Here is a 102,994-nt window from a genome sequence, read left to right as displayed (position 1 = left end):
TTTATTTCTGAAAAATAGTTTTATGTATATATTTTTTGAATTTTACTTCACCAACTTAGACTATTGTGTTCTGATCCATCACATATAATTCATATTAAAAAAACATTGAACTAAAGGCTGTAATTTAACAAAATAGGTAAAAAGCCAAGGGGGGGGGAATACTTTTGCCCTTTCTCAAGATGGCCACGGCCAGAAATCTTAGTGGGGTGTTTTTCAAAGTGACTTCTCAACAAAGTAAAGCATGGAGACATGGATGGATGGGGGAGTTTGCTTTGAATATTAAGAATGAATTAAATAGCATTTTGCTTTGTGATGCTCAGATATGGAAAGGTGGTGTGTGTCCACTAAAAGTGTCTGGCTGCCATATGACTTTATCTACACACGCGACACATTTCCTAAAAACGCAAATAAGCAGAGTAAACACATTTGGTGTTGGGGTGAAAAAAGCCCCTGTAAAGAATTTTAATGAGAATCTTTATACATGTTTATATATATTTTTATTTTTCTAATGGCAGATTGTGGGGGGATCGTGCAGGGCAGGGGGGGGGGAGCTGTTGGGGTTGGTCCTTGCCCCCCAATAGCAGGATCACAATATATTTTACACAGGGGTGGCCTGAGTTGGGAACTGGCAGCAATAAGGCACTAATATGCCCAAAAGTTGACACATTAGTCACTGCACATGGCAGGTAAGTGAACTCCACAGGACCCTTTATATGTGGCAGTGACAGTATGACATGGTGTCACACAAAGGCAGTACTAGGAGTGAAAGTCCCACAAACAAAGCAAGTACATTCTACAGGGTCAGAACTTCAGGAGTGCCTTGTTGCTGCAATTTCCTGGGTGGATAGAAGCAAACTTTAGTGTTTGTTCTGAGTTTGTAAACCTCAGCACAGGCTCCATCAGAGCAGGTAACACGTGTTAATAAAAAGACATGAATGGGGATGGGAGGAAGGGAATAGAAGATGTGCAATTATTTACACAATGTAGAAAGCACATTCTTTAGTACACAGAGTAGATCCGAATTCCACAGCAAAGAACCATACTGAAGATCATCTCAATAATCTAAAGAGAATGGAAATAAGACAATTAATTAGAGAAAAACAAAAAGGAAATAAAAATTCAGCATAAACACTAGAAATACACTATATTACCAAAAGTATTGGGACGCCTGCCTTTATGCACATGAACTTTAATGGCACCCCAGTCTTAGTCCGTAGGGTTCAATATTGAGTTGGCCCACCCTTTGCAGCTATAACAGCTTCAACTCTTCTGGGAAGGCCATCCACAAGGTTTAGGAGTGTGTCTATGGGAATGTTTGACCATTCTTCCAGAAGCGCATTTGTGAGGTCAGGCACTGATGTTGGAGATGAGGCCTGGCTCACAGTCTCCGCTCTAATTCATCCCAAGGCTATTCTATCAGGTTGAGGTGCAGGCCAGTCAAGTTCCTCCACCCCAAACTCGCTCATCCATGTCTTTATGGAGCTTGCTTTGTGCACTGGTCCAAATTACTTCGTGGAGGGGGGATTATGGTGTGGGGTTGATTTTCAGGGGTTGGGCTTGGCCCCTTAGTTCCAGTGAAGGAAACTCTTAAGGTGTCAGCATACCAAGACATTTTGGACAATTTCATGCTCTCAACTTTGTGGAAACCGTTTGGGGATGGCCCCTTCCTGTTCCAACATTAATTGGCACCAGTGCACAAAGCAAGGTCCAATAGACATGGATGAGTGAGTTTGGGGTGGAGGAACTTGACTGGCCTGCACAGAGTCCTGACCTCAACCCAAAAGAACACCTTTGGGATGCATTAGAGCGGAGACTGAGAACCAGGTCTTCTTGTCCAACATCAGTGCCTGACCTCACAAATCCGCTTCTGGAAGAATGATCAAACATTCCCATAGACACACTCCTAAACCTTGTGGACAGCGTTCCCAAAAAAGTTGAAGCAGTTATAGCTGCAAAGGGTGGGCCAACTCAATATTGAACCCTACAGAATAAGACTGGGATGCTATTAAAGTTCATGTGCGTGTAAAGGCAGGTGTCCCAATACTTTTGGTAATATAGTGTATATCATGTAGTAGAACAGCAGGGAACTCTTGTTGGAAGGTTCCCTTTATTAAAATGAACCTCTAATTTGCCCACAGATTCAATGTTTACCCCAACTTAGCTGCTTACATCTGGGTGCTAAGGAGGTACCTTTGTGGGTGTGTTCCCATGGCTGGCTGTGTGCATCCATAGACACACATAGCACTGGTAAGCCACACCCCCGCTCACTCCCCACAGGACTGTGACAGCAGACAGGAGCCTATGGCTCTGCTGCCTTCAGTTTCTCCTATGAAAGCAGAAAGGGGAGCGGTGCTGGAGTCGGAGATGGTGCTGGAACAGTGACATACAGCTAGGTCATTTTAGGGCTGGTCTATGTTTTTAGGGATGGGGGAAAAGTAGGGGTGTTCTTTATTACCACCCACCTTCACCATATGACAGCACCTGGTAAATTACTGTTCAGGAACCCAGAACTCCATTGTGGGAGACAGTCACATGGTACCCCATTGTCGGAAGTACTGCAATTCATCCGATAAATGGGACAGCAAACGGAAGGCAGTTATAAAAAAAGTATATTAAGAGAATCTGTTAGCTTGTCCTCAATGTACAAAGTAAAGCTGTATTTTAAAAACGTCCAATATCTATAATCCAATAATTATCGGGGCCTCAGCCTTTTTATTTATTAAATGAATTGCCTCCTCATTGTTGTTCCCCACTGCTGCCTATGGATGACTACTTATTTCCCAGTGTCACCTATGGTTATTACTCCACAGGTATTCCATGTTGGAATGTAAAGCCCCATATACGGGCCGAAATCAGCTCTTACAGTAGAAACCTGACAACTTTGGGCCCATGTGTACAGCTGCTTGTCTGACAGAAACCGATCTCACAACTGGCTTCTGCTGAACGAGCATGCTGTTAAACCAGCAACCGATCAGCATCGTTCAAACTTACCGATGTGTTCTGGCAGAACACAGTAACACAGCGGAGAGATCGCTGTACTAACATTGCATAGTTAGTACAGCGACCTCATTTTTTCCCCCGTTCAGGCTTGGCATTGGCAATTAGTGGATTGGCATTAGTGTAGTGCATGGCGGCTGTGACCTCCTAATTTGGTCACTAGGTGGCTCCCCTATTCTTATTGAACTTGTTCTCATTTTTTCCCACTTTTAATAAAACATGTATCTGCAAATTGCAATGCTCTGTTATGTTTTCTGAATTTAACAGACTGGGAAAAAAAAACCATGAAATGTTGGATGTGTAAAACCCTGAACACCCTCTGCCAGTTAATCCACTAGTGTCATTCTGGCTCTGGATCATAGAACCTAACTGACTCCTTAAGCTTTGGTTCAAGTCAGGTGAAGATGGAGATTAACACATTGTTGGGCCATTGAAACCTCTCAGTGTGTTTTGTTTACAGTCAACAACCTTGGACTTCTCAACAGCACTTCATTATGTCAAAATAACAATATTTTTTTCTTACAAAGCATGGGACGCTGTAAAAAATATTTACAGGCTTGCAATTAATATATATATATATATATATATTGAGAAATACCATAGAAAGTGGTAATAAAGAAAAGTAGGTGCACCAATGACAAGTCTGCTTAAAGGTGTTGTAACCCTTGAGATTTTTCACCCTGATGCATTCTATGCATTAAGGTGGAAAACCTTCTGTGCTGCAGCTCCCCCCTTTATCTTACCTGAACCTGATTGTTCCAGCGACAAGCCCAGCAGCTCCAGCCGCTGTCTCGGGTCCTCATTGGATAGTCTGATAGCAGCAGGATCCATTGGCTCCCGCTGCTGCCAATCAAATCCAGTGACATGGGGGGCAGGGCCAAGTCCTGCTGTCTCTGTGAATGGGCGCAGCAGCAGGACTTGGGAGCGTGCCCGCACAAGTGCCCCCATGGAAAGCGGCTCTCCGTGGGGGCACTCGATGAAGAGAAGGAGCCAGGAATGCAGCTGGGGGACCCCAGAAAAGGAGGATTGGGGCCGCTCTGTGAAAAACCCTTGCACAGAGGAGAAAAGTATGACATGTTGGTTATTTTGAAAAAAATAGTCTAGGTATGATTTTTATTGCATACTTACATTGGTCCTGCTTGGAATAATGTAAGTATGAGCATTCCATACCTCTGGGACCACTGTGTAAGCAGGAAATCACTGTAGTAGTTGGCACTACTACAGTGATCGCCACGTTCTTCCGTGATCTGTGCCGAGCAGCTTCCTTTCTGCATGGCAAGCGTAGAAGTTCGCTCCTGCCATTTACAGAACGCCTTGTATTTTTTTAAAGAATGCGAGACATTTGCTGATTGGATGAGGTGCAATGGACATCACAATCTCCATCTCATCCAATCAGAGAACGCCTTGGGTTCACTGAAAACATAGCAGGCATTCTGTTAATGGCAGCAGTGCGGATTCTGCAAAGACAATGTAGAAAGGAGGCTACTTGGCACAGGACCCAGAAGATTGTGGTGATCACTGTAGTAGAGTCAACTACAGTAATGTCCACTTCCACGGGTATGGAATATGTAAACTTGCTTTAGTCCAAGCTGGACCAATGCAACTGTACAAAAAATCATGCCTAGACTTCAGCTTTAAAGAGCAAGTCCAGCCTGCAAAAAAATAAAAATCTAAGTCAGCAGGTACAAATACTGTAGCTGCTGACTTTTAATATAAGGACACTTACCTGTCCAGGTATCCCGCAATGTCAGCACCCCTAGCTGATTCGTCAATTGGCTTTGGCTGCAGACGCCGGCATCTTCACTAAGGGAAACAGAAAGTGAGTCCTTGTGGCTACACAGCCTGTTTCCTACTGCGCATGCGCGAGTTGCTCTGCGCTTTCTGAATGGTCCTGCTGTCTTCTGGGACCCGTGTGTCTCCCAGAAAGCAGTGGGGGGGCTGGAAATTTTGAAGATCGCCGCGATCACCGTGCGACGATCCTACCCGGAAGTAGGAGCGGGTACCTGGTTTTGGGGAGGGTGCGAACAAGCCGAGCTTCCCCTTTTGGGGAAGGATGGGGGTAATGTCCAAGAAAGCTTTAGCTCAAGTTATTCCTTGCCATATATGCCAGTTTGGGTTCTCCCTTATATTACAGTAGTAAGTGCCTTGATGAAATGTGTGGTTTTCTTGTATATTTGTAATGAATGCAAATTGAAACTTTTTTTATTGAAATATTAGACACGGGTTTTATTAGGATGCTTTCAATGCTGAGTAGATTCTAATGTAGACAACAAAATCTGTAATCTTACCATGATGACAGCCACCACTGCAGCTGCAATCCCAACCACGTGCAGCTTAGACTTAAACAGTTCATCGATTTTCTCGTGGCAATTCTAAAACAAAGAAAAAAGATTGAGAAAATGTAAAGCAACTTGTTCTGCATCAGGTTCTATGTATTACAAGACAGATCAACAAACCAATTCCTTCAAAGAAGTGTTTACTCTGATATAAAATCAGTATATATTAAGGATTGCCCATAATGGATGTGCTGTTACTGCACTTGATACGTTTTGTATGTTCCTGTGTTCCCCCTCCTGTTTTGGTGCTAGTTGGTACAGTATTTACCTAGATACTTCCTACCTTTCTCTGATGCTCAGTTAGTTTCAGTTTCCAAGCAGAGCTAGACTTAGGAAATACATTCTCTTCTTACACTTCAAAAGGCTGAAAAAATACCCTCTGTTCTCTAAAATTCTGCTGTTACAAACAAGCAGGCAGGCTCTTTATTGCAGAAGAGACATGCAATATTGATTCTGCTATAAAATACAACTACTGGTCATCTCGCTGTCTTCTCCAGCATGTACACTGAGCTGCACATGTGCAACTCAGCTTACATCACCAGCACGGTCCCTGTGTCAGGATGACTGACTCCTGTGCATGCGCAGGTGTGACGTCATTCCATGCCAGCCAATGGTGATGGCTGAAAACTGGCACCCAGGAGAATAGGCTGGCACTAACAAGAGACAGGGGCAGCTGGAGAAAAGGTAAGTGTAGCTCCACTTTAAGTAAACCTGTTAAGTCCAATGTTTGTGTCTTACTGTGGAGTTAAAGCATTTGTTACCTCAACATTTAATATTCCTGATATGTGCCTGTTGTTCCATGTGCTCGAATGACAAAGTCTCCTGTTCTCTTTGTATTGCTTCCTTTATGTGAAGTCATTGGTGTTCTTGCCAGTCCCTCTGCTTTCCTAATAAAAACTGACCACACTAAGCAGGAGAACATAGCGTGGTCAGTTCTCTAGCTATGCTGGGAACTCAGCCTGCTCTCCTGCAATGATCAGACACTCCCCCCGCCGCACAGCCATTCACTGGGAAGCTCAGTGTGCTGCTGCTTCTCCTCCCCCAGCTCTTATGCAGCTGAGAACAGAGGGAATGTGATCACTTATAAAAAAGGGAAAAAAGGTATTTATAATGTTTTTTTATATCTATACATAAAATGTTTTGCCTTTCATTTCTATTTTAAACTGAATGGGTTGTTTTACAAGGTGATCATTTACAATCACTTTAAAGTAGATGTAAACCCTCACATATACCCAGCAAAGTGAACAGCCTCAGATGATACACAGAGATGAAACAAATCTCCCTACATAAGTTTTGCAAGTATATCTGTTGTCTTCAGCTTTATATACTGTTTAGAAAGTGCACGTCTTGTTAGAATTTTCTCTTCCTGATTCACCTGTGGGTGTGGATTCATGCCATACACTGTGAGATGGCTGATTGGAAGAAAGACACACACCCCCCTCCACATAGGCAGAGACTTGCAGAGCTGTGCTGTGAATAGACCAGATCTCTGCTAATCTATTTATAGCACCCACCCTGACACAAAATTCAGCCTGGTTTTATCACAGTTGACAGAGAACTTGTCAGAAGTTATCATGCTGATAACAGGAGAACGCAATGCATAGGGTGCATTAATGTGAAAAAACACGTAGGTTTACAACCCCTTTAAGAATCCTAGAGAGTGCCTTTTTGGCTTCCTGAAGGCTATAGGAACTAAATAAACCACTCTGGCTGAAAGGACACCTGTCAAATATAAGTGAAATAAGAAAGGCTGCTATTGCTAATCCTAAAAATGTTAGTTGTCTGGATGTCATGTCCCTTGCTTTATCCTCACTACTTTTCTCTGACTTCATTTGCTTTGTCCCATATTCTGCGCCTCCGTCCTAGAAGTACTAAAGACTACTCAGCCAACATTTTAGGATACAGAGTGAAAAATGTCAGTCTCTGTATTTATCTTAGGACAGGTGTACTTTTAGGCCGGGTTCACACTTATGTGAAGAATTGGATGCGGGTTTCCCAGAACAGGAGACTGTGAGCGGCTCACAATGGAGTCTGTTAACACACCTCTGAGGCAGCCGCGCTCCGCATTTGGAAAGGGTCCTGTGCGTCTTTGGTTTAGATTTAGGTGCGAATTCAGGCAAAAATTCGGACCTGACTCACACCTGAATCAGTGAACAGGGATGTACCGGTCCCCCTGCTGTGAGCCACGGCTGCAGCATGTGTGAACCCAGCCTAAGGGCTCATTCACACGAGTGGTGTGTTCTAAAGAGCAATCCGCCATTGATCACTTTTTAAATGGCATTTGACAGGCGGTCAGGAGGTGATATGTTGCTGCAATTTATATGCATTGCACACAGTTGCAGCTTAGCCCTATAAAAGTGCATCAGTTGCATTTGGAAACAGTACCACCCACTTTATGTTTTGCCACAGTTACAAAGCACAGCATTGCAGCTGCAGCGTGTGTACAGCCATGAGTGGCTGCATGTTAATGTAAACAGCATGGATGGACAAATCTCTCCTGCTGGCAATTGCTCTAGATGCAGCTGTTGTTCAGCCAACAATTTTCCACCAGGTTCCTTTTCGATTTCAGACTGAAGACTGTCGGGTGGAAGGATGCTGACAGGGCCACCCACTGTTTGAATGTTGGCTGGTTTATCAGGAGCTGGTTGAAATTGGTTCAGTGTATGGCTGTCTTATGTCCCCTTTCACATGAAGTCAGTTTTTCAGGCAGACCCGACTGGAGCCTCCAATCACCCCTATGGATTGGTGGGTGTGGACCTCTGTCTGTTTACACCCGCCTACCTCCTATCCGATCTGGTCCGCTAAAGAAAAACAAAAGGGGATCTGTCCCCCACTGTCTAGGTGGATCGGATTGGAGGGCAATCCGTTTACACCCAGCCAACCATAGAGCAGAGCGGCCTGTGTCTGCTCTAATCAGCATGGGATCAGCAGACAGATCCCCTGCTGATCCAAACGGAGTCCACTGCATGTGCCTAATGCCCCTTTTACACAGGGTGGACTCCGTCAAGCAGATCAGCCCGCTCAGTGGGAGATCTGTCCGCTGAGCAGGCGGATGACAGGTCAGTGTCCGCTCTGACACGTACACAGCCCACTGTTCTCTATAGGGGGGGCAGATGGAGCCGGACTGTCTATCTATTTCCATCCAACTATCATCCAACCTGATCCACTAGACGGATGTCATTCCCATCCTTCTGTTTTTGGTGGACCGGATTGGACGCAGACGGGCCTCCCCATAGAGAACATTGGGTGGTCCAATCGGGTCTGCCTGAAAAACAGACAGTCCAATCAGTCCCCTCGTGTGAAAGAGGACTAAAGGTGTGTGAACTTCGAGGACAACATATGACCCAAGTGTTCTATTCCAAATTCGATGACAACTCTGCAACGACTCAAACATTCTGTGATAAATACATTTCCAAAAGAGACAAGTAAACAAACCACTTAAAATCAGACCTGTGTATAAACTACTGTAAAGGAAACTTGCAATTTAGCTGTTGACCATAGCAACCAATACGATTCAAGCTGTCATTGTATTAGTGCAGGAAAAAAATGAAGGTAAACATCATACTCAGTACTATGTGATCAGTTTTATTGATAAAACACACTGTGGTCAAACAGACGTTCATTAATTACATACACTTTCCATCACAAATACCAAGTACTGTCACAACACTGTTCTGTATACTCACCACGTTTTTTACTCCCTCCGGACACAGACTGTCACCCCCAATTATTAGTAGATTCAGCTCATCTGAACAGCACTGCAGCTAAAAGATGAAAAATAACAGAAAGATTGACAGTTAGTTAAAATTTACCCCAAAATAACAAGATAAAATGATGATATCGACAAACATTAGCATAGAACACACACAAGACTCTGAATATTAATGCAAACACTTACTGGGACACCCATTGTTAGTCTGCAGTTGTTCTTAGATTCCAAAATCAAAAGGTAATAACACCAAGACAATTTATTCTTAATAAACTCCAATAAAAAAAATCTGATCACTGCAAGTCATTGTTTCATTGTGGTTCTCTGTATAAAGCCCCAGCCTTTAGACTGAACATCCCTAACACGGAGTACTGTGTTTAAATGTTTGCTTTTTGAGTATTTGTTCAAAACAAATAAGGAAAACAGAATGTAGAAAGGGGGAAGGGAATATGCATATCAGGGGTTTTAAACAAAAAATGATACATGTTGCCACTAGAAGGAGCTAAGTATTATAGGAAATTCCTATGATACTTTGCTCCATCTAGTGGACAAATGCGATAAAGTGCTATGACTTTTAACATATAGTTACCAAATATGGTATTTTCCATTAAAGTGGTTGTAAACCCTTTACAACCACTTTTTACTACAGATAAGTCTATAATAAGGCTTACCTGTAGCTACCCAGGATATCTCCTAAATCTGCACAGCTTAGGAGATATCCCCTGTATCAGCATGTGCCGACGTCATCGGCACATGCGCACCGAAGCAACGGCACGTTCGTGCCGTTGCTTCAGCCAGTATGCCGTTACTGGCGGCATGACGTCATGTGGAGTGACGTCATCGCGGCTCGGGCCAATCACAGCTCCGGAGCCTGCAATACCCGGAAGTAACTCCGGGAGCGATGTCACCGGCCAGAGCGGTGTACGAGGACCGCTGTGGGGGCTTCGATCTAAGGTAGGTAATTCATAGTGCGGTAGTATGCATAGCACTTGAACCTGAAGTGATGGCTTTTTTTCCTGCCTCCAAACACTCCTGCTTATTAATGCCTGTAAATGCCTATGTATGCATGGACACACGGGCTAACATAGAGGGGAGTTTAGACGCAGAAAAAAAAAAAACGCCCTTATGCCGCGTACACACGACCGGACTTTTCAGCATCAAAGGTCCGATGGAACGAATCCGTCAGACAATTCGATCGTGTGTGGGCTTCATCGGACCTTTTCTGTCTAAAAATCTGACAGACTTTAGAAATAGAACATGTTTCAAATCTTTCCGACGGACTCGACGCCTATCGAAAAATCCGTTCATCTGTATGCTAGTCCGACGGACCGAAAACGACACAAGGGCAGCTACTGGCTACTGGCTATGAACTTCCTTATTCTAGTCCGGTCGTATGTCATTGCGTTCGAATCAGTCGGACTTTGGTGTAATCGTGTGTAGGCAAGTCTGTTTCGTTGGAACTCCATCAAAAAGTCCCTCGTAGTTCAGTCCATCGAAAAGTCCGGTCGTGTGTACACGGCATTAAAAGCAGTTTTTGATGCACAGGGTGAATGAGGCCTTAAAATAAATGACTTACAAAAGAACACAGGATATAACTTAATATTTCTTTTTCTTGCCCCAGAACGAATGTACATGCACTTTAATCAACCCCCAAGTGTAAGTTTATATATTTCTAACAGAACTAACAGCACAAAACATTATACACTCAATGGGGGTTATTTACTAAAGGAAAATCCACTTTGCACTGCAAGTGCACTTGAAAGTGCACTGAAAAAGCACTTGGAAGTAAAGTCACTGTAGATCCAAGGGGGACATGCAAGGAAAATAAAAAACAGCATTTTAGCTTGCACATGATTGGATGATAAATATCAGCAGAGCTTCCACTCATTTCAGATCTACCCTTTAGATTTAGAGCAACTGCACTTCCAAGTGCACTTGCAGTGCAAAGTGGATTTGCCTTTTGTAAATAACCCCCAATGATTCTAAAGCAAAAAGACTTGTGAATTACAACACATTGTGGTTTAATTACAAAAGGCAAATACACTTTGCACTACAAGCGCACTGCAAGTACACTTGAAAGTGCACTTGGAAGTGCAGTCGCTGTAGATCTGAGGGGGACATGCAAGGAAAATAAAAAACAGAATTGTTGCTTGTACATGATTGGATGTTAAAATCAGCAGAGCTTCCACTCATTTCAGATCTTCCCCTCAGATCTAAAGCGACTGCACTTCTAAGTGCCCTTGTAGTGCAAAGTGGATTTGCCTTTAGTAAATAAACCCCCCTGTCTGTCTCAGTGTGGATAGGCTGGGAGCAGAAGATTTGGCTGACAGTTAGTGAGGAGACATCCTCTGTATTAATTAAGGGATGTGGGAATTTCAGACTGTTGGGCTATACTGCCGACAGTCCATGAATTTCTGTGTACTCTTAACTCTTTGTGGGCTCTAGACTGTGGCCATATCTCTCAGTACAATAAACCCATTACTGTAGCACATGTTCCATCAAGTATGCCTTACCGTCTCATGAAAGGCTTTGACCACAGGTCTAGCCTTTTCTTTCTCTTCTTTCTTGCCATTCTTCGCTTGCTCGTAAGCTTCATCATAGAACTGTTTTATCTCCTTCGACACCTGAAGAGGAGAAAATTCTGAATTTATATCTGCAACACCACATAACTTAATTATAGAAAAGTGTTTTCTACTGTTTCTGCAAGTCTGCATTGCCCAAAACCAACCAGATTCTCCCTCTCCATCCCCCAGTGCAGTACGGCAGAGTGAAAAGAAAAATCGAAGTTAACTAGGGGCAACTGGACTATCACTAGACAGTCACTCTTGAGTACCTGACATGGTGACCCACCCAGCGCCTGATTACAGCTTAACATTGAAAATCTCCCCAATATGAACAGAGCAGGAATAAACTATCACAGAGAGACTGCTTCTCTTCCTGGTTATTTGTTGCTTAAACTACTACTTTATTATTATATTATTATTATACAGGATTTATATAGTACCAACAGTTTAAGCAGAGCTTTAGGCTGGGTTCACACTAGTGCGAATTGGATGAGGGTTTCCCCGTATCCAATTCGCATGTCAGGAGATTGTGACTGGTTCTCAATGGAGCCGGTTCACACATTTCCGGAGCGGCTGCGGAGCGGATTGCACAGGAGTCCTGTGCGTCTTCTGGTCCGTTTCAGGCACAAATTCGGGCCTGATTCGTCCCTAAAACTGAACAGGGATACACCGGACTCCTGCTGTCAGCCGCATCCATCTGCAGTGTGAGCCTAGCCTTACAATATAAGGGGAGACTATACAGCAACAATACAATTCAATACAAGAGGGTAAGGAGGGCCCTGCTCCTGTGAGCTTACAATCTAATAGGGAGGGGCTGGTGGAACAAAGGCCCCTTTCACACGAGCTGTCACACGGCCTGTCTGTCAGTTTTTTGGGCGGACCTGATCGGACCCTTGGACACATGTCTGCTGACACCCGCTGCCATCCGATCCTGTCTGCCAATAACAGATGGGTGGTGGTCCTATTCACCATCGGTCTGGTGGATCGGATGGAAACGGACAGGCAGTCTGATTGTCCCATAGAGGAGAGCAGGACTGTGTCCGTGTCTGCTCTGCATAGTGGAGCAGACACAGACTTGCCATCCACCTGCTCAGCGGAGATCCATGGAGAGATCCCCCGCTGAGTAAGCGGATTCTGCTTAGCGGAGGCGCCAGTGTGAAGGGGGCCAAAAGGTAATAACTGTGAGGGATGAACTGATGGAAGAAATAGAAGATTCGGTTATTAGCTGAAGTGCAACTATACAGTACAAACGTGATAGATTGTGTTATATATAACACAATATTTAATTATGTCATATTTGACTAAACGATCGTCGGAACACTACACACACACGTTCTGCACATTATATATTTGCCTTGGAGTTTTTGTACTGCAAGTCCTGTCTTTTAATAAAACGTCTTGAGAAGACCTTCTATACTATTGGAGCCTTTTTATCTTTTTTATATTATCCTGCTGTTCACATCATTGGGATTCGAGTGGATGTCCATGGATCCTTCTGGAGAGGAATGCTGAGGTCTTCCATCGGCGAATCTTGGATTTCACTAAAAGCGCTGTTTGACCCCCCCTGAATAAGGGAGGTCGCAGGCTTTCTGGTAAGCCTTTTATCTTAATGAGGTAACGGGAAACACGGTGATGAGCACTCAATCTACGTTATATGCTGCACTGTGAAGTCACATATTGGATTTCAGCAATTTATGAACAATTTCTTTCATCTATATCGTTTTGCACTTTCATGTGTTTTTTATACGACTTTGGTTTCCTTCTGCATTGTCGCGTGGGACTGCGCTAAATTAAATATTTTTGTTGTATATAACACAATCTATCACATTTGCACTGTCTACTCTATTGCAAATTACAGCATACACAAGGCAGATAAATACACAGTGGGGGAGAGAGAGAATTTGATGCGTTTTGCACGCTCAGCACTTAAATAAGCATAAATATAATTAAACGCATGAAACGCGTCAACCTCTCCCTTACTATGTAGTTTTCTACCTTGTACAACCCCTGGCAAAAATTATGGAATCACCAGTCCCTGAGGATGTTCCTTCAGTTGTTTATTGTTGTAGAAAAAAAAGCAGATCACAGACATGGCCAAAAACTAAAGGCATTTCAAATGGCAACTTTCTGGCTTTAAGAAACACTAAAAGAAATAAAGAAAAATAATTGTGGTGGCCAGTAACAGTTAGATTTATAGAACAAGCACAGGGAATAAATTATGGAATCACTCAACTCTGAGGAAAAAATTATGGAATCATGAAAAACAAACAAACAAAATAACACTCCAACACGTCACTAGTACTTTGTTGCACCACCTCTGGCTTTTATAACTGCTTGCAGTCTCTGAGGCATTGACTTAATGAGTGATAAACAGTACTCTTCATCAATCTGGCTCCAGCCTTCTCTGATTGCTGTTGCCAAATCATCTTTGCAGGTTGGAGCCTTGTCATGGACCATTTTCTTTAACTTCCACCACAGATTTTCAATTGGATTGAGATCCGGACTGTTTGCAGGCCATGACATTGACCTTATGTGTCTTTCTTCAAGAAATGTTTTCACAGTTTTTGCTCTATGACAAGATGCATTATCATCTTGATAAATGATTTCATCATCCCCAAACATCCTTTCAATAGATGAGATAAGAAAAGTGTCCAAAATTTCAATGTAAACCTGTGCATTTATTGAAGATTTAACGACAGCCATCTCCTCAGTGCCTTTACCTGACATGCAGCCCCATATCATAATTGACTGTGGAAATTTGCATGTTTTCTTCAGACAGCCGTCTGCATAAATCTCATTGGAACGGCTCCAAACAAAAGTTCCAGCATCATCACCTTGCCCAATGCAGATTCGAGATTCATCACTGAATATGACTTTCATCCAATCATCCACAGTCCACGACTGCCTTTCCTTAGCCCATTGTAACCTTGTTTTTTTGTGTTTAGGTGTTAGAGATGGCTTTCTTTTAGCTTTTCTGTATGTAAATCCCATTTCCTTTAGGCGGTTTCTTACAGTTCGGTCACAGATGTTGACTCCAGTTTCCTCCCATTTGTTCCTCATTTGTTTTGTTGTACATTTTCTGTTTTCAAGGCATATTGCTTTAAGTTTTCTGTCTTGACGCTTTGATGTCTTTCTTGGTCTACCAGTATGCTTGCCTTTAACCACCTTCCCATGTTGTTTGTATTTGGTCCATGTTTTAGACACAGCCGACTGTGAACAACCAACATCTTGTGCAACACTGCGTGATGATTTACCCTCTTTACCTACATACTAACAAGCAGATTTAATCTGATCAGGTGTTAGTGTTTGTAATGAAAATTTACAGGGTGATTCCATAATTTTTTCCTCAGAATTGAGTGATTCCATAATTTATTCCCTGTGCTTGTTCTATAAATCTAACTGTTACTGGCCACCACAATTATTTTTCTTGATTTCTTTTAGTGTTTCTTAAAGCCAGAAAGTTGCCATTTGAAATGCCTTTAGTTTTTGGCCATGTCTGTGATCTGCTTTTTTTCTACAACAATAAACAACTGAAGGAACATCCTCAGGGACTGGTGATTCCATAATTTTTGCCAGGGGTTGTATATGGCGTAGTTTGCAATAAGGTGGATAATTGCGGCTGTCCGGATGTCTTTCCTATTTTAAAAGCATCCTATGAGCTGGGTAGGATGGTGGAAGGTGTGTGCAGAGGGGACCAACCTGGATTAGCGTTCCTTTGTTTAAAAATTGACTCAGCTAAGGGCCACCGCAAAATGACTTCTGACTGGTTGCAATGGATTACTGTGCTTATGGTATGACTTTTTATTGAATAATACCTTATGGTACAAGAACAGATTGACACTAAACAGGGAACGTTTATTTTCAGTATAGCATTGCTCTTACCTGATCACGGTTTACGAAACCCCAGATTCCAGCAGCTACTTCACATGCAAATAGGATTACTAAGCAAGCGAAAAACTGTGGAAATACAATATGTAGGTTAGAAGAATAATATTAGATTATGTAGAATTACTAACAATGTCCCATGATTCTCATGAATTACAAAGCTTGAATTATAATTTGGCCTGAACCTTCCTCTGGCTCTATGCTGAATCCCCATAGAAATGTATGAAGAATCTTCCACTCCACAGACCGACAGGTCCCAGAAGTGGTTCAGACTGATTTAAAAGCACATTATGCTCACATTGCACTTACTCAGGGATACTCTTTAAACGAATATGATGGCTGTGTTTAAATGACAGGTACACTTTAAAAAGGCACACAGATCTATTAAGTGGATTAATAACTAAGAAGAGAGGAGAGAAGCTGACATCAGAGATACAAATCATCCTCTCAGTCTCCAGTGAGCTGCCCTGGATTTATACACAGTGTATGTACATGTCTGAGACCTCTGAGGATTTATCACCTTTCTGGCTGGAGCACTCTCCGTCCGGCTGGTAATAAGTGGATGGCCGTGTCTGGAATATGCCGAACCTATTAAACAAATTAATGCAGACGCTGCAGTGCCAGAGCAATCTCAGAGAGAGTCTGTTCTCCCCGGCAACACCTTCACTTAATATGGGGCACATTGTTTCTTTGCCTATTGTTGAAGCATTCTGCTTTGTTTTATGTCCACCTGCATACTGTTACTACCCTGTATGATACCAATAAAGCACCTTTGATTGTTAATATGGGGCAAATTTGACATTGACTTACTGTTCCCAGCAGACACTGCGATTCCTGAATGGCGCCATAACATCCTAGGAAACCTACAAACATCATGACGGCACCGACTGCGATGATTATATAGATACCTAGAAAAAAAAATAATAATGAATAGATGTTAGTGATGTAACGGAATTTGCGGCATGCTATACTGTTTGCTGTTATGCCAATAGCTGCACAAATAGTGGACCAATGACACAGACGTTTGGAGGAGTAGGCAGGGTCTGGTGTAAAAATCCGGGCGGTTTGATGCATATAGCAGCCCGTAGATTTGAATGGCTCTATGATCTTGTACTCGTGTAAACACTTATGCTTTTTTGCTTTGGCATTTACCCGTGCCCCGTGCGTGTGTGTAGGATGCATTCCGCCAAAGCGTTGCTTTCAGGAAATGCGTCATACCCAGGTAAACACAGATGTAAAAACGCATCAATCTCTACATGAGTGCAAGCGCATACAGCCATTCACCTCTATGGGCGGCTGTACACGCCACCTGTAGCTCCCCGTTCCTGGGAAAATGCTTGGATCTTCATGCAAGACCACGCCCGTACTGCAAAATGTGATTGAGGCCTAAGTCACATAGCCTTCAGGATGTTTATATGAGAAGCTACACTGCAGCACAGCTAAGCACACTCCAAGAGTTCCATTATAATGTATGGAAACCCCAACAATGAACCCCCCCTTTTTTTTCCTCTCCTTTGGTTCAAAGTGTTTTATTTTTATAAAAATACCTGAACCCAGCCTTCCCCCATATTTACATCACCAGTGTGTAGGATGGATCCGAAAAGCCCGGAAACAGCTGCCCACACATTAACTCCTTCCCCCCAGCCTGGGCCAGCCACTAACTAAAAACCATACTTCTGCAGGCAACCTGCCTACATGCTAAAAAAGTATAGTAGCAGGCAAAGAAATTGGGACTTTTTAGGTGCAAATCAATTGGAGAATATCAAATATAATATATAAAAAATTATTTTATTTTGAGGAGCAAAATAAGAATTTACACATTAAAAAATCAGGAAAGGGGGTAGATACAAAATGGCAAGTACAATTAATTACAGTCACAGTAACACAGCAATAAAATATAGACTTCCCAACATGTTACGCTCATTTGTCGGGCTTCCTCAGGGGACGCTGGTCACATACAGAGTACAGTGCCTTCTATCAAGAAACACATGCTAAAAAAGTAGTTGTCAACTTGTGAGGTACAGGGGGCCTCTGCTGTGATCCCCAACATTGCCAAGAGCTAAACATAATATTCCACATACAGTATGTAATGCTAGAGATGACTGTCAGAGACTGCAGACATACTAGAGAAAATGCTAGAGACCAGAACGGGGTGCAGCGGCACCGCCCCCCAATACATGCACCCCCACCCCTATCTACATGCAGGGCGCCGGACGCATGGATTTCAACTGGGGTTTTTTTTTTTTTTTAAGTACGTGCTTTGAGCCTGAGGCTCCAATTGGCTTAAAAAAAGGGTGGGCTCGTGGCGCAAAGCACTGCACCCTGAGCCCACCCAGTTGTGTGACAATAGCGAATTAATATTCACTATTGTCTTCCTGATTCTCTTCCTGGCCAATCAGGAATCGGGTCCTGAGACCAATCAGGTCCCAGGACCCACTTGCTGTTCGGCCGAGAGGAGAAGAAATGGCCCTGGAGTGAGGAGCGAGATCCCTGTCATCTGCCTCCTAAGGTAAGGAGGCCTCTGACCATCCATCTCCTGAAGGAGGGGCAGTTGATTGCCATCTTCCTGTCCATCTCCCGTTGGGGAGGTTCGGTGAAAAGCCGCCTTTCCGTCTGTCTCCTGTGACGGGGTGGGGTGGTGTTGTTAGTTTGCCCCCCCCTCCCAAAATATTGAGCACCACTGGGGATTTTTTATACAAAGCTAATAGAGGTTATTGCTATTATCCTTTTAGAAATAAATGATCCAACTACAGACTCTTGGGCCCGAGGGCCACACAAACAAGTATCTAAGGGCCACATATGGCCCTTGGGTCACAAGTTGGTCACCAGGGTGCTGAAGGATTTGTGTATCTGTCATTTCCATGATTCCTACACCTGAGCCATACAGTACTGCCAGGAGCTGTCTGGCTCTCCACCCCCCTTTTTTTCTGACAGCTCAGACAAGCTTTTTAAATTCTGGACTTTGAATGGACCTAGAGAAGAGAAACTGCAGATAAACAGGTACAACTTATGGTGGAGGATTTGTTTAATCTCTGTGTATCGCCTGAGCCCAGTCACTTCACTGGGTATATGTAAGGCCCCTTTCACACGGGCTTTCCAATCAGGTCCTTCTGTCAGTTTTTCAGACGAACCGGATCTCCATTCACTCCTATGGGGCGGCAGATGTCAGCGGTGACATGTCTGCTGACACCCACTGCTATCCGATCCTGTCTATGAAAGACAGACGGATGGTGACCCTATTTTCCATCCGTCTGGAAGATCGGATGAAAATGGACAGGCGGCCTGTTTTCATCCGATCTCTGCACAGTGAGCGGAGACGGACCTGTCATCTTCCTGCTCAGTGGGGATCAGCGGAACGATCCCCCCGCTGAGCAAAGCAGAATCCGCCGGGTGGACCGCTTGTGTGAATGATCTACTTGCAATTTGATAGTTTCAAATTGCATGACAAGTCCCATCCTATTGCCCACAATGGAAACAGTCAAATATGTGCGACTGCAACTCCATCAGAGTCGCACCGATTTTTAAAATAGTTCCTGCACTACTTTTTGCAAGTTCAGGTGCGACTTGCATAGACATCTATACATGAAGTTGTACAGATGTCTTCCAAGTCGCACCTGAAGTCGCACTGACATGCGACTTTGAAATTGTGCAAATTCAAGTGGAGTCGCACGATTTTGAAGTCGGATTCAGTGTGACCAAAAACGAAATCAGTTGTGGGGAACTGCGGCTCTGCAGCTGCTGTAGAACTACATTTCCCATGAGGCATTGCAAGGCTGGCAGTTACAAGCACAACTCCCAGAGGCAGATGCATGATGGGACTAGTAGTTCCTTAACATCTGGAGAGCCGCAGTTGCCCACTCATGCTTTAAATGAATAAACAACGGCATCAAATGGTGCTTTTACACTTGTCTGAAGTTCCAAAAGTGAGAAATTTGACAGCCACCCAATGGAAAGATGGAAAAAAAAATCACTCACCAATGTAAAAGGTCGCTGGAACCTGCTTGTCCCCAATTTGCTGGATCAGGATGTTAGAAGTCTTGGGCTCATGTCGAAGCCACAGCGCTACGCCAAGGATCACCCCGCCTGCCAACTAAAGAAGAATTTGTAAATGATTAAAAAAGGAAAGAAGTGAACATAAAGTAGTATGACATTAATCAGAAGTTAGAAATGCCTTTATAAAGCACGGCATACACAATGGAGTTGTTAAAAACATTTATCTATCTGACAGCAGCACTAATGTCGTCCTGAATACAACGCCATCACAACACATCAAAACTGCGTTCAGTGACACCATCCAATGAGGCCAATAAATACACATGCCAAATATGCACTTACTTCACCCATTGTATATACTTCACACTGACACTGATACAAATAGTGTTTGGGTGAGGCAGATGACTCTTAAGGGGCCATGGCAGTTACACAATCTGACCTGTAAAATCTTCCACCAAAAACATAAGACAACGTTTAAAGGCGTGAGGACAAATAATTCAATTTTAGTCTCATCTGACCACCCTAAATGCACCTTAAAGGTTCTGAGGCCACATGGAAAAAGGTGTTATGGTCAAATGAGACTAACATTGAATTATTTGGCCTCAACACCAAATATGTCTGGTGGAAATCCAATACAGCTCACCATCTAAATAACATCATTGCTACAGTAAAGCATGGAGGTTGTAATATCATGTAATGGGGGTGTTGCTGTGCAGCAACGACTGGAGCACTTGTCAGGATAGAAGGAAAAATGGGTGGGGCAAAATACCATCAAATTCTTGAGGAATATCTGCTGCCCTCTGACAGAAAGATATCAATGGGAAGAAGGTTTACCTTTCAACATGACAATGACCCAAAGCACAAACCAAAAATGACCACACAGTGGTAGAAGGAGAAAAAGGTGAATGTCCTTGCATGGCTTAGTCAGAGCCCAGACTTAAATCCCATTAAAAATCTGTGGAATGACTTGAAGACTGCAGTTCACAAACGGTCACCAACAAATTTAAAGGAGTTGTAAAGTCAGAAGGTTTTTTTATCTTAATGCATTCTATGTATTGTACCTATACAGTATGTACCTGTATGTAAAGTGGTTGTAAACTCTGTTATACCACTTGTACCTACAGGTAAGCCTATAATAAGGCTTACGTTAAGTAAGTACTGTAAATGTATCTTAAACTTGCACAGTTCAGGAGATATTTACTATATACGCTGCTGCCGACGTCATCGGTGCATTCTAGAGTTGCCACCTTTTCGTCAAGTCAAACCCGAACACTTTAGCGGCGCACAGCAATTTTTTTTAATAGTATAAACTATACATATATTTCGATAATAAATAACATTTCTAATCATATGAAGTTAATAACAAGAGTCCCCCTTTACATCTGAATCCACAGAGTCCCCCTTTATAGTTAAATCTGCAGAATTCTCCTTTTACATCTGAACTCGCAGAGTTCCCTTACACTGTAAGTAGGGACTCTGCAGACTCTGATGTAAGGGAGAACTCTGGGGACTCTAACCTAAGGGATGCTCTGGGAACCCTGATTTAGGGGGGAACACTGACAACTTTGATGTACGGAAAGGACTCTGATGTAAGGGGGAACACTGTGGCCTCTGGTGTAAAGGGGAACTGTGATATAAGGGGTGCTCTGAGAACCCTGATTTATCTTAGTGTCTCACTCAGAGGCAGGAGAGAGAAGGGGGAGACTTCAGTCACAGACAGGGATGGATGGTGAGCTCACTCACCCCTTGGCAGTCGGCACCTCTCATCCAGATGTATCTGAGTGCTGCTGGAATTTTAATTTCTGGCCTCTTCTTTCCTTTTCTGAGGAAAAGCGCCAGAGGTTGAAGTGTGGGCAGACACAGAGGGGTGGGGCGGGAGGAAGAGGAGCAGATCGAGCCCTCTCTCCTCTCCTGTGTGTGTGTGTGTAGGGGGGGGGGTAAATGTTAGGTTAGTGCCAACTTTGGGCAGTGTGAAAGAGAGTATAACAGACACTCTCAGCTGAGACAACTGCAGCCAGAAACCCTGCTGGGAAGTCATAGTCCGGTCTGAATAATGTGTCCGGGTTTGAGGCAGTCTGGAACCCGGACACATGATTCCAAACGAGAACTGTCCGGGTAAATCCCGGACAGGTGGTAACCCTAGCGCATGCGCACTGCAGAAACGGTCCGCTGGTGCCATTTTTCTCAGGGCCTGTGCCATGACCGGCGGCTCCCGCACGCATGCGCTGGAGTAACAACATTGCGGCTGCAGCCAATCACAGCGCCGGAGCCCACGAACCCAGGAGTAACTCGGATGAAAGACGTCGGCCGTGGGAGCGGAGTGCAGATGGCACTGCAAGGCATCATTCTAAGGTAAGTATTTCATAATGAGCAATGCCTTTGTCTTGCAGGGTTCTTTTTTTTTTTTTTTTTTTTTCGGAGGTTTACAACCTCTTTGAAATAAAAAGCCTTCTGAGTGCAGAAGCCCCCCTAACACTTACCTGAGCCCCATCTAGATCCAGCGATGTGTGCCTCGGCCGTCCAAGATTGGCTGAGACACAACAGTGGCGCCATTGGCTCCCGCTGCTGTCAATCAACATCAGTTAGCCAATGAGGAGATAGGGGGTGGGGCCAAATCACACCTCCATGTCTAAATGGAGCTGCTTGCCGTGGGGGCACTGGGCAGGAGGCCGAGAAGTGGAGGATCGGAGCTGCTCTGTGCAAAACCACTGCACAGAGCAGGTAAGTATAACGCGTTTGTTATTTCAAAGAAAGAAAAAAAAAAAAAAAAAACAAGACTTTAGCATCACTTTAAAGCGGGATTCCGTCATTAAAAAAAAAAATGTAAAAGTCAGCAGATACAAACACTGTAGCTGCTGACTTTAAATAAGTACTTACCTGTCCCAGGTGCCCGCGATGTTGGCCGCCCGAGGCCGACCCGTTCCTCGGCTCTCGGGTCCCGGCACCGCCATCCTAAGTAAGGGAAACAGGCAGTGGAGCCTTGCGGCTTCACTGCCAGTTTCCTACTGCGCGAGTGGCGCGGCGTTTTGTGAATGGGACGCGATGTGTTGTGGGACACACACAGTTCCCATAACACACCGCGCCCCATTCCCCAGAAGACAACGTGGGGAGCAGAAGACTGAAGATCACCGTGGTGTAGGAAGAGGCAGATTAGGAAGACTGCCTAGCAACAGCCATTTCACGTAAGTAAAAAAAATTTTTTTTTTCTTTTCCTCCATTTTTTAAGGTATTTTTTGGTGCATTTTTTTTTCAGGGTGGACTTCCACTTTAACTAAATTGGAGCAGTTCTGCAAAGAAGAGTGGGCAAATATTGCAAAGTCTAGATGTGCAAAGTTAGTAGAGACATATCCCAACAGACTAAAGGCTGTAATTAACCACTTCAGGAGAATTTACCCCCTTAATGACCAGGCCAATTTTTGCAAATACGGCACTGCGTTGCTTCAACTGACAATTGCACGGTCGTGTGACGTTGTACCCAAACTAAACTGATGTCCTTTTTTCCCCACATATAGAGATTTCTTTTGGTTGTATTTCATCACCTCTGAGGTTTTTATTTTTTGCGCTATAAACAACTGACACTTAAAGGTTGCAGAAAAAGTATTTTACTGATCTGACTGCAATAAACTGAAATCTGATTGGTTAATACTGCACTTTGCACATTATTTTTTTTTTTTTTTATATATGTATACTTTACTGGAAAAATGTCACTATTGAGTAGTGTGGTGGGCTGTAGGGTGACAGAGGGAGCTGTAACCTCTCTGTTTAGGGTCAGGAGGGGCAGCCTTCTGTTTTACTGACTCAGATCCTTTTTCCGAAGGAAGGAAGCTCCATGTGAATGTGTTTTAAAGAAGTTAAGAAATGCAGGGTCATACTTAGCAGAAGCAGGAAGATAAGGGCATGGGGTCAGACAGAAGGAGCCTTTTCTATAGAGGACTAAAAAGAAGGAAGCAACAGATCACAGCGCTATAACCCCGGGAACAGGCTTCATCTTAATTTAGAACATAACTCTATTTTCTGCTATAATATCCAGCATCCAGTTTGCTGCCAGAAACCAAAATGACAACTGATAACACAATATGTGTTATCAACAAGGGACTATTTTTAAAGAACTCCGGCTAAGCATTATGTGAATGTAAACAAGCTTCATGAAGTCACAAATAACAAAAAATAAAATAAAAAATGGAGTCCAATTTCTTAAAAAATAAAAGGAAAAAACTAATTTTTTTTTAATTAAAAAAAAAAAATGAAGCCCAAATTCTTGCAAAAAAAAAAAAAAAAAGGAAGAGAAAAAAAAACAAAAAACAAGATTACACACCAATGTGCTGCTGTAATGCGCAAAGCATTTACTTTATTTTTGTAACACAGGGCACCACAATGCATGGTAGGTAGAACTGCAGGATTCTGGATAAAATGAGAATTGCAATTTTTTTGCTTAGAATAAAGATCATGATTCTCGGTGTAAAATCATCTTTCACATTATATAAAAAAATTGGGCTAACTTCACTGTTTCGTTTTTTTTTTTTAATTCATTGAAGTGTACAGTATTTTTTCTCAAAAAATTGCGCTTGAAAGACCGCTGCGCAAATACAGAGTGACATAATATATTGCAAGGACCGCCATTTTATTCTCTAGGGTCTCTGCTAAATATATATATATATATATATATATATATATATATATATAATGTTTGGGGGTCCTAAGTCATTTTCTAGGAGAAAATACTGATTTTAACTTGTAGGCAACAAATGTCAGAAAAAGGTTTAGTCTTTAAGTGGTTAAACTGATCTAAAAGAACTAAATGTTACAATGTTTCGTGAGCAGAGAACGGCTCTGCACTTGTTACATGAATGAATCGTGGAAATGTCAGATTAAGATCATGACGGGGGTTGAATGGAGATCGTGATTTTTGAACGATTAATTGTGCAGTTCTAATGGTAGGGTAGTGCATTACAATGTGTTGCGGTGTGCTGCAATGCACAATCATTGGCAAATTGCAGGGATGAATGGCACCACAGCACAACGCACAACTTGCATGTTTTTTGACTATTGCGAACACGCTTGTTCCCAAAGCGCAAAGATGTGAACAGAGTCTTAGGTCCTGATTAACTGGCATGTCCAAAGTCCGGCCCACGGGCCAATTGCAGCCCGCATTCCGGTTTAATGTGGCCCCCCTGGTAATTTGGCCACAAAAGATATATACTGTATTTATTGGAGCTGCCTCAGAGGGGACAGGGAGGGGGAGGGACGAGCGCCGTCAGATTACATACAGGAGTATCTCCTGTTTACTCAGCGGTGTCTGTAATAGGAAGTCCCGTCTCCCAGGCTGCCATTGGATGACTGTTCTGTCTATCATAGGAGGTGGGACTTTGTATTAAAGAGGTCGTTGTGTAAACAGGAGATTCTCCTGTATGTAATCTGTTGGCACTCGCCCCACCCCCCTCCCTGTCACCTCTGAGGCTGCAGATGGGCATCAATCAGGCTGCACTTATGGCAATGGTAAGACTGCATTCATGGCATATGTGAGGCTGCATTCATGGCAATGGTAAGGCTGCATTCATGGCAATGGTAAGGCTGCATTCATGGCATATGTGAGGCTGCATTCATGGCAATGGTGAAGCTGCAGGTGGGCACTGATTAGGCTGCATTGATGGGCACTGGTCCTTATTTTGCTTCACAGTTCTTTATATAAAATGTAAGTTTTTTCCTGAAACTTCCCTCTTAAAGTGAAGGTGCGTGTTATATGCCGATAAATATGGTATATCCAAATAACACGCCCGAGCTCAGTCCTGAGCGGCGCTCAGGGATTCGTTGGGGCGACAAAATATATATATATATATCTCCAAATAACACGCCCAAGTTCATCTCTTCACCACACACAGCCACGAAGGCAAGAGAATTCTTGCTGGGCCGTGTATTAGTGCTCAGACTAACACACTTAGACCGAATTCAAAGAATGTCAGGTGAAATGGTCGGCCCTCATGCGTGTTCACTTCATCAAATCTGGCCCTCTTTGAAAAAAGTTTGGACACCCTTGGTACAGAATAGGAATAATGGCCATTACTCTTGGACCATTCCGCTGCCTTTGATACAGTTGATCACCCCCTGCTCCTCAAAAAAGTCAATTTGCTTGGTCTCCATGGCTGTGCTCTCCGTTGGTTCTGCACTTTCAGTGTCACTTACAAATCTATTTCCTCCTCTCCAACACCTCTTACCATTGGGGTCCCCCAAGGTTCTGTCCTTGGACCTCTACTACACCTCTTCCCTGGGTCAGCCTCCCATGGCTTCCACTACCATTTATATGCCGATGACACCCAAATCTATCTCTCTACCCCTCAGCTCACCCCATCAATCTCCTCACACATCACTGATTTACTAACAGACATACCAGCCTGGATGTCAATCCACTTCCTCAAACTGAATCTATCTAAAACCGAGTTCTTAATATTTCCTCCCCCACGTGCCTCTTCACCTGACTTCTCTGTCAAGATCAATGGCACATCTATCAGTCCGTCCCCACATGCCAGGGTGCTAGGGGTAACCCTAAACTCTGAACTGTCCTTTCAGGCCCACATTCAATCCCTGTCCAAATCATGCCGCCTTAGCCTCTGCAACATCTCTAGAATACGCCCCTTTTTAACCAATGACACCACCGAGCTTCTAATTCACTCCCTGGTTATCTCTCGCCTTGACTACTGCAACTCCCTCCTCATTGGATTACCTTTACATACACTATCCCCCCTTCAGTCCATCATGAATGCAAGACTCATCCACCTTACCAACCGCTCAGTGTCCTCCACCCCTCTCTGCCAATCCCTGCACTGACTTCCACCCACTCAACGAATAAAATTCAAAGTACTAACAATAATTTACAAAGCCGTCCACAACTCTGCCCCCAGCTACATCACTAACCTAGTCTAAAAACATAAACTAAGCCGCTCTCTTCGGTCCTTCCAAGACCTCCCGCTCTATAGTTCCCTTGTCACCTCCTCCCATGCTAGCCTCCAGGATTTCTCCAGAGCTTCTCCCATTGAACTCCCTACCCCAATCTGTCCGACTGTCCCCTAATCTATCCATTTTTAGACGATCCCTGAAAACCCTTCACTTTAAAGAAGCTTATCTTGCTTCTAACTAATACACTGTTTTACTTTCTCCATCAGATCATCCCCCACAGCTATTACCTTTTGTATCAATTGATCCTCTCTCCTAGATTGTAAGCTCTAGCGACCAGGGCCCTCTGATTCCTCTTGTAGCAAATTGTAATGTCTGCCTTTATTTTGTTAAACGCTGCGCAAACTGTTGGCGCTATATAAATCCTGTATAATAATAATAATAATAATGATTGACTAGGTTTGGCTTGGTCATAGGGCTTTTGATCTTTGCATAAATGTCTAATGCTGTCAATAGACGAAGCGATTTGGTTTCCTGCAACCACAGGTTGCAGGAAAGAAAATCACTCAATTCTCCCATCAACACAGTCAGTGTCGATGCGGGAATCCCTCCCAGGGAGATATTGTGTTCTCCCAGCGGGGGAAGCTGTCCAAGCCAGGAGAACAAAGTGATTACTGCTAGCAGCCATAATAGCTGCTGACAATAATCGCATGTAAAATCCGACCATTGATCGATCAATCAACTTGGGTACAATAAGGCCGCGTAGCGACGATCGGACATTCCGACAACAAAATCCTGGATTTTTTTCCGACGGATGTTGGCTCAAACTTGTCTTGCATACACGCGGTCGAACAAATGATGTCAGAAATTCCGATCGCCAAGAACGCGGTGATGTACAACACGTACAACGAGCCGAGAAAAATTAGGTTCAATAGCCAGTGCGGCTCTTCTGCTTGATTCCGAGCACGCGTGGAATTTTGTGCGTCGGAATTGTGTACACGCGATCGGAATTTAAGACAACGGATTTTGTTGTCGGAAAATTTTAGGTCCAGCTTTCAAATTTTTGTTTTTGGAAATTCCGACAACAAATGTCCGATGGAGCCTACACACGGTCGGAATTTCCGACAACAAGCTCCCATCGAACATTTGTTGTCGGAAATTCCGGCCATGTGAACGCGGCATAAGCCTGTCCATACATGATTAAAATCTTGGCCGGTCTATGCTGAACTGGATGAGATTCAAACAGTCTATGGCCGGATTAACTTTCATTCACTAAACGCGTGTTTCAGAGTATGTGTTCCCAGGATTCTAAGTAGCACATATGCAATGATTTTACGAGTCGGGTTAGGAAGGGGATCACTCCAATGCAGAAACAAACCTAAAAATCCTATTTAGCCGTTTGGGGAAGTTTTTGTATCTCTGTGGAGTTCATAGTGCTGTCCGTATCCTTAGATTCTTGCTCACTTCCTGTCCCAGTGACCCTGTGGTTGTGGTGTCTCCAGGACAGGAAGTGAACAGAAATCTGGGAACAGGTAATATTAAAACCCTAACAGACATTCTAAACCTCTTCCCCTTTGTTCAAGACTAAAAACAGGCACCCATCTGAATGCTAACATTACAGCTGTTTGGTCTACACTGATGTTCAGCATTTGTTACCATATGACTGCACATGAGTTGGAAACACCTGAGTGAAATGTTATTGTTTTTTTCTTGTTTTGTTTTAATCTTGTTACCACTCTAGGTTGCACTTCCCTTTCTGTTTCTTTTTTTACATAGAATGGGTTTAAGTCCTTGATCAGACAATTTAAAGGGGCAGCTGCACAGATCCTGGCTGGAGGTTTTTCTTTATACTGGCATTGAGAATCCCTTATAAATTAGTGTGGGTGAGTCGCCATATAGCACCGCATTACATCTTACAAAACAAAATAGAAAAATAAATATCTGGACTTTTCAGGTGCTGTATACCAGATAATAGAACTTACATTAAAAGTTCATTAGTAGAAAATTGTGTTTAAAATACTGTATCCATATAAAATCATATACAGTCATGACACATTTCTTGTAGCCCTTGACTCCATAGCGGTATTGAGATGATAATTCCCAACATGTTTCGTCCACTGGGGGACTGGACTAATGGTTATGACACCTTATCAAAAAAAAACAAATGATAAATATTTATAGCCAATGTAGCATTACAAATGATTTTTACATATATTTTCAATGATGTTGATCCATCAAGCTGACCCCGTGATAAGTCATATATAGCTTGGGTATTTGTAAACTATTCAATAGACATTCCCAATGGTGTCAATCAAAAGGAACTATCTGTGACCACAGGCGGCATATAGAAAGAAAAAAATGATTTCTAATTTCAAATAATAGCAAAGATTGAGAATCCCTTGCTGACTGGATACAGAGGGGGGAAATTTAGTTTGTTCTTCTTAACATTACAACTTGGCAGGGCTGTGCACGTACTGCGACTGCAGTGTTTTGCTTTGCGGCTTTTTTAACTCAGGCTGCACCTGTCAAACTCACCCATTGAGTTCCACAGGAGCACCCCACAACTATGACCAAACAGCGGGAGGAAGCGGGATCGCCTCCTAATCACCTGTCAACCGCTGCTTTACCACCCTCTCATAAGTGATCCACTGCACGTCGCTTTTATGGGGGGGCGGTAAGCACTGCTGCCAACTTTTTTTTTTTTTAAAAGTGTTGTTATACTTGATATTTTAGAAGGACTGATCTCAAAAAATGTTAGTTAAGCATCACTTTAACAAAAGAGAACTCCCAGCTCAACTCACCAGCCAATCTGCAACCAACCGAATTGTCTTGTCTAACAGTTTGCTTTAAAATTAGGGGTTTAGTGTGCACAAATTTTCAAATACATGCGTAAGCTACAGAGCCGCTCCAAGGCACTACGATATTTCTGTAATCTTAAGACCCCTTCCACACTGGGGCGTTTTTTTAGGCATTTTTGGGCTAAAAATAGCGCTTTTAAAACACCTCCCATGCAGTCCCAGTGTAAAAGCCCGAGTGCCTTCACACTAGGGTTGCTGCGTTGGCAGGACGTTAAAAAAAGTCCTGCAAGCAGCATCTTTGGAGCAATGAAATGAATGGGCACCGCTGATGAAGCACCTGCAAAGCGCTTCAGCAGCAGCGCTACACGGGCGCATTTAACCCTTTATTCAGGGATAAAAGCACCTCGCTAGAGGCCGAATAGCGCTGCTAAAATGGCGGTAAAGTGCTGCTAAAACTAGCGGTGTTTTATTGTCAACGCCCGCCTGCACCAGTGTGAAAGTAGCCTTATGCCGCGTACACATGAGCGGAATGTCCGACAGAAAAAGTCAGACAGAAGCTTTTCATCGTATATTCTGATCGTGTGTGTGTGCCTCATCGGACTTTTTTTTTAGAAAATTCTGATGGACCTAGAAATGGAACATGTTCTAAATATTTTTGACGGAACCAATTCCTATCGGGAAACCGATCGTCTGTATGCTGTTCCGACGGACCAAAAACGACGCATGCTCTGAAGCAAGTACGAGATGGAAGCTATTCGCTACTGGCTATTGAACGTCCTTTTTCTAGTCCCGTCGTACGTGTTGTACGTCACCGCGTTCTGGACGGTCGGACTTTGGTATGACCGTGTGTAGGCAAGACCGCTTGAATGGAATTCCGTCGGAGAAACCTTCGGAGTTTATTCCGACGCCAAAACCGGTCGTGTGTACAGGGCATAACTCTTTTAAATTTATGAGAGCCTCCATAGTAGAAATACATGCATTATAATGGATAGATAGAGGGCAGGTGAGCCTGGAAGAAGCCCAACCCTCCTTGACCACTTCAGCCCCGGAAGGTTTTACCCCCTTAATAACCACACCATTTTTTGCAATATGGCACTGCTTTATTTTAACTGATAATTGCGCGATCCTGCGACGTTGTACCCAAACAAAATTTCCTTTTTTCCCCACAAATAGAGCTTTCTTTTGGTAGTATTTGATCACCTCTGCGGTTTTTATTTTTTGAACTATAAACAAAAAAAGAGCGACAATTTTGAAAAAAAAAAAAAAAACAACCAATATTTTTTACTTTGTGCTATCATAAATATCCAATAAAAAAAAATATTCATCAGTTTAGGCCAATATATAAACTTCTATATATTTTAGGTAAAAAAAAAAAATATTCATCAGTTTAGGCCAATATATAAACTTCTATATATTTTTGGTAAAACAAAAAAAAAAAAATTGCAATAAGCGTATATTGATTGGTTTTCGCAAAAGTTATAGCGTCTACAAAATAGGGGATAGATTTATGGCACTTTTATTATTCTTCTTTTTTCTTTACTAGTAATGGAATCAGCAATTTTTAGTGTGACTGCGACATTGCGGCGGACAGATTAGATACTATTGACACTTTTTTAGGAAAAGTGACATTATCACAGTGATCAGAGCTAAAAATATGCACTGAACACTGTATAAATGACACTGGCAGGGAAGGGGTTAACACTAGGGGGTGATCAAGGGGTTAAGTGTGTCCTAGGGAGGTGCTTTCCAACTGTGGGGGAGAGTGGACTGACTGGGAGTACAGAGAGATCGCTGTTCCTGATCACCAGGAATAGACGATCTCTCTGTACACCCCTGTCAGAAAGGGGATCTGCTTTGTTTACATAGGCAGATTCTTGTTCTGCCTCTCTGAGGAGCGATCGCCGGTGGTTGGCGGACATCATGGCCGGCGGACCTGCGCATTGGCCCCCCCGCCGTGCAGTGCCCTCAGTGTCTCGTGCACGAAGCAACATACGGGTACATCATTTTGCGCAATAGGGCTGCCCTGCTGCAGTTTATATGTGGTAGGCAGTCCTTAAAGAGGAGGTCCACTTAAACAAAAAATATTAAAAGCCAGCAGCTACAAATACTGCAGCTGCTGACTTTTAATAAATGGACACTTACCTGTCAAGGGTGCCCGCGATGTCGGCAGCCCAAGCTGATCGATCGCTCGTCTCTCGGCTGCCCCCACCGCCATCCTCAGTCAGGAAATCAGGAAGTGAATCGTTGCGGCTTCACTGCCCGGTTCCCTACTGCGCATGCGCGAGTCGCTCTGCGCGTGTACACTAGTCCCCGTTGTGTTGTGGGAACTGTGTAATTCCCAGAACACAACAGGGGTGGGCGGGTATTTGCGGCTAGCTATTCCCGGAAGTGGGTGCAGATACCTGTATTATACAGGTATCTGCACCCCCCTCCCCCCTGAAAGGTGCCAATTGAGGCACCGGAGGGGGGGAGGAATCCGATGAGCAGGAGTTCCACTTTAGGGTGGAACTCCGCTTTAAGTGGTAAAAAACAAAACCAAACAAAATTCCCAGCTCAAATTACCAGCCAATCTACAACCAACCGAATTGTCCTGTCAACCAGTTTGCGTTAAAAACAGGGGTTTAGTTTGCACAAATTTGCAACTACATGCATAAGCTACAGAGCCGCTCCAAGGCACCCCAATATTTCTGCGCTCCTAACACTTGTAAATGTATGAGAGCCTCCATAGTAGAAGTACATGTATTCTAATGGATAGATAGAGGGCAGGTGGGCCTGGAGGTAGCCCAGTCCTCCTTAAAGGCACAGGGGCACACCAGACACCCAGCATATAGCATCACTTTAAGGCTCCATCTTTCTAAAGTAGTACTTCTATACAAAAAAAAATGGCTGAGATCTGAAATCACTTTATCACAAGCACCTTTTGGCTGAACCACTTTACAGCTAAAATCCTTCGTACATGTAACAAAAACACAGGAAAGGACTGAGAAAACAGGAAGAGCAGAAGTGTCAAAACCAGGGGATTCGAGGGAACAGAAAGACATCCTAGTATATTAATTGCACCGCACAGCATATAAATAAGAACTTGTTAGTATATGAAAACCATCCTGTACCAGAGCTAGGCAGACAATCCTGGGAACTGTAGTTATCATACTAATGGCGTGCCGCTGGCTACTAATATAGGAGGCGACTATCACAAGGCATTCGTTATCACTGCTATGTCATTACCACATATTTATGGCAGTAATGCTCAAAGGAGGAAGTAGTTACATTTGTTAACTTCAGAATTTTCATTTTTTTTATGCATTAAGGTAAAAGGTGGCTTGCTATGGGGCACTCGGCAGGGGGGAGGAGCCAGGAGCGCCGGCAGGAAACCCAAGAAGAGGAGGATCTGACCTGTTCTGTTTACACCTATGCAGTTTGCTTTTGATCGGTTTCTGAACTACTTTTTGCGTTGCGTTTTTGCACACAATATTGCTTCAAAACACTTTAATTAAAATTTTTAGGAAAACAGCAATATCAAAGACAAAACATTGCCATATGTTTGTACAATGTTTACGGTGTTACATAAGGTATGTTACGATAGTCTAACGTGGATAACACAAAGTGAGAAATTCAGCAAACAAGATCTTAATCAATACGTATATAAGGTACATTTATTTTATTTATTTCAGGTACTTATATAGCGCCGTTAATTTACGCAGTGCTTTACATATACATTATACATTCACATCAGTCCCTACCCTCAAGGAGCTTACAATCTAAGGTCCCTAACTCACATTCATACATACTAGGGACAATTTAGACAGGATCCAATTAACCTACCAGCATGTCTTTGGAGTGTGGGAGGAAACCGGAGTACCCGGAGGAAACCCACGCAGGCACAGGGAGAACATGCAAACTCCAGGCAGGTAGTGTCGTGGTTGGGATTTGAACCAGCGACCCTTCTTACTGCTAGGTGAGAGTGCTACCCACTACACCACTGTGCCGCCCCATCATCCTGTTTGTTAACAATGGAGAAAACACATATACGAGAGCACCCGAGGCTGCACAACCCAAAAGTGTACTACAAAGAAAACAAGACAAAAATTCCCCAGGGGTTTTTTTTAAGCAGCAATACATTGAATATTATTATAACAATAAAGTAAATCAAGATCAGAATGAATTTGAATATGCAACATGAATTCGAATGAATGATCAGAATCAGGAACTTGTTGCATATTCGAATTCATTCGGATCTTGATTTACTTTATTGTTATAATAATATTCAATGTATTGCTGCTTAAAAAAAAACCCCTGGGGAATTTTTGTCTTGTTTTCTTTGTAATATCATCCTGTTTGTTATCCTTTTGGGGGTATGGTGGAATTAGTTCAGGGGATTGAAGTGAGATGTGCAAGTAAACCTTTACAACTACCCAAACACCCAGTCAACCCCATTGGGAGCTAACTGTGGCTGGGTGGGGTGGAGAACTAGGAGATTTGTAAATATATTAGTTCAGGTTTACATAGGGACATGTTGGGATTTATTTTGTGTTCGACGTGCTGAAGCTGAAGTTAATTCCACCTATGAGATGGATGGGTAAAGAAAGGAGCTGGGAGGAGAGGTTGAGGGTGGTCAAGAATTGGTCATGAGGTTTTGGAATTCTGCGGATTCCTCAATTTACGTTTTTTGTGTTTTTTATGCTTTTATTTTTTGTTTGTCCAATTTGTTTTTGCAAGAAAAGTGCACAAACAAGCTCCATAAAGACACGAATAAGCGAGTTTGGGGTGGAGGAACATGACTGGTCTGCATAGAGTCCTGACCTCAACCAGAATACTTTTGGGATGAATTAGAGTGGAGACTGCGAGCCAGGCCTTCTCGTCCAACATCAGTACCTGACCTCACAAATTCACTTCTGGAAGAATAGTCAAACATTCCCATAGACACACTCCTAAACCTTGTGGACAGCCTTACCAGAAGAGTTGAAGCTGTTATAGCTGCAAAGGTGGGCCAACTCGATATTGAACCCTATGGACTAAGACTGGGATGTCATTAAAGTTCATGTGCATGTAAAGGCAGGTGTCCCAATACTTTTAGTAATATAGAGTGTATATATACAGTATCTCACAAAAGTCAGTACACCCCTCACATTTCTGTAAATATTTTATTATATCTTTTCCTGTGACAACACTGAACAAATGACGCTTTGCTACAATGTAAAGTAGTGAGTGTACAGCTTGTATAACAATGTAAATTTCCCCTCAAAATAACTCAACATACAGCCATTAATGTCTAAACCACTGGCAACAAAAGTGAGTACACCCCTAAGATAATAATAAAAATGCTATAAATCTATCCCCTATTTTGTAGATGCTATAGCTTTTGCGCAAACCAATCAATATACGCTTATTGCGATTTTTTTTAACAAAGGTATGTAGAAGAATACATATCGGCCTAAACTGAGTAAAACATTTGTTTAAAAAAAAAAAATTGGATATTTATTATAGCAAAAAGTAAAAAATATTGTTTTTTTCAAACTTGTCACTCTTCTTTTGTCTATAGTGCAAAAAATAAAAATCACATACCACCAAAAGAAAGCTCTATTTGTGGGAAAAAAAATGATAATTTCATTTGGGTACAGTGTTGTATGACCGCGCAATTGTCATTCAAAGTGTGACAGCGCTGAAAGCTGAAAAATGGTCTGGGCAGGAAGGGGGTGAAAGTGCCCTGTATTGAGGTGGTTAAAGACCCTGCAAATACAGAAAAAGGTAGTCGAAGTTGAAAAAAAAAATTCTGAGCAGGCAGATTCTTTATTGCAGAACAGACATGCAATGTCTCTCTTTTACAATAATATACAAATACCATTCTGTTTGCAATCCTCTGTAGACTGTACACTGGGCAGCGCACGCATGGGAGCAATGTCATTGCGCAAAGAAATCAGGGGGGGGAGATGCCAGCACTGGTGAAGGACATCACAGGCGTCGGCAGTGGCGCAGGCTTTACAGGATCAAAACAGATGGTGAAATAACGCCTCCCGTCAAAGGCCTCTGAAAAACAATCAACCATGGATCGCTTTTCAGAGGATGACACAAGTATAAACAAGCCCTTACTCCCTAGAAGTGTAGACTAAAACAATATGGACAGGTCTATGTCATGATCCAGACCATAAGCACAGTATGAAAAGTATGAAAGTTGTGTCTTGTATGTATAGCTTAATATAGAAGAGATTAGCTGACTGTGAATGTATTCAGTATCAAAAGGAAGTGTGCTTGTCTTGTATGGTTTATTTAAGAACACAACGATGCATATCCAAAGTATCTAAACCACAAAATAAGATGTAATTGGATTATGCTGGTAATTTCATTGCCATGCACAAATGCACACTGAGCACTATGAGATCTCTAGCTTGCTGTTCCTACAAAATGGTTCCATTTGTTTACAAGGGATTTCAAGAAATTGTATGATCAGCAACATATATGTACATGAAGAAACAGGTCATATAACTCCAGTGCAGCATCACATTAATACTATAATCAATCTTCTGTAGTTATCAAAAAAGTTGCAGTGCACTCAGCAAGTTGTTCCAGAGCTTAGCAAATGAGCTTCTCTGCAAAGAGTAACCAATCATGTGCAAGGAAAATAAAAATGACTGCATTTTTGATTGCACATGATTGGATGATGGAAGTCAGCAGTTTCTGCTCATTTACAAAATTTTGGAGCAACAGCTCTTGCAGAGTGCAACTGCACTTTGCAAAGTGCCCAGTCTATTTGTCTTTAGTAAATCAACCTATATGGGGGGCGGGGGGGTGACTGTGAACTTTGGAAAATGCAGTTGCACCCTGCAAGTGCAGTTGCTTCAGAGCTTAGTAAATGAGCAAAAGCGCTGCCGACTTCGATCATCCAATCATGTGCAAGCAAAATTGCTGTTTTTTTTATTTTTAGGGTTGCACCGATACTAGTATCTGTATCGGTGCCGATACCAAGTAATTTGCACAAGTATCGGTACCCATGCAAATGCACCAATACTTTCAGGCTTGGTTCTTTGAGCTGTCAGCGGGTCTTCCCTGTTGACAGCTAAAGTGTTAAAGAAATCCGGTAACTGGAGTTGTGGAAAAAAAAAAAAAAAAGCAGCTAGCAATGTTTATTAACAACATTGGTCAGAGCTGAAACACTAAAATAAAAAGAAACATTGTTTCTTTTTGTATCTCTCTGTTTCTTCATCTGCAGATCAAAGGGATGAACAAATGTTCCTCTGTTTAACTCCTTACTAACCCTTAATTTACTCTAATCAGCCTTGATTAACTCCCTATTCTCCTCCGTTTATTATTTTCCTGCTTTTTTTTTTGTTCACGTCTATTTTATAAACGATAAACAATGAAAACTTTTTTTTGTTTGCTTTGTTCGTGAATATTTTTGCACATATATATTAACATATATTTACACATTTCACATTGAAAAAGCACACAATTAAAAACAAAAATCTATTTATTTCATTTGTAAATAACTTTTCAATGCTTTGTGCTGACAGCTGAAGTGAAAACAAAACAGTTATCAGTAATTGGTATCGGCAAGTACTGAAAAAAAAGTATTGGTACTTGTACTCGTAAAAAAAATGGTACCGGTGCATCCCTATTTATTTTCCTTGCACATGATTGGGTACTCTTTGCAAAGCGAGGCTTTACCTCATTTAATAAACTCTGGCGCAACTGCACTTTGCAAAGTTCACAGTCTATTTGCCTTTAGTAAATCAACCCCATCGGTCTTCAGTATGAAAAATAATTTTAAAGCGTATTAAAAAGCAAGAACAAAAAAAATTAACTTATTCTTGTTTTTTTTTTTTTACATTATTTTCACCTGATGATCCTGCTGGTAAAGATCTTTCTGTCCTATGATGACAACATTCACCACTAAAATCAAGTACTCTTGTCTATAGAGTAGCAGCAGAGTCGTCATGGGACAGTGTGTTAGGACTACGGAACATCTTCCCCTCTTCTCATCTCCATAGCAAAGTCTGGAGGTGTTCTGTTTTTGTTTTTTTTCTTAAGCACATGATTGGCTTCAAAAAAGGTTGGACTCGGGCGCAAAGCACTGCGTCCCAAGACCACCCACTTGTCACACTTGCGAATCGACATTCGCTATTGTCTTCCTGCTTCTCCTACTGGCCAATTAGGACAGGAAGCAGCTCTTAAGACTGGATTGGCCGGGAAAGCTGCCCGCTGTTTGCCCCCCCCCCAAAAAAAAAATGGACAAAAGACAAAAGTGGCTGTGCGACACTGTACACAAATAAAATTTTTGTCCCTTTTTTCCCACAAATAGAGCTTTCTTTTGGTGGTATTTGATCACCTCTGCGTCTTTATTTTTTTGTGCTATAAACAAAAAATGACCATCAATTTTGAGGAATAAAAACAATATTTTTTACTTTCTGCTATAAAAAATATTCCAAAAAAAAAAATAGAAAAATCTAATTTCTTCATCAATTTAGACCAATATGTATTCTGTTACATATTTTTGGTAAAAAAATCCCAATAAGCGTATATTGATTGGTTTGTGCAAAAGTTAAAGCGTCTACAAACTTTATATATTTATTTTTACTAGTAATGGCAGCGATCGTCGACTTACAGTGGGACTGCAATATTGCGGCAGACATTCTGACACTAACTGACACTTTTTGGGGACCAGTGACACTAACACAGTGATCAGTGCTAAAAAATATGCACGGTCACTATACTAATGACACTTGTTGGGAAGGGGTTAACATCAGGGGCGATCAAAGTTGGTAACTTTGTTCCTATCTAGTGTTTCTGTGTACTATGGGAGGTGCTTTTACTAGGGGAAGACATGTATCCATGTCTCTGCTTTGTAGGAACAAAAGATCCATGTCTTCCCTACTGACAGAACGGCAATCTGCCTTGTTTACATAGGCTGCCACTCTGCCTATGTAGCAAAGGATCAGCGGGTGCTGGCAGACATCGAGTCCGCGGTAACCGCCACTCAGCTCCCGCTGTGTATTATCACAGTGTGTTGAAAAACACCCCTCCTAGCATTTCTGGCCATCTTGAGTGAGGGCAGATGATTCATGTAGCATTTACTTCCTAGAATCCATTTGTACTTAGCTCATTCATGCAGACAGAAGGGTGTGCATAGCTGAGAAAACCCCTCCTACCCTCCTCCCATCCTGAAGACTCATGGGATCTATGACATCATTTGCCTAGGCATGGAAACCAGGAAGCAATGAAAGAATTGCAAAAAAAAGTTTAAAACGAGTAAATATTATAAACTTTCCTATCTCTTTACTAATGCTAGCAGCATAAGGATTGAAAATAATCAAGGTTGATTGAGAGAGCGAAGTTCTAGTCATTTAGCATTTACAAATGACTAAATGACATTACAACGTTTTTCTCCATATGCTGGTTATTCAATTACACTGGAAAACCAATCTTGCATTTCTTGCTTTAGTTTACATATGTGTGAACTGTTTTACCTGCCAAAAATGTATAACTCTGTTTATACAATTTCCTAATCCAGCTTCCCTGCCAGACACAATACAAAGTCCAGACCCTTATCCTGAAAGAAGCAGTAGCTGAAAGATAGGATCTCACAGCCCGAATCACATAAGGCAATGTAGGGAAATTTCCTTTGGGTAAACTAGAGCTGAACACAGGCATGGAAGAAGGATGGCCTGCATAAGGTGAAGGGGGAAATTACCTGAAGCAAGAAGGAAGTCCTGGGCCTCAACAAGGAAGTCCTTAGGCAAGAAGGAAGTCCTGGGCCTCAACAATGAAGTCCTTAGGCAAGAAGGAAGTCATGGGCCTCAACAAGAAAGTCCTTAGGCAAGAAGGAAGTCCTGGGCCTCAACAATGAAGTCCTTAGGCAAGAAGGAAGTCCTGGGCCTCAACAATGAAGTCCTTAGGCAAGAAGGAAGTCATGGGCCTCAACAAGAAAGTCCTTAGGCAAGAAGGAAGTCCTGAGCCTCAACAAGAAAGTCCTTAGGCAAGAAGGAAGTCCTGGGCCTCAACAAGGAAGTCCTTAGACAAGAAGGAAGTCCTGGGCCTCAACAAGGAAGTCCTTAGACAAGAAGGAAGTCCTGGGCCTCAACAAGAAAGTCCTTAGACAAGAAGGAAGTCCTGGACCTTTAAAGCACTTGGGGGGAGGAAACAACTTTTCTCGGTGTTTTTACACAGGGGACTTTTTGTCCCCTGTGTGATATAAAAAAAAAATAAAGGTAACAAATGAAAGTCCATCTGAAGCACATAAAACACCCCCACATACATGCACATATGAACGTACATGCATGCATCGGGGGGCGCCTCTACACGTGAAAAAGTTGATCGCGATACATGTTACGTATTGCCATGCACACCACAGTGAGAGCAATATTTCTAGCACCAGACCTCCTCTGTAACGCTAAACTGTTGACCTATAGGGGGCTTTTAAAGCATCACCTATAAAAAATATAGAGTACTGAAGTTTGTCGCCGTTTAATGGGCGCACGCAAAGTTAAGGTTTGACATGTTGGGAATCTAATTACTCTGTGCAAACTCATCTTTTATATTTTATTAAATAATTGGGTAATTCATTGTGTTTGTGTACTCTTTTCACTGAAATGTTGCATTTCCTAGACTTTTGTGGTAAAATTGTGTAACATAAAAAAAATAAAACTACCACTATTTTATTCTCTAGGGTCTCTGATTTAGAAAAAAAAAAAATATATATATATATATATATATATATATAATGTTTTGAGGGTTTTATGCAATCTTCAGGCCTAAAATGATTTTTTAAACGTGTGCAAAAAATGCAAAAGCGACTCTGGCAATGAAAGGGTTGAGACTTGAACAGCACTGATAGAAGCAACAAGCTGATTCTACAGTTCCAGAGTGGTGGGCACTGCATCAATAAGAAATAAAATGGTCTCCCTTAATTTGGCAGTAGCAGCAGTAGACGTTGACTCATCAGGGTCAAGCTTACAAGTGAAGAACCGGAGCAATTTAGATTCAGAGCCTCTACGGTCGTTGGCTCAGAAACTGCTAAGGCCATAGGCAATTTTACCGCCCCTCAATTGTTCCCCCTTTAGCTGGAAAAGCAGCAACTGAAGTGTAGACATACTGTGGCCGCGATGCTTTCCTTCATGGCGGTGACAGGAATTTGAACTCCTTTCACGCTCATCGGACACTACTGCCCGCCGAACATGACCCGTTCCATGATTGGGGCCGAGCAGCAACAGCCTTGCATGGTAGTCTGGCATTTGGGGTTAAAACAGGCAGTGAGGAAGCGACACAATGCCTCCTCACCAATTGTCAAATACTTTCTAAAGAGCAGTCCAAACACAGACCGCTCCTCAGACAGAAAAGCTAGTGTAAACGAGGCCTAAAGTGATTGTAAGGGTTCTTTATTTTTTTTTTTAAATAACATATCATACTTACCTTCACTGTCCAGCTCGTTTTTCACAGAGTGGCCCTGAACCTCGTCTTCTAGGGTCCCCCGGCGGCTCTCGAGTCTCCTCCCCACATCAGATAACCCTCTGGGAGAAGCGTTCTCCCGGGGGTTTACCTTGCATTTGGCGTCCATAGCCGCGGAATGCAGGAATCGGCCCCGCCCCCGGTGCTCACGTCATTGGATTTGATTGACAGCAGCGGGAGCCAATGGCTGCGCTGCTATCAATCTATCCAATCAAGAGCCAAGAACCCTGGGCAGAGGGACAGCGTGTCCCCATGGAACAAGTTAGAGGGTTCAGGTAAGTAAAACAGGGGGCTGGGGGGCCGGTCACTGCCAGGTGTTTTTTCACCTTAATGCACAGGATGCGTTAACGTGAAAAAACACAAAGGTTTACTATCCTTTAAGTCAGTGGGTTAGCCTATCAGCCAGGAAACTAGCATTTACAACATGAGAAATCGGTAAAGGCAGCCTCTATGTTTTTCATAGGAAAGGTATCTCTTTCTTTGTGTACAGCACAAGTGAATCATTCTCTTTCCCTTAGAAACAGTGGCGATTAAAATCACAATATGATACTATGGGGATTATAGTCCCTGAATATTATTAGATCTAGAACGTTTTGTGACGCCTCTTACTAGACAATGTCCCGCCTTCCACTTCCGTTCTGTTAATAATAGTACCAATATCCATGGGATGACATAACGTGATGTTTTTGGCTGGACTCCTGCCTGTGCGTGGGCATTCAATTTGTACTGCCAAGGTTTGAGAAGAGTTTACTTTAATAAAGAAATCTTTTGATTATTTTTTTAATAAAGTAAGAAAGGGTTATTTTATTATTTTTTTTGTTGTTTGTGTCCCATTGGGGAGAATTCTTTATAGTTCTTGTCCCAGAGATGGAACAGGAAGCAAGAGAAAATCTCTACAAATTTAGGGGAATTCCCCTCTCAGCCAGTTGTCACCTGAACAGGTCCAGGGCTTTTTTTCTCAGAGAATAGGGGCAGGAACTCAACCATGCCCGCCATACACACATACCTGCCAAATGGCATCAAATAGTGCATACAACCCCTCCCCCCATTGCCCTCATCTTCTCCCCCCCCTCCTTAAAAGCTCCACCATCTGTCATATTTCTTACCTTTGTTGCAATATTAAGCTGAAGCACCTATCCGGCTGTAGTACCTCCCAGCATACTATACTATACTACAGTCACTTGCAAGGGAGATCATGCAGTAGGAGCATCAACAACTGGTCACCGGGGAAAAAATGGAGACCGCAGAGGGTGCAGCCTACCATGCACCCTCTCCTGCCCATGACTGCACTGAACCCTGAGCACCTGTTCTGTATCCTCCTTGTCCCTGTCGGACACTCAGTAGGATCTGCACAGGGGATCTGACCTGTGGGACCTACTAGGGGGATAAGCTATCACTTGTAAATGCAGAAGCTGGACTTCAGTGTTAACAATGATAGTGGTGAGCAGGGAGCAGAAGACCTGAGCCAGAGGTGGTGGAACTGAGTTCCCCCTAGTTCCTGCTGGAAAAAAGCCCTGGGTGTACCCATAGAATGATTTACCCTCACCCCTTGTTTTGGCGACAACTGTCAAATTTTAGATTTCTCCTCACTTTCCATCTTGGTGGCAAGAAAAAACAGAGGGAGGGTAAATCTCCCCAACAGAGATACAGACAGCTTAAGAATGACAATAAGGATTCAAATCCTTCCCCTACTTTATCTGAAAAAAAAAATGCTTTGGCAATGCATAGACTTTAAAGAAAATCTATCATTATAATTTTTTTTCAGTTCTGTCCCGTGTGGGACAAAGTACTTTTGGTTCTTGGGAAAGAGCTCACAGCCAAGATAAGCTGCTCTTGTGCAGCGGCCGTCTCTTTTCTAGTTGTTGTTGGATCAGCCACGGCAGAAGAGGGGGCAAGCTGGACTTCATAGTTGGGATTAGAAAGTACCAAGCAACATGGAAAGAAGATGAAAAGTCCTTAGCAGCACACCACTACATAAACCTATGTATGAAAAGTGATAACAGCCCCGTGTTGGAGGTGGCCTAGATGGAGCTCGGGCTAATGCCCTGTACACACGGTCGGATTTTCCGACGGAAAATGTGTGAAAGGACCTTGTTGTCGGAAATTCTGACCGTGTGTGGGCTCCATCACACATTTTCCATCGGAATTTCTGACACACAAAGTTTGAGAGTTTGCTATAAAATTTTCCGACAACAAAATTCGTATTCAGATCGTGTGTACACAAATCCGACGCACAAAGTGCCACGCATGCTCAGAATAAATGAAGAGACGAAAGCTATTGGCTACTGCCCCGTTTATAGTCCCGATGTACGTGTTTTACGTCACCGCGTTCAGAATGATCGGATTTTCCGACAACTTTGTGTGACCGTGTGTATACAAGACAAGTTTGAGCCAACATCCGTCGGAAAAAATCCATGGATTTTGTCGTCGGAATGTCCGATCAATGTCCAACCGTGTCTACAGGGCATAAGACTGTTTTCACTTTTCACATGTGGGTATTTGTAGTGATGTAAGGCTAAGGACTTTTCCAAATTGATTTCCGTCCTCACCTGCACTCCCAGTAGTTCATCAGAAGAGAACCTGTTGGAGCCTTGAGCAGCACCCATAGTCAGGCATTGGTTCACAACATGGGACCAGATACTACATGTTCCACAGGAGACAGAACTGTAAACAATTGTAATCATGGATCTTCAAGGGTTGATTTACTAAAGGCAGCCTAATCCAAATATTAAAATATTCTAACTATAACTCCTTACCACCGAGCGTACGCATATATGTGGCCTCGGCTTAAGGCCCCATTCACACCTCGGTTGGCCCTTCAGGGATAACAACCGTTACGGCTAAAAGCTGCTCGGCTGTTATACTGAAGGAGCGAGAGGGGACATCCCCCCTCCCGCCGCTCCTCTCATCCCACCGGGAGACCCGATCCATGATCCGGCACTTCCGCCGTCTAGAGAGAGACTGGAACGAAGCCAGTCTTCTTTCTGTAAACACGGAAGCAGCGTCACAACGTCACTTCCGGTTTACTCTGCTGCTAACGGCGCCGGTTTAAAAAAAAAAAAAAATGACAGTATTTCAATTGCAAAGGAGGAATTTGGGGTCTTTTTGGGGTCTTTTAGACCCCCGATCCCTCCATAAAGAGCACCTGTCACCACCTATTACTGTCACAAGGGATGTTTACATTTCTTGTGACAGCAATAAAAGTGATCAAATTTTTTTTCTCTAAAAGTGACAATGTAAAATAAATAAATAAATAAAATGAATAAAAAAAAAAAATTTTTTTTAAAGCACTCCTGTCCCCGCGAGCTCGCGCAGCATGGAAAACGCACAAGTAAGTCGCACCCGCATATGTTAACGATGTTCAAATCACACATGTGAGGTATCGCCACGATCGTCAGAGCGAGAGCAATAATTCTAGTTTTAGACCTCCTCTGTAACTCTAACCTGGTGACCGTTATTTTTTTTTTTTAAAGCACCGCCTATGGAGATTTTTAGGTACCGTAGTTTGTCGCCATTCCACACGTGTGTGCAATTTCAAAGCATGACATGTTGGGTATCCATTTACTTGGTGTAACATCATCTTTCACATTATACAAAAAAATTGGGCTAACTTTACTGTTTAGTTTTTTTTTTAATTCATGAAAGTGTTTTTTTTCCTAAAAAAAATGCGCTTGAAAGACCGCTGTGCAAATACAGTGTGACATAAAATATTGCAACGACCACCATGTTATTCTCTAGATTCTCTGTTAATAAAATATATACATATAATGTTTGGGGGTTCTAAGTTATTTTCTAGCAAAAAATACAGATTTTAACTTGCAAGCAACAAATGTCAGAAATAGGCTTAGTCATGAAAGGGTTAAAGAGAATGAGGGGGAGGTTAGCCTTATTTAGGCCCCCCTTTACCTTATGGGGCCCTTGCGTCGGCATTCTAGGCCAAGATTAGGAGGTCAGTTTGGGTCATGTGGTAAGGAAGGTTCTGGAAGGTCAGAAGGTCGAGTTATGATTGGTCATTAAAGTCATATGACCGTTTTTTGTGCCTATATAAGGGGCCAGCTGACAGGATTCTTGGCCAGTTGCCAGAGAAGAAGACGTCGCAAGGAGCTCCCCTCCCTCCTTCATGGCCGGTTTATGTGGTGGATCCATTTAGATTGAATTAGCTAAAGGGGATATGTAAGGAAATGTTAAACTGAAGGTTGAGTCAGCTCAAATCTTCTCAGTGGCTGTGCTGGGAGTTGTTTAATTTATCAGTATTTGTTGATGAATTTAATTGATGAAATACATTTTGTTATATACTTAAATATTTGTTTGAAAACCAATAAACGGGGCCGTGGCCAAATTTGATCCAACACTGAGGTCTTGTGCATTCTTTATTATCTCATATGCATGTTTGTCGGTCTGCCTGTCGCCTACGGTCTCATTACAATTACTTCCCAGTGTAGTTCATACAAATCTGATATTTTGCTATTTAGAAGGTTGGAATCCCGGGCTGTTTCCTGTATCCAACACCTATTTGGTGTTTTATTAACTTTTCTTGGAGTGTGAAGAATGAGCCAACGAAAACAGAACCGAAACCCTACACGGGGCATTCCCCCTGCTAAAAGACATGCTCTAACAGTGTATGCTTTTCAGCAGGCGTCATAGACTCACAGTGGGCAAAACGGTGTTCTCTTGGGCTATGGAAACATGAGAAGAGTACCAGGCACCTGTGTTGCTTTAGCCAACCTTCTGCCTGTCATCCATATGCTCATTTGACAAACAGTCCAGCACTGAGAAGCAGCGTAAGTCAACAGGTTATTGCAATCTGCAGTGGTCTGAACATTGCAGGCATTATAAATGTTCAGTGTAAAGCAATCTCTGCCAATGTTGGCCTTCAGCAAGTAGCTAATAATGCCATGTCCTCAGGCGGTAATAAGGAAAACATATATTGTCAGTGAGCAAAAAGGACTCCTGTATGTTAAATTCCTAACTCAGGGGTTTCCAAACTTTTCAAAGAAAGGGCCAGTTTACTGTCCTTCAGACTTTAGGGGGGCAAATTGTTGCCAGTGAGGGTAGAAAATGTCTCGGGCCCAGCATCAGTGAGAATAAATATGGCCTCAGGGTTAGTGGCCAGCATTGGTGGTCAGAATACTACCCCATCATGGGTGTCAGTGGGAGGAATATTATTATTATTATTAACAATTTATATAGCGCCAACAGTTTATGCAGCGCTTTACAATGTAGAGAGGGGACAGCACAATTACAGTACAATACAGAAGGGCCCTGCTCGTAGAGCTTACATTCTAAAGAGAGGGGGTGGTGGTACAAAAGGTAATAGATGCGAGGAATGATTTGATGGGGTTGTTAGGTGGGTGTGGGATAGGCTTCCCTGAATAAGTGAGTTTTCAGGGATCTCCTAAAGGTGGACAGGTTAGGGGCTGATCGGATATACCGGGGCAGGGAATTCCAGAGGATGGGAGAGGCTCTAGAGAAGTCCTGAAGACGAGCATGAGAGAAGGTAACAAGGGAGCTAGAGAGCAGGAGGTCCTGGGAGGAGCAGAGGGGACGATTTGGGCGACATCTGCAGATGAGGTTGGTGATGTAGCTGGGGCGATGTTGTGGATGGCTTTGTATGTTGTGGTTAGCATTTTGAATTTTATACGGTGGGGTAGGGGAAGCCAGTGAAGGGATTGGCAGAGAGGAGCAGCAGTCACAGATCAGTTAGTGAGGTGTATTAGTCTAGCAGCAGCATTCATAATAGAATGAAGGGGGGATAGCCTGCGTAAGGGTAGGCCATTAAGGAGAGAGTTGCAGTAGTCAAGGCGGGAAATAATCAAGGAGTGAATAAGTTGCTTTATGGTGTCATTAGTCAGGAAGGGTCAAATTCTGGAGATGTTGCAGAAGGTTAAGGCGGCAGGATTTAGCCAGTGATTGGATGTGGGGGCTGAAGGAGAGGTCAGAGTCAAAGATTACACCTAGCACCCTGGCATGTGTGGAGGGACCAATGGTTGTGCTGTTGATCTTAATGGCAAAGTCATGGGGGGGGGACCGGGAAGGAGGAAATATTACAAGCTCAGTTTTAGAAAGATTGAGTTTGAGAAAGTGGTGTGACATCCATACCGAGATGTCATTCAGTAAGTTTGAGATCCGTGAAGAGATCAAGGGGGTGAGTTGAGGTGGGGGGAGATAGATCTGGGTGTCATCGGCGTAGAGGTGGTATTGGAAGCCATGGGAGGTTATCAACTGGCCCAGGGAAGAGGTATAGAGCGAGAATGGGAGGGGCCCAAGGACAGAGCCTTGGGGTGCCCCAACAGAGAGAGGAAGAGGAGTAGAGGAGATGGAATGGTAAGTGACACTGAAAGTGCGCTGAAATAGGTAGGTGGAGAACCAGGATAAAGTAGAATCACAGAGGCCAAGGGAGTGTAGTTTGCTGAGGAGGAGCAGGTCGTCAACTGTGTCGAAGGCAGCAGAGAGGTCTAAGAGTAGGAGTATGGAGTAATGGCCATTGGTTTTAGCGGTTAGTAGGTCATTGGTGAGTTTTAGTAGAATAGTGCTCTATTGTTGGTATTAGTAGGGGGAATAGTGCCCCATCATTGGTGTCAGTGGGAGGAATAGTGCCTCATCATTGGTATTAGTTGGAGGATCAGTGCCCCATCATTGGTATCAGTGGGAGAAATATTGTCCCATCATTGGTATTAGTGGGAGGAAAAATGCTCCATCATTGGTGTCAGTGGGAGGAATAGTGCCCCATCATTGGTATCAGTAGGAGAAATAGTGTCCCATCATTGGTATCAGTGGGATTAATAGTGCCCCATCATTGTTGTCAGTGGGAGAAATAGTGTCCCATCATTGGTATCAGTGGGAGAAATAGTGCCCCGTCATTGGTATCAGTGGGAGAAATAGTGCCTCATATCATTGAGAGGAATAGTGTCCCATCATTCGTGTCAGTGGGAGGAATAGTGCCCTATCATTGGTATCAGTGGGAGGAACAGTTCCCCATCATTAATGTCAGTGGCAGGAATTATGGCCCACTGTTGATGTCAGTGGGAGGAATATTGCCTCATATGATTGAGAGGAATAGTGCCCCAAGGGCCGGGTAACGGCTAGTAAAGATCCACATCCGGCCCTCGGGCTGCAGTTTGGAGACCACTTCCCCAACTGAAAACTGCTATTATTCTTTTTTGAAGTAAGGCCAAGGTGACACTCCGCGAGGCCACTACCCTTCAAGTTTTAGCAACCATAAGTTTGGGGAAAGCTGCATTAACTGGCAACCAGATGGAGAGCAACAGCACTAGGGGTCCATTTATAAAGGAATAAGTGCGGGTCCACACTTTGCAGTGCAGGAACTGCATGAGATTTTGAACAAGATTAGCACTGCATTACTGTTCAAATCATGTGATTCTTCAGCAGTGCGATTTGAGACAATTGTCTGTATGGCTCAAATCGCACAGAATCCGTAGCAAAATTGTGCAGGACACTTTTTCTGGTTGCACTAGAATACGATTGCATATGTGTTCACACCCATGCGATCTGATTCTGCAAATCACACTGCGTTTTGCAAACCAATTTCAGGGTGTTGTTAACCTAACACAGCGGTTAGTATGAACGGGGTATGATTTGGATGCGGAACAGAATCTGCACAGAATTTGCTGCAAATTCACAGTGCGCAGGTGTGAATAGGCACTTCACCAAACATTCTCTGGTAGTGAATCAATCACTGTCATCCCAAGAAGGGAGGGCGCACCAACCTTGTGCATTACCAAAAATAACTTTTTAATAAAGGTAAAACAGCAATGGTTATACTCCACATAGGAACGTGGTATACAAGCATAACAACGCAACAGCAATAGAGAGCAGTAACTCTTATGCCGCGTACACACGATCAGAATTTCCGGCAACAAATGTTCGATGGGAGCTTGTTGTTGGAAATTCCGACCGTGTGTAGGCTCCATCGGACATTTTTTGTGGGAATTTCTGACAACAAAAATTTGAGAGCTGGTTCTCAAATTTTCCGACAACAAAAGCCGTTGTCGGAAATTCCGATCGTGTGTACACAATTCCGATGCACAAAATTCCGCGCATACTCAGAATCAAGCAGAAGAGCCGCACTGGCTATTGAACTTCATTTTTCTCGGCTCGTTGTACGTCACCGCGTTCTTGACGTTTGGAATTTCCGACATTTGTGTGACCGTGTGTATGCAAGACAAGTTTGAGCCAACATCTGTCGGAAATAAATCCAGGATTTTGTTGTTGGAATGTCCAATCGTGTGTATGCGGCATAAGGTCTACAACTGGAACCAAAGGTGTTTGGAGGACCAGACGGTATTGCAGGGTGGCTAATGCGTTTCCAGGTGAGAACCCTCTTCTCCGTTTACAATTACTTAATATTTGACAATCTCAGTGATACATCTAAGCCCCATACCAACAGGTTAAATGTATCACTGAGATTATCAAATATTAAGTAATTGTAAAGCTTCACTTATACAGTTTGATCTTTTGATTTACTGCTTCCCACATGACGGACTTCCAACGGACTTTCCAAATGAACGAACTTGCCTACACACAATCACACCAAAGTCCGACGGATTCGTACGTGATGACGTACGCCCGGACTAAAATAAGGAAGTTGATAGCCAGTAGCCAATAGCTGCCCTAGCGTTGGTTTTTGTCCGTCGGACTAGCATACAGACGAGCGGACTTTTCGATAGGAACTGGGTCAGACGGAGTTCCAACGTAAGGATTTGAAACATGTTCCAAATCTAAAGTCCGTCAGATTTTCGACCGAAAAAGTCTGCTGCAGGTCCGATGAAGCCCACACACGGTCGAATTGTCCGCGGACTCGGTCCATCGGACCAGTCCGGTCGAAAAGTCCGCTCGTGTGTATGCGGCATAAGACTTTCAGCAAGACACATGACCACCAGTGATGAGTTGGGACTCACCACGATACTTTGCTAACAATGAAAACAGCATATGAACCTTCTGTTTTCTCTAAAGAAGAGTGAAGGCTTGGGCCCCAAATGGATATTTTCCATCAATTATTCATACGCTGAGGAATTTAAATCAAAAAGTAAATTCTCCACACATGACTAGATGTATAATGATGGTTCTCTTCATCAAAAGTAGAAACCCCCACATGTAGAAAAGCAAATTTCTTTCTTTAAAATAAAACCCGAACAATATGCTCTGCTGGGGAGCTTTGAGGACCATTGTTAGAAGCCATGAACTCATTGGGAGCACTGACTCTACATTGACCCAATCCCACCCTTGATTTGATTTGATTTCTCTACGCTCAAGTGATGATTAGGCTGTTTAGGACTATCATACGGGGTGATAACAGACTGATGCAGGGAGATTTACTAATGCAGCGTACACATTATCACACACACGGGCGGACTTTTCGACTGGACTGGTCCGACGGTCTATCCGACGGACTTTCCCAACTAACGGACTTGCCTACGATCACACCAAAGTCCGATGGATTCGTACGTGATGACGTACGACCGGACTAAAATAAGTTGATAGCCAGTAGCCAATAGCTGCCCTAGCGTCGGTTCTCGTCTGTCGGGCTAGCATACAGACGAGCGGACTTTTCGGAAAGATTTGAAACATGTTCCAAATCTAAAGTCCGTCAGATTTTCGACCGAAAAAGTCAGCTGCAGGTCCGATTAAGCCCACACACGGTCGGATTGTCTGCCAGACCTGGTCCGTCGGACAAGTCCACTCGTGTGTACGCGGCATTAGGCTGCATTCACACCTGAGTGTATCTGCGTTTTTTTGCAGATTTCTCAAAGCATTTTTGAAGTGTATTACAAGCGTTTTCACAGCTTCAGGCGTTTTTGTTTAGACAATTTAAGCACTAGGGGGAGGAGTGGGAGAGGAAATTAGTGTGTGAACAGGTTCCATTGAAATGAATGGGATTGAGTTTTACAAGCTGAAAATTCTCAAGTGTGAATGCGGCCTAAACTTGAGCATGCACAATCTGGAGCAACTTTTCATCGTAGCCAATCAGCTGTTCAGTTAGGCTTTGGCAATAAAACCTGGAAGCTGGTTTCTTTGCAGAGCTGCACCAGACTTTGCACTCTTCAGTTTTAGTAAGTAACCCCCATAGAGATTTTACAACTTGTGGGAAAATATCTCCATGACTGCTCAATTTTTTTTATTCTTCATAAATGCAGCCAAGATAGAACCTCCCTCCTTCACTGTGCATAGACCACATCCTGTTGACAGCCAAGTACATTATGGTGGTCCTAAAAATAGAATTTCAGGCAGACACACAGTAAACCGTCATTTAATCTAGTTATGTATTCATTAAAAGTTAGCTTGTGCATTTACCTAAAGAACACCTAAACCTCAAACCAAAAATGTAATATATTGCAGCTTATTAGTCTTTGTTGTCAAGCTTATTTTGCTTTATTTTCACCTGGTAACCCTGCAAATAACACACTTCCTGTCTCTGGGTGGCTACGTTCCTCCTTCACCGATCTATGGAGGGTGCAGTGGTGGTCTTCCTAGGCTGCTCTCTTGATATGGACTACAAACATGTCCATATCTTTTCATCTCCATGACATGGGTGGCAGGACAATTGGAAGTTTGCAAAAGATAGCTAGGAATTAGGAAGGAAGCTTTTCTTCTGTGCAGCTCACAGGAAGTGACAAGGACTGCAATTCTGGCAAGTTCGGCGGGTATTTGTGTGTTTGCTAAAATAGGTTCTTAATGTGGAAAAAAAAGTGCAAGTGGAAGAGAGATTAAGGCAGCCAGCACATCTCAGGACTGTAAGCTGCAATAAGAAAAATTTGTTCTTGGGCTTAGTTATCGTATAGCTACCTGAATCTGTCCGGAGATCAGCCTCTAATACTACAAGAAGGATTGATAGTACTGCTTTGCTTTGCTTAGTGCGGTCAGTCACACAGAGTGAATATACTTATAGAAGAGGAGTATGATGACCTTAAAGGCATAGTTCACCTTTACCAAAAAAAACTTCCTATCTATACATAACAACAAACTGTACAGCTTTGACCAAGGTTGGATAATGCTCTTGCTATAGGTGTAGGCCATTTATGTACCTCATGAAGCCTGACTGGAAAACTCCTAGGATGTCACTAAGGACATTGCTTAGAGATGCTAAGCTGTTAATGTTCACCTTCACCATCACAGGAGTGAACGCTTTCATCCAAACTTCCTCACATGCGTTCTCTTTCCCCTGGCACAATAGCTCTGAGCTCAACATTTGAGAGCTCCTACACCTATAGCAAGGGTATTATTCAAATTTGGTCAAAGCTGCACAGTTTTTATCTATAGAATCACTTTATCTGCACAGGCAACCCATAAATGACTCAATTTTCTTTCCTGCAACCACGGGTGGAAGGAAAGAAAATTGCTTGATTCCCTCACCAACACAATCAGCGTTGATTGGGGAATGCCTCCCACAGCGCTATTGAATTCTGCCAGTGGGGGGGGGGGGGCCTTCCCGACCAGCAGAATACAATTATTGATGCTAGCGGCTATATTCACTGGCAGTAATCACATGAAGAAACATCCGATAGGGTGGTTGTACCTAAGCTGATTGATGGATCAACTTGGGTGCATTCAGCCTGCTCATACATGGAATGATGTTTGGTCAGTTCCTGCTGAACCGCCTGATTTTCGATCCATATATGGCCGGTGTGACAGACACAACTGGGACATTGGCTTTGGGAGGGGACTGCAGGGTAGCCTCTTGCCTACTGACTATGGGCCATGGACATTGAGGGAGCTACAGGCATTCAGGAAGATGTCCTGTTATTTAATGTAAGATCACATTGCTGCATTTAGCAGGTAAGGATGCCATGATGGTCTCTGCTAACTTGAAAGTCAGTAAGTAGATGGATGTGAAAAGCCCGCAACAGCCCTCCAGCTGTTGCGGAACTTCACATCCCATGAGGCATTGTAAAACTCTGACATTCACAGACATGGCTAGGCATGATGGGAATTGTAGTTCCTAAACAAATGGAGGGCCATAGTTTGAAGACCCCTGGTTTAAATAGATAACTGTTAGACCCCTTTTACATCGAGCTTCCCCGGGCGTCAGTGGTAAAGCGGCGCTATGTACTGATATTGCTGTTTACAGTTTGCATTGTTTAGGATAATGTGATCAAGCTCATCTGATTTTGTGTGGTATAAATTCTGGGTGAGTTTTCAATAAAGAATTCCAGTTTGCACCTAAGCTATTGTTGACTGGTTCTTGGGTGAAATGCTCAGATATAAAACCTGGTTCCTGGTTCCAGAGTGGAGGAAGCTGGATTTTGGCGGAGGTACCCAGGCTGGGTGCCAGGTGGTCTGTCATAGCCAGCTTAACCCTTTAAAGTTCTTTTTTCTTGTTATTTACATTTTTGATGCAGGCTAGTGACCATGCTGTACTGCCTAACTGGAAAAGAGATAAAGACAGGTCACCAGCTTGGCTATGCTGTGTAGCAGGAGTGCCTGAATTACAAGACTAGCTGAATGCAATTCCAAATTATTTGGCAGGTAAATGCATAAATATTCATTTAAGCTATGTATTAGGCTGCTTGCCAAGAGCTCAACTTTAACTTTCTGAAGCGAGGACGTGATCCCATACATTTTGAGTAAATAATCCTCCTTATTTGCATATGTTATGACAGTTCACAATTAGTCCTTCATATTGAACTGTAAAAACAATTCATACCTGACAACAAAAACAATGTATATATGAGCTCAGTGGCTGCTTAGCGCCCACACCTGATCCTATTCTCTGGCACAGAGTGACAGGGGATTTGTATGTTCTTAGTGACAAGCAGTGTGCATATTTATAGATCACTTGGGAAAGCCAACACAAGGTCTTATTTTATCGGCTTTGAGAAGAAATAGCGTTTGCCTTTGATCGTTAGACTTGCCAACGCCATCAATGATTTCAAGTGCATGTAATTAATGCCTGTAATGCCACAACTGTGTCACAAGCAAAGGCTTCCCGGCCTGTATTTGAAATCTCAGTATGTGCGGTTTACATAGAGAACACAGAGTATTCCATTTAAAGTTTCATGAAAGAAAATCTGTAGTCTTTTTAAAGTATTTGTTGGCTTCCATACATGGCCCAGTGTCTGTGAGTCACACAAATGATTTGATAATGATTTATGCCAATCACACCAACATCTTAACAATATCATTCACTGCCGCAAAGGAAGTACTTTTGTCTCACAGAAATATTAGTCATCGTATGAATATCTCAAATCAAAACGGGAAGTTCATCAATGTACTGCTAAGGGTATCCAGGAAATACTACAAACACTAAAGCTAACAACAGCTACTAACTTGGTTCAAAATTAAAATGGGCAAAGCGAGAAGAGTATTTTAAAAAAATATGAGGCTCCTGATCCTCGTGGTCCTATCATCTCACTGACCTCATATTTATGTCTTTTCTTTTAATTTATAGCACTATTCTCCTTGGAAATGCAAATCACTTTTATCAGCTGTTGGCATAGATGCTGAGGCAGCCATCTTGTGTGTGCTCAGAAGAATATAATGCTAGGGCCAATTTTGGACTGGAGAAAATTAACTCACCAGCATGTCCTTGGAGTGTGTGGGAGAAACCGGAGCACTGGAAGGAAACATGCAGGGATAGGGAGAACATGCAAGCGCCATGCAGACAGAGACCTAAGGACCCCAGTGCTGCAGGGCAGAAGTGCTAATCATCCAATTATTGTTGCTCTGGTGTCCCCATCCTTTGTCATGTCTTTATTGTAAGGCATGAGATAGGTGAACACAAGTTCTATGTTCTGTAATGCCGCGTACACACGGTCGGACTTGCCATCGGGACAAGCTCCGTCGGCATTTCCGATGGAAAAATTTAGAGCATGTTCTCTACCTAAGTCCGTCAGAAATGCCGACAGAAAAAGTCCAATGGGGCATACACACTATCGGATTATGCGACCAAAAGCTCCCATCGGACTTTTTCTGTCGGACATTCCGACTGTGTGTACACGGCATGACAGTGAAAGTCCCTTCCACTATATAAATGGGTTTAAAAAGGACACAGGACTCTTAGGCTGGGTTCACACCATTGCGAATTGGATGCAGGATTCCCCGCTATGGAGCCGGGTCACATATCTCCGCTGTGAATTTGCACAGGAGCCCTGTGCGTCTTTTGGTCCGTTTCAGGTCCGAATTCAGCCAAAAACGAGGACGCACAGGAGGCCTGCTGGGAGCCGCATGCAGCGATGGTATGAATCCAACCTCAAGGAGTCAGTTTGAGAAGCACCAGAAAATGTCTTGTGAGCAACCTCTGTCTTACGTTTTCTCTGTAATTGATAATTCCAGATCGGGGTTGGAAGCTTTTGAAGGTTCCAAAGATTATTGAGTGGGATGGAGCTTTCAGTCCTGTGTTCAGGCTTTGCTAGTTGCCTACAGCCTGTGTAAGTGCATGGTGGTAAGGATTTTTATAAGACAGACCTGAGCATAGCTAAGAGCAGTTGTTGCCATTTGGAGTCAGACCCCTGTCAGGAGACCTGGTTGTTTCTGTCAGAGACTGCATTGCTTGTGAGGGGGACTTCTTGCCCAAAGGACTGGGAAGGTCGGGACGGCTATGCGGGCCTGGAAGACCAAGACAGGATCTGGGAGGCTGGGAAAGCCGAGGTGGCCAGCATGTCCGGGGAGGCTGGAGGAAGTCTGGAAGTCTTGGAGAGAGTAAGCAAACCAAGGGCAGCTGGAGAACCATATGTGGAGGCCAGCAGTTGGCCCATGCAACAAGGTACTGCAATTGAGGCTGAGTCAGTCTAAGAGCCAAGTGGCTCAGTATTTTTCATTACTTGTATTTGCTGATGAAGAATCCCTGTGTGGGAAACCTGCTGTTGTAAGAACTTTCTTTCTGTTTCCTTTTATTAAAAATGGGCTGCCACACCCTTAAGCCAAAGTGCAGACTGCCGAGGACTGACTGTAAAAACGCATCTACCACTGAGATAAACACCACTCCAGTTCACAAAATTCAATTTTGCTACCAGTAGATCATAGACCCTGTGTCCCTCACCTCTATCTGCATTATACAGTGCGAACAACAGTGTTTTGCTTAAACCCTTGATGTCATTATTAAGTGGGCCTGTCACCCACCAGTATATATTGTCACAAAGAATGCAGGAGACAGTAATTATGTTAAGCCTAAAATTTTGTGAATACATTTTAAATATACAGTATATTAAACAACCTATAAACACGTAACTACTTCAGACACAAGACATACAATGTGCCCATAATGTATTGCCCTAAAATTTAGGTGTAATAGGACTGAGAAGTGTCCAAGATGAAAAGTAATGAGGTTGGGAAGATCAAGGATCACAGTGAAAAGTAAGACTGTGAGGATTATAACAGACTTAATTTTATTGACGAAAATATTCTCCTCAAAATTTTTGTAAGCAGCATGTTTCCAGTGACGAAAACTAGACGAAAATAATTTAGAATTTTCGTCAATTAAGGAAAGCTATGAAAATAATCAATTACAATTTTTGTCAACAAACGAAAATGGAACAAAAATGTGAGGGAGGGACTTTACTTATAAAGACGTTAAGTAATGGCTAAATCTGTGTCTGTGTAGTTTGTTCAAACCTCAATAGCATAAATAATAACATATTATTAGATTTGTTTTACTCCAGGAGTATATAATGAGTTTGGAAATTCTAGAGAAATGCTTAAATAATGCATTACAATTTAACTAAACCCATTTGATTTCAGTCGACTAAAATGTACTGCAGATTGTAGTCGACCAAAATACGACTAAAACTAAAACAATTCAGATGACTAAAATACGGCTAAAACTAAAATGGCATTTTACTCAAGAGACTATGACTAAAACGAAATTGAGATGTGACGTCAAAATGAACACTGGATTATAAATGAAGGCAAGTGGTCAAGTTGTAAAGATTACAGACAGAAGTAGGTACAAAGGCTGTGAAGATTATGGGTCTGGATGGGCAGTGAGTCTAGGAAGCTTGTGGGTCAGGATGAGCACTGAGGCTTGGAAAATTATGAGTCAGTATGGATGGAAATGTTATGGCTCAGGATGAAGGTTAGGTTGAGAAGATTATGGGTCAGGTTGAACGTGAGGTTGGGGGGGATTACTGGTTAGGATGAGAGTGAGGTTGGGAATAATATGGATCAGGATGAGCCTGAGATTGGAAAGGTTAAAGAGCAGGAAAACAATAATGTTGAGATAATTAAAGTTCAGGGTGAGCTGTAAGGCTGGGAAGATTATGGTTAGGGTGAGCATGAGGTTAGAAAAAGTATGGGTCAGGGTGAGAAGTGAAGTTGTGAACTTATTAGATTTTGGTTCAAAGTAATGGCCAATCCGTTAACATCCTGTAATTCTTTTTATCAGGCCATAATAGCAACTGCATCTGACCCCGATTTAATAAAACCTCTCTCCACAGTCTTTGTACTACTGGAGGTATCACCGTTATCTCTTTATTAGCTAGAATAATCGTTCACATTCCTAATTTGTGATCTGCATGCATGGTAAGTTAGTCCCAGAGGACTAATACTCTTAGCAAAAGAGTTTACTCCATTATGTTTAGTAGCTTATAGTCCAACAGAAAATGTTTACTCCAAGACGTTTAAAAACACATTTGCATAGAAAGCTGGCTCAGCTACAAGAAGTGACTGTAGAATGACCTGAAAAGAAATAAGAGACTTAAACAAGCCATACCTTATGCCTTTTTTTTTTTAAATTGTTCAATTCCCCTATCAACACAGCCAGTGTTGATGGGGGAATCCCTTTCTCTGAGTTATTGTATTCTGACAGCCAGAGGTTTCCTTGCAGCAGCTATAGCCGCTGGCAGTAATCACAAGAAAAAAAAAAAAAAAAAAAGAGACAGGCTGGTTGTACTGAAGTCAATTGATGGATCGATTCAGTACAACCAGCCTGCCCATAGACTACATGTGTCAAACACAAGGCCAGTTGGCCAAGTGCGGCCTGCCAGACCATTTTATGTGGCCCTTGCACCTCCCCTGCAGCTGCAGAGTCTTTTGTCCCTGCCCCCACCTAGTCTCAGCAGTCGGCAGCAGAGAGGAGGACAGAACTCCTCCAATAGATCCTGCACTTCTCCATGCAGCTGTGGAGAGGATTGTCTTTGCCCCCCCCCCCGTCTCAGCAGTAATAAGCAGAGAGGAGGACATAGCTCTTACTGCAGATCTTGCGCCTCTCTGTGCAGCCACAGCACCCCCTTGTCTCCGCCTCCCCTGGTCTCGGCGTTCAGCAGACCCCTGCAGCTGACTCCAGTCATCCTCTGGTCCTCCTCCAGACCCTGCACTTTCTGCTCTCTAGCTCTGCCCCCAACTTCTTCCCGGCAGCAGCACAAGGTAAGGAGGTGCACTTTGATGTAAAGGAGGGTGGGGGACTCTTGACTTCTGATGGTTTGGGGGCTCCAGCTTCCAGCTGAACCAGCCAAATTTTAAAATCATAAGAGGAAAACAATTGTGTAATGTAGGGACACTGCATAGAATTAAAATATGGATAAATATGGATGACAAAACATAACACAACCTGAGGTCTCGGTTCATGACTAAATTGTCTCTAATATATCAGTAAAAATGTTAGGCAGCACTTTTTGTTGAGCTTTACTTCACAGTGCTGCAGAATATTAGGCTGCTGCATCCCCATTTAAACTCCTAAGCCAACATTGTAAGGCAGGTCCTCCTGGCAGCCGTTCTGCATAACTTTCCTGCCAAGGGCAAAGCTTGCAGAACCAGACTTAGTGGCAGAAAGTTTTAATCTCAGCGTCTTGACAGTGCCTTTAAAAAGACCAAGCTGTGATTGGAGGAATGCATTCGATAGAGACTCTAGCAGCTGGAAACGGAAGGGTGCGGCCCCCCAACAAACACAAAAAATGTGTAGACAGGAATGCTGAGTAGACATTAGGAATCCATTAGAAAAAAAAAAAAAAAAAGGGAACTGGCAGACCAAGATGCTCTGTATTCATGACACTAAACTTCTACACAATGCAAGGCAGCCTTTCAACTACCTATAATGAGAAAAGCATTTAAGACCCCACGCATAAATATGTATGAAAGAAGCTTTGGTTTTTTTTGCTGCATTCAGCAAAGAATGGGATTCTCCCTTCATGCTACCAAAATTAACTGGAATCATTATTATTAATATTATTATTATTATACAGGATTTATATAGCGCCAACAGTTTACGTAGCGCTTTACAACTTGAGGGTAGATAGTACAAATACAATACACTTTAATACAGTAGGAATCAGAGGGCCCTGCTCCTTAGAGCTTACAATCTAAGAGGGAAGGTAAAGAGATACAAGAGGTAATAACTGTGGGTGATGTGTTAATTGAGAAGATAAATGTACAGTTGTTAGGTGGGGGCCAGATAGGCTTCTCTGAAGAGATGAGTTTTCAGGGATCGTCTGAAAGTGGATAAAGTAGGAGAAAATTGGATGGATTGGGGTAATTCCAGAGGATGGGAGAGGCTCTGGAGAAGTCCTGAAGGCGAGCATGGGATGAGGTGACAAGGGAGTTTGAGAGCAGGAGGTCTTGGGAGGAGCGAAGAGAACGATTAGGTTGGTATTTATTTCATTATTTCTCTGTATTTATAAAGCTCCAACATGTTGCAAGATGGTCTACATCAAAGATAAAAAAAACCAAAAAAACAAATAGGTGAAAAGCAGCCTTTTTAATAATTGTTTTGTGGAACCTTAAGCCTCGTACACACGATCGGATTGTTGGCCAACAAAACCGTGGACTTTTGTCCGAAGGGCGTTGGCCCAAACTTGTCTTGCATACAAACGGCAATGAATTGTTGGCCAACAAATACGAACATAGTGACGTACTACCTTGTTTTTCAGCTCTTGTTACCTGTTAACTACCTTGTTTTTCAGCTTGTTAACTACCTTGTTTTTCAGCTCTTTGCCACCCTTTGGGCTCCTTCTGCTAATTTCGTGTTAGTAGAAGTTTGGTGAGTGTTGATTCACGCTTTTCATTTTGCACCTTTCATTTTGCGCTTTTCATTCCGTTTCTGAACAGCCGTTTGTCAACCAGCCATGTTGCGGAATCGGAGGAGATAACGTGTTATTTATTATTGGCCTCGGAGTTATTGCTTTGACATTATTTTTTTGGTTGAATAATGATTTGATTTGGTATATTTTCTATATTTTTGGATGCATAAAATGCACTTTTTGGTTAAGTTCTATTGGCAGATAGCATGTCTAATTTTATTTGTTTTCTTTTTTAATGCACAATAAAAATATTATGTAGTATAATACTTGGCTATTTGTTTTACTTCAAATGACAGTTTGGGAGTAGGCAGTTAAATTTAAAAAAAAATACAATGTGAATTGACAAGGGACACCAACATAGTTGTATCTGATCTTAAAAACTACGGGATAATGGTGTTGTGGTAGCTTGCCCAAAGAAAAAAAAAGAAAAAAAGCATAAAAATATTATTCTTGATATCACTAGAAAACAAAAGCCTTTGAAAATTTGTTTGCAATAACTCCATCAGTATCATCAGCAAAGCAGCTTCATTATTATCCCATTAAAGAAGAAGAGAATTGTGCGCTGCATTTCGAGATTTCATAATTTGCCACATCACGAATGTTAATTCTCCATTAGGAACACTAGTTTACAAGACTGACCGCTTCCGGCTCGTCCTTGCTTCCGAGCATGCGTGTTTGTACTTTGGACTTTTGTCCAATGGACTTGTGTACACACAATCGGAAAATCCGACAACACACATTTGTCCGCAGAAAATTTGAAAAGCTGCTAGCCAACATTTGTTGGAAAAAAGTCCGACAACAATTGTCCGATGGAGCATACACACGGTCGGATTTACCGCCAACAGGCTCACATCGAACATTTCCCGTTGGAAAGTCCGATCGTGTGTACGAGGCTTTAGAGTTCCTCCAGAGTTTGCTTGAGCTTTCGTTTCTTGAGCCACGGCTGATTGACTTCCCCTTTATTGGTACCTGCATAGATCCAGGACCAAAGCCCCTTGGGAAAGCTAAGTGACATCATTTATCTTTTTAGCTGTCTGTAAGGGTGGCATTCTGACCACAACTGTAGGAGTTTCATTCTTCCTACTTTCCACCAATGTAAGGGCCATTTTTGCCTTTTGACACCCAACAAATTGGTTTTAGTAAGGTCTCCCTGAGATCTTAAAGTGGTGGTAAACTTTGTTACACCACTTGTACCTACAGGTAAGCTTATAATAATGCTTACCTGTAGGTACTGTGAATATCTCCTAAACTCGCACAGTTTAGGAGATATTCATAGTGCATAGATGCAATCACCTGAGCATGCGCTCTGAAGGTCCGGTTTACAGTGCCGGACCTTCAGAGCCCATGTCATAAACAGCAGCTCCCATGCTCCTGCGCGGGAGTGACGTCATCACACTCCCGGCCACTCATGTAGCCGGAGGCAGTGAACCCGGAAAGAACACCGGGAGAAGATGTCAGGCCTCTGAGCGGTGACATTGTGGTGCTGGAGGGCTCAGTTCCAAGGTAAGGCTCTCATAACGTGCTAGTATGCAATGCATACTAGCACATTATGACATTGCCTTGCTGGGAATGTTTTATTTGACCACAAATAGTTTACTACAGGTTAAAAAAAAAAATTGGAGTGTCTTTGGGGTAAAAATTTTAAAGTAGAATTCCAGCCTAAACTTAACTAATAATAAAAATGAATACAAAAATGTGTATATATGTATACAGACAACCACTTGAGACTGGCCAGTAATGAACTGGGTCAGACGATGCCCAAAAACTCTAAAAATGCCCCCTCCCCACTCCTAACATATGACTAGCCTGTGTCAGAAAGATGTATATACCATTTTCTGTCTGTTCTGGTCCGGTCACGTGATTCGGCTCCCTTGTGTCAGCCACCATCAGTTGCAGGTTACAGTAGGGACTGCCAACAATGGATGGGTCATAGGAGCATATGGGTGACATCACCGCTCCTAGGCATTCCCAGCCGCTGTCAAGCGCTCTTTTCTCTCCCCTGCAGCTGCCGCTGGCTGACACGGGGGATCACATGACTGGACCAAAGCAGTCTAAAAATAGGCAACTATATATATCTTTTGTACACAGGTTAGTAAGCATAAGTGTTAGGTGTGGGGAGGGAGCATTTTTAAGACTAGCTAGTTTAGCTTGCAATTCTACTTTAAGAAAGGCTGTTTTAAACCATGACACAGCCGAAGTTAGTCCTGAGTAAATAGGATGATGGTGGGAGACACCTGGAAATGGAGATGACATTGGCTGCAGGAGAGACAGCTCTGTGATAGGTGGTGAGCCAGTCATCTGACTTTGACAGGTTACATGGCCAGGCTCTCCTACCATGTTTTTTTTTCAATTCCCTTCTATTTCTTTTATTTTATTTTTTTTTTTATTTATTTATAGGTGTGTAAAAGTTAGTAAGAAAATTGTGACTTCATACAATTGTCATATGGACAGTCTGCAGTCCACAGCCGGTGGTCTTAGCATTGATAGTTTCAAAAAACTATTAGAAAAGCACCTGAACGACCGCAACATACAGGGATATACAATGGAATACTGACATATAATCACACACATAGGCTGGACTTGATGGACTTGTGTCTTTTTTTAACCTCATCTACTATGCAACTATGTAAGGTAGAGGTAAACACACAAAAACTGCGACAACCAATAAGGTCCCTGAAAAGCCAGTATTGGATTGTGGTGAAGAACCTAAGTGCATAAAATACCACAATGTAATAATTAAAGATACAGTATATAGAAGTCATATGTTTCAAAACTCGCCTGGATCTGTGCGCACCTAAGAAGAATATTTTGGATGTTTTATGGAAAAAAGGAAGCGGAGAAGAATGAGAAAAGGGGAGTAGAGAAGGTAGAATAAAAAAACAGGGGGGGGGGGGGCACTGAAGGGGGTCACCCCTGGGTGAGCAATTGAGAGCAAAAAAAAGACAAAAACCTTTCTTTTTCATTTCTATTTTTTCAATTTTCACACCAGCAGAGCGCAATGCAAATTTGTAAAAAAGAAAAAAAAAAAACAATTTATAAATGTGTGATCTTTTTTTTAAGCAGCACTATGCCCGCGGTACAGCTATGCCACTGCTATTGAAATGCTCACCTAAATTCTTGGATAAAAGATAGGCTTGCTGATTTCCTAAATACTGTACTTGTTTTGGAATATTCAATTCAAGCAGAAACGAGTGTCAGGGTCGGGAAATGGTCAGTGGGACATTAAGAATGTTAATGAAATTGAAGAAGAGAGAGTCATTAATGGAAATACGCTTTTCTATGTCTCACGCTAGATACAGCTGCACGATCTGGACCAGAATGAAAGACAACAAGCCGTACCATTCTCCAGTATTGGAAAGAGTTTGCTTATTGTTCAGAAGATGAACAGTGTTTTACAGTATGAAGTATTACAGTATTATTAACCACATATGGAAACCGGGAAAGAGGTGATCCAAAGGACATTATGGCAGGTCATACAAAAGTTTTTAAATAAGAAGGTCACACACTGGCAACTTATGGCAATATATATATTTATATTTATATTTATATATATAGATTTACCCAACAGTTCTGATTTCTATTGCCAGCCAGAGACAATGGAGTGGGATCTGACCGCCCGCCGGGCTGTCTCTCATAAAACATGCATGTCCGGCTGAGGGTACAGGTTCTTTGACAAGGGAGAGATGAAACCACTACAAGAGGAGAGAAATATTGCCGGACAACTTTATTGCTTGCTGATCAAGTGAGAAAAAAATTGTGATTGTTCAAACAAAAATGTAAGCTGCAATATACTAGATTTAAATTTTTTTTGTTAAGAACAATTACTCTATGAAAATAAAACAGTCATATAACACATGTACAGTACTTCGAAAAACACAAAGTACCATGTTTGACTTCTGTTCATGCACCAGATGTCCAGAAATCAGCAATAGAAGCTGCCTGCCAGTGCAGATTACCAACAACACCATGCAACCCCCTCCTTGTGGCAGCCCGCCCATTAGAGGCACAGGGGCACTGCCCCCCTAATCCATGATTAGAGCCTGAGGCTCTATTTGGCTTCGAAAAAGGGTGAGCTCAGGGGGCACAGCGCTGAACCGTGGGTGTTCGGCTGGTTTATGAGACCATAGTGTAACCACAAAGTATGTCTAAATCAAGGATAGGCAGCCCTCCCACCCTTTTATCACCCTAGACAGCAAGTGCTGAATATTGTGGTTTAATAGTTCTATTAGTTAATTTTTGATGAATACATACGGTAATTGTAAGTGCTCCTGTGCACAATATGTAACCTAATACAGAGCTAAGCTGTAGTTTTTCAGAATGAAAAACCTCAAATATCATTGTTTTTAGCTGAGAAGATACTCAGATACTCTGGGATTTTTCAGTTTCAAGAAAATGATGTGAGGCGTACAGGGTTAATATCAGTGCTGGCCGGGATGACCAGAAGCTTTAAGGCTGCATTCACTTTCATGTTATAGCGATTCGTAAATGCATGCAAATTTGCCTAATTTTGCAGGCTTTTACGGGAAGTGCAAAAAAATGTGTGTCATGTTTGCAATGCCATTCATTGTAAATGGCAAGCAGATGTGTTTTTTTTTCTTTGCACAAATACACATGTGGGAAAAAGCACAGTTAGTGCAGCATATGTGAATGAAAAAAACCCTCAGGCTCCGTTCACATATGCTGTGGCTATGGCTCACAGCATGGGATCCGGTGCGTCCCTGTTCATCAATTCAGGTGCGAATAAGGCCTGAATTTGCACCTGAATCGGAACCAAAGACACACAGGACCCTTCTTAAGTGCGGACCGCGGCCGCCCATGCGCTGTGTGAACCGCCTCCATTGAGAACTGGACACTCTCCTATCATGCGAATTGGATGCGGAGAAACCTGTATCCAATTCGCATATGTGTGAACCCAGTCTCAAAGCTCTAAAAGGTGCATGAGCTTTTGCACGATCCTGTACATCTGATGTCAGCTCTTCCTGAATGGAGACATCAGACAACCTCCCTAGCAGTGATAAGCTTGGGTTTGAGCTTGGGTTAGCTATCATTGCTGGACCAATGAGCTGCAGGCTGGAGATTCCTTGTCATACAGCTGATGTACACGAAGGGGCGGGGACCCTTGCGACATCATTGACCTAATATGGGCACTTTATTCTACTTCCAAGTGGGGCCCCCTTCCGAACATCAGGCCCCATAACTGTGCCATGGGCTGCTATGGCTATAGTTACATCACTTCTGGCATGCATTCCAAATGTCTACAAAGCCCTTCCTGATGTCTGCATATAGAATGAAATAAAGTGTATATAGCCTAGGTCTGTTTAAGATATCCAGTAGGTATAAAAAAATTGTTTCCATCTATAGTTTGGAATTTTACATGTACTGTACATAATGACAGCCATATTTTCTTATTACAAACCTAGGTTCTGTTTCCTGCGTGCCAATAAGTCAGCGGACTCCTTGAAAATAATGCACTCCCTATGCGGCTGTATTATTACCTCAACAGTTATCAGCAAAAAGAAGTAGAGAGGCATTGACTACACTGAACAACTGGGGTCTCCCTCTATTGCAGTGATGGCAAACCTTGGCACCCCAGATGTTTTGGAACTACATTTCCCATGATCCGCATGCTCTCTGCAGTGTAGTTGAACATCATGGGAAATGTAGTTCCAAAACATCTGGGGTGCCAAGGTTTGCCATCACTGCTTTAGTGGTTAACGTACAATTCTCTACCTTTGCTGCAATATTTTTATGAAAAAATATTTTATAATGTTTACCTAAAGGCAATTTTTTTTTCTGGTTTCGGATAGCGTGGGGATGGATTAGAACATTTGTCAGGTTTTTATTGCTGTCTGTGCCCCCATTTGGGAGATTCCCCCTCTCTATATTTGTCCTGTTTACCATTATCATTGAAAGTGAAAGTAAAAGAAAATCCCACATTTTGAGTTGTCCCCAGAAAAGTAATGGAGGGGAAATCTTCCATTGGGGACACTAGTTCTGGTGACCTTGGGGTCCCCAAGGAATTCTTTTAACTCGCAGGGATTTCCCCCTCACTTCCTGTTTTGCTATGACACAGGAAGTGAAGGAAAATATCCACAATGGGACACAGATGGCAAAAAAAAAAAAAAAATTCTGACAGAGGTTATAAACCTCCCTTAGTCTATCCAAAATAAAAATATTTTGCCAGTAATTCTACTTTAAAATGGTAGTAAAGTCTTTTCTGCTACTTCTACCTACAGGTAAGCTTATAATAAAGCCCCTGTCAATTATTTTTATTTTTTATCTTCTTCTTTGAAGCACTCATTTGAAACAATTCACTTGTTTCCATTTACTTATACATATATTATGCGCTGCATTTATTAAGTTATATTCTCATGGTCTTTGTCAGATTGTATGTAGCTGCTCCCTTTTGGTTTTGTTTTTTCACGTATTAGCGCAGTGTTTTTTATGCACTTTTTTACAGATCAGTTAGCATTAGGCCTCATACACATTTCCATAGTTACAATGAATTTCCACCCCAACCCATTTTTAAAGAATTGGGTGGAGTCGGTATAGGCGAGAACCTACACCATCTTTATACTATAGTCTCAGGAACAGGGGGTGAAGGGAAATTTCTACGGTGGAGACACAGCACTAAAATCCAGACAGTTTAACAAAAAAAAAAAAAAAAAAAGATTTGTCTGGAGATCCACTTGAAAGGAAATAGTTGAATAGCACTTGTCTATTGCTATTGGGATAAAATAAAATGAGAAGCAGTGTGACTTTTGTCTATGTGAATGTAAGATTCAAGAAAAACAAACATTTTCTGGTAGAACAGCCCATCTAGACCGTGTGGATTTGATGTATATTTCTTTACTACAGTAATTTCCGCCTCCCAGCAAAGCAGGAAATTCAGTTCATCACTTAAGTAAATTCCCACCATTACAAAAAGCAAATAGCTACCTTTTTATAGAGTTACACATCCGTCACAAAAAACAACATCTACTGGTTCCCTTTCACAATGCAGCCATGTGACATTAAAGTGAAACTATACGCTAAAAAAAAAAAAATTACATTTATGATGTGGTCTGTCACTAGCATTAGCATAGCAGTCCTCCCTGTAGTATAGTTGTATCACCTGGTGATCCTGACAGTAATTATTATATTTAAATTTCCCTTTAACCACAACCTTCGGAAGGTTTTACCCCCTTTATGACCAGATCATTTTTTGCTATTCTGAACTTCGCTACTTTAACTGGTGGTGTGGTTATGTGGTCATGCAACAATACGCAAATGAAATTTATATCATTTTTTTTTACACAAGTAGAGCTTTCTTTTGGTGGTTTTTGACCACCACTGTTTTTTTTTTTTTAATTTTTTTGCTAGATAAACAAAAAAAGACAGAAAATGTTGGGAAAAAAAAACAATATTTGCTACTTTCTGTTATAAAACATATAAAATAAAATCAAATTTCTTCATAAATTTAGGTGAAAATGTATTCTGCTACAAAAAAAAAAAAAAAAATCACAATAAGTGCATACTAATTGGTTTGTTTGAAAGTTGTAGCGTCTACAAACTATGGTATATGTACCGTATTTATCGGCGTATAACACGTGCCGGCGTATAACACGCACCCCAAGTTTAGGAGGGAATTTTAAGGAAAAAAATGTTTTAAGGAAAAAAACTTACATTTAAATACCCATCAATGCAGCCTTGCACAGCGTCCATCTGCATGCTTGTCCAGTGTCATTTGCAGCCTTGCAGTCAGCAGCCTTGGTGTCATTTGCAGCATTGCAGTCAGCAGCCTTGGTGTCACTTGCAGCCTTGCAGCTTTGCCAGTGCCGATCTGCAGCTTTGTCTGTGTCCTTTTGCAGCCTTGCCCAGGCTGCAGTTAAACTGCAGTGACATGTCAGTGTCACTGCATTTTGAAAATGGCGCCGCCGGTGCCGAAATACACAAAGCCGGTCTCGGCGGCTCTCGTTCACTTTCAGCTCCACTCGTAGTCCCGCCCGGGATGGGCGTGACTGTGAGCGGAGCTAGCCGAACCTAGCCGAGTACACTCAGCTAGGTTTGGGCGGCGCTCGAGTGAACCCGAAAGTGGACGAGAAGAGCCGAGGACCGGCTATGTGTATTTCAGCGCCGGCGGCACCATTTCCAAATCGCGGTCGGCGTTCGCTCCACTAAATCAGAGGAGGACCGCAGGGGATTGGCGTATAACACGCACCCGCGATTTTCACCTGATTTTAAGGGGAAAAAAGTGCGTGTTATACGCCGATAAATACGGTATTTGAAAATGTATTATTTTTCACATTTATTTTTATATACTGTCACCAAAAAGTGTAGCTGCTGACTTTTATTAAACACACACTTACTTACCTGTCCCATGGGCCGTCGCTGTGGGCACCCGGCTGTGACAGCTTGCGGCTTCACAACCGGGTGCGCACTGCGCATGCGCGAGGCGCCCTGTGCGTCCTGAGTGGCTGTGCAATCTTCTGGGACCTGTGACGTGTCACAGAAGATTGCTGGGTGGGAGGGGCCGCCTAGTACCTTAAAAAACTAGGTACCCACTCCCCCCCCCCCCCCCCCCAAAAAATAAATAAATAAATAACATGCCAAATGTGGAATGTCAGGGGGTCAGGATTCCTTAAATCGGAAGTTCCACTTTTGGAACTTATTTTTTGACATACTTTCATCAGAATAGTTCAGTGTTACCATAGTGACACTGTACTACTCTGGGGGGGAGGTGATCAGTATTGTTTTCTTCACACTTTGATTGCTGTTACAGGGATTGCAATGTTTTGAACTGTCATGTATGGGTTACAGTCATAACAGCTGTGATTACTAATGATCTGTGATTGGCTACAACTAATTACATGGTACAGAGTGCTGTGATTAGCCCAGATACCATGTGATAGCTGTGGGCCAATCACAATACTAAGTACTAACTAAGTTGTGTTGACACTGAAATCACATGACATCCTAGTAGCCCAAAGTGGCCAGTTACCGAGATTGGCAATCTATCACACATAGCAGTCCCAGAAATGACGCACTGCACATGTGCCAGGTGATGTACAGGTACCTTGGCCTGCCCCGTAACTGCCGCCCACCTACAGTAAAACTACTGTGGGCAGGCAGAGAATGGTTAAGCTGCCCTCCAGGGGGAAAAAATATCCCTACAGGGAGGGGCTCCTTCCACACTTCAAAGGGATACATGCTAATTTTTGTCAGCACTTAACTCTTCTCCCTAACAACAGACTTACAAGCTGGATCACCAAATGAAAATAGAATAAAGAAAGCCTAAATAAAGAAAACAATTGCAGCCATTACATCAAAGAATCGGTAACCTGCAATATAATAAATGTTTGATTTTGGGTCTAATAGTGCTTAAGTCTATCTGAATCTACTAGTCCATCGAACACAACCCTCTTCCCAGATGACAGTACTGCTGTACAAGAATGACTACGTTGCTCTACAGATACAGTGCAGCCACCCTATGATCCACTAACATGACTTCTCCAGTGTCCGGCTTCAGTGAAGAGGAGAGTTCGCCAGCAATGGCTGCAATGCCTATGTGGTGACGTCACCCATAGACTTACTATGGGGCATCAGTTGTTGGCTGTCCCACCTCTTCACTGAAGCTGGCGCTTGGGAGCCAATCGTGTCACTGGACCAGCGTGCCATCAGAATAGGTAAGTATAGACATTTTTCCTTTACAAGATAGTTTGAATAAGCTTAGAATGGGGGTAGGAGCAGGTTTAAGCACAATTAGTATTTGACTGGACTTCTAAAGGTCCTTTAAAAGGATAGTTCACCTTTACAACTTATGAAGCCTGACTGGAATAATCCCAGGACGTTGCTAAGTGAGACTTAGTCTTCACTGCTCACCTCCACCATCACAGGAGTGAGCTCTTTCTCTGATTAAAACTACCTCACATACACTCTCTCCCCTAAGGCCCCTTTCACATTGGGGCGGTGGGGGCGTCGGCGGTACAACAGCGCTATTTTTAGCGCTGCTGTACCGTCGTTCTTGTAGCTGTATTCGGCCGCTAGCGGTGCGGTTTTAACCCCCGCTGGCGGCCAAAAAAGGGTTAAAATCACTCGTACAGCGCGGCTTTAGCCGTGGTATTGCCGCAGTATAGCCGTGCTGTCCCATTGATTTCAATGGGCAGGAGCGGTTTAGGAGCGGTGAATACACCGCTCCTTCACCGCTCCAAAGAAGCGGTTTGCAGGACTTTTTTCACTGTCCTGCCAGCGCACCGCTTCAGTGTGAAAGCCCTCGGGCTTTCACACTGAACAAACAGCGGAGGCTGTTTAGGGGCGGTTTGCAGGCGGTATTTTTAGCGCAATACCGCCTGCAAACCGCCTCAGTGTGAAAGGGGCCTAATGCTCTGAGTTCAGTATTGAGAGCTCACTCCTGTGATGGTGGAGGTGAGCAGTGATGACTAGGCCTCACTTAGGAACGTCCTGGAAGTACTTAGCAACATCCTGGGAGTATTTCAGTCAGGCTTCATAAGGTATTTAACCAGTTCAATACAGGGCATTTTCACCCCCTTCCTTCCCAGACCAATTTTTAGTTTTCAGCGCTGTTGCACTTTAAACGACAATTGCGCGGTCGTGCGACGTTGTACCCAAACAAAATTGACGTCCTTTTTTCCCCACAAATAGAGCTTTCTTTTGGTGGTATTTGATCACCTCTGCGGTTTTTATTTTTTGCGCTATAAACAAAAGAAGAGCGACAATTTTGAAAAAAACACAATATTTTTAACTTTTTGCTATAATAAATATCCCAATTTTTTTTTTAAAAAACAAATTTTTTCCTCAGTTTCAGCCGATACGTATTCTTCTACATATTTTTGGTAAAAAAAATCGCAATAAGCGTATATTGATTGGTTTGCGCAAAAATTATAGAGTCTACAAAATACGGGATAGATTTATGGCATTTTTAAAAAAAAATAATTTATTTATTTTTTTTACTAGTAATAGCGGCGATCGTGATTTTTTTTTTTCGTGACTGCGACATTATGGCGGACACATCGGACACTTTTGACACATTTTTGGGACCATTCACATTTATACAGCGATCAATGCTATAAAATTGCATTGATTACTGTATAAATGTGACAGGCAGGGAAGGGGTTAACCACTAGGGGGAGACGAGGGGTTAAATATGTTTCCTAAGGGAGTGATTCTAACTGTAGGGGGTGGGGACTCACAAGGGGAGGAGACCGATCAGTGTTCCTCTGTACTGGGAACACCGATCGGTCTCCTCTCAACTGACAGGACGTGGATCTGTGTGTTTACACACACAGATCCATGGTCCGGTTAACGGGCAATCGCGGGTGCCCGGCGGACATCGCGGCCGCAGGGCACACGCACCGGGTCCCGAGCAACGCGGCGGGCGCGCGCGCACCCCCTAGGCGGCCGGGGAGCCCAGGCCATCATATGACGTCCACCCAGGATGGGAGATCCCATCTGTGGACGTCATTTGACAATGGCCGGGTAGTGAAGTGGTTAAATGGCCTACACTTATAGCAAGGGCTTTATTCAACTTTAGTAAAAGCTGCACAGTTTGTTTTTTAATCTACAGATGCCCCTTATCTGCATAGGCAGTTTTGTGGTAAAGGTGAACTATCCCTTTAAGGATTTGTTCACACCAACAGCCGTGCTGTGGTCAAACATCTGCTAGTGTAAACTGAGAGGAAATAGTGCCAATGTTCGAATTAGATTGAAAAAGTCACAAGTGACATTGCATTTCTGTTGTGTCACAACTGGTTTGTGTTCTCATGGTGTGAACGAACCCTTATTGCCCATACACACGATCCGAAAATCGGACGACAGATCTTTGTTTTTTTTGCATGCTAGTCGCATATCGAAAATGGAGAAGTTACTAAAGCTACAAAACTTCTTGTACGACAATAAAAATTTGGACGTGATGTCACGTGTTGTAGTGCATTTGTATTGTATTTTCGGAGGATGACTGTACTGGTTAACTGAAAATCGTACAATCTGGTATCATACGAGAAAAATTTTCGTGCATGTCCGATCAGATAATATCAGATGAACTGTTGTGATCGGTTCTCGAAAGCTGTGTACTAATGGTTCAATCATTGTACGATCAATTCGAAAGCGGTATTTTTCGTACAATTTTCAGATCGTGTGTACAGGCCAATAGGCTCCGTTCAGATCTGTGTGGCCTGTTTTGTGTGTGTAGGCAGCCCATTCATTAAAACATCCATTTCTGGGGTCCCTCGGCAGCTCTTCCCTGCATTAGATAACCCCCTTTGAGAAGCACTCTCTCGAGGAGGTTACCTTTCGGGCGCGCTCCTGAGTCCAGCATTCGGTGTCCATAGAGGCCCAATGCAGGACTCGCCCCCCGCATCATTGGATTTGATTGACAGCAGCAGGAGCCAATGGCTGCGCTGCTATCAATCTATCCAATCAAGAGACGGGAACCCATGGAGAGAGGAATGGCGGGAACGTGCCAATGGAAATTCGGGGCTCAGGTAGGCAAAACAGGGGGGTTGGGGGGGGGGGCGGTGACTGCAAAGTGTTTTTTCACCTTAATGCATAGGATGTATTAAGGTGAAAAAACACGAAACTTTACAACCCCTTTAATATTCAGAATGATATTTGAAATCTCAGAAATCCATTAAAAAATAAAAACTGTTGCACCACAGCCCAGAAGAAGAAAACAAGCTATTTCATTTAAAAAAAAAAAAAAAAAAAAAAAAAAAAAGCTATTTCTGGAAGAAGGACGTAAGAAGCATTTAATCTGCATGTCAAAGCTGTCAGTTTTCTTTTTTTTTGCCAGGGAGTGGGGGTGGTAGGAGTACAGACTCAGCACGCCTCCTACTAAGGTTACTTTCACACTGAGGCGTTGAAAATTAACACCCATTTACCCCTGGCGCTATTGCTGCGTTTTAGACGCGTTTTTACCGCGTCAGCGCTAGCGTTTTCGAAGCGCTTTTTTTAGCGCTACAAACAAGCTCAAAAGGTGCTGCTTGCAGGACTTTCCTCAACTTCATTTGCCACGTCCCCTGCCACATGTTGCGGATTGTCACTTGCCACGTCACCTGCCACAAGTTCCGGATTGCCATTTGCCACGTCACCTGCCACAAGTTGCGGGTTGCCATTTGCCACGTCACCTGCCACAAATTGCAGATTGTCCACTTGCCACGTCACCTGTCACAAGTTGCAGATTGTCATTTGCCACGTCACCTGCCACAAGTTGCGGATTGCCATTTGCCATGTCACCTGCCACAAATTGCAGATTGTCCACTTGCCACGTCACCTGCCACAAGTTGCAGATTGTCATTTGCCACGTCACCTGCCACAAGTTGTGGATTGTCCACTTGCCACGTTACCTGCCACAAGTTTTGGATTGTCCACTTGTCACGTCACCTGCCACAAGTTGTGGATTGTCCACTTGCCACATCACCTGTCACAAGTAGCGGATTGTCATTTGCCACATCACCTGCCACAAGTTGTGGATTGTCCTCTTGCCACGTCACCTGTTGCTTGTTCAAATCTAAAAACATACGGGTCAAATTCCAATTTCACTTCGGATAACAGCAATGCTAGTGGTGTATTGGATTGGATCAAGGGCTCATTAGGGTATATACTGTAAATGGTCTATAAATCATTGCAAGCAATTACAATTTTTTAAAATATTTTTTTAATGGATTTTCATCATTTGCCATAATTTTTTAGATTTTTAATGTAAAAAAAATAGGGCACCTTTAAAAAGGCTTATAAACAAAAACCGGTGTTTAGTCGCATTTAGCTGCGTTTGGCGTCTGAAACGTGGAAATCTTTGGCGTCTGAACCCATTTTTTTGCTTTCAAAGACGCAACTGCCTAAAACCGGCAATAAACGAGACTGTGTACATGGTCACATAGGATAACATTGAATGAGTTCAGGGGCAGTTGAAAAAAAGAGTCCAACTGCCTCTGAACGTCCGTTTATCAGCGTCCCGTGTACATGGGGCCTAAGGCTTTGAAATCGTGCAACTTCATCTGAAATCTCACAAAATTTCCTGCTGAGAAAGCATGGAACGTCTATCGCCGTTAGAGAAGGCCAACAGATGGCCAATCTCTGATCTCAGCAGAGACGATCATACTGGCTGATCATTTCTGGATGCCTTTATTCATCAGTGCTTCCATTTTTTTTATTTTAGTAAAGAACTCAGCTAATCTTTATAATAGGATGTCTCTTAGGATCACATTTATTAAACACAGGTTAGTAAATCAATTCACAATCTGGATGAACCTGACCAAGCGTATTTTTACTGGCAGACTGTGACTCTTTACAGTATCCAATCTACACTAAATCACTCTTTATAAATCTTTCATTGTCTGGATTTAGGGACGGCAAGCATAGTGGACAACTCTGCAGAGCACATTTATTCAGGAGAAATTCATTTCAAAGGATTGCCTAGATTCACAATCCATCAACTGGTTGTTTTATAAATATAAAAATCAGGATGATACAAGTAAAATGGTTGAGGGACTACAAACTCCAGGATGTCTTTCTGTTTGCCAAGAAATGAATGAATGAGTAGAAATCAGCAGGATTTCATATACTGGCCTTGCCTCTTCCAGATGATAACAGGTGTCACTGTTCTGTATATCCCTCCGAACGCCATACATTCCACAGCGATGCCATTCCATGATGTCATACTGCCGCTCTCACTTGTGTAAGAACATCCGTCTGTATTATATGAGGTGAAAGACACTCCCGAATAGTCTCGTCTACCAAAACATTACCAGCAGTTCGTCTGGAAGAGCGTTTCTCAACCTTTCTTCATTTGTGCACCCCTTGACAGCCCATCTCCAGACATTGTACCCCCCCAAATCAGTCAACATCATACTAACACCGCCTGAAACACATTCGACTGCCTGCATCCTAATAACCAATGAGGCCTCCTTGAGGCCTGCACTGCTTAATGTCACTAGCCAGCCATAGATGATTTGTTTTTTTTTTTTTGCTGCAACCACCGGTTGCAGGAAAGAAAATGACTTGATTCCCCCAGGCCCACCCTTCCTGCTTCTAGTCTGAACACTAAGAAGATATAAAAACAATACCAATTAAAGGGTTTGTTTACCTTTGCAAAAAAAGGGGTGCCAGTGGATAAAAACTATAAACGTGAATAATGTACGTGGTATTGATGTAGGCCATTTTTACCCCTCAAAAAGCCTGCCTGAAAAATTCCCATAGCTGGCATTCGTTCCCCTGTCCTGCTCTGTAGCTAGGATGTTGGTGACATTTCAGTCAACTCTCCAGCCATTGATGCTTGTCTCCGCCATTACAAGAGCATGCTCTCTCTACGATTCAAAACCCTGCGCATGTTCTCTGTCTCTTCCAACACTATAGCTTTGAGCTCAGCGCTGTGATGCACAGAGTTTGAATCCAAGAGATACCAAGCTCTTGATGGCAGAGGAGAGCATCACACCCTGAAGTGTCATAGCAACGTCCTAGCAACGGGGCAGGATGAAGGAATGTCGTTGTTTTTTGGGCAGGCCTCTGGCCTATTCATAGCAGCACAGTGTTTTTGCAAAGGTGAACTAGCCCTTCAATATAGTTATGCATTCATAAAATAATCCAAAAGTTTTGGATAGACTGTGAAAGGGATTTAAAATACTGCCGGTGTCCCCTCATGAGGACACAGACAGCAATAAAATCCTGACAGGACTGTAAAACAATTCCTAACCCTACTAGAACATGTGTACCATGTCCCCATCAGGAGGAAATTCTCCTATCTGTTCTGTGCCAAAGAGCAAAGCCGCCCAAAGAATCTTCACATCATTTTGTCCCCCCCCCCAGGCACTGTGGTTCCTCCCCCAGCCAGTAGGTCACTACTGAGCCCTGAGATAACACAGGTAACCCTCCTTCCCAAGGTGCGTGATAATGCAACGCCGCAATCCCTGCGACTATAATAATGAGCAGGGTGACGGGGCTGCAGTGATATCAGTGCCAGGCACTTAGCGTTGTCACCCTATTAGAGGAAGGCCTGTTTGTTTACTGGAAAGGGAAAGGTTAAACCCCTATCAATGAACCGTTTGCTGTTTGCCCCACTGGGAAGGTTTCCTTTCATTTCCTGTCCTGGAGACACAACAAAGAATAGAATTCCCATCTTTGAAAGTTGTGAGAGACGTTGATGTCCCATTGGGAAATATTACTTGCTTTGATGACAACATAAAGTGTGGTAAAACCATGTGGTTCTGCCATGTTTTTACCGCCACTTAACTGTTCCCCTTCCTTGGCTGGAAAGGCAGTGGCCGGAGTGTACACCTGCCGTGGGTGCTTTGTGGCTGAGGCAGGAATTATACTTCTGATACGTTTGGCATCACTGTCCAGCAAACGTGACCCATTCAAGTGAATCAGGCGGTGCTACAATCGGCCCTCATCTGTGCACAATGCACGTAGTCGCAGGGTGGTAGTGTGGCATTTACAGGGTTAAAACAGGCGGCGAGGAGGCGATACAATGCCTTCACATCGCCTGTCAAATGGTCTCTGAGGAGCAATCTGAACATGGACCGCTCTTCATAGAGCAACATTAGTGTAAACTAGTCCAAAGTATCTGGATTTCCTCTTTCTGTCTCTGGGACAATGGTCACAGGACCAACAGAAGGGCGAAGTTCCTTAGCTAGGACACAGACAGTAATAAACAATGGACAGAGGTAAAACAAAAACCACACATACACTGTCCAAGTCATATGCCCCAATCTAAGAACTGAAGTGAATAAAAAATTAAAGTCAACAAAGCAAACAACTAAAGGTGAGAATGGACCATATAAATGAACAGATCAATAATAGAGCTGCTGTATCCACTTAATGTGTTCCCACATAAAAAAAAAAGCAATATGTGTTTAAATCAGTGTTGAGCTGCCCTTGATCCCATTAATTGATTCACTCAACTAGTTTTGTTTAACACACATATCAAAAATGAAAGTGTCACAAATCAAAACAATGTGATAAATGTAAAAAAAAAAAAAAGTCCTAATAGTCTAATCAAGTCAGGAAGTCATGTGTCTCGTGACGCAACATGTTGCACGGAGCCAGTTGACGTCACTTCTGGGGAAATGGAAATCCTGATGAAGACCTTGATGGCAAAACATATTGAGGAAAACAACAGTGTGGCCTTTATGAAGGAAAGAGACATCAGGATTCCTACTGTATTTGTGATGTAAAATTGTACTTTCTAATGTGAATTTAATCGAATACTTAATAAAAATGTAGAAAACCTTTTAAAGGATCTGTATTGTCTAGCACCATAAAAATATGTGTTTAAATCAGTGTTGCGTTGCATTAATTGTATCATTCAACTAGTTAATGTTTAACAAAATACACATATTAATAATCAAAGTGCACATATCAAAGCAATGTGATAAATGTCAAAAAGAGTTCCAATAGTCTAATCAAGTCAGAAATTCACATGACTACTGACGCAACGTGTCAGGCGGAGCTGGGTGACATCACTTCTGGTGGGATCGAAACCAGAATTAATGGCAAAACACTGCTTTGTTTATGAGATGTATGAGTCTCTTTGACTCTTTACTTAATGTGAGTGCATTTCTTTGTTTTTGTTCAATGAATTCAATTAAAGATACTACACTTTTATGGGCCCTTTCTTTTGCTTGAGATTTATATTGAGGTGGCCAAGTGGATATCTTCCGGCCCTTTAAAGGGGTACACACATCGCAGTGGGACATCGCCTTTAGATGCATGGACGTGAGGACGCATGGAGGATGCTTTGAGTGCTTATGACCTATAATTGAGGAAGTCACGTGTCTAGTGACGCAACACATTGGGTGGAGCCGGCTGACATCACTTTTGGTGGGATCAAAACCAAAAGTATTGGTGGAACCTATAGCTTTTATGGGTCTTTATTTGAGGTGAGCAGTCACTTTGGCTGCTGGTGGATTACAAATGTTTTGGATTATCTTGGTGGAGCTGAAGCCCCATTAGGAAGTCACAGTCATTTATACCCACTTGACTGGACTATTGGGACTTTTTACATTTATCACATTACTTTGATTTGTGGCACTTTGATTATAATTATTATGTTTATTTTGTAAAACATTACTTGCAGTCTATGTACAGCGGCTGGTGGTGGGATCATAGAGAACCATCGTCTATATACAGAACAATGCAGAGGGGAATGAGCCCCATACAGTCTAGCCAGAGTGATCCCAACCTCTATCCCCAGAAGACCAGCACCAATGTGCAAGACTGGGGCTTAGTCTATAGGGACTGATCACCACGACTGAGCATCAATGCTGATCATGGTGAGTGTGCCAATACTTGTTGGTCATTACACAACCCGATCAACACAAACATACAACCCTGATGTGCCAGCGCAGCCCCGATCTGACCACGCACAGCCTTGATCTGACCACGCACAGCCTTGATCTGACCACGCACAGCCCGATCTGCATACACACACACAGTCTCGATCTGACCAAGCACTGCCCCGATCTGACCATGCACAGCCTTGATCTGACCACGCACAGCCCTGATCTGACCACGCACAGCCCCGATCTGCATACACACACACAGTCTCGATCTGACCAAGCACTGCCCCGATCTGACCACGCACAGCCCCGAACTGACCACGCACAGCCCCGATCTGACCACGCACAGCCCCGATCTGACCACGCACAGCCAGATCTGCACACACACACAGTCTCGATCTTTCCAAGCACTGCCCCGATCTGACCACGCACAGCCCCGAACTGACCACGCACAGCCCCGATCTGACCACGCACAGCCCTGATCTGATCATGCACAGCCCCGATCTGACCAAGCACAGCCCCGATCTGATCATGCACAGCCCTGATCTGACCACGCACAGCCCGATCTGCACACACACACACAGTCCCAATCTGACCACGCACAGCCCCGATCTGACCACGCACAGCCCCAATCTGACCACGCACAGCCCCGATCTGACCACACACAGCCCCGATCTGTCCACGCAAACCCCCGATCTGATCATGCACAGCCCCGATCTAACCACGCACAGCCCGATCTGTACACACACACAGTCTCAATCTGACCATGCACAGCCCCGATCTGACCATGCACAGCCCTGATCTGATCATGCACAGCCATGATCTGACCACGCACAGCCCGATCTGTACACACACAACCAGTCCCCATCTGACCACGCACAGCCCCGATCTGAACACGCACAGCCCGATCTGTACACACACAGTCCCAATCTGACCACGCACAGCCCCGATCTGACCACGCACAGCCCCGATCTGACCACGCACAGCCCCGATCTGACCATGCATAGCCCCGATCTGTACACACACAGCCCTGATCTGACCACGCACAGTCCCGATCTGACTACGCACAGCCCCGATCTGACCACGCACCCCCCCGATCTGACCACGCACAACCCCGATCTGACCACGCACAGCCCCGATCTGACCATGCATAGCCCCGATCTGTACACACACAGCCCTGATCTGACCACGCACAGCCCCGATCTGACCACACACAGCCCCGATCTGTACACACACACAGCCCCGATCTGTACACACACAGCCCCGATCTGTACACACACAGCCCCAGCACAGCACCAATCTCCCCCACAGCCCAGATCTGTCCACATTCAGAATCGATCTAACATCACAGTCTCAATCTGCCCACACACAGCCCAATCAGACAGCACAGAACAGCCCAGATCTGAACATACACTTCCCCAATCTCGAAGCACAGCCCCGATCTGACCATACACATCCCGGGTGTCCCCCACGTGCGGCCCCCGCTCATGTTGTTGTTGTTCTCCTCTGTAGACATTGTTACATTGTGTGATGTGTGGGATGATCGCACTGATACATGATGATCGGACGCCGCATCTTCCTCCTCCCTGTACATCATAGAACATTGATCATCACACCATGGAGGGACCCCCATCCTCCCATCCTCCCTGTCCCCGGACTCACCCAGAAGATGAAGTTGAAGATGAAGAGCATGTATTTGATACATTTGGTGCATCCTTCTACCCCCATGGCGGCGACTGAGCTCCGTTATTATTCTGCAGATCGGAGGAGAGATGAGTGAGAGGAGAGGAGGAGGAGGAGGGGAAGAACACAGGCCGGGCCCCGCCCACAGCCCCGCCCTCTACTCCTCGTCTGCTGGCTGTATGGGGACGGGGGTCCCTGCAATGATGAGGGGGGCAGAGTGTGTCATGTGACCTGTGTGTGCTCAGTGTGAGGGGGGGGGGGGGGGGTTCCTGCATGTGAGGAGGTCTGCAACACTGGGGGAGGGGGGAGGAGGAGGGGGTCCAAAACTTCCCAGAGAGGTGCATGGAGGGGAGCAGAGGGACCAGTACACAGTGTCATGTCTCCACACTAAGTCCCCTCTATAGAGAATGGGGGGGGGGGGGGGCAGAGGGACCAGTACACAGTGTCATGTCTGTACACTAAGTCCCCTCTATAGAGAATGGGGGGGGGGGCAGAGGGACCAGTACACAGTGTCATGTCTGTACACTAAGTCCCCTCTATAGAGAATGGGGGGGGGTCAGAGGGACCAGTACACAGTGTCATGTCTCTACACTAAGTCCCCTCTATAGAGAATAAGGGGGGGGGGCAGAGGGACCAGTACACAGTGTCATGTCTCTACACTAAGTCCCCTCTATAGAGAATGGGGGGGGGGGGGGCAGAGGGACCAGTACACAGTGTCATGTCTCTACACTAAGTCCCCTCTATAGAGAATAAGGGGGGGGGGGGCAGAGGGACCAGTACACAGTGTCATGTCTCCACACTAAGTCCCCTCTATAGAGAATGGGGGGGGGGGGGCAGAGGGACCAGTACACAGTGTCATGTCTGTACACTAAGTCCCCTCTATAGAGAATGGGGGGGGGGGGCAGAGGGACCAGTACACAGTGTCATGTCTGTACACTAAGTCCCCTCTATAGAGAATAAGGGGGGGGGGGCAGAGGGACCAGTACACAGTGTCATGTCTGTACACTAAGTCCCCTCTATAGAGAATAAAGGGGGGGGAGCAGAGGGACCAGTACACAGTGTCATGTCTCTACACTAAGTCCCCTCTATAGAGAATAAGGGGGGGGGGGCAGAGGGACCAGTACACAGTGTCATGTCTCTACACTAAGTCCCCTCTATAGAGAATGGGGGGGGGGCAGAGGGACCAGTACACAGTGTCATGTCTCTACACTAAGTCCCCTCTATAGAGAATGGGGGGGGGGGGCAGAGGGACCAGTACACAGTGTCATGTCTGTACACTAAGTCCCCTCTATAGAGAATAAAGGGGGGGGAGCAGAGGGACCAGTACACAGTGTCATGTCTCTACACTAAGTCCCCTCTATAGAGAATAAGGGGGGGGGGGCAGAGGGACCAGTACACAGTGTCATGTCTCTACACTAAGTCCCCTCTATAGAGAATGGGGGGGGGGCAGAGGGACCAGTACACAGTGTCATGTCTCTACACTAAGTCCCCTCTATAGAGAATAAAGGGGGGGGAGCAGAGGGACCAGTACACAGTGTCATGTCTCTACACTAAGTCCCCTCTATAGAGAATAAGGGGGGGGGGGGCAGAGGGACCAGTACACAGTGTCATGTCTCTACACTAAGTCCCCTCTATAGAGAATGGGGGGGGGGCAGAGGGACCAGTACACAGTGTCATGTCTGTACACTAAGTCCCCTCTATAGAGAATAAGGGGGGGGGGCAGAGGGACCAGTACACAGTGTCATGTCTCTACACTAAGTCCCCTCTATAGAGAATAAGGGGGGGGGGGGGCAGAGGGACCAGTACACAGTGTCATGTCTCTACACTAAGTCCCCTCTATAGAGAATGGGGGGGGGGGGGGGGGCAGAGGGACCAGTACACAGTGTCATGTCTCTACACTAAGTCCCCTCTATAGAGAATGGGGGGGGGGGGGCAGAGGGACCAGTACACAGTGTCATGTCTCTACACTAAGTCCCCTCTATAGAGAATGGGGGGGGGGGGGGGCAGAGGGACCAGTACACAGTGTCATGTCTCTACACTAAGTCCCCTCTATAGAGAATGGGGGGGGGGCAGAGGGACCAGTACACAGTGTCATGTCCCCACACTAAGTCCCCTCTATAGAGAATGGTGGGGGGTGGGGGGCAGAGGGACCAGTACACAGTGTCATGTCCCCACACTAAGTCCCCTCTATAGAGAATGGTGGGGGGTGGGGGGCAGAGGGACCAGTACACAGTGTCATGTCCCCACACTAAGTCCCCTCTATAGAGAATAAAGGGGGGGCAGAGGGACCAGTACACAGTGTCATGTCTCTAATGTCTCTACACTAAGTCCCCTTTATAGAGAATAAGGGGGGGGCAGAGGGACCAGTACACAGTGTCATGTCTCCACACTAAGTCCCCTCTATAGAGAAGAGGAGGGTCAGACCCCTGGCAGGGTATGCCTGCTGTCTGTGTCCCCTTAGGCTACATTTACACCCGAATAGAGCCATTATTTAGTATATTGTTTTAGAAGCGTATTTCATACGTTTTCCATGTGTATTCAAGTGTCAGGTGTTTTTAGTTTAGCCAATGTAATCACTAGAAGAAGACCAGTTTTTACAGGCCGGTAAATGCCTGAAAAATTCGCCAAAACGCTTCATTCACACATTTTCTGGTTCCCTATTCAAGTCTATGGGGCCAAAAACACCCAGCCCAACCTATTGCTGGTACAAGCTCATCTAGAGCCCAGAGCAAACATGCCAAACTGCGCTCCCCCCAAGATATATGAGCATTATGTGTCAGCAAACCCCCCCCCCCCACAAAAACAGAGTACTAATCTGCATGCTTACTCCCTAAGCATAAATTTCCCCTCCTCCCAGTACAAATCCACACCCTGCTGAAACCTCCCCTCTTAGCACAAAATCTTTGCCCCCAAATCTCCCCAGCTCAACCCCCCCCCCCCCCCCCCACACACACACACAAAAATTCACCCGAAATCCTCTACCCCTAAAAATTCCCTTCCTAGTACACATCCCCCCCCCCCCCTCCTCACACTTTATATGCCCCCTCCCAGCACAACTTCTCTCATATCCCCTCTTCCAACACAATTCCTCCTAAGTTACCACTCTTTGCACTCCCCCCAAAAAAATTTCCCTTCTAGAACAATACTTACCCCTTGCCGCCCCCGAATTCCCCCTTCCAACACAAATCCTCTCCCCCACAAATCTCCTTGTGGTGCCCCCCCCCCAATGCCACATCATACCACAGTGCCCAAGGTGAACATGCCAAACTATGTCCCCCCCCCCCCCCCCCCAAGATGAGTGAGCATTATGTGTCAGCAAAAATCATCCCCCACAAAAACACTGAGCATTAATCTGCATGCTTACCCCCTAAGCATAAATTCCCCCTCCTCCCAGTACAAATCCACCCCCCTGCTGAAATCTCCCCTCTCAGCACAAAACCTTGCCCCCCTACCCTCCAAATCCCCCAGTTCAAATGCCCCGCCTAAGAAAAACAAATTCACCCCAAATCCTCTACACGTAAAATTTCCCCTCCTAGTACACATCTTCTCTCCCCCCTCCCACTTCAAATTCCCCCCTTGCCGCACAAATGTCCCCCAAATCCCCCCTCCCAACACAAATCCCCCTAAATCACCACTCTTGGCACTAAAACAATACTCACTCCTTGCTGCCCCCAAATCCCCTCCCCCCAAATCTCCTTGTGGCACCACCCCTCCCCCCATTTCATATAATACTGCAGTGACCAGGGCAGCCATCCCTCCTGCCCACCCCTTGTCCTGGCCCTGCTCCTATGTGAACAGTCACCACTGAAATACACAGGATTCAGGATTCTGAGTGTTTTGGGGTTAGCTATGAAATTCTGAGGTGCGAATGGCACCCTAGGGCCCTTCTACATACACCGCATCCATCACGACCAGCAGAACAGATCCCTGGCTAAATCAGAGTCAAACGGTACCGATGTTACGATATTTGATGTCCGTGTCTGTTCAGTTTTGCCCTTCCGGAGCCCATGCCTGGTCTACATGTATCCATGTACTTCACACATGTAGCGCTGGCAGATTTTCAATCTACCGCTGATAGGTAAATCTTGTGGGTTACTTGTTAGGTGAAGTTAGATTTGCCTCTGTTCCAGCTTGGCTGAGTTGCGTGTAGTTCCACACTGTGCCGGTGGGTGTCATTGTCACCATGGGCTGGTGTTGGAAAGGCAACGTGTTGAAGCGTATGAGTGCTCCTCTGTCCCAGAGACAACTCGGTGGAGGTGGTCCTCCGAGTTGCATTCTGGGAGAGGGTATTTATGGGACAGACGCCATATTTAGGGGTTCGTTTTAAGCCACCTGCTGGCCCTCCTGGCCGACAGGTATGCGTTAAGAGTACCACCTCGTGGTCCTCCGTTCTGGAGGCCCACGTCGCTGTGGCGTGTGGGTGGGCCCAGAAGCCTGTCTGGGGCCTACCACAGTAGCAGAGGAATGGTCCTGAGCTGTCTATCTTGAGTGAAGAAGCTGGACAACCGAGGAGATCCCAGGGGAGGACCCGTCATGGAAGGATCACGCAGAGTGCTGGTCTGGAGAGGGGCCTGGTGACTCGGTTGGAGGACGTATCCTGAAGTAATCTTACTGCATAGTACTGCCGGGTTGGCTTAAAGGTTCAAGTACTGTGTCTGACATTCATCGCAAACCAATACATCCTGTGGCAGAGGATTGTACGGGTTTTATTCCAAACAAGTCTGTGGCAGAGACTATTGTTCGTGCTGCGTACTGGCTGCTAGGCAAGTGAGAAAGGCCTATCCAGGCGGGCAAAGATTGAATTCCACAAGGGGAGTGCATTCAACTACAAGTGTTCAATTCCAAAGAATGTTCTAAAGAATACTAAGGAAAGGTATTTGAGCTTCCCTGCAACTTTCCTTCTGCCTCTTTCCTGCTACTTCCCTTATTACTTGTTCATTAAAGCATTGGAAAATATACTCAAGTGTTTGGTGTCTACATCATCCAGAGGTAAACTCAACGGGACCCTAGACCCGGTGCAGGTGAAACAGAGGTATCGAGAGTGAAGGTAACAGCCCGCTTTAAACCAGCAGCTCCACCGAAAGTTAGTGCTACACACATATCACGTTTATGTCCAAAAAAATTAAAAAATACACAAACCTCCATTTTTTTTTCAGACCTACAATGACCAGGAGGTACTGGCCAATCACTAGTAGAATGTCATTCAAAAATTCTTGTGAATATTCATTCGATTCTACAATTTAAAGTGGTTGTAAAGGCTGAAGGTTTTTTTATTCATGTATTCTATGCATGGAGATTAAAAACCTTCTGTTTGCTGCTCCCCCCACAGCCCCCCTTATACTTATCTGAGCCCCCTCTTGATCCAGAGATGTGCACGGTAACCTTGACTGTCCTGGATCTCGCCCTCCTCATATAGCAGCAGGGGCCATTAGCTCCCACAGCTGTCAATCACAGCCAGTGAGCCAATGAGGAGAGAGCAATGGGTAAGTCTCTGTGTGTCTTATGGACACATAGAGCCAGGCATGGGAGCAAGCAAGCACCAGTGCCCTGGTAGCAAGCGGCTAGCTATTGGGGGCACTGATCAAGGGAGAGGAGCTAGGAGCGGTGGATGGGGGACCAGAAATGAAGAGGATCGGGGCAGCTCTATGCAAAACCACTGCACAGGGCAGGTAAGTATAATATGTTTGTTATTTAAAATAAAAAACCAAAGCTTTAATATCACTTTAATTATTGGTGGGGTCAAGTCAACGTTTGTTTTCCGTTGTTGCGTTCCTCTCTGTGCTCCTCCCGCGGTGTCCCTCTCTGTCCTCCTCCTGCAGCATCCCTCTCTGTGCTCCTCGTCCAGCGGCGTACCTCTCTGTGCTCCTCCTCCTGCGGCGTGTCTCTCTGTCCTCTTCCCACCGCGTCCCTCTGTCCTCCTGCTGTGGCATCCCTCTGTCCTCTTCCCACGTCGTCCCTCTGTCTTTCTCCCATGAAGATGACAGGGCGGGTCTTAAAAAGGAAAGGGTGTGGCCTTGACAGGAAGGGGTAGGTCATATTTAAATTAGGGGGTGCGCGAGTTTAGTCAGGCCTAGGGCAGCACAAAACCTAAATACACCACTGGGTAAAGGTGATGAACTGGCCAAGCATGTCTCCAGACCTAAACCCTATTGAGTATCTGTGGGGCATCCACAAACGGAAGGTGGAGGAGCGCAAGGTCTCTAACATCCACCAGCTCTGTGATGTCATCATGGAGGAGTGGAAGAGGACTCCAGTGGCAACCTGTGAAGCTCCGGTGAACTCCATGCCCAAGAAGGTTAAGGCAGTGCTGGAAACTAATGGTGTCCGCACGCACAAAATATTGACACTTTGGGCCCAGTTTGGACATTTTCACTTAGGGGTACTCACTTTTTTGCCAGCGGTTCGACATTAATGGTTGTGTGTTGAGTTATTTTAAAGGGACAGCAAATTTTCACATTTTCTTATACGAGCTGTACACTCACTACTTTACATTGTAGCAAAGTGTCATTTCTTCAGTGTTGTCACATGAAAAGATAGAATAAAATATTTACAAAAATGTGAGGGGTGTACTCACTTTTGTCAGATACTGTATGTGGTCTACGTTTGGAAAAGTCCCTTCATGCCAAAATCAAATGTTAAAGGATAAGTTAATTTTTGGGGAAAAATAATAAATGCACATATTTCTGCAGGGAAAAAATGTGCATTTTTTTCCCTAAGCAGCCTGGAAAACATTGCACCTATGATCAGTGGATCAGGGGTGCAATGCCAGACTCCTGCAGACAAGTCCTGCAGCTTGCAGCCCGTACCTCCATACAAGCTGACTGTTTACAAGCTGTAGGGCTTGTAATTGAGCTACGAAAGCACTCATCAGCGACCTCGCAATTTATTCAGAACTACAAGCTGTCAGCCGCAATGGCTGATGGTGGTTGTACATAGCTCCCAACTGTCCCTAATTTCAAGGAACTGTCCCTGATTTGGAACAAAGTCCTCCACATTTGGCCCTCATTTTGTTTTGATCTATACAGTTGAATATAAATGCACTTTTTGTCTTTCAAAAAGTCTTTCCCAGTGCTAAACCTTTTATCCAATTTCTAAATTGCTGCATTTGTAAATTCCAAAAGCCAGTAAAAAAAGAATATTAGTGGTAAAAAAAAGCGCTTGTGGGTTTAACCAATATTTTTTTGTATAATTCTCCTTTAAGGGGGCATGGCATTGTGTCTTATGCCTACATATTTTTGTTGATAGGTGTCCCCTCAATCCCATCTCAAAAAGTTGGGAGGTGAATGAATGACACGGCCGTGTAGGCGGAACCCCTCATGGGTGTGTAATTTCCGAATAGTGACAACAGGCACGGGGAAAAGATCCCCCGCTCACTGTCAAGGGGGGGAAGAGGGAGAGGTTGTAGCTGCTGGAAAATGTTACATGTTCCAAAAGGTGAACTTATCCTTTAGCCTGGGTTCACAGTAGTGTGATTTGGAACATCGCATATGATACGCTCAGGAATAGCACTGCATGCCTGTGCAAATTACATGCAAAGTCTGTGCGGTGCAATTTGAGCCATTCATTTTGTATGGCTCAAATTTCACCGCATCTGCACAAAAAGGTGCAGGACTTTTTAGCCGCACTGAAATCGGATCGCATAGGTGTTCACACCCATGGGATCCAATTCAGGCAAATACAATAAATTCTGTGACCTGAGTTTGGGGTTTAATTACCTTATATTGACACCCGCAGCAGATCGCATGAACACAATGCGATTGCTATGCGGTGCGATGCAATGCGGGGAAACACAGCAAATCTTGTGCGTTTCCAGCATCGCATCAGTATGAACCAGGGCTCAAAAGCAAATACTTTTTGAAAATACTGCCAAGCAACATTTTTTTATTTTTTGCGCTATAAATGAGCATTTGTTGCAAATCTACAAGTCTACTGCAAACCTACTAGTGCATGGCCTGCTTAACATGGAGCTTCTGTTCAGTTTCTGTAAGCTGGCCATACATTATTAAAGTGGAGTTCCACCCAAAAGTGGAACTTCCACTCATCAGATTCCTCCCCCCCTCCGGTGACACAGTTGGCACCTTTCAGGGGGGAGGGGGGTACAGATACCTGTATATTACAGGTATCTGTACCCACTTCCGGCATAGATAGCCGCAGAATCTGCGGTTATTTACGCCACTTCCTGCTCCCTCCCCGCTGCCTGCTGGGAAACGCACGGGTCCCAGAGGCAGCAGGGACCATCCGTATTGCGCTGCGCGACTCGCGCATGCGCAGTAGGGAACCGGGAAGTGAAGCCGCACGGCTTCACTTCCTGATTCCCTTACCGAAGATGGAGGCGGCAGCACCCGAGGACGGAGAGACGCTTCGGTCTCGGGTGCCGACATCGCGGGCGCCCTGGACAGGTAAGTGTCCATGTTTTAAAAGTCAGCAGCTGCAGTATTTGTAGCTGCTGACTTTTAAAAAAATTTTTTTCGGCGGCGCTCCGCTTTAACTGCTTAAAGCGGGGGTCCACCTATCTATCATTTTTTTTTTTTTTGAGTTCATTCACAAACTTTTCTTCTCAGCATTACATACTCACATATGTGTGTAATATGTCCGCCTGTGTCAGATTTCGTCGGAAAGAATAACTTATATTATTCACTGCAGGCAGTTTCCATCTTCATTGTGGGCATTTGAAGCCCACAAGCATTTATTTCCTGGATGTGATGAATGCTGTGCTCCCAGCATTCACCGCTCGTTCCTGCACATGCTCAGTGGCATCCTGGGAAGCCTGAGACTAGCTCCCAGGAGTCTGGGAGAGGCTAGAAACACGCCTACTCCCACAGGAGGAGAACCAGGAAGTGCAAAGAAGAATAGAAAAATAAAAGGTAATTACGGTGATTTAAATTTTTTTAAACGGCATGTCAGCATCTAGGCAAGGAAGAGAATACATACAGATATTGTTAAAAATTTGGGTGGAACCCCGCTTTAAGGACCACCCCACGTACATATACTGTGGCACCTGTACGTGATTTTTTACTTCAGCTCCGTGGCGCATGCGCCACCGGAGCCCCACTCCCACTGTGATAGAACACAGTGGAAGCCAATCAACAACTTGTTCTGAGGAGAGGCAGACTGGTGGGCCCTGGCATCCCGCCACCATGGCGAAGCCCAAGACTGAAGGACTGTACAACATGTGAAAGGGATCCACTGTGGGCCGTAAAGGGTCATTGGATCAGTTGGAAGGGCTTTGGGCTCGGAGGGAATGGCTCAGGTCGGAGGTCGGGGGGCCCTTCATGATTTCTTGCACCTGGGCCCTGAAGGTTCCAGCTATGCCTCTGGCTACATTTTTTAAGGTGCCACACACTAATTCCTCAGGTTTTTCAGGCCCTAGGCAATACCGACGGCACCAGGGATCTGCTGCCAAAGGTAAATAGCAGGGCCAGGGCCAAAAGAGGTTGTAGGTCCAAAAGTCCGCTAATACTGGCACCAAACCTTCCTTGTGAAGGGATGCCCCCACTCCTGCAGGTGGGAGGAAGGTTGCTGCAGTTTGTGGGATTGTGGGGAATACTAATTCAGGACAGGTGGGTAATCTCCACAGTGTCTCAGGGGTACAGGCTGGAATTACACTCTTACCCTCCTCAAAGATTTGTGAGGTCTAGCGTTCCCATGGACCTTTCAAGAAAGGGCTTATTACTCCAAGCACTAGACTATTTAAGGCGGCAGGGGGTGATCATGGAAGTCCCCGTTCCCGAAAGGGGAACAGGGTTTTAAATTCAGAATCTGTTCCCGATTCCAAAGCCAAATGGCGACATAAGACCAATTCTGGATCTAAGAGCACTGAACCGTTATCTCTCAGTGCGGCCCTTTCGGATGGAATCAGTCCACTCTATCGTGACCTTTCTCCAAGAAGGAGATTTTCTGGCATCCATAGTCATCAGGGATGCATACCTGCATGTGCCAATTTTTCAATCTCATCAAAGGCTTTTGCGCTTTGTCATAGAGGAACAACATTTTCTGTATGTGTCTCTGCCCTTTGGGCTTGCAACCGCACCCCGGGTCTTCATAAAGATCCTGGCACCCATACTGGGTCTTCTAAGATCTCGAGGGATCTTGATTGCAGGCTACTTAGACAATCTCCTACTCAGGGATCAATCACTGCAGGTTTTGATAAGAAACGTGACCTTTACAGTCCAATTCCTGGAACATCTCGGATGGATCATAAATTCCAAGAAATCGGCCCTAAAACCGGTTCAAAGTCTGGAATACTTAGGCTTTGTGTTCTTGCCTCCAAGAAGGGTCGAGGCCCTAAAGGATCAGGTTCGGCAGGTAAGCCGAAAGAGATGCTGTATGAGTTTTCTGGGAAGGATGGTTTCCTCATTCGAGGCAATGCCGTATGCCCAGTTGCATGCCAGGGCATTGCAGCAGAACATTTTGTCTGCATGAAGCAGGAAGATGCAGGCTTTGGATTCCTGCATGATCATAACCCTTAAGGCTCGAGGAAGTCTCACCTGGTGGTTAGTAGACCAGAATCTGGTACAGGGAAGGTCTTTTCTACCACTGTTGTGGAAGGTAGTGACCACAGATGCCAGTCTTTCCGGCTAGGGTGCAGTCATGTGGAGGAAAAAAAGCAATCCTGGACGGCCGCACTCAATGAAAAATGGAGCATCTTTATTGAAACAAAAACGTTAAAAATCCAAAATAAGTCACATCAGAGGTGGATGATACAGGAACAATTGCTAACGCGTTTCACATCTACTGATGCTTACTCAAAGCTAAATTAGAAGTTGTCAACTAGGTGCATCTAAAGAGAAAAAATTATGTGAAAATCATAAAACAGTGAACTTGAAATTGAAACACCACACCCATTGCACAGTTAACCTTCAAAGTCCCAGAAAATAAGATGTATTTATAAGAATCCACTTAAGAATAATTTCTATATAGATATCCTTAATATCCCATATAACAAATGAAAAAATAAAAAAGTTCACAGAATTAATATAAATCGTTATATAACCACAGGTAATGCAAAACAATTGGACGCTTGTAAATACTTGTATGTGTTTTCTCTGGCCGATGCCGATATTTAGAAATCGGGGCAGCCGATGGCCGATATATGATCCGATTTGGCACTGGTTGGCACTGGCAGATGGCACTGGCTGGCACTGGCAGGTGGCACTGACAGGTGACACTGGCAAGTGGCACTGGTTGGCACTGGCAGGTGGCACTAATTGGCACTGGCAGATGGCACTGGATGGCATTGATTGGCACTGGCAGGTGGCACTGGTGGGCACTGGCAGATGGCACTGGATGGCACTGATTGGCACTGGCAGGTGGCACTGGCAGGCACTGATTGGCACTGGCAGGTGGCACTGGATGGCACTGGCAGGTGGCCCCGGATGGCACTGGCACTCTGGCAGATGGCATTGGGGGATGACACTGGCATGTGGCACTGGCAGGCACTGGTTGGCATTGGCAGATGGCACTGGCAGGTGACACTGGATGGCACTGGCAGATGGCACTGATTGGCACTGGCAGGTGGCACTGGTCAGCAGGTGGCACTGGTTGGCATTGGCAGATGGCACTGGCAGGTGGCACTGGATGGCAATGGCAGGTTTCACAGCCGATAGTGTAACTGTGTGAAACTGTATGGAGAGAGAGAGGGGAACTGACAAATTCAGCGTAATGTCGGAGGTGGGCGGGACCCAGTGTGGGCGGGACCCGGGTGGGCGGGACCCAGCAGCTATCCAGCCAATGATTGGGCTGTTTAAGAAAGGGGCAGGGCCACATACACATAGCGGCCCGCCCAGATCCCATCTCATTGGCTGGTGTTGGATAGCTGGGTCCCGCCCCCCCGGTCCCGCCCACCCCCGACATCCAACCTTAATTTTGACAGCTCCTCTCTCTCTCCATACAGTTTCATACACCGCGGCGCTGCTCTGTCAACAGCGTGCGGAGAAGGGAGGAGAAACCCCACGTTCCCCCTCCCTTCTCCGATATATCGGTCGACCTCTACCTTCTTACGATTCCAGGGGGGGGCAATTGTCCCCCTTTTCCCTATGCTGCGGACACCCATGGGCTTCACATTCTCTGGCCTGGACTTTTCCTTTTGCCTCCTGTTAAATCACCACTTTGTCCTTGGGATTTTAATTTGGTTTTGTCGGTGCTACAGGAGCAGCATTTTGAACCAATCAATGAAGTTCCGTTGACACGGAAGTTGGCTTTTCTTTTTGCAAATACTTCTGCTAGAAGGGTCTACAAATTGGAGGCCCTTTCCTGTAAGGAACCGTATTTGATTTTGCACCATGATAAAGTGGTGCTATGTTCTGTTCCGTCCTTTTTGCCTAAGGTAGTTTTCTGAATTTCATTTAAATCAGAACATTGTTCTACCTTCTTTTTTCTCTCAGCTAGAAGAGAAGCAGTTGCACCTTTTGGATGTGATGCTGGCGGTCAGAGGCTACCTGGAAAGGTCTGCAAGCATCAGAAGTTCTGATGCATTTTTTGTTTTGCTGGAAGGTCCCAAGAAGGGTCAAGCAGCTTCTAAGGCATCAATTTCACTATGGATTCACCAGTTAATCACTCAGACCTATGGCCTGGAAGGTAAAACTCCTCCCTTTGGGGTTAGAGCTCATTCTACCAGGGGTGTTGGAACCTCCTGGGCTTTTCGCCATCAGGTGTCAGTGGCGCAGATTTGCAAGGCCGCTACTTGGTCTTCGGTACATACGTTCACAAGATTTTATCAGGTGGATATTAAGGCAGCAGAGGACTCTGCTTTTGGCTTTAGTGTCTTTTGGGCTCTCCCCTCAAGGCTATTGCTCTGGGACGTCCCAGGTAGTAATGTATATGGCTGCTCTGTGTCCTGTGATGTACGAGAAAGAAAATTGGATTTTTTCTTCATACTTACCTGTAAAATCCATTTCTTTGAGTACATCACGGGACACAGGTTTCTCCCCTCTCTTTTTGGGAGTTTATTGCTTGCTACCAAACTGGAGTACTTCCTGTATGAGAGGGGTTATATAGGGGATCACTACCTGATTTTGGTTATTCTACCAGTGTCCATTCACCTATAGGTGGCACATAACTCAGGTAGTAATGTATATGGCTTCTCTGTGTCCCATGATGTACTCAAAGAAATGGATTTTACAGGTAAGTATGAAGAAAAAAAATCAAATTTTGTGGGAAAAAAGGACATCAATTTTATTTGGTTACAGCGTCGCTTGACCGCACAATTGTCTGTTAAAGCAACGCAGTGTCGTATCGCAAAAAATGGCCTGGTCAAGAAGGAGGTAAAACCTTCCAGAGCTGAAGTGGTTAAGCTGCCCATAGATGCATCAAAATCTGTCTGGGTCAGCAGGGGTCAGCCAAACTTCAATCCATGTGTGGCTGCTTCTGCTTGACAGAAGTCAATCTAACGATCAACTTGTTGGACGGGCTTTTTCATAAATGTTCTTGAATAGCAGCTGCAGTCAGTGATCATGTATTCTGACAGTGTAGAGTACCACTGTTTGAATACAATGTTTCAGTGTGTGGATGGAGGACTCAATTGTCTGGATGATAGAATTTGTTCCTTTTTTTGGGCTGAATTAAGAAAAAAAAAAAGATCCATCTGTGACCAGCCTAATGCCCCGTACGCACGAGCGGAAATTCCACCAGCAAAAGCTTTTGTTCAGAAATTCCGACCGTGTGTATGCTCCATCAGACTTTTGCTGGCTGGAACTCTGCAGGTTCTCTATTTTTCTGTCGGAAAAAGCTCCTATCCGAAAATGCGTTCGTCTGTATGCAATTCGGACGTGCAAAGAATCACGCATGCTCGGAAACAATTCGACGCATGCTTGGAAGCATTGAACTTCATTTTCTCGGCTCGTCGTAGTGTTGTACGTCACCGCGTTCTTGACGGTCGAAAGTTCAGAGAACTTTTGTGTGACCGTGTGTATGCAAGGCAAGCTTGATGTCGCGTACACACGGTCGGAATTTCGGCCCGCAAAAGACCAATGAGATTTTTTCCTCGGAAAATGCGACCGTGTGTATGCTCCATCGGTCTTTTGCTGGCGGAATTCCAGCCAGCAAAAGATTGAGAGCATGCTCTCAATTTTTCGGTCGGGAAAAGTTCCTATCTGAAAATGCGATCGTCTGTGGCAATTCTGACGCGCAAAATCCCTACGCATGCTCGGAAACAATTTGACCCATGCTTGGAAGCATTGAACGTCATTTTCTTGGCTTGTCGTAGTGTTGTATGTCACCGCGTTCTTGACGGTCGTAATTTCAGCAAACTTTTGCGTGACTGCGTGTATGCAAGGCAAACTTGAGCGGAATCCCATCGGAAAAGCCATCATATCTTTTTCCGACGAGAAAACTGATCTTTTGTACGCAGCATTAGTCGGAAAAACCATCCAAGTTTTTTCTGACAGAATTTCTGATCATGTGTATGGGGCATTAGTCTTTTTTCGTTCAGCTGAATGAAAAAAAAAACCTGATTTGTCACTAAGGTTTGTGTCACCTTAGGTGCGGTGAAAACACCAGGTGACCCCCCTCTTCGTGCTCTCTCCTGTCTAGCCTGCCACAGTGTCCTAGGCAGGCTAGTTTTGGGCCGGCAGTGGGCCCTGTAAATGATGCAGTCGGTGCCAGTGCGCCGATCCGTGCTCTGTCGTGGATGGTGGTGACGCCATCACATTTCCTACTTAAAGGTGTCACAAAGGAGGTGGATGAAGGAATCACTCCCGCGGGGACATTGTATTCCGACAGTAGCACCCACCATTGTCAGAACGCACTGATCAGTGTCTGCAGCTAATTGGCTGCAGTGGCTGATCTAGGAAAATTTTTCAACATGTCCCTTTGAAGTCCAATAAACAATCATCTTCTGTCGTTTGGAGGAGCTCATACACTCATCGAAATTTGACCGTTCTGTGCTGGACCACCAGAGTTTAGATCATTGACAGCTTTAAAGAGGAACTTTGCTCCCCCCTCATGTCCCTCCTTATGTTTTTTACTGGGTTATCCGTAATAAACATACTCACACGCCCAGCAAATCCAGAGGTGTTCTGTAGGGATCCGCCGCTCCACTGCTGCTCACCCTGTAGACTGCCACCATCTTCTTCTCTGGTGTCATCAGGAGCCGGCTATCTCTTTTGGGTTCTTGCCGACCCCTTGATGAAGCAGCACATGCACTGTGGAGTACCTGGAGGTCCCCTGGGATACATGACACAAGTATCCCAGTAGGCTGTGGGCAGCTGAATACATCATTCTCACCTAGTCCAAAATCTAGGAAGTGCGGGGATATGTTCCCCCAAAAGGTAATAGTAAAAGGAGAAGTGGAATGCTGGAATATGGGTTAGGGGGGGTGAGGATCTTCTTTAAACTGGCCATACACATATGGATTTCTCTCATTCAGCTCACTATATAAATATATAATATATTCCTCTATCCATTCAAAAGAACAGAGGTGGAGGAATTTCTTCTACCAGGCTATTGCATGATGACACCCAGCACCCACAGCTGTCAAAATCCACAAACATGGCTGTCCAACCGTCAATTTGTTGGCAAAAGTCGCTTGAACAATCAACTTTTGTCAAGGCAGATGATGCTGACAGGGTCAACTGTGGCTCATATTTCAACCGATTCAACATGAATTTGCAAAATTCGAGGTGTGTATGGCAGCCCTAACCTAAAGCTGACTGCCTGATAACATGCAGGACAAATGTAAACATTGGAGTTGGAGAGGTTGCAGCTAAAATGAGTGATAGCAGTATAGAGAAGTGCATTCTGAATCAAACTGATCTAATGGAAATGGATACATTGACAGGCAACCTACAGTAGAAGCATTATATGAGAATGTGTTGAGAACAGAATTTAAAGTGGTATTAAACCCAAAAGCAAACGTTTATTATATTGCAGCTTATCATTTCTTAGATATAATGGCTGTACTCTTTCCTTTTTTAGGCTTTCTTTCTTCTTTTTTTAATCTGGTGATGCAGCCAGTAAGTCTGTTGTTTTTTAACAGAAGCTCACTTGCAGTTACAGGGATGAGACAGACCATTTAAACCTGGCAGCGGTGATTAAAATTATCAGCTTTTGTTTATTTATCAAACTTTTATCACAAAAGGAAAAAAGTGTTTACTGTAACTGATTCTAAGGCCCGTTTCACACTGGGGCGGTGGCGGCGTCGGCGGTAAATTGCTGCTATTGTAAGCGGCACTTTACCGTCGGTATTCGGCTGCTAGCGGGGCGGTTTTACCCCCCACTAGTGACCGAGAAAGGGTTAAATACCACCGCAAAGCGTCTCTGCAGAGGCGCTTTGCCGGTGGTATAGCCGCGCTGTCCCATTGTTTTCAATGGGCAGGAGCGGTGAAGGAGCGGTATACACTCCGCTCCTTCACCGCTCCGAAGATGCTGCTATCAGGACTTTTTTTCCCCTGCTGCTAGCACACCGCTCCAGTGTGAAAGCCCTCAGGGCTTTCACACTGGAGACAAAGCAGCGGCACTTTCGGGTCGGTTTGCAGGCGCTATTATTAGCGCAATAGCACCTGCAAACCACCCCAGTGTGAAAGGGCCCTAAAGAATTAGCTGGAGTTTGGCTTCAGTTTGTTAAAGCGTAACTCCATTTATGTTGAGAAAAAAACATTCCCCGCTGGGTGATCTATGTACATTGCAAGGATTATAACAGCCTTTGTTGCAGATTGCTACGTTTTGTTATTCTGAATAAATCCCTGTGTGTTTGTCTGTGCCTCTGTGCTATAATTATCAGTCAGCTGTGGCAGCTGCAGGGCACTAATGAGGAAAACCGCTGGGCCTGCATCCCTTTAGACATGTTCCTATTGGAAATATCTCACCAAAAATGACATTTTTGTTGCAGGGGATGCCTGAAATCTGACTTGCATCTTAGGCAGACTTTCTGGGAAAATTGGTGAGCCAATAACACAAGCAGGAAATTATGTTTCTGGGGAGTGGTCAGTATACATTCTGTGTACAGTACACCCCCGTGTAGCCACATTGCTTTGCATTTATAGAAAATTACAGCGGCTGCAGATTGAAGAGGAAAGGTAAATTTTAAAAACATTCAATTACAATATGACTTGTGTCGCAATTGTGCACGCTACATTATTCCTTCTTTTTTGTTTTTTTTTCCCCCCACAAAAGTGGAGTTACCCTTTAATGTGTTTAAATCTGCTAGTACATCTAACACTCCTCTCCCCCCAGACTGACAATGCTGATGTCCAAAGGTGCCCCCTGTGCTCCTTCATCCAGAGTGGGGGTGCTCTAATACAGGAGGTGTGTTACTGGCCAGATCACCAGGTGAAAATAGAGGGCAAAAAAAGAAAACAAATGCAGCCACCACATCTAATGACTGGTAAGCTGCAATATATTACATTTTTGGTTTGGGGTTTAATACCGCTTTAATATTCTAAAAATCGGAATTTTGTTTATGAAGTTGATGAACATTTCTGTAATCATTCTGACAAAATGACTGTCCCCAGAGACAGGGGAAGTTGGGGGCTGGTACAGTAATCCCTTTCACATCATTTACATATGGATCAGTTTTTCAACTTCCATTGCCGAACCCAACTTTTGAAGATGTTTCCCATGGAAATTTACATAATTTTCTATGCTGATTATATTCATTAAATATAATCTGTATAACTGTAGTTTAATGTTCTCTTAAAGCCCAATTGATGTTCTCATTTAAATTATGTAAATAAAGTAGGGCGTCAGAAATCATTGTTGGTTTCAGCTAAGCCCCTCTGTTCTATGGCCTCTTTCACATGGGCCTAGACTCGGTCATAGCCTTAAAGCGGAGTTCCACCCAAAAGTGGAACTTCCGCTTTAAGGCCTCCTCCAGCCTCCCTCCCAGTCTCCCTCCTGAAGTCCAGGCATTATTTTCTTGTTCATAAAAGGGAAAACCATGCTTTTTAAAGCACATTTAAAGAGTGTTTTATATATAGATAAGCCAGATATGAAAGCACATAGGGCTTTATATATATATATATATATATATATATATATATATATATATATATATATATGAGCAAAATCCGGTTAAAAGTGGTAAAAGTGTGGACATGGTACAGGAGGTGGTCATAGGCTGTGCAGACATGGTACAGAAGGACACGTCAGAGGCTATGGACATGGTACAGGAGGACATGTCAGAGGCTGCGGACATGGTACAGGAGGACATGTCAGAGGCTGCGGACATGGTACAGGAGGACATGTCAGAGGCTGTGGACATGGTACAGGAGGACATGTCAGAGGCTGTGGACATGGTACAGGAGGACATGTCAGAGGCTGCGGACATAGTACAGGAGGACTGTAGCTCCCATCGGATTCAGTCTCATTACCAAACGATTCATTCACACTTTTTGGGGGACAGCATTCATGTGAATGAGGCCGTTTACCATTGGTTTGATGTTTGTGATGTACAGTTTCTCACAAAAGTGAGTACACCCCTCACATTTTTGTAAATATTTTATTATATCTTTTCATGTAACAACACTACATGCTACAATGTAAAGTAGTGAGTGTACAGCTTGTATAACAGTATAACAGTGTAAATTTGCTGTCCCCTCAAAATATCGCAACACACAGTTATTAATGTCTATACCCCTGGCAACAAAAGTGAGTACACCCCTGAGTGAAAATGTCCAAATTGGGCCCAATTAGCCCCGGTGTCATGTGACTCGTTAGTGTTACAAGGTCTCAGGTGTGAATGCGGAGCAGGTGTGTTAAATTTAGTGTTATCGCTCTCACTCTCTCATACTGGTCACTGGAAGTTCAACATGGCACCTCATGGCAAAGAACTCTCTGAGGATCTGAAAAAAAAAATTGTTGCTCTACATAAAGATGGCCTAGGCTATAAGAAGAATGCCAAGACCCTGAAACTGAGCTGCAGCATGGTGGCCAAGACCATACAGCAGTTTAACAGGACAGGTTCCACTCAAACAGGCCTCGCCATGGTCGACCAAAGAAGTTGAGTGCACATGCTCAGCGTCATATCCAGAGGTTATCTTTGGGAAATAGACATATGAGTGCTGCCAGCATTGCTGCAGTGGTGGAAGGGTTGGGGGGTCAGCCTGTCAGTGCCCAGACCATACGTCGCACACTGCATCAAATTGGTCTGCATGGCTGTCGTCCCAGAAGGAAGCTTTTCTAAAGATGATGCACAAGAAAGCCCACAAACAATTTGCTGAAGACAAGCAGACTAAGGACATGGATTACTGGAAACATGTCCTGTGGTCTGATAAGACCAAGATAAACTTATTTGGTTCAGATGGTGTCAAGCGTGTGTGGCGGCAACCAGGTGAGGAGTACAAAGACAAGTATGTCTTGCCTACAGTCAAGCATGATGGTGGGAGTGTCATGGTCTGGGGCTGCATGAGTGCTGCTGGCACTGGGGAGCTACAGGGAGGGAACCATGAATGCCAACATGTACTGTGACATACTGAAGCAGAGCATGAACCCCTCCCTTTGGAGAGTGGGCCGCAGGACAGTATTCCAACATGATAACGACCCCAAACACACCTCCAAGACAACCATTGCCTTGCTAAAGAAGCTGAGGGTAAAGGTGATGGACTGGCCAACCATGTCTCCAGACCTAAACCCTATTGAGCATCTGTGGGGTATCCTCAAATGGAAGGTGGAGGAACGCAAGATCTCTAACATCCACCAGCTCCATGATATCGTCATGGAGGAGTGGAAGAGGACTCCAGTGGCAACCTGTGAAGCTCTGGTGAACTCCATGCCCAAGAGGGTTAAGACAGTGCTGGAAAATAATGGTGGCCACACAAAATATTGACACTTTGGGCCCAATGTGGACATTTTCACTTAGGGGTGTACTCACTTTTGTTGCCAGCAGTTTAGACATTAATTGCTGTGTGTTAAGTTTGTGTTGCCTGCATGGCATTTGTAAAGCGCCTCTCGTGTCTTTCCATCTTTCCACTGCGAAAGCCAGAGGGCTTTCACACTGGAGCGGTGCGCTGGCAGGACGCTAAAAAAAGTCCTGCGAGCAGCATCTTTGGATCGGTGAAGGAGCGGTGTATACACCGCTCCTGCCCATTGAACTGAATGGGCACCGCCGCAGGGCGATTTGCAGGTCGTTTTAACCCTTTTTCGGCGACTAGTGGGGGAAAAACCCCCGCAAAAACGACGGTAAAACGCTGCTACAAATAGCGGCACTTTACCGCCGATGGCCCTGACGCCCCAATGTAAAAGGGGTCTTAGGGGTGTACTCACTTTTGTTGCCAGCGGTTTAGACATTAATGGCTGTGTGTTGAGTTATTTTGAGGGGACAGCAAATTTACACTGTTATACAAGCTGTACACTCACTACTTTACATTGTAGCAAAGTGTAATTTCTTCAGTGTTGTCAGATGAAAAGATATAATAAAATATTTACAAAAATATGAGGGGTGTACTCAATTTTGTGAAATAATGTATATACAGTTAGGTCCATATATATTTGGACACAGGCACAATTTTAGTTATTTTCAGGTATTTACATTTACAAAACATATTCAAGCTATAATTATATAACGGATATGGACTGAAAGTGCACACACTCAGGTTTAATTTGAGGGTATGTACATACAAATCGGAAGAAGGGTTTAGGAATTACAGCTCTTAAGAATAGCCACTCCCTGTTTTTCAAGGGACCAAAAGTAATTGGACAATTGAATCAAAATCTGTTGATTCTAATGCCGCGTACACACGAGCGGACTTTCCAGCATACTTGGTCCGGCGGACCAGAGTCCACCGGACAATCCGATCGTGTGTAGGCTTCAGCGGACTTTTTTTCCCCAAAAATCCGCCGGACCTAGATTTGAAACATGTCTTAAATCTTTCCGTCGGACTCAGTTCCTGACGGAAAGCCCGTTCGTCTGTATGCTGGTCAGACGGAAAGCCTGTTCGTCTGTATGCTGGTCCGACGGACCAGATACGACGCAAGGATGGTATTGCATCTCGCGCTCGCTGCAATAGGAAAAACAAATTTTCCTATTGCGGCGAGCGCGGGGCATACCAGGCCCTTAGGTTCTGTTATGGATGTTAAGGGGAACCCCTACGCCGAAAAAACGTTGTGGGGTCCCCCCTAAAATCCATACCAGACCTCGATCCGAGCACGCAGCCCGGCCGGTCAGGAAAGGGTGTGGGGACGAGCGAGCACCCCCCCCTCCTGAACTGTACCAGGCCGCATGCCCTCAACATGGGGGGTGGGTGCTTTGGGGGAGGGGGGCGCCCTGCAGGCCCCCCCCACCCCAAAGCACCTTGTCCCCATGTTGATGAGGACAAGGGCCTCTTCCCGACAACCCTGGCCGTTGGTTGTCGGGATCTGCGGACGGGGGGCTTATCGGAATCTGGGAGCTCCCTATAATAAGAGGGCCCCCAGATCCCGGCCCCCCACCCTATGTGAATGAGTATGGGGTACATGGTACCCCTACCCATTTACCTAGGGAAAAAGTGTCAATAATAAAACACACTACACAGGTTTTTAAAATAATTTATTAGACAGCTCCGGGGGGTCTTCCTCTGGCTTCGGGGGTCTTCTTCCGGCTTCGGGGGTCCCTCCGGTTATTCTTCTCCCGGCGTCCGGTTGGTTCTTCTCCGTTCTCTCTGGCCTCTTCTCCCGGTGTTCCAGTTCTTCTGCCGGCTCCTCCGCTGTCTTCATGCCGCTCTTTTGCTAGCGGAGGCCCGGACTTCTGGGCTTCTTGTCTTCTTGGCTTCTTCCCTCTTCTCTTCTCCAGATGTTGACACGACGGTCTCTCCGGCTGGACTGCTGTCTGAGCGCTCCGCTGTGACTTATATAGACGGAGACCCCGCCCCCTTATGCCATCACAGTCCCTGGGCATGCTGGGACTGTGACGTTTTAGGGGGCGTGGTCAACATCACTCGGTGACCACGCCCCCTAAAACGTCACAGTCCCAGCATGCCCAGGGACTGTGACGGCATAAGGGGGCGGGGTCTCCACCTATATAAGTCACAGCGGAGCGCTCAGAGAGCAGTCCAGCAGGAGAGACCGTCGTGTCAACATCTGGAGAAGAGAAGAGGGAAGAAGACAAGAAGCCCAGAAGTCCGGGCCACCGCTGGCAAAAGAGCGGCATGAAGACAGCGGAGGAGCCGGCAGAAGAACTGGAACACCTGGAGAAGAGGCCAGAGAGAGCGGAGAAGAACCAACTGGACGCCAGGAGAAGAGGTAACGGAGGGACCCCCGAAGCCGGAAGAAGACCCCTGAAGCCGGAGGAAGACCCCCCCGGAGCTGTATAATAAATTATTTTAAAAACCTGTGTAGTGTGTTTTATTATTGACACTTTTTCCCTAGGTAAATGGGTAGGGGTACCATGTACCCCATACTCATTCACATAGGGTGGGGGGCCGGGATCTGGGGGCCCCCGTTATTATAGGGGCTCCCGGATTCCGATAAGCCCCCCGCCCGCAGACCCCGACAACCAACGACCAGGGTTGTCGGGAAGAGGCCCTTGTCCTCATCAACATGGGGACAAGGTGCTTTGGGGTGGGGGGGCCTTGTAGGGCGCCCCCCTCCCCCAAAGCTTCCACCCCCCATGTTGAGGGCATGCGGCCTGGTTCGGTTCAGGAGGGGGGGCGCTCGCTCGTCCCCACCCGCTTTCCTGACCGGCCGGGCTGCGTGCTCGGATCGGGGTCTGGTATGGATTTTAGGGGGACCCCACGCCGTTTTTTCGGCGTAGGGGGCTCCCTTTATAATCCATACCAGACTTAAGGGCCTGGTATGCCCCGCGACGGGGCTCGCAAGGTGTCAATCTCGCCGATAAAAGCAGCGAGATTCACTTCCTTTTCTAGTCCCGTTGTACCCCAGTCACGTTCAAAATGAACGGACTTGGCCGTGTGTGGGCAAGTCCGTTCATTCTAAAAGTCCGCCGTAACTCCGGCGAAAGTCCATCGGAAAGATGGGCGGACCTAGCCTGCCGGAAAGTCTGGTCGTGTGTAGGCAAGTCCATCCGTTCAGGTAGTCCGCCGGAAAGTCTGGCAGAAAGACCGTCGGACCAAGTCTGCTGGAAAGTCCGATCGTGTGTACGAGGCATAAGTGTGGTGTTTGCATTTGTAATCTATTGCTGTGAACCTATATCATGCATTCAAATGAGCTGTCCATGCAAGTGAAACAGGCCATTGTAAGGCTTCAAAAACTAGACAAATCCATCAGAGAGATAGCAGCAACATTAGGAGTAGCAACATTAGGAGTAGCCAAATCAACATTCTGAGGAAAAAAGAACGCATTGGTGAGCTTGGCAACATAAAAAAGCCTGGACGTGCATAGAAGACAACAGTGGTGAATGATCGCAGGATCCTCTCTATGGTAAAGAAAAACCCATTCACAACATTGAGACAAGTGAAGGACACTCTCCAGGAGGTAGGCGTATCATTGTCAAAGTCTACAATCAAGAGAAGACTTCACAAGAGCAAATACAAAGGGTTCACCACAAGGTGCAAACCATTCATAAGCCTGAAGAATAGAAAAGCAGATTAGACTTTGCCAAAAAA

At 44.3% G+C, this 102,994-nt stretch overlaps 1 protein-coding gene across 1 annotated transcript; it reads right to left on the bottom strand.

Annotated features, from left to right (window-relative positions):
* Positions 1-425: 425 nt before the first annotated feature.
* Positions 426-79,667, bottom strand: CD81 (CD81 molecule). Its single transcript, XM_073604710.1, has 8 exons — positions 79,503-79,667; positions 19,467-19,581; positions 16,302-16,399; positions 15,489-15,563; positions 11,556-11,666; positions 9,020-9,097; positions 5,286-5,369; positions 426-1,062 (listed from the first exon to the last, which is right to left on the bottom strand). Exons 1-8 carry the CDS (start codon positions 79,566-79,568, stop codon positions 1,000-1,002), a joined length of 690 nt encoding a protein of 229 aa, XP_073460811.1. The 5' UTR covers positions 79,569-79,667; the 3' UTR covers positions 426-999.
* Positions 79,668-102,994: the final 23,327 nt, after the last annotated feature.

The sequence above is a fragment of the Aquarana catesbeiana genome, linkage group LG11 (assembly GCF_042186555.1).
Source record: "Aquarana catesbeiana isolate 2022-GZ linkage group LG11, ASM4218655v1, whole genome shotgun sequence".
NCBI classification, from domain to species: domain Eukaryota; kingdom Metazoa; phylum Chordata; class Amphibia; order Anura; family Ranidae; genus Aquarana; species Aquarana catesbeiana.
The sequence above is the reverse complement of the archived record's forward strand: the minus strand, read 5'-3'. Positions and strand labels throughout refer to the sequence as shown.

Coding starts and splice junctions, on each gene's coding strand:
- CD81 (XM_073604710.1), bottom strand. CDS start 79,568: ATGGGGGTAGAAGGATGCACCAAATGTATCAAATACATGCTCTTCATC. Junction 16,400..19,466: donor TCCAGCGACCTTTTACATTG/GTGAGTGATTTT, acceptor TTTTTTTTCTAG/GTATCTATATAATCATCGCA. Junction 1,063..5,285: donor CAGTGGTGGCTGTCATCATG/GTAAGATTACAG, acceptor CATTCTCTTTAG/ATTATTGAGATGATCTTCAG.